Source organism: Eubalaena glacialis, chromosome 7 (assembly GCF_028564815.1).
Source record: "Eubalaena glacialis isolate mEubGla1 chromosome 7, mEubGla1.1.hap2.+ XY, whole genome shotgun sequence".
Lineage (NCBI taxonomy): Eukaryota > Metazoa > Chordata > Mammalia > Artiodactyla > Balaenidae > Eubalaena > Eubalaena glacialis.
In genome coordinates this window covers 33850293-33988783 of record NC_083722.1, presented here as the reverse complement: position 1 = coordinate 33988783, position 138491 = coordinate 33850293, and the positions used below count along the sequence as shown (strand labels likewise).

Here is a 138491-nt window from a genome sequence, read left to right as displayed (position 1 = left end):
GCACATCTGGGCCCACATCTGGTCGTGGGGCAAGAGGCGTGGCTGTGAAGGAAGACAGAGATGGTCAGGGGGCAAGGAGGGAGAAGTGGTGAGAGGGCAGTCCCGAGGCCGAGGCAGGGGCTCTGCAGTGAGGGCTGCAGTGCTCACGGAAGGCAAGGCCAGGGACAGCTTCAGGCTCCATGCCACCGCCACCAACATGGACTTGGCAACAGGAGGCCCCTGGCACCCTAGGACAGCATAGTTTCCGAGGAGAGGAGGAGCACAGGAGAGCTGCATGAAGGAGTCCCTGTGTGGAGCAGAAACGGAGGCGAGGGGGAATCTCTCTCTCACTGAGTTTAGCAGCAAAGGGAGAGAGAGAAGAAGGACCCCAGAGGTGGAGGGGAGGAGACACCGCCATGGAATGTCAAGAAAAGGTTTTGCTATTAGTTTTCTCGGCTGTAATGATTTTGTGTTTTCTGATACATATTTAAGCGGAGTGGGGAGAGGGCAGCAGAGGTTCAGGTTGATTCTCCCATGAGTGCCCATGAGTGGACCCTCCCTCCTCCATCAGATTAGGTGTTTCTCACATCTCCTTTCTCAGTATCTCCCCCAGGACTCGACCACAGCTGCTCAGGAAGAGGGGTGGGGCCCCCTTTGGGAGGGAGAGTCTAGAATCGGTCATGGGACTCACCAGGGGAGGGAGGAAGGGGAGGAGGGAGGGAGCAGGGCACACCATCCCGGAGCAGAGGCCTGGACCTGGTGATGCTCACTTGAGGGAGGGAAGATTCAGCAGCAATGAAGGTGGCTCTGATGCCCGCACTACAAAGTGGGACTCCAGAGGCGAACGGGAGGCAGGGGAGTGGGGCGACCGGGGCTGGTCAGCCCCTAGAGTGAAGAAATTGCCCTGAGGCCTTGACCCTGGAGGCCTTCCCACCCACTTAGCCCCTCCCCATTGCACTGGCCACCTCCCACCCCACTGCCACTCTGTTCACACACATTCCTCTCCTCCCTCCCTCTCCCTCCTTCCTCATCTTCCTCTTCTCCCTGCTTCCCAAAGAACACTTGGCTGTGATGGGCTGTTCCCAGATGCCTTCTCCCATAGTCCACGCTGGTCCTTGCCGTCTCCCTCCTCCCAGCTGGGCTTCCTGATTTTGCTTCCACATCAGAGAGTCACCCCAGACCAGCCCACTTATCCTCCCCGACCTCAGAGCACACGTGTTCCGTCCATAAATCTCTACTGAGCCCCTACTCTCTACCTAGGCTGGTGCTGGGTGCTGTGGAGAATGCTGGAAGGAAGAGCTAGGCACAGGCCCTGCCCTCGGGAGGCTTACATAGCAGCTGGAGAAAGAACACGGATATGTAAAGAAGTAAAATAATAAATGAAGCTAGGCAACATGCAAAAGAGCACACTCTCTTCCCTTTTGCTGCGAGCAATCTTTGGTACAAAGAAGGTCCTTCTAATGACACTTGCAGGGAGTTTAATTATTAAAATGATCTTCCTATCAAAGGGTTATTAATATGGTGATAATGAAGGTAGCAGCATAGAAAAGAATAGACACAAATAATGAAGTATAACTATAAAGTCAATCATTCATACATTCAACATTTATTGAGAACTTAATGTATACAAGGCACCAAGCTAAGCCCTGAATGTACAAGATGGATAAGACACAGTCCCTCCCCTCAAAGAACCCCAAAGAAAGACAGATATGTAAGCCGAAAAATGGCAATACAGGACTTCCCTGGTGGTCCACTGGGTAAGACTCTGTGCTCCCAATGCATGGGGCCCGGGTTCGATCCCTGGTCAGGGAACTAGATCCCACGTGCATGCCGCAGCTAAGAGTCCGCATGCCTAATTAAAGATCCCGCATGCTGCAACTAAGACCTGGTGCAGCCAAAATAAATAAATAAATATTTTTTTTAAAAAAAAAGAAAAATGGCACTAGGACATTCGACTTGAGGTTGGGAACACAGAAGAGGGTGTTGGCAACTTCCCCGGGATAACTTGTGAAGCTCTGCGTCAGAGGCAGCATTTAAGCTGAGTCTTGAAAGGTGTGCAGGCAGAGGGAACAGAGTCGGGAAGGGCCAGTGTGTTCAGAGTGGCCGTAACCACGCCCAGCGGTCCTAGCAGGAGAATGAGGCCAGGAGAGGCAGATAGGAGTCATATTGTAGAAACTCCCCTACCTAACTCAGAAATTGGCACTTTTTACTCTAGACAAAATATTTTGAGCCGTGAATGACATAACCATGGCAAGTTTGTTTGTTTGAAGACATTTCGTAGGTTAAATGTGAAGGGAGGATGCTTGAAGATCAGTAACAGGCCGTTCCTTCAGGCCTGGGTGTGAGAAGCTGGATCTGGGTGGCCTCTGTGAACAGAGGAGGGGAAATGGGAAGGACACCAGAGGGGAGACTAGTTTCATGAACAGGAGGCAAGGGACGCACAGGTGCAGAGAGGACCCTATGGTGTTAAGCCTTAGGTAACAGAGCAGCGGAAGCCACTGGCAGAAATCAGAACCTACTAAGAATCTCCTAAGAGAAGGAGCTTATTTTGCAGGAGAAGATGAGGGGGGGTGGTGTCTGGGTCAAGTTGAATTTGAGGTGACAACAGAAAATCCAACTGGAGCAGCTTCTAATTAAAGGTGGCCAGTTGAGCTCATGCGTTTCCCTTCCAGCCATCCTGAAGCCCTGCTAAACTACAGCAGAGGGACTTGTTTTAGGGTGTAGACTCATAGAAACAAATAGAATAGAACAAGGGAGGGAATTCCCTGGCAGTCCAGTGGTGAGGACTCTGCTTTCACTGCAAGATCCCTGGGTTCGATCCCTGGGTTCGATCCCTGCTTGGGGAACCAAGATCCCCGTAAGATGCACGGCACAGCAAAAAAGAAAAGAAAAGAAAAGAAAAGAACAAGGGAGAAGACAACAGCAACAAGTTTCAGAAGCTGGAGAGAGGATGGGCAGAGAAAGCTGAGTCCTCAGCCAGTGAAGAGGGCAGCCGAGAGGCAATCTCCCTGCCTCCCCCAGCTCCACACTCAGGGCCCAGAGGTCAGGGGCATGGGTTACCTTGGTTACCTCTAGAAGTAGGGATAAAGGTGAATTTTAAAAAGTAAAATGTAAGTGGTTGCCGGGGGCTGGGAAGAGGGAGGGATGAATAGGTGGAGCACAGGATTTTTAGGGCAGTGAAAATACTCGTTGTGAGACTGTATGGTTGATACTTGCCTTTATACATTGGTCCCAACCCATGAAATGTTCAACACCAAGGGTGAACCCTGCATGTAAACTATGGACTTTTGGGGACAATGGTGTGTCAGTGTAGGTCCATCAGTTGTAACAAATTTCCCCTGGGGTGAGGATGTGGATGATGGGGGAGGCTGGGTATGTGTGGGGCTGGGGGTACACGGGAACTCTCTATACTTTCCACCCAATTTTGCTGTGAACCTAAAACTTCTCTAAAAAATAAAGTCTATTAAAACAAATATGCAAACTAGTTGAAAGTCAGTTTAAGGAGCAGTTAGTCCTCCAGATCCCTCCCCTACTCTGTGCAGGCAGGTCCCTTCCCCTCCCTGTACCATTGTAGATGATGGGAGATGCATATTCTGGAGTGAGTAAAATGGAGGGCCTTTGGGCTGGAGGAAACACTGATGCAGGAGAGGCAGGACCACTACAGGGGATTGGGTGAATGACTCTGACATCAAGGGTTTCTAAAGGGCAGAGGCAGCAAAGGCCTGCCCACAGTTGCAAAGCTTTTAGAGTTCCATGTTTCAGCAGAAACCCAGGGACTTCTCTGGTGGCGCAGTGGTTAAGAATCCGCCTGCCAATGCAGGGGACATGGGTTCGAGCCCTGGTCCGGGAAGATCCCACATGCCGCGGAGCAACTAAGTCCGTGCACCACAACTACTGAGCCTGCTCTCTAGAGCCCGTGAGCCACAACTGCTGAAGCCTATGAGCCCTAGGGCCCATGTGCCGCAACTACTGAGCCTGCATGCTGCGAGTACTGAAGCCCATGCGCCTAGAGCCTGTGCTCCGCAACAAGAGAAGCCACCGCACCGCAACGAGGAGTGGCCCCCACTCGCCACAACTAGAGAAAGCCTGTGTGCGGCAACGAAGACCCAACACAGCCAAAAATAAATAAATAAACTAAAAAAGAAAAAAAAAACAAAACCAGAAACCCAAAGATTCACAGACATATGAGGAAAGCATCTAATGTGAAAAACAGAGGTCAAAACAAACAGATGAAAGCAATTTGGAGGAAACTGTTATGCAGACAGAAAGAAACTTTTTAAAAAATTATTTATTCTCAGAGAAATGTGATATTGCATCCATGAAATAAGAATAAGATGCTATAAAAATGAACATTCAGAGAACAAAATGAGGTCTCAGAAATTTAAAACGTAACAGGAATGAAAATTAAACAGGAAGACTGGAAGTTAAAGATATCCTCCCAAACTGTAGCAAGCAAACAAAGAAACAAAAACAAAGAAGGAAAACAGAAAAAACAGAGAAGAGAAAATCCCTTAAAAGGTATTTCAAGAACATTTCCCAGAATTGATGAACATGAGTTCCAAACTGAACAGGCCAATGAGCATATAAAAATGTACCCTCGGGCTTCCCTGGTGGCGCAGTGGTTGAGAATCTGCCTGCCAATGCAAGGGACATGGGTTCGAGCCCTGGTCTGGGAAGATCCCACATGCCGCAGAGCAACTGGGCCCGTGAGCCACAATTACTGAGCCTGCGCATCTGGAGCCTGTGCTCCGCAACAAGAGAGGCCGCGATAGTGAGAGGCCCGCGCACCGTGATGAGTGGCCCCCGCTTGCCACAACTAGAGAAAGCCCTCGCACAGAAACGAAGACCCAACACAGCCATAAAATAAAAAATTAATTAATTAATTAATTTTTTAAAAAAATTAAAAAAAAAAAATGTACCCTCACCAAAGCACAGCATCATGGAATTTCAGAACTGGAGACACAGATGCTACAAACTTCTAAAGAGAAAACTGAGTCACATGAAAGGATCAGGACTCCAAACAGCACTGGTTGTTCAACAGCACTGTCATAGATGATGGAGCATTGCCGTAGAAGTTCTAAGAGATTTTTTTGCAACCTAAAATTCCATACCCTGCTAAACTATTAATTTGTAAAATAAAAACATGTTGAGACATGCAAATTCTCCCCAAACTGCAACTCTCATTTACCATTTCTCACAGTGGGAGGGTGGAGGATGTGTTCCCTCCCCCAAACACAAGAAAAAGAAAGCAGAAAATCAACTAAGAGAGAGATTAGGATCCGTGCCAGGAGTAGAGAGCAAGCAGGTCCTCCTAGAGAAGTGAAAGGGCTCTGGGAGAGATTTCTTCAAGAAGATGAAATGCACAGAATGCCTAAAATTTGGACATATTGAGATGAGATCCACACTACCAGGGAAGATTTAGAGATTGAACCACTAATATGTATGAGGAAAACTAAGCAAATAAAAAAGGGCAGCTCACTCTAGAGAGAAAAAAATGTTGAAATAGTAATAATATACTACATGGTTTAGCTATAAATAACATTTAGTCATAAAAATGAAGACACTGAGGTCCCATTTAACCAAGAGGATGATGTAACCATATTGGGAGAATGGGGAGACACGAAGGGGTTCTGGGGGAAGGTTCTAATGGGAAGGGTGGATAAAAGATAATTTAATCTACATCTTATAAAGTGAGAACTTAATTGGCACCTAAAACTGAAAAGTCAAAAAGTAGCGATGCAAGTCTCTTTTCTACAGATATGTATGATGCTAAAACTCAAAGGAAGCATCTAAAAGAATTGAGAGTGGGCGGACTGGGGGTGGGGTGGAGGGGTGGAGGTGGGGGACAGGGAGCCAGGCCACTGCTGCTTTCTTCACAGGACTGGTAGAGCTCTATTTTTTCAACCACGGCACAGCACGTAGCCCTCTGTGATTTAATTCCGTGCTTATTCACCTGCCTGTCTTCTAGAAGGTGAGCTCTGCAAAAACCAGGCCCCATTCATCTTGTTGCCCCAGCACCCAGCCCAGTACCTGTCAGACAGCAGACCCTCAATTACATGTTTGTGGAATGAATCATCGTAGGTTCAAGCTGGGAGGGAACTTTCATTTCAACCCTATCATTTGCCCACAAAAGAAAGGGCGTGTTCCCCAGGGCTCAGGTGGTGAGTGACAGCTCCAAGGCTACACTGTCAACCTCTGGATTCTTTGTCCATCCTCCTGCAAGCCCAGGGGCCACCTTCGAATCTACAGAATAAGTGACAGTTTGGAAACTGAGCTGCTCTCGTGGGGAGAGGATTTAAAGAGGGAGGAGAGGTAACAAGAAGAGGGAAGACAAGCATCCAGGCAGAGGGAGATGTAGCTCCTACCAGAAAGGTGTGGCCCTGCCCAAGTCAGGAGAACGACATCTCCCAGAAGAGGAGGTGACCATCTGGGACCCACCAGGGACTTCTCCCTCTGAGGCCCCACTGGAGCTCAGAGTTCAAGATCACACCCCATGGCTGCCATCCAGGGTGCAGGAAGCTGCTCCTGCTTCTGTCAAACCGGCTTCTCAACAGCCAGGAAGCTACAGAATGGCCCCTGGGAGGCTGCAGCAGAAAAATGGCACATTTCCTCCACGTTTCCCGGGAGCAAAAGCAGCCCAAAAGGGCATTCACTGCTGCTTCCAAATACCACCCAATGCATCTACATTAGGGGGAAACTAATTTGCCCCCGGATCCCTATTGCCAGCGAGCTCTGAGAAACGTGGCTTTCAGCTCTCTGACGTCTCCAGAGAAGGGTGGACCGGAGGTTGAGAGCGACACCCCACAGTCTCCTCTGTTGATTTCACTTCATTCCTCTCCTGTTTCCCTCTGTCCCAGGCTACGGCACCAGAAACATCCCTTCTCTTCCCAGGCCTCCAAGGAATGCCCACCTGTCTGTTAGTAAATTCACGCAAACAGATGCCTCGAGGGACCCCTGGGCACCCAGCTCTGACTCACAGTGCGGGCTCTACGGGCCTGAGGAGATACTAGTGTCGTTAATGTCCCCTCTCAGCCATCTAAGCATCCAGGATCAAGGGGGGAGGGGAATTTCAGGTTTAGCTTGTGACATGAAAAGACTATTTGGCAGGATGCCAGTAGACAGGCAGGAGGGACTTCTGTGCCAGGGAAATGCCCACAGTGGGCAGCCCCGTATCCATCACAGCATGGGCACTGGGTAGCAGGAGGCTGGCCACGTGGGTCCCGGGGTTAGCAAGCTGGACAAGCCAGGAGACCGTCTCAGAGATAATATCCAATTGGGACCATGTGAAGTCTGGTGGTGTCCCAGGCAGGGTGGGGGGCTGGGGTCCATCTGAGTCAAAGAGTTCTTGGTCACGGAGCCCCTTTCTCCCCACGTTAACCCCCAATGCAGAACCTGGCCTCCTGTTCCGTCTTGCACTGCCCTCGTCAGCCGGCTGCACTCTGGCCGGGGCACCAGAACGGTCCTGGATGAGAGCAAGTTGGGTGGCACCTCTCTCTCCCTCCTGGCATAGGAACACAGGTTCTCCCCTGGTCTCCCAGCCAGCCCCTTGTCCTGCCCTCTTGGAGTTGGACAGACTAGGTCCAGTCTACACTCCAGCACTTTCTAGTTGTGAGACTGAGGGCATGGTGATGTCAACCTTCTGAGCCTGGGTTTTCCCATCTGTAAAATGGAGAGAAAGGTAACATTTCTCCCAGGGATGTTGTAAGCATTAAACAAATAACATGTGTAAGGCTGTTGACGGTGCTTGGCATATGGTCAGTTGCCCACTGTTGTGTAAAAACTGCTCCAAAACATAGTGACTTAAAAGAACAGCTATTTACTTCTCATGATTCTGGGGGCTCAGCTGGGCAGTACCTGTGCTCCTTGTGGTGGCAGTGGGGTACTCATTTGGTTACATTCAGCTGGAAGTTCAACTGTGGTGGCTGGACCTCCTTCTCCAGCAAAGTGGGCTTCTCGCATGGCAGCCCAGGGCCCCAAGGAGTCCAGGCAGAAGCCGTCAGTTAATGCCTGGGCTAGAACTGGCACACTTCACTTCTGGTGCATTCTATTCTTCAAGGTGAGTCCCAAGGCGAGCTCAGACTCTCTGGGAGTGGAGATAGCCTCTGTCTCCTTGTAGGAGGAGCGACATGGCACAGAGATGGGAGAGATTGTTGGGGGCTGTCTTTGGAGACAAGGTACCAGCACATAACGTTAGGTCAGTGGTAGATGGGGAAGTCTGGCTTGACCACTCGGCTTTGCACCCTCAGGAGTCTGGCCCAGAGCAATGTTTCCCAGACGATGCGGGCTGTATCACTGGTGTCCCAGAGATGATTTGCAAAAAGTAACTTTGCTTGGGAATTCCCTGGTGGCGCAGTGGTTAAGAATCCGCCTGCCAATGCGAGGGACACAGGTTCAATCCCTAGTCCGGGAAAATCCCACATGCCACAGAGCAACTAAGCCTGTGTGCCACAACTACTGAAGCCCGAGCGCCACAACTACTGAAGCCCACGCGCCTAGAGCCCATGCTCTGCAACAAGAGAAGCCACCGCAACGAGAAGCCCACGCACCACAACAAAGAGTAGCCCCCACTCACTGCAACTAGAGAAAGCCCACACACACAGCCAAAATAAAATAAATAAACACAGCCAAAAATAAATAAATTAAATTAATTAATCAAAATATATTTTAAAAAGTAACTTTGCACTTTGAGTCTTTTTTAATACTTTTGATACCATCAAAGAGAAAGATGTTGGCTTAGTGCTAGCCTGTGTCTAACATACTTTACCACTAGCTATTGCTGGCCCAGCATTAGTGGTATCCGGCAGGCAAAGTATCTTGCCAGAACATAGTATGTTGCTTTGTTTCTCATGCATTTATTTATTTATTTAAATTTATTTATTTATTTATTTATTTTTGGCTGCGTTGGGTCTTCGTTGCTGGGAGCGGCGACTTCTCTTCGTTGCAGTGCACAGGCTTCTCATTGTGGTGGCTCCTCTTGTTGCGGAGCATGGACTCTAGGCATGTGGGCTTCAGTAGCTGTGGCGTGTGGGCTTCAGTAGTTGCGGCACGTGGGCTCAGTAGTTGTGGCTCACGGCTCTAGAGTGCAGGCTTAGTAGTTATGGCGCATGGGCTTAGTTGTTCCGCAGCATGTGGGATCTCCCCGGACCAGGGCTCAAACCCGTGCCCCCTGCATTGGCAGGCGGATTCCCAACCACTGCGCCACCAGGGAAGCCCTCATGCATTTATCTTTACAATTGTCAAGTGAACTGGCTTTCCACTCCTGAGGGTAATAGAACATTGGCTGAAGTAAGGAGAATCATCTCAACAGAGGGGTCAGAACCCAAGGGCTTCCCAGCTCCAGGTTACAAGCTCTCTCCTGATAACCCTACTTCCAGTGAGTCTGTTGTCCCCAGAAGAAAAGCCTCAGCATCCCCACCGCCCTTACCTCCTTCACCCATTAAACTTTCCTCCTGTACATTAAATTCCACTCCCACAGACATTCCTTGGCATGTTTACAGGCCTCTTCCAGAAACTCCTCTGTGCTTTATTCTTTTTTCCCCCCTATTGAAATATAGTGGGAATCGATTTATTTATTTTTTTTGAATACAGTATTTTGTTTATTTATTTATTTTAATTTTTTGTTTCTTTTGGCCGTGTCCCACGGCACGTGGGATCCCAGTTCCCCAGCCAGGGATCGAACCCATGTCCCCTGCAGTGGAAGTGCGGAGTCTCAACCACTGGACCACCAGGGAAGTCCCATTATTTTATTTATTTTTTAAATTAAATTTATTGGAGTATAGTTGATTTACAATGTTGTGTTACTTTCTGCTGTACAGCAAAGTGAATCAGTTATACATATACATATATCTACTCTTTTTTTAGATTCTTTTCCCACTTGGTCTTTACAGAGTATTGAGTAGAGTTCCCTGTGCTATACAGTTGTGCTTTACTCTTCCCCAATACTCTCCCCGTTCTCTACTAGCAGGCAATGTGGTGCAGTGGGGAGCACTTGGGGTCAGACCACTTTGGTGAGGTCTAGGGTCTATCACCTACTAGACACAGCCCCACCTTTCATGTTTGCAGCCCAGGGCAAGAGTGCAGAGGAGACTCCCCAATTCCATATCTTGAGAGTTAAAAGCTGCAAATAAAGCTAACAAACCATCACGTAAAAAAAGTTCCAGCTTCCTAGGTTGACAAATATATCTTCCTTAAAACCAAAAACGTGTAAGAGTGTGTACACAGAGCTATGCTTTTTCTACGATGACAGACAGAAAATTATAAAAGTCACTGAATTTTGTGTAATTTTATAGTAAGTCTTGAAATCAGTATAAGTCTTCCTACTTTCTACTTCTTTTCAAATTTGCTTTGACTATTCCAGATCCCAGTTTTTCTAGGTCTGAGAAAGTCTAGGTAGGTTGCCTTCATTTTGAAAGATATTTTTACTAAGTATAGAATTCTAGGTTGATGGTTTCTTTCTTTTCTTTCCTTTTTTTTTTTTTTTTTAGTACTTTAAGGATGTCTCTCCATTGTCCTATGGCTCACACAGTTTCTCACGAGAGATATGCTATCACTGTTTTTCTTTGTTCCTCTGTCTGAGATGTGTTCTTTTCCCTCTGGCTGCTTGTACAGTTTTCCCTTTCTTACTGGTTTTCAGCAATCTGATTATGATGTGTTCTTATGTGGTTTTCTTTATGTTTCTTCTGCCTGGGTTCATTGAGCCACTTGGCTCTGTTGTTTTTAGTTTTCATCAAACCTAAAAATTTTTTTATCATTATTTCTCCTTTGGAGAAATATATATTTTTTATTTCCCTGCCCCAATCAGGGTCTCCAATTTCTCATATGTTAGATGACTTGGTAGTATCTCAAATGTCACTGATGTTCTATTTATGTTTTTTTCCCCCTCTTCTTTTTGTCTCTGGGCTTCATTTTGGATGTTTTTTATTGCTGTATCTGCATATTCACTGATCATTTCTTCTACAGTGTCTAATCTGTTCTTAATCACATTCAGTGTATTTTTTTATTTAAGATATTATATTTTTCACTTCTGGACATTACAATTGGATATTTTTTATAACTTCTGTTTCTCTCCTGATCATGTTCATATGTTTCTCTACCTTCTTGAATACATGAGACTTATGAGTGAGGCACAATTATATTATCTCAGTGTCTTCCTCTGCTAATTATTTCATCTCTTCATTTCTAAATCTGTTTCTACTGATTGATTTTTCTCCTGATTGTGGGTCATACCTTTCTACTTGTTAGCATGTCCTTTTGTTGTTGTTGTTTGTTTGTTTGTTTCTAGATTTTTTTTTTTTCTTTTGCCACTCTGCACATCTTGTGGGATCTTAGTTCCCCAACCAGGGATTGAACCCAGGGCCATGGCAGTGAAAGCATCAAGTCCTAACCACTGGACCACCAGGGAATTCCCTGTTTCTAGATGTTCTTTTTATTTATTTTTAAAATTATTAGCACCTTTAATTATTATTTATTTATTTATTTATTTATTTGGCTGTGTTGGGTCTTCGTTTCTGTGCGAGGGCTTCCTCTAGTTGCGGCAAGCGGGGGCCGCTCTTCATCACGGTGCGCGGGCCTCTCACTATTGCGGCCTCTCTTGTTGCGGAGCACAAGCTCCAGATGCGCAGGCTCAGTAGTTGTGGCTCACGGGCTTAGTTGCTCCGCGGCATGTGGGATCTTCCCAGACCAGGGCTCGAACCTGTGTCCCCTGCATTAGCAGGCAGATTCTCAACCACTGCGCCACCAGGGAAGCCCTCTAGATGTTCTTTATCACACTGAGGAACTTTCCTTCTATTCCCAGTCTTCTGAAAGTTTTTAACAGGACTGGATGTTGGATTTTGTCAAACAGTTTTTCTACATCTATTAAAATGATCCTACGGTTTCCCTTTTTTCATTTGTTAATATGGTGAATTCAACTGATTGGTTTTCAAACATTAAACCAACTTTGCATTCCTGAGATAAACCCCACTTTGTCAGGATGTATTATCCTTTTTATATATTGTTGGATTTGATTTGCTAAAATTTTGTTTAGAATTTTTGCATCTACGTTCGTGAGGGCCATTGGTCTGAAGTTTGATTAGATGTTAGACATTGTGAATTTTCCATTGTTTGGTGTAGGAGTTTGTTGCATTCCTTTAAGCAGTGTTGGACTTTGTTCTGGCACATAGCTAACATACTTGAAGTAAGATGTATACTTTTGAGGCTTGCTTTTAAGATTTTTAGGGCAGATACAGAGTAGCTGTTAGTTGAAGGTTAACTTAGACCTTTGCTAAGGGGATATGCTTCTGAGGACTATACTCAATACCCCGTGTATTATGAGGTCTTTCCACTCTGCCTGATGGGAACACAAACTAATCCCTGCCCTGTGTGAGCTCCAGGCATTGCTCTGCCTTCAGTGGCTCTTTCCCGAGCCTTTCCTTTCATGTGTGTGCAAATCAGTGCTCAGCCAGACTCAAGGAGGCACCTTTGCTGATCTCTGGATATATGTTCAGCTCCACTTCCCTGGGACTCTGGCCTGTGAATTTCTAGCACCTTTCTAAATCTGTCTTCTCAATCAGCAAGACATCCAAGCTCTGTTTGCATTCCCTCCTCCCTGCGCTGAAGCCTGGAAACTGCCGGAGGCGGGGAGCTGGGGTAATTACAGGGCTCACCTCATTTGTTTCCCTCTCCCCAGGGACCAGTCCCGTGTTGCCTTTGTCCAAAGTCTGAAAATCATTTTTTCAGCTATTTTGTCTGGAGTCCTAGTTTTTTAAGGCAGGAGAGTAAACCTAGCCCCTGTCACTTCATTATGGCCAGAAGCTGAAGTCTCATTCTGTTAGTAAATTTCTTTTCCCATGTGGCTGTGACATGCAGAGCCTTCTAAACTGCAGATCCCAGGTCGGAGGCCCCTTTGCCTAAGTCTGAGATCACTAGTAACTAGATGTGTTACTTTGGGCCAGTTACTAGTCCTCTTGGTGCCCCCATTTTCATTACGGTCAGATGGAGGGGACAATAATTGTATTGACTCTAAGGACTGTCATGAGACATGGGTAAGATCTTACACGCTTAGCACCCCTAAAACAGTGCCTGACACATAGTGAATGGATGTTTGATAAATGTGGATTATTTCAGGGACAATCCAGACCCCCCAACTAGGGCTCCCTCAATCTCTCAATCTCCTCCCACTGTCTTCACTCAGAGAAAGAGGAATCCTTCCTTTTTTTTTTTTAAGGCCATCACATCCCCTGTCTGATGAGTTAAAAAGATCCTTTCTGGACATATTTTCTCCTGATTTCTCAGCCTCTCTCTCTTTCCACAGACTCTTTTCCCTCCGACTAAAACATATTCCTGTCTACTGCCTTCTAAACACCAAGGAACACAAACGTTCCCTCTGGCCTCCCTCCCCCTCACGCTCCCTTCCTCCGGCTTTATTTCCTTTCTCTGCCAAATTTCTTGAAAGAGAGCTCTGTGCTCTCTGCCTCCCATCCCTCACCTCACACTCACCCCACATCTCTGCACACCCTGCCCTGCACGGACTCCGCTCTCACCAAGCCCAGGGCCACCTTCTCGGGCAGTGGCCTTTTCTTAATCCTGTTCACTCAACCTCCCTGGAGAATGTGACATCGGAGGAAACCTCTTCTTAGGGCTTCCATAATTGTCTGCAAAATGACCTTGAGACCCAGACAACCAGAGTCCTTGACAGAACAAGGAGTTCATGAGGCCAAAGAGCATGCCCCCCCCAACCCCCGGAGCACGTGACTTGTCTTCTAGGCCACGCTCCACGTACCCAATATTTGGACATCTTTGCCCAAACAGCTCAAGGCCCACTTCCAGAGCCTGCAAGGGCTTCCTGCCTTGGTTTGTCCTCTTGAGGGTGAAGCATGACGGGTGCGTGTGCCCAGGGCCTGAGGGGCAATTACAGGCAGCTGTTTGCAGGTGGAGAGCACGGACGGAGCTGGGGTTTATGGTTGGAATGTGCATGCATTCCATTAATAGGAGACCCTCACTCTGCAGGACAAGCTAAAAGTGTGAAAAGAAAGGGGGAGGGGCAGGCTGGGAGCCAGGAGCCATTTGCATTTCCCAGGCCCTGCAAATGTCAGGGGTGGGCTTGATTTTGCCCCCTTGACTCTCCTGCAAGCTCTCTGACCACTTTGCCCTGTCTCCTTCGCTGACTTTGCTCCATCTCCCATCCTTCTGGAAAAGGTTTCCCAGGAGCCGGTCTTTGGCCTCCACACTCCCTCCTCTGCCCATCTCTCAGGGCGTTCACTGTGCAGCGAGGGAATTCAGCATCTGCATGTCTGCCTTCTCCTCCAGATGGGAGTTCCTCGAGTCCCCTTGTTTCCCCTAGCCCAGAGCTGGCACCCAGTGGGTGCTCCATCCATGTTTGTTGAATGACAAAGGGAATGGATAAATGAAGCTCACTCATTCTCGCCCATGAGCGTCTAAACTCACCCTGCTAAGCTTGCATTTCCCCAGAGGATGTGATGAAAAGACCAAAAACAGGAGCTCTGGAGTCAGACTGCCGGGCTGCAAACACCCCTCTCACCACTTGTAAGCTCGGTGTGTTCCAGGGCAAGTCATTTAACTGCTCTCTACCTCAGTTTATTCTTCTGCAAAGTGGGGATAATAATAGTACCTACTGCATGGGCACCCTGTGAGGAGTAAATGATCTAACCCATAGCCTCCACTTCTCTTCCTCTATGTCTTTGCTGGTGCCCTTTGTCCTACCTGGAATGCCACTGGCATCATCTCTGCTTAGTGAAGCCTACCTATTCTTCAAGACCCAACTTAAACGTGCCACCTCCTTGCAGCCTTCCTGGATTCCCACATCCTGGTGCCTCCTCCCCAGTTAAATACTTATGACATGCTTTCTGAAGGCCACAGTCCTACTCTGCCCAGGTTACAATTATGCCAGTCCAAGCCCCACTCTCCCTCATAGGGTTGGAGCTTCTTGAGGGCAGGGGATAGTTGGTGCTTAATGGATGCTTATTGAATGAATGAATGAATGCTTGCAGGATATTCCAGACGCTCTGGCAATGTCTGATAAATCTACCAGGACTAATTTTTAGGCAGCCCTGGACCAAGGCCTGTAAGATAGCAAACACATCTCCTCTAACTGACCCCTTGGATTTAAAGGGACTTTGACTTACTGAAAATCCACTTCCAACTTGTAAAGAGTTAATTATTAGCAGGGAGCTGACTCAGGAATGAAGAAGGGCAGAAGATCCTTCCCTCTGTCTGTTCTGTAAATTTGGAGACAGTATGGTGTCGTGTGAAGATTAAACGATACAGTGTTCTAAAAGCCCCAGCAGAGTGCCTAGGGCGCAGCTGGCCCCCAAGAAATGGCAGCATCAGCACCAATGTTTTTTTGGTGGTTGTTGTTATTGTTCTGGAAGAACTGAGTTCGCAGGGCAAGAGGGCTGGCAAGCTGATTCATTTGCAGTTAGTAAGTAGCAATTTCTGCTTGAGGACTATATTTCCACTTCCAACCCCATGCTTGTCGGTACACGTATTAGTTTCCTATCGCTGCCTTGACCAACGTCAGCAGCTTTAAATACCGCAGGTGTATCACCTCATGGTTCTGTAGATAGGAGGTCCAACACGGGTCTCATGGGGCTAAACTCCAGGCGTTAGCAGGGCTGCGTGCCTTCCTGGGGCCTGAGGCCCTTCCCTCCGTCTTCAAAACTGGCAACAGTAGGTCAAGTGCTTATGCTGCCATCTCTCTGACCCTCTGCCATCCATGTCGAAAGCCACTGACTTTGTATACCTTCTCTCTGTACTTTTATTTTTTTATAAATTTATTTATTTATTTTTGATTGTGTTGGGACTTCGTGGCTGCACACGGGCCCTCTCCATTTGTGGCGAGCGGGGGCTACTCCCCGCCGTGGTGCGTGGGCTTCTCATTGCGGTGGCCCCCCTGGTTGTGGAGCACGGGCTCCAGGCACACGGGCCTCAGTAGTTGCAGCACGCTGGCTCAGTAGTTGTGGCTCGTGGGCTCCAGAGCACAGGCTCAGCAGTTGTGGCACATGGGCTTAGTTGCTCCGCAGCATGTGGGATCCTCCCGGACCAGGGCTCGAACCCATGTCCCCTGCATTGGCAGGCGGATTCTCAACCACTGCGCCAGCAGGGAAGCCCTTCTCTCTGTACTTTTAGCCAGGAAAGCTTCTCCACTTTTAAGGATTTATGTGATTAGATTGGCTCCCCTGGATAATCCAGAGTAATCTCCCCATCTCAAGGTCCATACCTTTAATCACATCTGCAAAATCCCTTTTGCTATGTAAGGCAACGTATTCATAAATTCCTGGCACATCTTTGTCAGGGAGGTCATTATTCTGCCTAACACTGTATACCGTCTTACAAGTTGCCCTGAGTATGTTTTCTGTGTGGCGACCGTCCAATCTCCTCTTCAGAGGGTCTCCCTATCGTCATCATAACAGCAAATCGTTTGGAAGGGTTACCACATGCCAGGCACTGTTCTAAGGAGCATATATTTCTGCAGTAATTCAGTCTTCACAAATTCCTTATGAGGTTCCCCACTCCCTAAGCGTGGACTGTGCACAGCCACTTCCTTCCCAAGAGCACAGCCAGGAGAGAGGGAGTAACTTCACAGCAGAGAAACCTGACACCTGACAAACACCTCAGCCAGGTGATCAAGGTCAACATCCACAGTCATAAGTCACGTTGATAGGATGTAGCATTGAGACAACACGATGAGAAGGGTGCTTTACCCCTGTGACCTTCTCCTCCTCAAATCTATAATCCCAGTCCAATCATGAGGAAAAAGTCAGACAAATTCCAGTAAAAGGGCATCCTGCAATATACCTAACTAGTACTCCTCAAAACTGTCAAGGTCATCACAAGCAAGAAAAGTCTGAGGGCTTCCCTGGTGGCACAGTGGTTAAGAATCCGCCTGCCAATGCAGGGGACATGGGTTCGAGACCTGTTCTGGGAAGATCCCACATGCTGCAGAACAACTAAGCCCGTGCGCCACAGCTACTGAGCCTGCGCTCTGGAGCCCGCGAGCCACAACTACTGAAGCCCGCGCACCTAAAGTCCGTGCTCCACAAGAGAAGCCACCGCAATGAGAAGCCTGCAAACCGCAATGAAGAGTAGCCCCCACTCACCGCAGCTAGAGAAAGTCCGCGCGCAGCAACGAAGACCCAACACAGCCAGAAATAAATAAATTTATAAAAAAAAGAAAAGTCTGAAAAACCATTACAGCCAAGAAGAGCCTAAGGAGCCATGACAACAAAATATAATGAGCTGTCCCAGATGGGATCCTGGAACAGAAAAAAGACCTTAGGTAAAACTAAGGAAATCTGAATAAACTATGGGCTTTAGTTAATAATAAAAAGTATCAGTGTTAGGTCATTAATTATAACAAATGTTAATAACAGAGAAAACTGGCTATGAGATATATGGGAACTCTGTACTAGCGTCTCAATTTTTCTGTAAACCTAAAACTTTTCTAAAAAATAAAGTCGATCATAAAAACAAATAATAAATAAATAATTTCATAGAACTCTACAACATAGGTGCCATCATTATCCCCATCACACAAATAAGGAAATTGAGGCTCAAAGAGGTAACTTATCCTATTAATGGTGGAGCCAGGATTTGAATACTGGATTCTGGCTCCAAAGTTCAATGCTCTTAACCACCATGTTTTCCTGTTTCTCTAGGGGCTGTCCAATCTCCCCCATTAGTCCAGAAATTCCCCAAGGTCAGGATCTGTCTCTTCCTTCAGACTAGGGCCAGTATTGTGCCTCTCTCCTCAAGGGGCAGGACTATATTTCTGCCAGACTGGGCACCATCTCCTGGCCACTGGCCATGTCCAGTGTAGAGATACAACCTGAGTTTTGGGGATAGATTATTGCTTTTTTTTTTTGGCTGCACCGCACAGAATCCTATTATCTGGCCAGGGATGGAACCCGGGCCCTTGGCAGTGAGAGCATGGAGTCCTAACCACTGGACTGCCAGGGAATTCTGACCATTGCTTTTCAACTGGAGTGCTTCCCTCTACCCTGCCCTGGGGATACTTGGCAATGTCTGGAGACATTTTCAGTTGTCACAACTTGAGGGATGCTACTGGCATCTAGTGCGTAGAGGTCAGGGATGCTGCTAAACATCCTACAGTACCCAGGACAGCCCCACAACAAAGAATCATCTGGCCCCCAAGTGTCAAGAGTGCCAAGATTGAGAAACCCTGAGATAGACCCTATTTCTAACACTCTGTCCCATTTTCCTCATAAAGACAGTCATATGTGTCTAACCACACGTACCAATTTTTGGTTTGGGAAATCTTGTCACTCTAAGTATAGTAGAGACTCTGCGATGGAGAGCTCCACGCTGGGGAACAGAGGAGGGAGGGTCCCGCGCAGGGTCCCGCTACTGCCTCTTCCAGCCCCTGTCTCCATTGACTAGCCTACCTGACTTCCAGCGTGGCCCTTTTGGCAGAGAGGTGCCAGGATGCCCTATTTCCTGGGGCAGGAGGAAGTTCCCAGCCCTGAGGAGGTCACAGCTGAGTCAGCCCTTCTTGGCTTCAGCTCTGAGAGCACTTGTAGACCTGAAAGAGACGTCTACATCACAGCTTGCTCTGGACAGCCAGACCGGAAGGCATGGCAGGCAGTGCGGCACAGACAGCTGCCAAGTCAGCCCTGTCCTCACCCAAAGCCTTCCCGAGACTTGTCAGACAGGCAGGTCATGGCAGCTGGGTCCCTTTGGGCAAGTCATGACTTTCCGGACCTTGGTTCCTTTATACGTTGAAAGCAGAGAACACTCACTCTCTCTCCGTGGGAGGATAAAATGGTCAGGGAAAACAGCTTTATGGAGCACTGACTCAGGTACCCCATTCCAGGTGCTGGAGAAAGTGTGGTGGACAAACAGCACCCTGTCTTCAAGGAGGGCACCCCAGGTGAGGGGAGACAGAAAATTCAGTGGTCCACATGGGTCTGTTTCTGGTGGGGTCTGCGGTGGCTGCTGTGACTTGCTGGTGCTCTGTCTGTTGGCTCCCAGCTTCATGTCCTCCCTTCTGTGTTCTGCAAGTGCTGGAAGCTAGCAAACTACATTTCCCAAACTCCAGTTAGGTTCTGCGAATGGGAGGAACTGGTGAGAGATGGGAAGGCATGAGGGAGGGAGAAGCAGCGTTTTCTTGCTTCCGCAGCTTACTTCTGAATTGGCAGCAGCAGCGTGGACACCTGGGGTGGGCACTTCCTTAGCATCAATGGGCAAGAAGGGTCCCTGCTTGCTGCTCAGTGGCAGCTGTTCCAGTGGCAACACTTCCAGCTACTCAACCCCAAGTGTGGGTTTGTGGGTTCCAGCCCAGGGATGGTAGCAGCTTCCTAGCCTCTGAGCATCACCTCCTCCCTTCTAAGACATTTGTGACCAATTCCCAGCATTAAACCCCCTTCTGCTAAAAGCACCTAGAATGGTTTCTGTTTTCCTGTTTGGACACTAATTGATACGAATGGTAATAAATGAGATGACAATGAAAATGTGAAAATGGCTTGCTTCTTACTACTGCAAGGTCCAAAGCAGAAAGGAAACCCAAGTGCAAACTCTCTGTGATTTTCCCCTTAGTGGGAATCTGACATTATCCCACCCATCAGCTTGGCGACTTTAAGCCAGACTGTCTATCACCCCAGTGGGAGTCCATGGGCATCTTCAGGGGCCAGGATACACAACCCTCCACCCAACAACCCCCCTTCCACTCCTACCACCACCTTCATCACCTGCAGTTCTGTTTTATTCTCTAGGCTGTTCAGAAGCACATTCTGATTATTGGATGCAATTCCAATCTCCATATATTTTGCTTTGTTTGTTCTCTTCAGCAATGTCAGATTATCCTAAAAAAACCCATAGACTCAGAAACAGGGCCACAGAGGTGAATCAAACTCTTTCTCCCCACCTTCAAATGTCACTTTATGCAGATATCTGAAATTCCACTGCTGAAGCAGTCCTTCAGATTAAGGCAAGTAATCTTAAATGAGGCTTTCTGGGCTTCTATGGATCTCCCAAACTTGTATTGGAAATGCTATGTTTATTTGAGGGAAGTTTTTTTGGAGAGTGCCCATAATTTTCATCAGATTGTCAAAGAAATATGGGATCCTGCAAAAGCTACAACCAGGAGGTTAAGGCAAGGCTGTCTGTCAATCACATATATTCTTTCAGGAAGAGTGGTACATCATTGTCTCCAAAACGGGATTCAGGAAGAAACACTTATTTATATTTACTTCATTTATATTGGATTCATTCATATTTACTCTTTGTCTCACCCTTTCACTTTTAAGCATATTTATTATGTACATTATATATAACATAATAGCACAGGTATATAATTTATAAGTAAATGACACATATGGGGATTGATGGGCAATTTTAAAAACTTGATATAGGTGCACTGTCAAAATACTTTAGAGGAAGCAGGGCTTGAACACTAATGTTCATTGCAGCATTATTCATAGTAGCCAAAAGATGGAAACAACCCAAGTATCCATCAACACATGAATGGGTAAAAAAAATGTGGCATATCCATACAATGGACTATTTATTCACCCATAAAAAGGAATGAAGTTCTGATACATGCTACAACATAGATGAACCTTGAAAATATTATGCTAAGCGAAATAAACCAGACACAAAAGGACAAGTATTGTATTCCACTTATCTAGGATAAGCAAATTCATAGAGACAGAAAGTAGATTACAGAGTGCCAGGGGTTGGGGGAAGGGAGGAATGGGGAGTATTATGGGCTGCATTGTGTCCCCTACGAAAGATACATTGAAGTTCTAACCCCCAGTACCTCAGAATGTGATGTTATTTGGAAATAGAGTCTGTGCAAATTTAACAAGGTTAAGATGAGGTCATTTTAGAACTGGCCCTGATCCAGTATGACTGGTGTCCTTTGGACACAGAGACAGACATACACAGAGGGAAGGTGATGTGAAGACACAGGGAGAATGGCCATGTGACTGGAGTGATGGATCTACAAGCCAAGGAACTCCAAGGATTGCCAGCAAACACCAGAAGCTAGAGGAAGCAAGGAAGAATTCTCCACTAGAGCCGTCAGAGAGAGCATGACCCTGCTGACACCTTGACCTCAGACTCCTATCCTCCAGAACCGTGAGACAATAAATTGCTATTGTTTTAAGCCATCTAGCTTTTGGTACTTTGTCATGGCCAACCTAAGAAACTAGGGAGTTACTGCTTAGTAGTTGCAAATTTCTATTCGGAGTGATGAAAAAGATTTGGAAATATAGAGTGGTGATGGTTGCACAACATTTTGAATGTAATTACTGCCACTGACTTGTACACTTAAAATTATTAAAATGGAAAAATGTATGTTATAAATGTTTTACCATAATTTAAAACAATTAGTAATGTAATATACCAAAACCTACTAAATTGTACACTTTAAATGGGTAAATTGTATGGTATGTGAATTATATCTTCATAAAGCCGTTAAAAAATGGTTTGTATATGGAGGGGCAAAAGGCCCAGAGTACCCAACACATTATTGAAGAAAAACAAAGTTGAATAACTGACACTACCCAACATTAAGATTCACTATAAAGCTACAGTAATCAAGAAAGTGTGGTATTGGCAAAGAATAGAAAAATAGATCATTAGAACAGAATAGAGAGCCCAGAAATACTCACATAAATATAGTCAATTGATCTTTGACCAAGGAGCAAAGGCAACCCAATGGAGCAAAGACACTTTTTTCAACAAATGGTGCTGGAACAATTGGACAACCACATACAAAAAAATAAAAATAATCTAGACACAGAGCTTACAGTCCTCACAAAAATTAACTGAAAGTGGATCACAGACCTAAATGTAAACACAAAACTATAAAACTCCTAGAAAATGACGTAAGAGAAAACTAGATGACCTGGCAGTTGTCAATGACTTTTTAGATATAATACAAAAGGCAGGGTCCATGAAAGAAATAATTGATAAGCTGGACTTAAAATTTAAAACTTTTGCTCTGCCAAAAGCACTTTGAAGAGAATGAATAAACAAGCCACAAACTGGGAGAAAATATTTGCAAAAGACATATCTTTTTAAAAATTTTAAATTTTTTATTTTTTAAAAATTAATTTATTATTTTTGGGGGGCTGCGTTGGGTCTTCATTGCGGTGTGTGGGCCTCTCATTGTGATTGGCTTCTCTTGTTGCAGAGCACGGGCTCTAGGCACACAGGCTTCAGTAGCTGCAGCACGCGGGCTCAGTAGTTGTGGCGCAAAGGTTTAGTTGCTCCTCAGCATGTGGGATCGAACCCATGTCCCCTGCATTGGCAGGCTGATTCTTAACCACTGAGCCACCAGGGAAGTCCCACAAAAGACGTATCTGATAAAGGATTGTTACCCAAAATATACAGAGAACTCTTAGAATTCAACAATAAGAAAAGGAACCACCCAATTTAAAAATGGGCAAAAGACCTGAACAGACACGTTACTGAAGATGATATACAGATACAAACAAGCATATGAAAAGATGCTCAACTTCATATGTCATTAGGGAAATGCAGTTTAAAGCAACAATGAGATACTACTACACACCTATCAGAATGACGAGAATCCAAAACACTGACAACGTCAATGCTGGTAAGGATATGGAGCAACAGGAACTCTCATTCACTGCTAGTGGGAATGCAAAATGGTACGGCCTCTTTGGAAGACAGTTTGGAGGTTTCTTAGAAAATTAAACATACTCTTACCATACAATCCAGCAATCATACTCCTAGGTATTTACCCAAATGAGCTGAAAACTTACATCCAACAAAAACCTGCATACAAATATTTATAGCAGCTTTATTCATAATTGTCAAAACTTGGAAGCAACCAAGATACCCTTCAATTAAAAAAATGGGTAAAGAAACTGTGGTACTTTCAGATAATGGAATATTATTCAGTGATAAAAAGAATGGGCTATCAAGCCATGAAAAGACCTGGAGGAACATTAAATATATATTATTAAGTGAAAGAAGCCAATCTGAAAAGGCTACATAATGTATGATTCCAACTACACAAAATTCTGGAAAAGGTAAAACTATGGAGACAGTTAAAAATATCAGTGGTTGTCAGAGGTTAGGGGGAGGGAAGGATGAATAGGTGGAGCACAGAGGATTTTTAGGGCAGTGAAAATACTCTGTACGATACTATAGTGGTAGATACATGTCGTTATATGTTTGTCAAAACCCACAGAATGTACAATGCCAAGAATAAGCCTGAATGTTAGCTATGGACTTTGAGTGATAATGATGCGACAGTGCAGATCCATCAGTTGTAACAAATGTAGCACTCTGGGGGGCATGTGGATGATGGGGGAGGCTGGGTATGTGTGGGGCATGGGGTGTATGGGAACTCTCTATACTTTCCACTCAAATTTGCTGTGAACCTAAATCTGCTCTAAAAAATAAATCTTTTTTTTTTTTTTTTTAAGACTGGCACAATGGGGCTTCCCTGGTGGCGCAGTGGTTGGGAGTCTGCCTGCCAATGCAGGGGACGCGGGTTCGAGCCCTGGTCTGGGAGGATCCCACATGCCGCGGAGCGGCTGGGCCCGTGAGCCACAACTGCTGAGCCTGCGCGTCTGGAGCCTGTGCTCCGCAACAAGAGAGGTCGCGATAGTGAGAGGCCCGCGCACCGCGATGAAGAGTGGCCCCCACTTGCCGCAATTGGAGAAAGCCCTCGCACAGAAACGAAGACCCAACACAGCCAAAAATTTTTTAAAAATTTAAAAATTAAAAAATAAAAAATAAAAAAAAAAAGAAGTCACTGTACCTTTAAAAAAAAAAAAGACTGGCACTATCCAGAAAATTTTAAGAGGTTTACTTATAATTGTCATAAAGTTGAACTACTTAAAAAAAAAAAAAGTTTGGAGACCAGTGCATAAGGGCATTTATACGTGATTAACAGCAGCTCAGAGTTAATTAACTTCCCTGGGGGATGAAGAGGATCTATCCAGTAGAGGATCAGCCCTGAGACCCCTCCCTCCCCCCAGGGAAGATGGTGCTGAAGGGAAGGCTGTGAGGCTTAAGCAAGTTGCTGAACCTCTCTGTGCTTCTGTTTCCTCACCTGTGAAATGGGGGAAATATTGGTACTTAGTATTAACTGATATTTAATGTTGTGACTATTAGTTAGTTAATTGTGGTTAATTCACGTAAAGTGCTGTGAACTGTGCCTGTCGCATAGTGAGCACCGTGTAAGGTGCTGCACACATGCCCTGTGAGGCTCCCCTTACTTGCTGCTGGGTGAGCGTCAGGGAGGGCAGACCCGGGCAAGGGAGCTACCATTTACTGAAGCCTCTGATGTTGTACCAGGTGCTCACTTAATTTCTTCCCAATTGTGAAGTGGGAACCATCCTCCTGGGTTTACACAACAGAACTGGAAGCTCAGAGAGTTCAAATGACTTGCCCCAAATCACAGAGCTAGGTAGAAGTGAGTGAGCCAGGATGCAAATGGGGTCTCCACGATACCAAACCAAGCCCCACTCTTTCTACGCTGCCAATTACCGATGAGACAGAGGAGGGGGGCCAGGGCCATGCCTCCATCTCCAGCAGCCAGCTTGGAGGTGGGGGACACATTCTGAAGAATATCACAGTTCTCTCTCTGTGCTAAAGGCCATGTCAGGGATTGGAATGAGCACTGCAGTGGGCTTCAGAAATGTGGTACAAGGGACTTCCCTGGCGGTCCAGTGGTTAAGACTCCACGCTTCCACTGCAGGGGGCATGGGTTCGATCGCTGGTCAGGGAACTAAGATCCTGCATGCCATACGGCACGGCCAAAAAAATTAAAAAATAAAAGAAATGTGGTACAAGTCCCAGCTGCAACCCATACTAGTTGTGTGGCCATGGGCAAGTCACTTCACCTCACTGTGCCTCAGCTTCCTCACCTGTAAAATGAGGATAATAGCTATCCGGACTGTGTGGGTATTAAAGGAAGCAACATGGGAGGGAGACGCAAGAGGGAGGGGATATGGGGATATGGGGATATATGTATACATATAGCTGATTCACTTTGTTATACAGCAGAAACTAACGCAACACTGTAAAGCAATTATATAAAGATGTTAAAAAAAGTAAATTTAAAAAAAAAGAAAAGAAAGGAAGCAACAAATCTAGAACAATCCAGCAAGGGGCTGGCATATAGAACATACCCAACTCGTGTGTACTGAATGTGACACACCACCGTCTTCTGATCACCAAGAATAGAAGAGAGGAACAGAATCAGGCCTGGGGCCCAGAGCTCCCCTCCTGCTGTCGCATGCCATGTCCTTGAGGAAGCGGGGATTAGAGCCCCATTCTCCACTCTGCTCGTTAGGGAGGGTGTTCCTATCTAGTTGTTCAGTTCCTATCCAGCATCCCCCTCCCCCCACTACACACAAACACACCCCCTTCAACACAGTCCTCTGCAGGGAGATCACACCACAGTGGCCTGTCCCCCACTCTCCAGGGTACGGAGACCACAGCTGTGGTCCAGCTGCGGAACCCAGCCCAGCCACCGACCAGCCCTGTGCCAGACAGGAAGCCAGGAAGAGCTGTGCATGCCTGCTGGACACTGGAGAGGAGTGGACGCCAGGGTCTGGAGCCTGGCCAGGCTCTGTAATCACATTGTGTGGAAGGGAGCGTACAGGAGAGCTGTGCAGGGTCACCCTTCGCTGTCTGGAGGGCTGTGGGGGTAGGGGGTGAGGATAAGCCCCAGGAGGCAGGAAAGAGCACTGAGTTGGGAGTCTGGAAACATGGAATTTAGTAAGCTCTTGCCACCAACTCACTGCCTGACTTGCTAATGCCCCTTCCCCTCTCTGGCCCCTTGTTTTCCATCTGTGAAACGAAATATTTATTGAGCTCTCTGTGTCAGAACCAATTCTAGGGAATACCCTAGCAGACAAAGCAAAGTCCCCTCTCTCCTGGAGCTTTCGTTCTACTAATCAACAAGAGGTGAAAGGTTTATGAAGAATAATAAAGTGGTGGGAAGGGACAGAGAGTGAGGGGTCTGCAATGGCCTCTCTGAGAAGGTGACATAAGTAGAGGAAACAAGGAAGGGGGCCAAGTGAATATCTAGGGGAAGCACATTCTGGGCAGAGGGAAGAGCAAGTGCAAAGGCCCTGAGGCAAGCACACGAGGCAAGTTGAAAAAACAAACTCAGGGAGCAGCAAGCTGGAAGGAAATGAGTGAGGGGAGATGAAGGCGAAGGCAGGTCGAGCCCAGCTCTTGGAACCTGAAGGCCATTGTAAGGACTTTGCATGTGACTCTGAACTGATCAGTGGGCCCCAGGAAAGCTAGGCCTGGGCTTGAATGCAGAGCCTACCTGGTGTTGAGGGTGGTGGTGAGGCGGGTGGAAGCATCTTCAGCCTCCCGCTCATTTACTCTGGGGTCCTATCCAGGTCCTTCAGGAGAAGACAGTAATAGGCCAGGGACAATGGTGAGGTGTGTAAGGCCAAGAGTGAGTGAGGCTCAGGTGCAAAACTTAAGGGAGCATCAAAAAACTCGGTAATTACAATTACTCGGTAATTACTCGGTAAACAATATTTTCCTGCAATATATCTAAAAATCAAAATTAATGCAAAAAAATCTATAATGAACAAAATGCCAATATTTTAAATAAAGACAGGATCTAACCCTGAACTTGCGTGATCCCATCTCACTGGCTTCACCCTAATCCTGTCCCTGGTTCCAATAAAACTTTATTTATAAAAATAGGCAGCTGGGGAATTCCCTGGTGGTCCAGTGGTTAGGACTCGGCACTTTCATTGCTGAGGGCCTGGGTTCAATCCCTGGTTCCATCCTTGGTCCGGGAACTAAGATTTCACAAGCTGGGACTTCCCTGGTGGCACAGTGGTTAAGAATCCGCCTGCCAATGCAGGGGACACAGGTTCCAGCCCTGGTCCGGGAAGATCCCACATGCTGCGGAGCAACTAAGCCCGTGCACCAAAACTACTGAGCCTGCGCTCTAGAGCCCGTGAGCCACAACTACTGAGCCTGCGTGCCACAACTACTGAAGCCCACGCACCTAGAGCCCGTGCTCTGCAACAAGAGAAGCCACTGCAATGAGAAGCCTGCGCACCGCAACGAAGAGTAGCCCCCGCTCACCGCAACTAGAGAAAGCCCGCGCACAGCAAAGAAGACCCAACGCAGCCAAAAATAAATAAATTAATTAATTAAATTAAAAAAAAAAAGATTTCACAAGCTGTGAGGCACAGCCAATAAATAAATAAAAATAGGCAGCTGGCTGGCAGGGCTGTAATTTGCTGATTTGGCTTTTTAAAAATATTGAATTAAAACATTTTTTTATCTTGGCACCTTCCTAAATTTTGCACCCCAGAGGAGTGCCCCATTTACCTCACCCTAGTCCTGGTCCTGGATAACAATGAAACTATTAGGTTCCACACGGAGGGCCCCAATGTTCGTCCCTCCTGAGGCTCAGAGAGGTAAAGGGACTTCTCCAAGGAAACACATGGATGGTGGAGTTGGGATGTGGAACTGGAGTCCCATGCCTGGTCATCACACCATACTGTGTTTTGTCCTAGAATGTTGATTTTAATGAGTGTTGATTTTTAAAAACATTTTATTCAAGTATAATAGCCATATATAGCCAATATCAAGTATAATAGCCAATATAAAAAAGTGCATGTACCTTAAATGTCCAGCTTGCTGAATTTTCACAAACTGAGCACACCTGTATAACCGGTATGTGGGATTAAATGTAAAGCCTATTTTACATTTCCAACAAACCAGACATATTAATTAGTGTTGGGCCAGATTCAGAGGACTTTGGATCCCAAGCAGCTGATTTCGGACAGTAAGGCTGGGAGACTGGGCCGATCCAGAGTTTAGGGGCCCTGGATAGAGACTGAGAAGCAGTGGGGAGGCGAGGCGGGTTAGTGGTGCAGGGCTAGGGTCTGTGGTTAGGGAGGGGGCCCCACATTCAGGAGAGGACGGAGAGCGACGGTGGGGACTGCACTGGGGACCATGTCCACCACCCCGCCCCCTTACGCCCTTCCACTTCCACTCTTGGCGACGGATGAGGCCAAGCTCGCGGACCCAGGTAAGCTGGTCAGAATGCTGCAGTCGCCAAGCCCCACGGGCGCGTCCCAGTGACTCAGCCCTTGCCGGGAAGGGGGAGTCCACCCCGCTCCCCAGAATTTCCATACAACAGCCTGATACGGGCTGGCTCCCGGAGTTCCAGGCCGGGCCCCGCACCAGGCAGCGCGGCCGCGGGAGCGGGACCCCTTCCTCCCGGCCCGGGGGCCCCCCACTTCCGGCCGAAGCCACCTGGCCTCATCGCGGGGACCACAGCGGTCCTGGCCTCGACGGCGCCGCGGGGACCTTCGAGCGTCGTAAGTAGCGACTGCGGGGACTGGGGGACACCAAGGAGAGGCCCCGAGTCCCTAGCTCGGCCCCCGCGTCCCAGCCCCGGCTTCAAGCCCGGGCTGGAAGGCGGAACCGGCAGAACAGGCCTGGCGCCGCCGTCGCCTCCCTAATTGCTCACGGGCCCTCGTGGTGGGGAGCCCATACTCGGCTCCGAGGAGTCCTTGGTCTAGCGTGGCCGAGACGCTGTCACCACAGCGGGCGGCCTCACCTGATCATCCCACGGGCCCGCCCACCCCCACCCAGCGGGCCCGCACGCTCCATGCCCTCCCCCATCCTCGGGGACCTGCTCCCTGGGCGACGCTGAGGGTCCCTGAACTCCCCCCACCCCGACTCTCTGGCCACGGCTCCTTCCTACCCCCGGCCCTGAGGAGGGACCCAGCTCACAATTCCAGATGTGTCGCCGGGCTGCCCCCGCCGGGAGGGGCTCCCTGTCTCCCCTTTCCCGAGCGCCCGCAGTTTGGAAGGCCTCGGATTCCAGTCTGGAGCCAAAAGAAAGGCTAAACTCGAGAACCTCTCTTTGCCTCCAAAGTTGGGTTTCTGACCAAATTCCCACGCACGGCTGGTGGAGGTGGGGGAATTAGGGCTGCTCTAGGACACAGGATGCTAGTTGGTCACTAACCGGATTTCCCGGAGGGACAAACTTCTGGTCTGTGCCAAGGCTTAGGACCCCGGGGCAGAGACCAAGGGGGTGGGCAAAGGGTGCCTGAGAAACTTGATCACTCCCACCTTTGGGACAACGAGATTTGGGGGCCACAAATATTCAGACAATTGGCTCGAGGTAGTTGTGGTCACCATGGTTTCTCTCTCTCTCTCGTTCTCTTGCTTTTTCGAAAACTTTTGCAGAGTTTAGGACAGGCGAAGGGGAACGCGCGCGGCCCCTTTTGCACGCCCCCCGGGGCGCTGGGTCTGGGAGGGGGGCGGGGATCTGGGGAGACTGGGCCCAGCTCCGAGAGCGTGGAGGAAACGCGCGGAGCCGGCTTCCTGTGGGGGCTCCAGCCGCGGCGCCCCGCGGACAGACGTGTCCCGCCCAGCCAGCGCCGAGCCCGGCGCGGGGGAAGGGACGTGGGGGGGGGGGGCGCCTGGGAAGGCGAGAAGGGGGCGGGGAGAGGGTGGGCCGGGGAGGAGGGGAGGGAAGAGGAGAGGCAAGCAGGGGAGGAGCGAGGGGGCTACAGGGAAAGGAGGCAGAAGGAAGGGGGCCAGCGGCGCGCGCTGGCGCCGAAATGGGAGAAAGGAGCGAGTGAGAGGGGAGGGGCGCGGGGCGAGCGCAGTGGAGCCGAGTTGCCCCTGGGCTGGGGTGCTCGCGGCCGTCGCGCATGGCAGGCCCCGCGCAGTGATCCCCGCGGCGCGAGAGAGCGGCGCGCAGCTCGCACGAGTAAGTCGATCGGGGGCCGGGCTGGGAAGGGATGGGCGCACGGCTGCCGCTGGATCGCCCTCTGCCCGGCCCCCTTTTCCCCTTTCGCGCGCGCGCGGGGACCTTCCGCCCCGCCTGCTGAGCCCTGTTTCCCGCAGGTCCCGGGCCGATGTCCCAGGTGAGTGGCCAGCGCCCCCCTCACTGCGACGCGCCCCATGGAGCCCCCAGCGCAGCCCCCGACCCAGGTAGGACCGGGGATGGAGAGCTAGACTGGACGAGAGCCGGGTAGGGGGTTGGGGGAGGTGGTCATTCTCCCCCCTCCTCCCTGAGAAGGGGGGAGACGGTTCGGGAAGCTTGAGTGGAGGTGGAGGCGAGGAATCTGGGCATCGGGGACCGGGTCCAAAGAGAGTGGACGGCTGAGGCGATGGGGGTAGGGCCCGAACGGAGGCGGTGGCCGCGCCAAGTTGGCTCCAATTCTCCCCACTCCCAGCACCAGACACACACACACCGCAGTGTCTGTCTGTCCGTCTGGGATTTGTGTCCCAGCCTTTTCTGCCCAGTGTGTAAATATTTATGGGGGCCTTAGGCGGGGTGGGGGTGTCTGAGTCTTTCTCTCCTTCCCTTCCCCCAACTCAGCCAGAGCCTAGCGCTTCCAGAAAACTTTTGTCCGACAGGACCCGGCCCCTCCCCTCCTTGCCATTCCGTCTCGCTCGTCTTCCTCCCCACCCGGGCCCGGCCAGTCCCCGCCACCCCTACCCTGCAGGGACGCGCGCGCGCGCGCGCGCACACGCACACACACACGCACACGCTTTATCTCCTTCTCCTCCTCTCTCTTTCTCTCCCTCTGTCTCATGCACTCACCCCAATCAAGTGCTCACCATCCGAGTGAAACGCCCCTCCCCTCAACTCACGGGGTCTGTAACCTCCCAGGGATTCCTGAAGGAGCCTCCCAACCCTGGGAGGGTTTGTGACTCCCTGAGGGGGTCTGAGGAGGGGGTGGAGGGGAGTCCTGGGGCTGTGGCTCTCAGTCCAGCCCCTCACCATACACATGTGAGCTGAGGCTCACAATGGACCACAGGGACAGGGAGAAGTCAGGAACATCTGGGTTTTGTTGTGGGGGGCTGGAGGGGTGGCATGCAGGAGTACAGGCCCAGATTTCATGCCTTTAATCCTAGCTCTAGGCTAGTCTAATCTTCTGCCTTTCTCTCACCCAGCCCCATTTGCCCTTTCTCCCCTCTTTGAGTCTCTGAATAACGGAGGTCTGGTCCTGGACCTCTGACACTAACTCCCTGCACAGCCTTGGACAAGTTCCTTCCCCTCTCTGGCCTCAGTCTCCATATCCGCCCATGGGAGCTGGTCTGCCCGTTTGGAGAGGCCCAGGTCTACCTGGTGTGGATGCTGGCCCTTTGGAGACGCAGGGCTGTGGAGGTGCGGGGTGGGGCTGGGGGTCTCCTAGAGTGAGGACAAGTCGGAGACGTTTGGCCAGGAGCCGGCATGTACGTGAGACTAATGTGTCTGCTGTGCATCCCACCAGCCCTCAGATTCCCCCGCCTCTGTGGGGACCCTGGAGTAGGGACTTCTGGGGAATAAACTCCCCCAAGAACTGGGCTCCTGCAGCCTGGAGAGAGAGCTAGGGGCAGAGACCTGGAAAGGCTCTTTCTCTGTCCCTAGCCCCTCCTCTCTTTCTCGGCCTCCTGCTTCTCTCCCACTCTCCCATTCTTACCCTGCTTATCCATTTTCTCTGCTCTCGCCTCCACTCCTTCCTTCCAAGATCCTCGCCCGTGTGACCCATTTCGAGCCCCAGTAGGGAAAGGAGGGGCTGAATGTGCTCGGGGCAGGGGCAAGGGCCAGGGTGGGCCACTGGGAGGGTTAAGCCCTGGGCTGTAACTTGAGGCCCCCCAGTGCCCCAGCGAGCCCCCTCCCCAGCCTGGGCTGGGCCAGACAATGTGGCTTTCATAACACGAGAAGGCCTGGCTCTGCTGCCTTGGGAGAATGAGCCTGCTGCCCAGGAAGCCCAAACCGCAGGAGACCCAGCCAAAACCCCACAGACGCCTAAATCGGAGACCAGAATCCCCCACGCTCCCTGCTGAGTGCTGACAGAACAGCAAGGCCATGGCCCTGCTGGCAAGATAGCCAGGGAGCAAGTCAGCCCCTCCCTCAGCCACCCAAGATGCAGACAGGGGTGCAAGGGGACCCAGGGCAGCTCTGGTCGGGGAAGGTGGCCAAGCCCGCACACCCTTGGCTCCCCCAGTGGCCTCTTCCCCATCCAGCCCCGAGAGCCCCAGGAGCCTGGCTCCCTAACCCACAGATTTCTGTCCAGCACTGTGGGGTCACATTCCTGCTCTTGGTTCTAAATTGAATTTCCTGGGGAATTGGAGCCTTCAGACCTAAAATAAAACCAACCGGACCCAGCCTAACTGGCCATCTCAGGCCCTCACAAGTCCTCAGCCTGGTGACCTGAGCCTGTGACCTGTGTGTCACAAGTGTGTATCAAGCGAGTCCACATTCTTGCCTTCTTGGTGCCAGGTGCCAACCCTAATTCTCACCTTCTCATTCTCTCTCCTCCTGACCTGGGGCTCCAGGCTCCAGAACTCAATCCTCAGCAACAGACATTTGCTAAGTGCTTACTGGGGGTGCAGAGACAGACTGGGGCTGCAGTCTGATTGAGGACCCGCACTTCACTCCCTAGTTACAGTTTACAGCAGGGAACCCTGGACGCTGAGTTCTCAGTAAGTGGCCACTCCGAGGAGAGACTATTGGCTCGAGGGTCAGGGAAGGCTTTCTGGAGGAAGAGGTGAAACTCCAGCTGGGTCATGAAGGATGAGTTGGATTTGGGGAGAGGGGAGAGGTAGGACATTCTGATCAAGGGGAACAATATAAGCTTGGATGGATTGGGCAGAAGGCCCTGTGGTGGCCTGGGGCCATGGAGAGGTCGGCCAGCCTGGAACATAGGATCCTTGTCCATTGAGTAGGCTGAAGATATAGACCGAGGCCTTGAATACCAGGCCAAGGAGAGATTGGAATGTGGGGCTTTGGTCACTACTCTCTGAGCAGATCAGATCCTGGCCCTCTCTCTGCAGAGATGGTCGGAGCTCCAAAGGGGAAAGCTGGGTCCACTGTCCACGAAGACAATGGCGAGGGCTCGGCTGGAGGGACCAGGCACCGGAGCTTGGGGACAAGGGCCCTGTGGACACCTTCCAGGCTTGGAATGAACCCTTCCCACCTGGAAGAGGTCCCCCGAACTCCTTCTCCATCCAGGAACAGCAGGCAGAGGGAGCACACAGGGTCCGGCTGAAGTTTGAGTCTCTCTGCTTCGCTCTCGGGCTTATGGATTTAAACGTGACTTTTCCACCCTCTTCTGGGGCTGTCTTTCCAGAACTCAGGGCATTGACCTGAACCTTATCTCATGTTAGGGATGAGAATATGTCGAGGCACAGGGGCTCTTGCCTTTCTGTGTTTCCCCCTTGGAGATGGGGACTCTTGAGAGAAGTGCAGGGCTGGGGCTTCTGCTCAGAGACGCCACCAGCATGGCTGGTCCGCTGTGCACATTATTATTTTTTTTAAGTTTATTTGTTTATTTATTTGTGGCTGCACCGTGCTGCGTGCAGGATCTTAGTTCCCCTATCAGGGATCGAACCCGTGCCCCCTGCAGTGGAAGCGCGGAGTCCTAACCACTGGACCGCCAGGGAATTACCCCCTATGCACATTAGAAAAAGGTGGCTCTGGTGGGGCCCCAGCCAGGGACTCCAGCCCCACCCCCACCCGGGGCAGATGCCTTCACACACAGCTTGAGTTTCTTGTCCACACGGTGGCCCTTGTCCTTTGCTGGCCTCCCATCCTCCAGGAGTTTCTCCTCAGAGATGTTCTCCGCTCTGTGGCTGGGCAGGGGTCTCCTGGTCGCAAGAAGGAAAACTGGGCTCTTTCCGTCGTTTGATTGTTGAGCACATGGGCCCCACCTCTTGTCTGGTTTTTCGGCTCCATGTGCTTGCAGGGAGAGCTGTTTCTTCTCCAGCATCTTGGCGTCGGGGCCCCTGGGCAGTGTGTCACCCGCAGACCAGGCCCTCCTGCCACGTCTTGTTCATTCTCTGCCTGCTCCCACGTCTCTGGGCCCTCAGCACAGTTTCCTCTTCTGCCCTCAGCGCTGCTCCCCCAGTGTCTGCTGGGTCCCCTCCGCAGCCCTCCCGGCTCCAGGAGGTCTGTCCCTCAGTGTTTCCAGGTCAAGATGACTGGACTGGATTTACTTTCCCCCCTGGTTTCCTTCCAAGGTCTGATGCTCGCCCCAGAATGGCAGGTTTCCTGCAGGAGGGGCCTCCTTAGGACTTTGTCTGTGCTCTCTGTAATTTCCTGTTCCCACCAGATTAAAGGTCACCAGCCCTGTAGGTGACTTAGGAGACACTGCCCAGAGAGTGGCAGGTGACATAGGGATAGGAGGGCCCAGGTGAGGACCAGTCTCCTAATTCCTCTTCCTCTCCTTCCTCCCTCTTCAACCCTGGGGGCCAAGAGAGCTGCAATCCTGGTTCCTTCCACTGCAGGACTGACAGTGTCACCTCTGTGTGCCCTGGTGACCTCAGGAGAAAGCCTGGGAAGTGACCACAAGGCCCACCGCGCCCCAGTTATCATTCTAGTCTCCCCTCGTTCATGCTATAGCTGTTCACACTGGGGTCTTGGCTTCTGCTGCTGTTCTCGAAAGGTCCTTTTCCCCTTCTTTGCTGACTGATTGATTATTTAAGACCCAATGTAGCCATTGCCTTCTCCAAGAAGCCTCCTAGACACACACAAACACACAAACACACACACACACCCCTGGGATAAGTGCCCACCTTCTGTGCTTCCACAGTTCTTAGATGCCCCTGCTGTAACTCTTGCCCTTCGGCGTATGTGACTGTCACCCACCCCCACCCCGACAGAGAACTCCTGGGGGAGTGACCAGGTCTTTCTCATTTTGGTCCACCCAGTGCTTGACGTATTGGGAGGTGCGTCGTAGCCGTTACACCAAACAGCACAGGAAGGAAGGAGGAAAGGAAGGAAGGGAGAGGAGGGAGGGCAGGCAGGGGGATGGGCAGGTGGAAGCGTATGTGAGTGGCCCCCTGAATACCAGGCACTGCTGAGTATTTCATTTACTCTTTGAAACCCTGAGGGACAAGCATGGTGAGCCCCCTTTCACACAAGGTGACCCAATTCCTGGTAACTCGCCCAAGCTGGTATCTGGTAAAAGCCAGGGCTTGGGTCTTCCAGCTCCTGGCTCAGGCCTTTGTCATTACACCACCTGGGAGAGTCAGCACTCCACTTCAGGGCTTTGGCAAGACGCCTCTGGGGCCAGAGGCTGGATCTGGGCGGCCCCCTCCCTTCCTGGGAATTAGGACTCAAGCTGTGAGCCTCCCTCTCCATGCCACGTTGGTCGTGACCCTCCACCGTCCTGTCCCGTCTGTGCTGCTGTAGACCAGGCTCTGGGCTGGGAGAGGTGCCATGGAGCGGGCGGCCTGGATCCCCCTTGGGGGTCGTCTCTGCTTCCCTGCTTCCCGTCGTCTGAGACCTGCGATCCTCCCAAAGCCATTTGACCTCTCATTAACGCAGAGAGCTCTCAATAGGCCCAAGGAATGGATGGGGCTGGAGGGACCTGCCCCCTGCCTCCCTGGGCACCAGGAGGGGTTCCCAGCACAGAACTGCCACCTTTCAGGAGTGGTGGGAGCCCCAGCCCTCCCTGCTCCCTGTCCCAGCTCCCAGCTCCAGGCAGGGTCAATGGTTTCCCTAGGCAGGTGGGAGCATGCCAGCTGCTTGCTCTCTGTACGACCCACGTGGGGTCCCTGGGGCCTCGGTCCCCCTGGCCGTGGGAGACCAGGGTCTTTGGAACAAGGATTGTCCCCTCCCCTCAGGATGCTCCCATCCCCCAGACCTACATGCCCAACCTGAATTGATCCCTCTAAAGATCTCCTTCCCTACCCCTCCACCCCCATTTGGAGACAGCTCAGGGAAGGAACCCCTGTGTAAGGCCCTCTGTGCTCTGTGATTGGTTCCGTTACTGTTTCCAAGACTAGCTTTTGTCTCTCTCTGTCCCTGTGGGTGTGTCTTCGTGATTTCTGTGTGTGGTGTGTACGGGTGGGCGCTGACCTCTTACTCTCTGGGTTTCATCACCCTTTCTCTTCATCTTTCTCTGTGGCTCCCTGTGTCACTTTCCTCTCCCTGAGCCCTTTGGTCTCTGTGTCTCTCTGAGTCTCTCATTTCTGTCTCCCCTGCTCCCAGTGCGGCTTGGGGGAGGGGCACCCTCTTGAGGCCCCTGTCATTCCCACTGCACGACCTGGGGGCTAATGGGAGGCCCAGGCTGCACCCTGCCCTTGCCCAGCCTGGTCCCTGGCCCCATGACCCTGGGCTTCACCCTTCCTGTCCACCCTCAGGCCTTCCCACGCCCGGTCACCTTTCTACCACCCTGCCCCACCTCTCAGCCCCCAGAACTTTCCTCCCCTGGGCCCAGGGGGCCCTAGTCCTGCTGCCTCAGGAACCGTAGGTGGCTCCATTTCTGCCTTCCGCCCACCCCGCACAGAGGGGCTGAGCCATTCACTGTAATTACATGTGGCTGCCATATGCCTCTTCCAGCCCTCTTGGGCCGTCTCCCCGTCTCTCTTCCTGCCCGGAGCCCCTCCGCCTCACCCCCCAGGGTTCTCTGACTCTTTCTCTTGCTATCATCCTCTTTCTCGGCCCCAATTGCTCACTGTCTGTCTCCCTCTTGCTCTGTCTGTATCCCACTCCCTCTCCATCGCCTCTGCCTCTGACTTCATCTTTATCTTTCTCTCCATCGCTGACTTTCGCTCAATTGCTGAGTCTCCCGCCTGTCCCGGGCTGTCTGTCACTGGGCGTCTGGGGCGCCCTCCTCCATGCCCAGTCTCCCACTTTCTGATGCACTGTCTGTCCTTGCTTCTACCTTTCACTGTGCCTTTGATTCTTTCTCTCTCCGTGTCACTCTGGATGCCTGTCCCTGTCTCCCCATCGCTGCCTGTCTCTTCTCTCCTGCGCTGTGTTTCTGCCTCCCCCCACTTCCCTTATACCATGCATCTCGGGCCCCTCTCCCTGACGGTGCACACACACACACACACACACGTGCACATGTACACACCCTTGCTCGTTCGCGGGCTGTGGTTTGGGAACTTTCTATTCTAGAGTCTGGCACTGTTGCCAGATAGGGTAAGGGCTGGGTAACTGGTACAGAGACCGAGAATGAGGGCTCACGGCATTCTGGGCCGTGGGAAGGGGACCAGGGCTGGGCAAACAGGAGGGCACCAGGAAAATGTCCTTCGGTCGTCTGCTTTTTCCCTAGCCCAGACCCTATCCCTCCTGCCTGGGCTGGAGGTAGTGACAGGATCCGCTCAACCTGAGGAGGCAGCGCTAGAGGAGGGCTCCCTGGAGGAGGCGGCACCCTCCATGCCCCAAAGCAATGGCCCTGGGGCCTCCCAGGCCCTGGACAGCACTGACCTCGACATCCCCACAGAAGCTGTGACACGTGAGTCCTAGGGGTCAGGGGATTGGGGTGGCAACATGTAGGGGTTGCTCTAGAGAATCCAATGCAGATGGGCTGGCAGAAATGCCGTGGGTGCCTGTGGGAGCCTAGCGGTGGGCCAGGACCTTGAGGTGTGGGCAGTGGAAAGGTGTAAGACGTTGCCCTTTCTGTCTAGGAAGAAGACCTCCACATACAAAATGATTCGGATAAAATTAGTTCAAAATGAGTGTGGACAGGATCCAGGCAATGTGGTTCGGGACAAGAGAGCGTGAGGCCAGGGGCAGGGAGCCGGAGCCTGAGGCAGCCCAGCCTTCAGGGTGTCAAGAGCAAACCAGCAGGAGAGACACCCGCAGTTGCTCTCTGTAGAAAGGAGCAAAACTCAGCTCTATTCCCAGGTTTAGCTCAGTGTCTCCAAGGAGGTCCTGGAGGGGGAGAATTCGCCACTGTCACCCTCAGAAGCAGGGGAAGGGACAGCCAGAATCATTTTGTAATTACCAGTAAGATCCGCAAAATCTACGGACACATTGGCACTTTCCGACTTTCTTTCCCTGCATGATCTCATGCGCTCTCCAAATTGGCCTGTATTGAGGCAGCAGGATAGCGCTTGCCAAGCCCATTTTACAGATGAGGAAACTGAGGCAAGGAGACCCACTGTCCCTGGACACAGACTGGGGAGCTCAGTCTCCTGGCCCAGTGCTCTTTCCTATGCCTGCCTGCCCAGCTGGCATGGCCAAGTGTGGAGCCGCCTTCAGCCAGGGCATCTGGGGTAAGCTGGACTCCCTGGAAGTCAGGGTTACTAAATCCTGCTAGTGCACTGCCCTCCAGACACACCCACCAGCAGAACTGAGAGAAAGAGGTGAATGCCGTGGTCACGGAGGAGGGGGTCTGGATGGGAGTTGGACAGACACCCCTGTGTCTATGGGCCCTGAGTGTTTGCTCTGTGACTCAGCCACCACGACCACCGCCACGGCCATGGCCACAGGCGAGCTCTGTGCCTGCCCCAACCTCCTGGGCCCTTAGCTCACCACACGCTCCCGCCCTCTGGTCACTGTGCCCATGTTTAGGCAGCAGGGCAGGGGGCACTGAAGCTGGCCAAGGACTCAGCCCAGTCACCCACCATGGGGCCAGGAGGTGGGGGCAGGATGATTCAGGCCTGGCCACTTCCCCTGACCTTACCCCTGTTTACCCAGATGCAGGCACCAGCCACTGCTCAGGGCCAGAGGCTCCCAGCACGGTCCTCCCCAGAGCCCCGTCTCCCATCGTCTCCTGACTCCCCAGCTTGTCCTCAGCTCCTTTCTCCCAATCTCCATCCCCTCCCCCCTCCACTTCCTAGCTGTGGAACCTCTGGCAAGTTTTACCCTTTCTGGGCCTCAGTTTTTTCATTTGGAAAATGGGCTAGTAATAGTACATCTGTTTGATGCTTAAGGAAGTTACTACTGGGAATTGCTTGTGATCCAGTGGTTAGGACCCAGCACTTTCACTGCCATTGCCCAGGTTCAATCCCTGGTCAGGGAACTAAGATCCTGCAAGCCACTCGGTGTGGCCAAAAAAAAAAAAAAGCACATAAGGAAGTAGTTACTACACTTAGAGCTCTTAACACTGTGTGTGTCTGGCACCTAGTCACAGCTCAAACCATGTCAGCTACTAGGTATAAGAGTAGTGATGGTTGTGATAGTAGCAGCTTATTCCTCTGTCCCTTGCCTCCCAACCTCTGCCCCGCTCCTTGCCTCTCTGCTCTCGGAGTCCCAGCTTTTAGCCTCCAGGCTGGTCCCACCTCTGACCCTTCGCTGTGTGACCTTGGACAAGTTACTGTACTTCCCTGGGACTCGATTTCCTCATCTGTAAAAGGAGGATACTGCCCTATAGAGATACTGAGAACAATTCGCATGCCAAGTGCTCCGAACAGTGCCCGGCGTGCAGTAAGTGCCCAGCAGTGTGCTCCCACCATTACTTAAAGGCCCAGCCCCCTCAGTTAGGGGAAGCGCTGAGGCCCCCTTCCGCTCGCCTCAGCCTCCAGCTCCCGCCCCAGACACCCCCTCCTGCCACAATCCAAACCCAGAGACCTGGCTCGGAGGGAGCTGGGGATCTAGACCCCAGGGCCTGAGAGATGGAAGTGCCCCACGTTCACGTTTACTGAGGGTCCTCAAGGCCAGAGGGTCTCGCCCAGGAGTCAGGGGCCCTGAGCAGAGGGATCCTCGAACTCTTGTGACCCCTTCTCAGACTTCTCCACACACACACACACACACACACACACACACAAACACACACACCCCCCACTCGCATCTCTTGAGACACACACACACACACACACCCCTGCCCGCATCTCTTGAGACACACACACACACACACCCCTGCCCGCATCTCTTGAGACACACACACACACACACACACACACACCCCTGCCCTCATCTCTTGAGACACACACACACACACACACCCCTGCCCTCATCTCTTGAGACACACACACACACACACACACACACACACACACACACACCCCTGCCCGCATCTCTTGAGACACACACACACACACACACCCCTGCCTACATCTCTTGAGACACACACACACACACACACCCCTGCCCTCATCTCTTGAGACACACACACACACACACACACACACCCCTGCCCGCATCTCTTGAGACACACGCACCCCTGCCCTCATCTCTTGAGACACACACACACACACACACACCCCTGCCCTCATCTCTTGAGACACACACACACACACACACCCCTGCCCTCATCTCTTGAGACACACACACACCCCTGCCCGCATCTCTTGAGACACACACACACCCCTGCCCTCATCTCTTGAGACACACACACACACACCCCTGCCCGCATCTCTTGAGACAGACACACACACACACCCCTGGCCGCATCTCTTGAGACACACACACACACACACACACACCCCTGCCCTCATCTCTTGAGACACACACACACACACACACACCCCTGCCCGCATCTCTTGAGACACACACACACACACACACACCCCTGCCCTCATCTCTTGAGACACACACACACACACACACCCCTGCCCGCATGTCTTGAGACACACACACACACATACACACCCCTGCCCGCATCTCTTGAGACACACACACACACACACCCCTGCCCACATCTCTTGAGACACACACACACACACACACCCCTGCCCTCATCTCTTGAGACACACACACACACACACACCCCTGCCCACATCTCTTGAGACACACACACACACACACCCCTGCCCTCATCTCTTGACACACACACACCCCCCTGCCCTCATCTCTTGAGACACACACACACACACACCCCTGCCCGCATGTCTTGAGACACACACACACACACCCCTGCCCTCATCTCTTGAGACACACACACACACACACACCCCTGCCCTCATCTCTTGAGACACACACACACACACACACACACCCCTGCCCTCATCTCTTGAGACACACACACACACACACACCCCTGCCCTCATCTCTTGAGACACACACACACACACCCCTGCCCGCATCTCTTGAGACACACACACACACACACACACCCCTGCCCTCATCTCTTGAGACACACACACACACACACACACCCCTGCCCGCATCTCTTGAGACAAACACACACACACCCCTGCCCTCATCTCTTGAGACACACACACACACACCCCTGCCCGCATCTCTTGAGACACACACACACACACACACACACCCCTGCCCTCATCTCTTGAGACACACACACACACACACCCCTCTGCCCTCATCTCTTGAGACACACACACACACACACACCCCTGCCCTCATCTCTTGAGACACACACACACACACACACACCCCTGCCCTCATCTCTTGAGACACACACACACACACACACACACACCCCTGCCCTCATCTCTTGAGACACACACACACACACACACACCCCTGCCCGCATCTCTTGAGACACACACACACACACACACACCCCTGCCCTCATCTCTTGAGACACACACACACACACACACCCCTGCCCTCATCTCTTGAGACACACACACACACACACACCCCTGCCCGCATCTCTTGAGACACACGCACCCCTGCCCTCATCTCTTGAGACACACACACACGCACACACACCCCTGCCCTCATCTCTTGAGACACACACACACACACACACACACACACACCCCTGCCCTCATCTCTTGAGACACACACACACACACCCCTGCCCGCATCTCTTGAGACACACACACACACACACACACCCCTGCCCTCATCTCTTGAGACACACACACACACACACACCCCTGCCCGCATCTCTTGAGACACACGCACCCCTGCCCTCATCTCTTGAGACACACACACATGCACACACACCCCTGCCCTCATCTCTTGAGACACACACACACACACACACACTCCTGCCCGCATCTCTTGAGACACACACACACACACACACCCCTGCCCTCATCTCTTGAGACACACACAAACACACACACCCCTGCCCTCATCTCTTGAGAACAGAACCATGCCATCCAGGTGGGCAAACCTGAGGGAAGGAACGGGGTGTTTGGGGGGATCTCCAGGGCCAGCCTCCCCACACCCCACTGATAAAGCTGTTTTGGTTCCTCAGCCTGGGATGGGGACCCAGGGTTCCCAGCTTCTGGGGTCTCCCTGCTTGGCCTCCCTCTTCCCTTCTCCCCCTCCTCAGACCCAAGGGGCCCCTCAGCAAGCCCTTTCTGCAGCTGCCCCACAGAGGCCGGATGGAGCGGGGAGCTGGAGGCGGAAGGAGCAGGAGATAGGGGGCTGCTCTGAGGAGCCCCTGGATTCCAGGGCCAGGGCATTCATCTCCAAACAGATGTTTCCAATCAATCACCTGGCACAAGAAGGGCAAAAGCAGCAGGGGGCTTGGCAGGGGCCGAGGTGACGGTTAACTGCTTCCCTGCTGTCCCTCCACCCCCAACTGCCACCACTCTCACCAAAATCCCAGGACCCCAAGAGCAGGAGAGTGGACTTCACGTGGGGTAAGAAGGTGGGGTCCAGGGCCCTGAGCCTCTCCCTTTGCCTTGCACCTCTGTCTTTTCTGGAATGAGCACGGACCTGGGAGTCAGGAGCCAGGCTCGACTCTGTGGCTGTTTCATGATGTGCCACTGGGCAAATCAGTTTCCCTGGGCCTCAGTTTCCCCATCTGCAAAATACAGATCAGCTAGATGACCTGTGGTGTATCTAGGAACAAAGCAGGCAAGATTCAAGCAGAGCCCCGGGAGGCTGTGCAGGGACCCACCCCCCAGCTCCCACCTCCCCCATTGCCCTTTCTCATCATCTTCCTAGGCCAGCCTCAGGGGAACCCCTTGGGCTGCATCCCACTAGTGGCGAATGGCTCTGGCCACCCCTCGGAGCTGGGCGGCACCAGGCGGACGGGGAACGGTGCCCTGGGTGGCCCCAAGGCCCACCGGAAGTTGCAGACACACCCATCTCTAGCCAGCCCAGGCAGCAAGAAAAGCAAGGGCAGCACCAAGTCTGCTGCCTCCCAGATCCCTCTCCAGGCACAGGAAGGTAAGCACCCCATCTCGCCTCCCTCTGGGAGAAGCCTCCAAAGCTGGCTTCCTCGAAGTCTGATGCAGGGGCCAGCGGCAGCATCTTTACAAGGTTGCTGGTTAGAAGTGCAGCATCTCAGCCCCACGCCAGGTCCTCCAGATCTGAACCTCTGGGTGGGGCCCGGGAGTCTGGGTTTTAACAAGCCCTCCAGGGAGTCTGATGCAAGACTCTTAAATCAGAGAACCTTGCAGAGGACACATGTTGGGTAAGGTAAGGCACGTGTGAGTTCTAAAGGCCAACCCCTTCTCATCACTACTCTCCCAGAGTTGCTCTAACAAGAAATGGAGCCATCTGGGCCCGTCCAGCTTAAGCCACGTCATTTCTGGAAACAGAAATTTTCCTTGAGGAATGGACCATCTGTTTAGTGAGAGCACAGCACCTAGCGTAATAAAATGATGCACCATCAGATGCTTAATTGGGGGTGGGATGGGGGCTGCAAGGTGCAGTGGGAGGTCAGAGCACCCAGATATACCAGCCATTGTTCCTGTCACACAGAGGTCCTCTGAGGGACCGACCTGGGCAGCCACGTCCCCCGTCCCACCAGGCATCAGTTCAGCGTGGGTGACGGCTACCTGTAGCCCAGTGATGTTTGACCTTCACCCCAGAACTTTTCAGTAATTTTTCTCCATGCTGGGGGACTCTGGCTGGTCCTCTGCAAACAGGATTCAGTGTACACATTTGCACACAATGTGTTCATAACTTTCACCCCCCAGAGCAGATTCTGCCCAACAGGCTTGTTTATGAAGGGGGTATTCATGCATCTGAAGTGAACTGGGCATCTGCTGTGAGCCAGGCACTGTGCTGTGTGCTGGGTACCCAGGCCATGGCCTCATAAAGCTCTCATCAGAGAGACACAAACAGGTAATCACTCTGTGATGTGATAAAAGATAAATGATGAGTGATAAAGTGAACACAGGGGGACACCCACACCGGCCCAGAAAGCTGGGGAGGGGAGTCTGGGAAGGCTCTGGAGGTGTCTGAGCAAGCCTTAAAGGACCCATAGGAGGATCTAGCCAGGGTGCATTAGCACAGAGGTGAGAACTGGCTAGTGTGGCTAGATTATGAAGTTCCAGGTGAGGAATGGTGGGAGGTGAGACTCCAAGCAGACCGGGGCTCCCGCGGTGGAGGGTACCTAGTAAGCTGCATAGTGGGTCTAGACTTCATCTGGAAGACAATAGGGAGCTTCGAAGGGTTTTAAGCAAGGTGGTGACCTCATCAGATTTGCATCTGAAGAGAACTCCCTTATCCAGTTTGCCGATAGATGGCAGGGGTTCCAGCTGTGCGAGCCCCCATTCCCTGTACACAGGACTGGGTGGGGACGTCAGAGCCTGCATGGTGGTGTGAGACTCCGACAGGACCAGCAGCCTTGAGCCAGGGGCCCGCCTGGTCAGGGGAACTGGACACTGCCCATGGCCCGACCCCTGGGAGGGGTGCCAGCCCAGCATCCTGGCAGCACGCCAGCGGTTCAGAACACGGGCTGCCGAGCCAGCACCACAGCGTACCAGCTGGGTGCCCAAGGCAGGATCGTGCGTTAATTCACTTCCTGTGTATTTACTCAGCACCCACAATGTGCCAGGCACTGGTCTAGGGACCGTAACAGACAAAGACGCCGGCCCCTGCGGTGCTTGCCCTTTAGTAGGCGGGGAGAGCTGTGTAAGCCGCGGGAGGTGCTAAGTCCTGGGCGGGGAGGCAGAGCAGGCCCCGGCGAGGGGGTGGGGCTGGGGCCCGGCAGCTCGCAGTATTAAAGAGGGTGTTCGCGGAAGGCCTCCCCCAGAGGGGACATTTGGGCAAAGACGGAGGGGACAGAATGAGCAGAGCATGTATCTGGGGCCGCAGCACTGGGGGGGGGACGGGGGGCAGTGCCTGCATGACCAGGAAAAGCCAGTGTGGCCACAGCAGAGTGATCTGGGGAGGGACCGTCGGGGCTACTGTGAGCTCTTGGGCTTTTCCTCCTGGTGAAGCGGAAGCCACTAGAGGGTTCTGAGGGCAGGAGGGGCGGGATCCAACAGAAGTTTTTCAGGGGTCCTTCCGGCCTCCGTGTGCAGAGTAGGTGCGGGCCGGGAGCGGTAGTCAAAGGCAGGGAGTGGGGAGACCAGCGAGGACGCAGTTGCTGTCGCCAGGCAAGAGCTGAGCAGAGTGGTAGGATTCTGGAGAGATTTTGAAGTGACTTCTCTGTGCCTCAGTTTCTTCATCTGTAGAGAGCGGCTAATACAGCCCCACCTCAAGGAGTTGTTGCAAGTTTAAATGAGTTTAATTCGTGCATAACACTTAGAACAGTGCCTGGAACACGTCATCCCTCGGTGTTCGTTAAATAAATGACCGAGGGTGGTTAAAGCAGGGACTCAGGATCCAGGCTGCCGGGGCGCAGACCCTCACTCCACATAACTCTCCGTGTCTCGGGGTCACCTGGAAGGTGGGTCCCCATTTCACGGAGCCGGGGGAGGGCTGCACGAGCGTTATGTCTGCACTCAGTGAGCCTGCCTCCCGCGGCTGGTCCCCGGCCCCGGGCCATCTCGCCTGCAGACTGCTGCGTCCACTGCATCCTGTCCTGCCTGTTCTGCGAGTTCCTGACGCTGTGCAACATCGTCCTGGACTGCGCCACGTGCGGCTCCTGCAGCTCCGAGGACTCGTGCCTCTGCTGCTGCTGCTGCGGCTCCGGCGAGTGCGCCGACTGCGACCTGCCCTGCGACCTGGACTGCGGCATCCTGGACGCCTGCTGCGAGTCGGCCGACTGCCTGGAGATCTGCATGGAGTGCTGCGGGCTCTGCTTCTCCTCCTGACCCGCGGCGTCCCCGGCTGTCACACGAGGCTGGACCGCCCCCTCCCCCGGGCCTCTCCCACCCTCCCCGAGCCCCCTCGGAACCCCAGCCCGGTGAGAGGGCGGTGCCGGTCCTCCTCGCTGGTTTCCCTGGACAACAGCACCTAAGACCTGGGGGGAGGGGGGACCATTCCTGGATCAGCTGCCAGGGCTGCAGAACACTGTGAAAGTTGGGGGAGGGGGCCGGGACATGGGGGAGGCTGGGGTGCCGGGGCTGTGCGCTTTTCTACCTCTCACTGCCCCTGTGCCTGCCTCCCCCCTCCCCTGCCCCCAGGCTTAGAGGACAACAAAATGTGAAAAGAGACACCCCACCTGACCTCAGCCAAGCCCCTCCCCAGTCTCCCCTCCTGTGGGGCCTGACCCATACGGTGACCCCAGAGGGCAGGGCTGGGCTTGGGCCCAGGGTGGGGTGGGAGGGGGGAAAGGTATAGATAAGACTGGAAGGGGAGAGGGAGGGAATGGAGGGAAGGTCTGTTCTATTTGTTGCTGTAAATAAAGATATGGGTCCATCTCACATTTCCTCAGGACTCATGAGTGATGGCCATGGACTCTCAAAAGCAAACACTCCCACAACCCCCCTACAAAGTCCCCACATGGATGGGGCTTCCCTGGCCTCTGAGGTCCCCTCCCTTGTTTCACGTTCCCCCCTGAGGGAAGGAAGGAAGGGGGGTACCCACGCCCCACCTTTATTTCCCTCTTCCTGCCAAAGGGACGGAGAAGCCCAGAAAGGGAAGAGTTAACCCTTGGCATAGAATTAATTAACAGCAGATGTGTTCAGGTTTTGATTAATTAATCTCCTGCTGACTCCTGCTTCTCGAAGCCATGATGGCTCCAAGGCATAGGGTGACGCCTATGTCAGTGGCAGAGCAGGGCCTGGGGAGGGGACAACCCTGGGCCCCCACACAGCCAGGGCTGCACTGGGAGGCAAGTTTGGCCTGAATGGAGGTCACGTGGCCCAGCCTCAGTTGTCCCCCTGATTGCCAGGGGGCCTGAGATAGAAGAAAACTGTCAGGATTGGTGGGAGCCTCAGAGGTCAGGTGTCCAGAGCCCTTGGGTGTGGGAAGGAGGGGCAGACCAGAGCACTGAGGCTGACAGCGGGGAGGGCTGTGTGGACCAAACCCCTCTCCACCCCATCCTGGACCTGGAGGAAGCCAGGAGGGGTCCAGGGTGAGTGAGAGGACAGCTCATGGTTGGACTTGGATTGTCCTGAGGAGAAGACATGGCCCTAGAAGGCCTTGAAAAGTAGAGACCTCATGGGAAACTGGTGGGACGCTGCTTCCAGGAACAAAGGGTGGAGTGGCCCTGACGGATTCTGGAGGGGAGGAGGGAGCTCAGAAAAAGAGCCAGATGAAATCTGAACTCTCTTAAGGAATGCCACACTACGGAACAGCCCATGGCTTTGGGCGTGGGTTGTAGTGTCAGCAGAAGGAGGTGACAAGAGATGGTGAGAAGGACCCCCCCCCCGCGCCCCTCCCTGCAGCCCCTCCCCTCATACACGTGTACACAGGCCTCACTTTGCCAACACCAAGGTTTTCCGACTTCTGGGACCACATAGGAAACTCAGGACACAGAGAGGAAGTGACCTCCCCAGGGTCACATAGTCAAGATCAAAGCCAGGAGAGAAGCCCCATTTTCTTGGCCCCCTCAATGTTCGTTTGTCTCAAGGGTTTTTTTTTTTGTTTTTTTGTTTTTGTTTAGTTATTGTATGCTCAAAGTACAAAAGGTTCAAAAGTCTCATCAAAAGTGCATACACAAGCATTTACCCATATCATTTTTCTTTTTTTTTTACAAAATGTCAGAATCCCATGCACGTTACACCATTTTTATCACTTGACCATTTGTTTTGGGGGCTCTTCCTTATCAGCACTTTGAAGAGTGGCCTGGAGCTTCACGGAGGGATGAGCCACACATGATCCAGTTGCCCAGCTCCTGCTTAATCCCTTCCATTAATTTCTCTGTTATAAACAAGGTTGCACAAATGCGCTGTATCTGTAGAATATTCCTGAAGGTGGGATCGCTGGGCCTCAGGGTGTGTGTGTTTGTGACTCTGACCTCGATGAGGGGATGCCAGTCCGCCCCCATGGCCGCGGGGAGCGTCCACTTCTCTGCTGTGCTTCTTTGTCCACAGGAGGACGGATGATGGTGGGAGGGCTTCCGTTCAGTCCCCGCTCAACCCAGCTTCTCCCCAAGGCTGAGGTTCGAGGGACGTTAGGGAGGACCAGGGTGGGGGGTTCGCCTGACCAACTCAAGGTCTGGTCCAGGTGGGCAGGAAGGCCCCTTCCCGGCTCTCTCCCCTCCATGGCGGCCACCGCAGGAAGAGGCACCTCTGAAGTCCAAATAGTGATTTCCTGCAGGACAGTGGCTGAAACCCGAGAGGCTGAGCTGGGTGGGGGTGAGACAGAGGCGGGATTCAGCCACACACACACAAACACACACTTTCCTTACAGCCACATACTCACATACATTCCACAAAGACACACACATACCGCACAAACACACCAGACATAGACACGCACATGTGTTCACACACTGCACATTTCAGAACCTGCAACACCGCCAGCCCGTTCAGCCTGATCCTTGTGTCTGCTACCCGCCCCCCTGCATCCCACGCCTTCTCCATCTTCCCCAGCCCCCACGTCCTTGCGCAGGTGGCCTCCTCTCTGCTGGGAAGCAGATGGCATTTATCTTAGAGGCCACTGACCCACCCAGCTCTGCCCACACATCCTTCCAGGGCAAGCCCTGGTTCTGGACCGTTCCCCTCCACACCGTGGCCCTTCTCTGTTGGCTCCCAGTCTCTGCTTTCTGACCAGCTGATCTGAGCCGGGTTCTGCTGTGGGTCCTGGGGAAGAGGCCCTTTCACTCTCTGGGCCTCAGTCTCCTTGTGTGTACAATGGAACAGAGATGAGGCTCTGGAAATCTAATGGCGGCCACAGTATCCAGGGAAGTCGCCTGCTTCTCTGGTTTGCTTTCAACCCTGGAGCAGCAGATAAGCAGATAAGTCCCCTCCTTTGCCCAGGAGACTTCTTGAGGGCCACTCTCCTGCCCTGGGTCGTCTAACTCAAGACAGTCATTACCACATTTGTGGGAAGACAAGGCGGTGAGGCCAGGCTGAGTTGTCCCTGCCCAGGACCGCCCATGACCTCTGGGTGATCTGGTGTGTTTGCCCTGTAACCGAGCAAGCGGCTGAGCCAGGGGCTGGCTTGTGTGGGGAGGGGTGCTCTGCCCCCCACGCCCCGGCCTCCTGAGCCTCCACCAGCTTCTCCCCATTCTTTGGCACATTTAATCCACATTCTCTGTGCTTGTACTCAGAGCTGGGCCAACTCCAACTCGGCTTCGGGCCTAGACACCCCATGTCTCCGGGGCAAGGAGGGGACACCTTGAAGCAGCCCCGAGGCTGGATTGCCTGCAGCCAGCCATGCCCTGGGGCCTTCACCAGCTCCCCGGGCAGAGGAGGCAGTGGTGGGGGACTGAGGGCTGGTCCCCAAGGCTCAGGACAGCTGCTGCAGACACTCCCCGTTGCTGAGGGGGGGCAGCAGAGAGGACAGAGATCATAGCCCTGGCCCCTTGTCACTTCCGTGTTTATGCTCCTTTCCACATTCCGACTTTCCTAGAATGATACGGAGACAAGCATGGGATGGTATCTCCCACAGCCACAGCCCTCCCCTCCCCCCCACCTCCTCCAGAGAAAAGCCCCTCCCAGCCTTCCTTGCCCCACACCTGGTTTTCCTGTCTTTCCCCGACCCTGTAGCGGCCTCTGTACCCCACAATTCCTACCATCCCTGGGTTATAGCCTCATTCCCTCATGATACGGACAGGTGTCCAGGGGCGCTCGGAGGCGGGAAAGAGAGGTGTGTTCACGTGCTGTGTCTCAGGCATTTCTCAGTTTTGCCACCTCAGGGGGCCCAGGGAAGGCACTAAGGCCCATCCCTGGACCAGTCACCGTGTCAGGGGACAGAGGGCTACAATGAGCCAGGCCCTTTGTGACCAGAGACGGTGGGTTACACGGCTGCCCTTCCAGAATCAGGTGGGCACATTTCCCAAAGAAATAGGGGTGCTGTGACAAAAGGGGGGGAAGGATGGCAGATTAAAACAACAGAGGTCACTATAGGTGGGTCCAGAGGAGGCACCTGGGTTGGGGAGGCCTGGCTGGAAACCTTGAGCTGCACAGGGCATCTGGCTGGAGAGGGAAAGTCAAGGACAAAGGCTTTCAAAAATCTGAAGCCTGGGAGGAGAGTGAGGCTCAGTCTCGGGCTCCAGCGGCAGAGGTAAGACCCAGAGGCAGAGGTAATGACACGGAGAGAGATCCCAGCCCCAGGCAAGAGAGAGAACCGCCCCAAGGGGAGCGCACTGCAGCAGTGGTAGGGGGACCACCCGGTTCCAAAGACTGTTCCAGGGGAGGGGGGGGTCAAAGGGGTCCCTGCCCTGGTGTTGACTGTTGGCAGGGAGGACAGATGGAGGAGGGTGGTTACAGGTGGCGCCCACAATTCCTGCTAAGTCAGACCTTCTGTGGCTCAACGATGCAGCCAGTGACCGTCTGATAAGAGAGAAACAGAGACTGAAGGTAGACAGACCGGAGATGGAGTGAGATGCAGAAAAGGAGGGGAAGAGACAGCGAGGCAGGCGGGACAGTACGGACAAAGCATCCCTGAGACCCTGGAGACAGAAAAGTGAAGCAGGGAGGCTGCGGGCATGCGTCCCTCGGCTGCTCCCAAGGTCACCCGCCGCGGGGTTTTGGGGGCAACGGTGCCCCTCCTTTTGGTCCCGGGTCCCTCCCGAGCCTGGAGCCTCTACAACGCTGGGCAGCTTGGCATTAATTAGGGACCTGGCTAATGGCTCGGAAGATTGGCCCGTTCCAGGGACGCTGCTGAATAGAGACCTCGGTGAGATTTATTCCTAATTATCTCATTTGTCTCCCCCCATTACTCTTTATGGCTGGGATTTATGGGGCCATTAATGGGGCCTGGCCAGGCCAGGATGAGTGTGAGCCTTGAGACTCTTCATAATAATAACAATAACAACGCTCACCCTGGCCAGATTAATGGGTTCTTGCCCTCCCCACCCCCTGTCCTTGGGACCCCAGCTACCTGCCGCCTAGAGGTCCCTCTTGCTTCTGGGACCCCTGGTCCTCAGCTCCAGTCCTCAGCCACCTGTGGAGTTTGAGCCTGTGGCCCCTCCTCCGCCCCACTCCACCCCAAGTCTGTCTCTTAGTCCTTCTCTGGTGCCACTAATTGGGAGCTTCTAGGTGGTAGGTAGCGGGAGTGTCGAGTCCAACAGTAACACATCTAGGACAAGGCCTGTATCAGCAATTGATGAGCTTGGCTGCAAGCAGCAGAAAACCCAGCTGAAGGTGGCTTAATGTGTAAGGACATGCACTGTCTCCTTAACAAGAGTGCAGAGGTAGGTGATCCCAAGCTGATTGGGAGACTCAAAGATGCTGTCAAGGAAGCTGGCTTCCATCCTTTCACTCTGTCATCCTCAGCATGTGGTCCAGGTCTCCCCTCCTTGTCATAAAGTGGCTACCACAGCCCCAGGCATCAAGCTCACACAGCATCCACACAGAACAAAAAAAGCAGAGAGGGAAAGAGAGACCTTCCCCTCCTACGCCTTTCACCAGAGGGGGGAAAAGCATTTCCAGAAGCTCCTAGCAGGTCTACTTACATCTTTGTCCAGACTGGGTCACATGTGGTCTTAGGTTAACTTCCCCAGAAGCAGGCCCTAGACAAGGCTTCAAGTGCAAGTAGGTTTGTTCAGGAGGGAATTCCAGGAAACATCAGTAGGGGAGGAGGGGAGTGAGACTGGGAGGGAAGGCAGACAATAAAGGGTGTGTTATCAAATTGGTTACCACTGTGGGTGGATAGCACTCAGTCCTGCCTCTGAGGGAGCTGAGGTATTTACACACCAAACCCACCATCACTGGTTGAAGGCTCTTCCCAATGGAGTGGCAGTTTTCTGGTGCTTGCTGCCTGGTTGGGCTGCTGCAGGAAGCCCTCCGGCAAAGGGGCAGAGATGCAGAGAGGCAGAGGTTGGCCAGAGAGCTCTTCATTGGTAATGCCTGAGGGGACAGGCAGCCCCATCACCTGCAATGCGTGTGCAGTGACTGGCAGACAGACCAACCTGGTCCACTGCTGGGCAGGGAGAAGGGGGCCGGCTGTTGAGGAGACCACCACAGGGTCTGCCACAGCCTTCCCCCTGTCTCTCCAGGGGTGAGACTCTGCCACCAGAGGCCAGTCACAGGGGCTGAGCAATTTCCACATAAGTGTGAGGGGCACGTGGGGACAAACCCCACAGAGAGGAGGCGAGTTTCAGCCCCGGTGCTGTTGGAATGTGGAGCTGTCACCTCAGCCTCCTCTACCTGCTTAGCTCAGGAGGAGAGCAAGAGATGGCCCTCCCAGACCCTTCCGTGGCCACCCTCCCTACAGGCTGCCGGTCCTCCTCCATCCCCATTCCTGGGTGTTGTTGCCCCTGCCTTCCCACTGCCACCCACTCTCAGGATGGAGAAGTCCAGCTTTTTCCATCCAGGTACCAGCTTCCCCCCATTTTGCTGTAGGTAGAGACTGTCTTACCTCATGTTTCAGCACCAAGAACCCTTATACACAACCACTGGGAGTGCATCTCCTTTGGCAAAATAGACATGCATAAGCCATTCAACCCAGCGATTCCCTTCTGGTTGTATATGAAAAAGGTCTAGGTACACACATGCTCCAAAAGGCACAGACTAGAATGTTCACCACAACACTATTCATAGTGACCCCCAAATGGAAACCCAATTGTCCATTAATGGTAGAATGGAAAAACAAACTGTGGTGCAATCACTTGATGGAATTCGGCACAGCAGTGAGAATGAACAAACCCGACTCAAGGGAAAGAAGCCATACACAAAAGAGCAGACTATGTGATTCTTTTTACATAAAGTACAAAGACAGTGGAATCAATCCATGGTGTTGGAAGTCAATTACTCTTTCCCATTGTTTCTTCCTTCTCTGTTTACTGTACCTATATGAGATGATGGATGTTAACTGAACCTATTGTGATAATCATTTCACAATATATGTTAATCAAACAATCATGCCATACACCTTAAACTTATATGTATCTAAATGATTTCTTGATAAAACTGAAAAAGAAAACATACTGACTGGGCTTCCCTGGTGGCACAGTGGTTAAGAATCCGCCTGCCAATGCAGGGGACACAGGTTCGAGCCCTGGTCCAGGAAGATCCCACATGCCACGGAGCAACTAAGCCTGTGCGCCACAACTACTGAGCCTGCACTCTAGAGCCCACGAGCCACACCTACTGAGCCCATGTGACACAACTACTGAAGCCCACGTGCCTAGAACCCGTGCTCTGCAACAAGAGAAGCCACCGCAATGAGAAGCCTGTGCACCGCAACGAAGAACAGCCCCTTCCATCGACAGATGAATGGATAAAGATGTGGCATATATATACAATGGAATATTACTTAGCCATAAAGAGAAACGAAACTGAGTTATTTGTAGTGAGGTGTATGGATCTAGAGTCTGTCATACAGAGTGAAGTAAGTCAGAAAGAGAAAAACAAATACCATATGCTAACACATATATATGGAATCTGAAAAAATAAAAATAAAAAATGGTTATGAAGAACCTAGGGGCAGGACGGGAATAAAGACACAGACGTAGAGAATGGACTTGAGGACACGGGGAGGGGGAAGGGTAAGCTGGGACAAAGTGAGAGAGTGGCATATATACACTACCAAATGTAAAATAGATAGCTAGTGGGAAGCAGCTGCATAGCACAGGGAGATCAGCTCGGTGCTTTGTGACCACCTAGAGGGGTGGGATAGGGAGGGTGGGAGGGAGATGCAAGAGGGAGGAGATATGGGGATATATGTATATGTATAGCTGATTCACTTTGTCATACAGCAGAAACTAACACACCATTGTAAAGCAATTATACTCCAATAAAGATGTAAAAAAAAAAAAAGAGCAGCCCCTGCTCACTGCAACTAGAGAAAGCCCGCGTGCACCAACGAAGACCCAACGCAGCCAAAACTAAATGAATAAAAATAAATTAAAAAAAAAAGAAAACATAGTGACTGATCTACTTCCCATCTTGTGACATTAGTTGCTCTGTGAGAGGAATGAAGAGTTTGCCCCAAAGTCTTACTTTCCTGGCGAGGAATCCAGAGAGGTCTGCATCTACCATGCTGGTGACAGAAATCCTATGCAAACCAACTTAAACAAAAAAGGAATTTATTGGCTCTCATAGCTGGAAGGAACACTCTGGTATTTGAAAAATTAAAGAAAGATCTTCAGCAATCGGTGGGAGCTGGGGACCGAATGCCACCAGGAGTCTGTCTCTCTCCTTCCCTCTGTCTCAGCTCTGTGACCCCCCGAGTGTTGGCCTCAGCGTCTCCTGTTGCAGACACATCTCCTCCATGTTGGTGGAGGGGGAGAGAGCAAGATGGATAGAAGCTAGAGATGCCAAGAACCCCAGAGAGGAAAAGAACTCTAATCCTAGGAGAGGACTCAGGATGGCTCTCTGGGATCACATGTCCATCCTCTGGATGGATCACTGCTGCCAGGAGCATTGGCTACACTAATTGATGGGCCTGGATCATCCGTTTACTCCTGTTGGGGAGGGGGCTTTGGTAATTGAGAGCCTCATCAGAGCCCCAAGGAGGGGAAGAGGAGCAGTTCCCCAAAGCAGGGACATTATTTTAGAAGAAGGAGAGAAAGGTTGCTGGGAAGACAAAAGAAGAGTAGATGCTTAAGACACACCCACCTTCCCAAGGAGAGAGGCCCCCTCTAAGGGGTTCTTTCTACTAAAAGTTGCCCTGCATCTCACTGGTACATTGAGTGAAACCAACCCCACTGCCCAGAGAAGTACTTCCCATTGAAATCCTCCAGGGGCCACTGTTCACACTGACCCCTGTGAATGGTGCCTCTTAAAGCCAGACAGTGTGTGGCAGCCCTGAACTTGACCATGTGTGGTTGGACCAGGGATGGGTGGCTGAGCCATGAAGGAAGCATTGAAAACGATGAAATACTTAGTGATGAATCTGACCAAAAATGTGCAAGACCGGTTCACTGAAAAATTAAAATATTCAATACATTGTTGAGAGAAATAAACGAAGAAATGGGTAGACTGTGTACATGGATCAGAAAACCCAATATTGTTAACATATCAATTCTTCCCCAAACTGATCTATAGATTCAATGCAATCCCAGTCAAAATTCCAGCAGGCCTTTACATGGATATTGACAAGTTGATTCTAAAATTCATATAAAGAGACAAATGACATAGAATAGCCAAAACAACTTTTAAAAGGAACAGCAGTTTGGAGAACTTACACTCTCGGATTTATAAATCTACAGGAATCAGGACAAATTGATGGAACTGACAGATGGACAAATAAATCAATGGAATAGAATAGAAAGTCCAGAAATAGACACATGCATATATGACCAATTTATTTTCAACAAAGGTGCCAAGACAATTCAAATTTCAAAGGTGTCCCCTTCCTAGTCCCTGACATACAGTAATTCTATGTCACCAAAACCTGGTTGGATGCTACAAAGGCAAAAATACAGATGACCCCACATCCCTGTGGTGTTGCCTGATGGTTTCCAACTAGATTGCCAGCTCCTGGAGCTCAGGCACCAGGACGGGGACACAGACCAGTGGGAGGCATGAGGAGGACCAGGCCTCCCGGGGATATCGAGGGATGCGGGGTTAGAGGCAGAAGAGAGAGCTCAGATCATCTAGCTTGTTTTCTGGGCAAAGCCCCCAGGACAGAGAAAACCAAAATGTTCTGATAACATATTTCTTCCCCAGATTTCATCCTGGTAGAATTACTGGCCAGTAATTACCTAGCAAATTAGAGAATCTACCAGAACTGGTCCCTGATTAGAGAAAGTTGTCAAATGGGAACAATTATCTCTGTTCTGTTTCATTTCCTCCCCCCTCAAGCCAAATGTCTCTGCTTCCCCTCCCCCACTGGGCCTTCCTGCTACTCTTGAGACCGGGAGTTGGTGGGGGTTGAGGAGGTAGAGGCTCCTGTCTGTCCCCACCACTAGCACCAGCCCAGGAGGTAGTACCAGGGGCCTGTCCTGTGTTCCCAGGAGCCCCGTGCCCTCACCACCTTGTTTTCGAAGGCCTTGTCTCTTCTCCCACTAAACTACAGGCTCCCTGCGGGCATGGGTTTGTCTTAATTATCTTCCCATCTCCGGATCTAGCCCAGGGCCTGGCTTCCAGAGAAGGCTTAGAAAAGATTGTTGAAAGGACGACTCTGGGTCCCAGAGTGATAGCCTCCACCCAAGCACAGGGGAGGGGGCTGATTGCCTGACCTCAGCTGCCCTGCCATAGCCCAGAAACGCCATCTTGCCCACACCCCGAGGAGGAAGCCTGGCAGGAGGTGTGTGATCTCAGCCAGCCTCCTGCGTTCTGTGTTGCTCTGAAGTTGGAGACGTCACTTCTGGGTTGAGGGATCGGGGAAAGCTTCATGGAGCAGCTAGTGTTTGGTTTGGGGATTTAGAGTTAAGAGGAAATGCCAGCGGAAGCAGCACGCAGATGAGGAGCTTGGTCTGGCTGAATTATTGGAAGTTTGCAAGAGGGAAGGAAGGCAGGAAGCCACGAAGGCAGGCAGGCAGGCAGGCAGGAAGGAAGGAAGGGGGGAGGGAGGGGGGAGGGAGGAAGGGGGCTGGGGTTGTGATAAACCTTCAAAGACCACCAAGGAGTGTGTGCTGCCTCCCATAAGCCTTGGGAAACCATCCAGCAAAGACACTCCCGGAAGCTGAATCCAGAGTCGATGCTCACGATGGAACCAAAAGGAGAAAGATGAGGGGCAGAGAACGGAGGCCTGAGGTGGGGCAGGGGGGATAGTACAGGAACTAGAGGAAGGCGGCTGTCACCTGTCATGGGGCAGGGATGCCCCCAACAACTCTGATCAGACAGTGAAGGCAGGAGGGAGTGGGGAGTCAGTTAAACAAAAAGCCTCAACTTCTGTCCTAGCAATTTCCCTTTTAGGAATTTACTCTGAAGAAATTATTCAACATGTGCGTGAAGATCTTGAGTTCCATGATGTCTATCACAGTATTATTTAAAATAGTATTAACAAGAGAGGGGAAAACATTATGCTAAATAAAAGAAGCCAGTCACAGAAGACCCCATCTTGTTTGGTCCCATTTATATGAAATGTCCAGAGCTGGCATATCTGTAGAGACAGAAAGCAGATTAATGGTTCCCTAGGGCTGCGGTTGGGGGTGGAGGGTGGATTAGAGTGTGACCACTAATGGGTACAGGGTTCAGTTTTGGGGGTGATGAAAGTGTTCTAAAATTAGATTATGGCAATGATCAGACAACTCCAAATGTACTAAAAGTCACTGCATTGTACATTTAAAATGAATGAACTTTATGGTTTGTAAATTGTACCTCAATAAAGCTGATCAAATTGTTAAACAGGGCAGGGGGATACTGTGTACTGTGAGGAAAGTGGTTTCTGCTTGAAGCCGTGGTCAGCTCTGGACCGCGACAGAAAATGAAGCCGTCCCGCATTAGGAGATGGCGCCCCTCTGGAAGAGAGAGGGACGAGGTAGCAGGGGACGGGAGAGCCTCAGGGAAAACAGCTGGCTGGGAGCTGAGGGTGAGAGAAGAACCCGCTGAATGTGATGCTCCAAAGATGACTGTCATCCCAAGTCCCTCCCTGTGGACAGCCAAGCAGTTGGGGCCCCGCTGCCATGCTCTACTGCATGGTGGCTCTGCACCCAGCCACCAGGTCAGGTCCTGGATGAGAAACAGAGGAAGGTAGGGGCAGAGAAGAGAAAAGCAAGAAGAAAGAACCCAACAGTCTTGGGGTTGAATCCCAGATCTGCCACTTAACTGGCTGTGTGACCTTGAGCAAGTTACTTAACCTCTCTGGGTCCCTGTTTCCTCACCTTCCTCAGGGGAGAGCAGCTGAAGTTACCGGCTTTAGCAGGTGTAGAGAATGGGGTGCAATGCCTTAAGGGCCCCCGTCATAGGAGCTGTGCAGGGGCCTCATCACTCACTGGGGTGAGCAAACCCTGGTGATGGGGGAGAGCATCATGGGGTCGCCAAACCTCCATGACCAGAGCCAGTGGGGGTGGGGCCAGGGGTCAATAAATCATGGATCCCAGAACTGAAGGGGGTACAAAATACAACATACAACAGGAGGAAGAGGGGCTCCCCTGCAATGCCTGATGTCTCTCCTAGAATCCACCTCCCCACCCCACCACCCTCACCTGCCATTCCAGAAGCTTCCAGCATGAGGGTCTTTCAGGCTTCTCCGAAGAAGACACTAATTAAACCTTAATTGACACAGCATTAATTAGCTTCTTAATTACATGAAACCACATGATTAGCCACTCAGCAGACACTAATTGTTCATTAGGAAGCAGCCTCCCCTCTCCCCCTTCCCTTTTCTAGAACCTACCAACTAAGGCACCTGAGGGGCCCATGGTAGGCGGTGCCCCCGGACCCCAGCCCAGCCTCTGAGCCCATCCTGATGGTAGAGGGGGGCAGCTGGACGAGTTCACGCTGCCCTGGCCTGAAGTCAGGTGCCCTTCGGTGATGATCTAAATAATAACAACTTCTACCATTTTGAGCATCTCAGATTCAGGAGCCTGTAGCCTTCCTCCTTCAAACCCCTGGCCTGAATCAGGATGGAACTGTGGACTCTGGAGCCCCGAGTTTTGGCCTCCTTGGGGTGAGGGGAGCCCAGGGCAGGCCCAGCTTGGAGAGCAGGAGGACAGGGACCAGTGTGCATGAAATACCCACCTTGGGCCGATCAATCACCTCCCACAGCTTAGTGTCTGGAGCCTCTGACACCCAACAGAACAGTATTTTCCAGACGGGGAGATTGAGGCTCCATGAGAGTGAGAAGTGTACCCGGGGGGTTCACACAGCTAGTAAGCGATGGAGCCAGAGTCAAACATGGGTCTGACTCCAGAGCCAAGCTACTTTCTAATAGTCCTGCTGCTTCCTGCAGAATTTCCCAGATCTCACGATGTGCAGAACTGGGAACATCTGCCTCCATCGACACAGTTTAACTTCTCTATAAGCCAGGAGCAGGGCCTCAGAGAGCAGGGAGGGGCCGCCTGGGTTCAGACCCCAGATCTTTCTAAGTTGTGTGGCATTGAGCGAGTTACCCTCGACCTCTCTGTGCCTCAGCTTTCTCCTTTGTAAAATGAGGATAATAGTACCACCCCCACCCCCAAGGCTTGCTGTGAGGATTAGGTGAGTGAATGCATGAAAAGTGCCCAGAAGAGTGTCTGCCTTGCAAAGCCAGTGCTTTATAAGGGCGGTAGTCACTATTTTCTGTAATGGAGGTTGTTGGTACCTCCAGGAGAGCATCTTGGGATTTGGGGTCCCCCACCCCTCCTTCCCACCTCTCAGATTTTCCTCTCCACTATCTAGCCTTGGAAGCCACTCCCAATAGCTAGGATGTCACCTCCCCTTCCTGAGATTCTGCCCCCAGCTGTGACCTTCTCTATATGCCTCCTCGGGCCCAGGCTGTGCTGGCTCTTGAGGGCCCCAAGGTGGCCAAGCCTACTGGCCAAAGGGGGCACACAGATGCCCCAGCACATCCTACCAGAGGTGTGGGCAGGAAGGGGAGCAACATCGCATATAGATCTAGTGACCACACATCTTGCTTCTCCCAGGACAGGCCTACTTTTTGCCTATTGCCCTGTTGTAATTATTCATAGGGCCCCCTTCCACTTTTAAAGGGCCCAGATTTGGACAATAAATGATATGATCCTGGGACTTCCCTGGTGGCGCAGTGGTTAAGAATCCGCCTGCCAGTGCAGGGGACACGGGTTCGATCCCTGGTCCGGGAAGACCCTACATGCCGCGGAGCAACTAAGCCCCTGTGCCACAACTACTGAGCCCTCGTGCCACAACTACTGAAGCCCACGCGCCTAGAGCCCATGCTCTGCAACAAGAGAAGCCACCACAATGAGAAGCCTGCACACCGCAACGAACAGTAGTCCCCGCTCACAGCAACTAGAGAAAGCCCATGTGCAGCAACAAAGACCCAACGTGGCCAAAAATAAATAATTTTTAAAAAATGATATCCTGAAACGGAGCAGGACCCTATGGTCCTTCCTCCCCTCATGCCCTCCACCTGCCTTTTGTCTGTGGAAAAACTTTAGCCAAAGAATAAGTTTAATCAGAGAAGCGAGCAAATGCAAAAACAAAGGAAAACAGTCCAGCAAGACTAAATAATAATAGTGTAGTCATTATGCAGAGTCAAGGACCTTTAGTTCCTCCTCAAGGGCTGTAGATAATATTCTGAGCCATACCCTGTGAGCTGCCTTATAGATGCTGAAACCCCCAGCAGGTGGAAGAAGTTAACTACATGATGACCAGACGGTAGCCATGATATAAGCTGCCACAATTCTGAAACCTGGCCTCAAGAAAATGGGAACAAACCAACCCTGGAACTGAAGATTAACTATACCTAAAACAATCAAGATGATGCTAGTTAGACCACCGCAGGACCAACTTCAAGATGACTGTCAGAGCTGGCTGTGCTGTTTTGGCATGTAACCCCCTCCCTCAGCCTATAAAAGCTCTTGCCCACTGGTTGTATGGGGGGCGGAGTCGGCCTTTGGACAGGCATCTGCCCTCCCCTCCACCCTGGTTTCCGGCAACCAAAATAAAGCAAACTTTCCTTTCCACCAACCTTGCCTCTTTATTGCCTTTTGAGCAGCGAGCAGCCGGACCCCACTTTCGCTTACAATCCCACAGTGTACACACCCTCCCCTGCCCGTCATCGGCCAGGTGCTGTCCACACCAATGGGCTGGAGGCAGTGCTCACCCATCCCAGGGACTCCTCAACCGGAGGGGTAGGGTTGTCGGCACCCCCTCCCCTGACAGAAGAAGAAAAAACAAAAGCATGAAGATATGGGTGGAGGGCTTCCCCAAATTCCTACCACCAGAAAGGGGAGGAGTTGAGGTGCTAACCCACGACTGGGGGGGCCTCGGAAGCCCACGCCCCTTCTCCTCCTGCCCTGCTCCTTCTCTGAGTTGGCAAGAGGGCACTACGAAAGAAGGGTCGTGTGGGATGAGAAGGTCTAGGGGTACATGTGGGGAGAGTGGCTGGAGCACACTGGGATTTATGAAAAGGAGTTAAAGCAACTCGGTGTCTGGAGTAAAGGCTGCTAGGGGGGGCAGTTCTGGGGGCAACAGGTCACTGAGTGGATTGGGAGCAGGTGAGAGAGAGGAACCTGCAGAGGGCAGGGGACAGGGGCTTAGGCCAACTATCCAAAGAACTACCCGACCAGATGAAGCGTATTCCCTTATTTGTGTTCCGCCACTGGCCTAAGGACTTGAGATACAGGGTGGGGGGGCCCCAAAGTGCCTGAACCGAGAGCTTCATGGAAGATGGGGCACTGATGTTGGCTGGGTATCGAAAAAGGCACCGCAAGTGGGAAGAGCTTGTGCAAAAACCGAAAAATACATCTCTGATCTCCTCGAGGATGATGAGTGGACCAGCTTGGCAGGCCTGGGACGCTTTAATGGACATGAAGCCAAAGGGGATATTGTGGCCTGTTGGGGAAAGCTTTGGGTGCCCTGGTGAGCATTTATTCCTTATGGAGGATTCCAAGCGAACCAGCCCCTTGGATGCGGCCATGCTGGCTTCAGGGTTGGGGGCAGAGATTTGCTCACTGTCCCTTGGCACCTCCTCCCATGCCTTCTTGCCCTCCTGAGTCCTCTTCTGGTCCCTTTCCAGAGGGTCAGGCCTGGTCTCCAGGGCCAGGATGCTCAGGACGACTCACCCCTTCCCAAACTGGTCCTTGGTTGGGGGAGGAAGAGGTGAAGATGTCCCAGCATCTTAGGGAAGTGCCGGCCACCCCACCCCCAGCCCCACCAGGTCCCTGGTGTCCCTGCAAGAGACACAGCAGTTAGGTCAGAACGCCCCTCCAGATGCTCCTCCCCCTCCTCATTATCTGGAAACTGTTACAGTGTGTCAAGGAAAGCCCCCTGGGGGCGTTTTCCCATCTGTTGCTCTATTTCTGACACATGCTGCTCCCCACCTGGAATTCCCGGCCCCTCCTCTCCTCTCATCTCAGCCCTTCCTGTCCTTGGACAAGTTACCTAGTCTCTCTGGGTCTTTTTCTCCTCATCCGTAATGTGGACATGACAGTACCCACCTCCTGTGAGCCACAGAAGATTCAAGGGATTAATTCATACCAAGTGTTTAGTGCAGGGCCCAGCACAGAGTAGGTTGCTCAATTAATGGTGCCTACAGTTCTTCTCAAGGCCCAGCCCAATGCCCTCTTCCTCCAGGAAGCCCTCCCTGACCACCCCAGGCTTAAGTGGGCACTCTGCCTTCTGCTTTCCACTGCCCATCCTTCACTGCTTGTCACATCCTGACGTGCACCCTTTGTTGCCAATACACACCTTGCCCCGACATTTATTGGGAGCTTACCATGTGCCAGGCACAAGTGCTTTACATCTGTTAACTCATTTAACACTCACAACACCCCTATCCCATTTTACGGAGAAGGAAAACAAGACACAGAGAGGTTAAGTAACTTGCCCAAGGTCACACAGCAAGTGATGGACCCAGGCCAAGAACCCAGGCAGTCAAACTCCAAAGTCCATGCTTTTACCCTCTACTATAATCAGGTTGATAAACGTTTGCCCAGGGCAGGGGGGTGGGGGGTGGTAGGATATACACATGACAAGTACCATGGGCTTTGTGGAGTTTCCAGTTTCACTGCTATGCACACTTGGGGCTCTATACCAGGGCTGTGCATGTGTGGTCATTGCACGTGGATCATGTCTGTGCAGAAATATGTCTAAAGGCTGCATGTTGTATGCACGGAGAGCTTAGACACCACACTTTCAGAGTGTGTGCACATCTGTACAATGTATGTGTGTGCACCTGGTGTGTATTTCTGCACGGGGGGGGGGTTGTAAGAGGGCACATCACACGCCTTTGTGTAGCTGTCATTCTGCCTTAACAATAGTTAACTACTTGGGAGGGAAGTGGAGCAGGACTTACTTCCCCTTCTTTAGAAATTGAGATGCCAGAGCCTGGAGCAGCTGCATGACTAGCACCCTGTGCGCGCATGGAGTATGAACAGCATGTGATCCAAGCACGTACGCACATGTGTGTAACCGTGTGTGTGTGTGTGTGTGTAAGTACACCCACGCATCTGTGTGTCGACAGTGCCTGGGTGAATGTCCACACAGTACACTGGTAGCCGTATTTGGGTGCACAGAGGTTGTATGTGACCCGGGTGTGATGAATACACGTGCATATGCAGGCGTGCATGTGTCTGTACTCGGAGAGGTGTATAAGCAGGCACACATGAGAGGAAGCATGGTGGGTGCCAAGACTGCAAAGTAAGACAGACCTGACCTCCTCTCCTGCCTCTGCCGCTGTCCAGCTGTGTGATCTTGGACAAGTTGCTTCATCTCCCAAAGCTCAGTGTCTGCCTCATAAAGTGGGACTCAACCTCCCAGCTCAGGAGAGTTGGGAGGATGAGAGAGAACAGACCTGAAGCACAGTGGGCACTGAACCTATGTGCGCTATTTGAGGACGTGTTTGTGTGCACACGTACGTGTGTGCCACGAAGGTGTGTACGTGGATCTTTGTGTGTTCCCAGGGTATGGAGTGTCGGGGGGTGGGGAGCATAATGGGTGAGCACGGTGTGCTGGGCACACGACGGGTGTGTGCTCAGGCTGCGAGGGGCACAGTGGTGTAATTGTAACGCGTGTGACTGTGTGTGCGCTGTTGTACACAGCGTGTGCATGGGGGGCTGGGCCCCAGGCCCCTGCTTTTGGGAGGGGCTGGAGTTGGGGGGCCTGGCGGGGCGTAGCGGGGTATCTCTGGCTGTCAGGCCCGCGGTGGGTGGGGGCGCCCCCGGCGGCGGTGATGGAGCGCCCCGCTCTCCCGCCAGGGCTGCCAAAATACAGCGAGACAGGGTGTAATTACCGGCACTTACCGCGGCCATTACCCCCCTCGCCGCGGCGCGTGACACACGACCCGTCAGCTCGGCGTTCGCACCATTAAGGGGCCTCATTAGCATCCCGGCTCAGAAGCAAAATTACCCTCACTGCTCATTTCAAGATGTCATCAATTTTAATTTAGGGCCCCAAAGATAGTACAATGGGAAGGCCCTCCCGGCCCGCCGCACACGGAAAGGGAGGAGAGGATGGGGGAGGGGCGGGGGGCAGCCAGGCCAAGGTGCGGGGGGGAGGGGGGAGAAGGACAGCGGTGGGGCGGGGAGCAGAGGCCCGGCGAGGAGGGGAGGAAAGCGCTGGTCTCGCCCTGCCCCCCAGAGAGGTCCCCAGGCTAAGGCCTCCCCTGGCGCCCCCGGGGAGGAAACCGGAATTGCAGGGACAACCAGGGACAGGGCCCTGACCCACCCGCCCCTCGAGGGCCAACTGGAAGTAAGTCTGGAGCCACACCTTGAGCAAGATGCTGTGCCTGGCATTTCCCTTCAGTTATTCCTTTAATTCCCACAACAACCTTGGGAGGTAGAGATGGCAGTCCCCAGTTACAGAAGGGAAACCGAGGCAGAGAAAGTCTCCCCCACCCCCCTTAACACGGCGGAGCCCACATTTCCACACAGGCCCGTTTGGGTCTGCTGCTCCCTGCCTTCCTGGACCCAAAACCTGTGCCTCGTGGAATAGTCTTCTGGTCAGTGCCTGGGCCCCCCAGCTTCATCTGCTGCCCGTCTCCCCAGCCCTCTGATCCACAGGCAGCCTTCGCGCACCGCGTGCCCTGTGCCTGGAATGCCCCCTCCGTCTCCTTGTCAGCCTGGTCCCTCATGATGCAGTTTAATACCGCCTCTGCCTTCCTGTAACCCCTTGCTGAATCACCATGGCTGTTCATGTGCCTGTCTCCTCGCCCCCACCTGCCTGGGGACTGGCTCCTAGAGAGTAGGGACTGTCCCTTATCCACCAGGGCATCCCCAGCACCCAGCACAGAGCTGGCTCTAAGGAGTGCTCAAGGTTTGCTGAGGGAATGAATAACCACTATCTTGCAGCTAGTCTTCCTGCCCTCAGGTGGAGGTGGGCTGCTGTCTGGGTGGAAAGGGACCACAGAGTTCTCCCCAGCCCACCCTCCATCGCTCAGATGAGCACCTGGGGCTCAAGATGTGGTCGGTGGGCCCTCGAGAAAGGCTATTTCAGTCTGTCCGAGATGGCACAAGAGTGGGCATGCCACAAATGTTTGAGTGACTGAATGATTGAACACATGGATGAATGCACAAGTGGGTGAAAGGCGCACTCCTCAGGGTGCTTTCAGGGCTCTCCAGTGTCAGAAGTCTTAGCTATTTCCTCTCCAGGCCTCACAGCAACTTGACTTATCAGCACTCCTGGGACATTTTCATTTTACAAGCAGAGCCTGGGCACATGCCCTTAAAGAGCCTCTTTCTTCTGAAAGGGGAACTACACAGGCCAATGGAGATTTTCCAGGAGGTGGGGGGAGCCTTCTTGTTATTCCAGCCAGCTCCACCACCCCAGTCTGTCTTAACTCATAATGGGGTTCAGGTCAAGGCCCTGAACCCAGTGGGCCTCGGTTTCTCCAAGTGTAAAGGAGGAGGCCATAACCCACACTGCAGCTTCTGAAGCTATGGCGCGTGGCTCAGCGACCAGCCAGCAGGAGGAGGGCCAGGCTGAGGGCAAAGGGCACTGCCAATCACCGCACCTGCCCTGGCCCAGACCGGGTCCCGCCTGCCTCCCCTGCTACCCGCAGCCCCTCCAGCTCCCTGGCCACCTCCGGAGTGAGAGGAGGGGGAAGGACCCCCATCCTGAGCCCTGAGACAGGGTCCTCGCTGGCGGCAGGCGCCGCTCGCCGGCCTCACAGAAGACAGATCGCTCCCTTAATCACTCTGGAAAAGAACCCCAAGCCGATATAATATTATAATTAATTAATTCACTAAAAAGGTATTAAATTTCTCTCCCCCCTGAATATTATCTGAATTCATTGACCTTTAGAAAAATCACCCTCTAATTGTAACCAGGTCCAAAAGCATTTGCAGCCCGTCCCTTTTACATTAATAATATCTTCCTGGACTCGGCCCTGGCTGCTTAAATATTGTATAAATTTCACTGCCCCCCTCAGAAAAGAGAGAGCAAAGAAAAAAGATGAGGCTGCAGGAGCCCGAGAGGGGGATGGGGGCTGGACCCTGGGAGGTGAAGGCCTCAGGAGGTGAGGGACAGGAGGTGAATTGAAGGAGCTCTTTCTAGCTGCTCCAGCTGACATGCCAGGTGGCGTGGAGGGGCCCGGGCTCTGAGATGGGGAGGGAGGCATGGGTTGGGAGCAGGAGGGTTAAACTTAGGGTTCGTTGTTAGGAGGCTATGTGGGGGGTGATATCCAGAGTGTATATGAGACGCTCATCCAAGCCAGTATCTCCAAACAGTGAAGAATCTCTGATTTAAAGGAACGGTGGGTGAAAAATCTACAAACAATAAATGCTGGAGAGGGTGTGGAGAAAAGGGAACCCTCTTGCACTGTTGGTGGGAATGTAAATTGATACAGCCACTATGAAGAATAGTATGGAATTTCCTTAAAAAACTAAAAATAGAACTACCATACGACCCAGCAATCCCACTACTGGGCATATACCCTGAGAAATCCATAATTCAAAAAGAGTCATGTACCACAATGTTCATTGCAGCTCTATTTACAATAGCCAGGACATGGATGCAACCTAAGTGTCCATCGACAGATGAATGGATATAGAAGATGTGGCACATATATACAATGGAATATTACTCAGCCATAAAAAGAAACGAAATTGAGTTATTCGTAGTGAGGTGGATGGACCTAGAGTCTGTCACACAGAGTGAAGTAAGTCAGAAAGAGAAAAACAAATATCATATGCTAACACATATATATGGAATCTAAAAAAAAAAGTTATGAAGAACCTAGGGGCAGGACAGGAATAAAGACGCAGACGTAGAGAATGGACTTGAGGACACCGGGAGGGGGAAAGGTAAGCTGGGACGAAGTGAGAGAGTAGCATTGACATATATACACTACCAAATGTAAAATAGCTAGCTAGTGGGAAGCAGCTGCATAGCACAGGGAGATCAGCTCGGTGTTTTGTGACCACCTAGAGTGGTGGGATAGGGAGGGTGGGAGGGAGGCACAAGAGGGAGGAGATATGGGGATATATGTGTACATATAGCTGATTCACTTTGTTATACAGCAGAAACTAACACACCATTGTAAAGCAATTATACTCCAATAAAGATGTTGGGGGGAAAAAGAAAAAAGGAACGGTGGGTGATGGAAACTTGAGAAATTCCAGGAAGGACATACTGAGGTCCTGCTTCTCCCCCCTCCATCCCCACCCCAGGCTTCACTCCACTTCTGGCTTCCCAGACAGCCCTGTTCTACAGATGGTGGAGCAGGCCTTGGAGGAGATGCCGTTGGACGTCCAAGACTTCCCAATGCTGAGGAGGTGGGTATAAGGAGCCGAGAGCCAGCGCCACCCCCCGCCTGTCCTCAGCAGGGCCCAGAGTCCACTCTTGGCCTTCTATCTGAACAAGCAGGGAAATGCTCCACAGACGTCAGGGGTAGAAAGCCACCTTCCTGTGTGTACACCCCAGTGAGTGTGTCTATTTTACTTCATGGGCCTCGGATCCCAACTTCCTCCCAGTACGAGAGGTGAGAAGCCAGCAGCTGGTGGGGGAAGGACAAGCAGATACAGGGAGTGGAGCTGAGGGTGGCAGGACCCTCACACCCAGTATACCTGCTTGGCTTTGGGGCTCCACAGGGGACCCAAAGGAGCTGCAGCTGCTTGTCCTCCCCCAACCTGGCTTGGACCCCTTCCCAGACCCCACTACCTTTTCACACTTTGGCTTGTTCTCAAGGCCGTGGGGTTTCCTCAGTGAAATGAGGGGGTTTGACAGGTCCGTCTCTGCCTTCACACCAATCCCTCACCCACTCTACCTTTTTTTTTTTTTTAATAGTAATCTTATTTATTTATTTATTTATTTATTTTTATAGTTATTTTTGGCTGTGTTGGGTCTTCGTTTCTGTGCGAGGGCTTTCCCTAGTTGTGGCAAGCGGGGGCCACTCTTCATCGCGGTGCGCGGGCCTCTCACTATCGCGGCCTCTCTTGTTGCGGAGCACAGGCTCCAGACGCGCAGGCTCAGTAGTTGTGGCTCACGGGCCTAGTTGCTCCGCGGCATGTGGGATCTTCTCAGACCAGGGCTCGAACCCGTGTCCCCTGCATTAGCAGGCAGATTCTCAACCACTGCGCCACCAGGGAAGCCCCACTCTACCTTTTTACAAACAGTTTCCCCGTCGTGGACCCGACGTCTGGAAAGGTGCTGTCTACCAAGTAAAGGGTGTGGATGAAGCCTGCATCCTCTTCTTATTTAATCAGAGATGTTCATAACCACCAGTCAGAAGCTGTTGGCCGACGCCATTCCAGCCACAAGCTAAGGGTCATGCAGACCAGTCTCAGATACGCAAACACTTTCTGGTGGCTTGCTGAAATTCTGGAGGTAGCCTCTGTGCCTGCTTGAACCAAACCTGCAGGGCCCGCAGGCAGACAGCTTGAAAAGCACAATTAAGCTGAGACATCGGCCCCACCTACCCCTGCCAGGGGAGCCGGCAGCTGCCCGCTCCTGGCTCTGTGGCACCCTCCTGTGGGCAGAACCTCCCCCCGACTCACTCCCCAGTGCTGCCCCATGGGCTGGCTATCCAGACCCTGCTTCCCCAGCTGCAGGTGGTGGCCAGGCTGAAGGAACCTCGGGGCAGGAAGCCTGCAGGCAGGTGGAGGGGGGATACCATGGTCTTGAGGGGCTGCTTGAGGAAGCAGGAGGGCAGCTCTCCACTCCACTGAGTCAGTCCCCAGGGTGAAGGGGGAGAACAGATGGGGGTAGGAGAGAGTCCTCAATGGCCTGAGGATGGCCTTGGGATTTCCACACCCCCATGCCTCCCCCATCAGGTATCTCCCAGCCAGAGTCCAGGACCTGCCCCAGGAGGGGCTGAAAGGGAGGTTCCCAGGCTGTGGGCAGGTCCCGGCAGCAGGGCGGCGCCTGAAACTGGAAGGAGGTGCCAGCACCTGGGCTGGCTCCAACTCACAAGGTCATCCACGGCTCCATCTGACCTTGAGATTAATCCCCAGCCCAGCCGTCATCAGCACCCACACACCCGGCCCCCTTTCCTTCTCTCCCGCACACATTAATTGTTCCAACGTTGATTCAATCTCCCATTCTGCAAGGAGGAAATTGCCCACTTAGCCATTTTCATCCTGGGATTTTTCTTTTTTTTAATTAGGCCCCTTTGGCCTCATAGGGCCCCATGAGGGGGAAGCCACTTTGGTCTTTGCCTGAAGAGACTGTGGGAAGTCGAGGGAGAACCAGGGAAACCCCCAGAGACCCTCTCCTCCCTCCCCCCAAGACACCCAGGGCTCAAAAAGCTCCCCCTTCACCCCTCTCTGCCCCAAGCCCATTTCCCCATCCTGGGTGAGGTCATAAAGCCCCAGGATCTTGGAGAAGAGGCCCCAGGAACTATTGTGCAGTGAGGAAGCTTTAGCCCAGAGAGAGAAAAGGGTTAGTGGGGGCCTGGCTGCCTGATGGTGCCGGAGCAGAACCCACGCCCTGGGCACCACCCAGCATCCTGTGCTCCCACCTCCTCCCAAACTGGTTTACATGGTCCCTCTTTCCCCAAACCCATAGAAGGATGCAGCCCCTCACTTCCTAGGGAGCCTGTCCTGCTAGAGACACTAAGTCAGAGGGAAGAGGGCCTTGTCCGCACAGATCAGGCAGCCCACCTATGGAGGGGAAAGAACTGGGGGTGGGGACAGGAGAAACATGCCCCCCATCCCCGGCCAGGGGTAGCCTGGACCCACAGTGCCCAAGAGCAGCAGTTAGGAGCAGTAGACTTGGACAAGCAACGGGGTCTCCCACATCACCCGGGTCAGTGGTCTCAGGCCACAGCTGGAGGTGTGAGACCAGCAGGGCTGCGGCGCCACCTTGTGGCCGCGAGGAGGGACAAGGCCCCCGGCAGCTCCCGAGCCCCCTAAGTAAGGCTAGATCTCCAGCTTCCCATGGGGCAGGGCTGGGGAGTTGGGGGAAACTAGGTGATGGACTCAGTCCCTCCTGTCTGTATCCCCCTTCCCTGATCCCCATGGGGGCATTTGAACTCTGAATCCAGAAAGGAGCCCACCGGGTTGAATCCTCCCATCTCTGTTGTCCCCAGACCCCCCCTCCAAAGAGACAGGACAAACAGGTACAAAGCACAGTGTTTACTAAAGGCACAAAGTGGGGAGCCTGGAGGGGAGCTGCTCTTCCAGCAGTGACCCCACTCTAACTTGAACCCAGCGCCTCCTCTTCTGGCCACCCCCGCCCTCACACCACTTGGTGGAGAGCTGTTAGCACCAAAGGGGGGTGGGGGGAGTGCCAGGCTGGAGGACGGGCTTGTTGCCATCAGAGTCCAGAAAGGCAGGCCTGGGCACCCCCTGGACCAGTCACTGCCTCCAAGAAGGAACTTCTGGACCCCTGGTTCCAACGAGTCCTCCTTCATCAGTGGGGGGGACCAGGCTCAGAAGGTAGGACCTCGTCTTACCTCCAGCACACCCTGTATCCTCCCTCGCCCTCATGATTTCACCTCTGGGAGCCGGGCTGAAGGCCTATTCCTGCCCAGCCCCATCAAGAGGGCTGCCCCTGGGTGGGGGGCTTCCGACCCCACGGACTGCCAAGGGCACTAAGCCCAAACAGGGGGCCTACAGGGCGGAGTGAGGCAGGGCAGGGGCTACTTCACACACAAGTACAGGCTGGAGGGTGGGAGGGAGGTGGCCCTGGCTCTCCCACCCCCCAGGCCCACCCCCGTGGCCCAGGTCACAGCACGTCGCCCTCCTCCATGCTGAAGCTGCTCCTGCGGCTGCTGGCTTTGGAGGCCTCGGGGGACATAGTGGAGAAGAGGGGGTCGGAGGCCAGTGGTAGCAGTGAGTCGTCCAGGAGCATGAGGTCCAGATCCTTCTTGGACAGGTTGGGGAACGGGGAGCCATGCTCTGGCCCCAGAGGTTCGGGGTAGCCCGGGGGCCCTTCGTTGCCCCCGCCCCCAAAGCTCAGGCTGTGGCTGAAGTCCAGGTGGTGGAATGGGGACGGTGGCTGGGCTGGCTGGGCTGGCGGGGGTAGCTGGGCCTGGGGGGGCAGAGCCGGCAGTGGCTCAGGGTCGGGGACCTCGGCCCCCAGCAGCAGGGCCTCCCCTGGACCCTCCTCGCTGGGTAGCTCCTGCTTCACCACCTGCTGGGCCAGCTCGGCCATGTTCATGCCCGAGGGCGAGGTGGTGGGGAGGCCGTGCACGCGAGCCTGCATCTCCAGCTCCTGCAGGTGCGGCAGACAGAGGCTGGAGGTGCACACCCGTGGGCACCCGTTGCCCGCCCCCCACCTCCGCTGCAGCCCTTGCCCCTCCCTTTGTGGCACCCAAGACCACAAAATGTCTCAGCTGGGAGGAAGCATAGGGCAGCTCTAGAGTCTAGACCAGTGTTTTTCAAACTACAAGTCGCAACTCATGAGTGGGTTGGGAAACCACTACAGTGAGCCTTGACCAGCCCTCTATTTTTTTAATTGAAATAGACTTGCCTAGACTAGACTAGATGAGAAACTATCAGAATGCACTGCATCTATTAAGGATGAGGGTTCTTTCAGGAAACTTTGATTTTTCACTTTGAGTATGGCTATGTGTGCTGGATTGTAATGTGAATTGTATTATCTACCATAAGAAATAGAAGAATTGTAAGCTGTAGTCCAGCTGCCCTTTGTATAGATGACCAGCCTCAGGTCCAAAGAGGACAAGAGGCCTTCAACACAGAGCCAGGACTAGGCAGCTCTAGGTGGTAGGATGGACTCTCCCAAGCCTTTTTTCTTTCTCTTGTCCCCTGTGGTGATTCTTAGCATTACCCACCATAAAGTCCCAGCTCTCTGCCTCCCACAGGGGTAGGTTTGCCTTTTCCTGCCCCCTTGACGTTAGGTATAGGCATGTGCTTGCATTGATGGAGGAAATGTGAGAAGGGACAAGTGTCACCCTAAGGGTGACACACGGCTTTAAGAGCCAGCTCTAGATATGCCTGTCCGTCAGCTTGGGTCCCAGAATGAGGGTCTCACAGAACAGGCCCTCCAGCTGACATCTGTTGCTTAAAGCTGCTGGGGATTGTTTGTTACCAAACTATAACTTCCTGATTGATACGTCCTCCCTCCTCATGGGCATCATCCCCATGTCTCCAACTTCAGAAGTATAAGCACTGCCCCTGGGGTCAGGACTCAGGCCAGGGGTCAGGAGTCCGAGCTACCCAAGAAGTCCAAGTTCAGGGGCCAGACCTGGATGCGGAGCCAGAGCTGCTTGTTGGTCATCTCCAGGCGCCGAGAGTGGTTCTCCAGCTCCCGGGACTTCTGCAGGTCCTTCTGCATCCTCCGGATGTAATCAACAGAGGCCTTGAGGATGGTGCCCTTGTTCCAGCGCACATCCCTGCAGGCCAGGCAGAATCAGAGGTGCATGCTCAGAGGAGGGGGCAAGCATTTGCCAGGAGCTTAGTGGGTGGAAGTAAAATCCTGTTCGGAGCTTATGTCGCCTCTCCCAACTTTGCCCCAAATCCCAGATCCAGCCAACCCCTACTTATGAAGGAAGCTGATCTCCATCTGCACAGAACGGGCCTTCCCAGGTAACTATGGTGCCACCACCCACGTCACTAATCCCAGGAACCAAGCAATTCGGAGCAGCCTCCTTCCCCAGGCCCCCCATTCCTGCCACCAACACCCACACCCACACCCATCCTTGACTCTCACTACTCCTGTCCCTGGACCACCTCTGCACCAGTCCTGTGGCCTCGCCAAACTTTCCCAGCATGACTCCAGCATGACTCCTCCTTCAGGAAGTACCCCTGACCCCACCCTCACTTCTGGGACATCTGCTCCTCTGTCTTGAGCCTTCCTTATTTGGGGGAGGGAGGAATCTTCTTTTCCCAAATAGATGATAAGCTCTTTAAGGCAGCAACCAAGGGATTCTCTTCCCATCCCTTCCCCCTGGCAACCAGCAGTTAATACCTGTGAGCTGCTGCCCTCCCTTCCCTTCCTCCAGGAAACCCACTCACAAGTCGTTGGCCTTGGGGATCAGCATTCCCAGCTCCTTGATGCGGTCATTGATGTTGAACCTCCGTCTCCTTTCAACTAAAAGTAACAAATTCCAGGAGGGGCCATTAGGCGGATGAGGACCCCACCTGGGACGAAGGGTCCAGCCCAAGCAGGGATGCCTTAGTCCTTCTGGGAAGTAATGGGTGACCAACCAAATGGGATTTCTATGGGGGTGAGGGTGTCGGGGGCAGGTCGGACACAGCTAAGGGGGTCAGGCTGTAGCGGGCGAAGCTGCCTGGGGAAGACTCTCTCTCTTTCCACTGCCCAGAACTCCTTCCCAGACTCCACGCCCTAAAGAAAACAATCTGATAAACTCATTCCCTCTGAAGTGCTGGGAATTTCATAAATATCTCTTCCCTGGAGCGCCTCTCCCACCCCTTCCTAGAAAGGGCTGACGGGAAGAGGGCTGTGCTGAACCCAGTCACACCAATGCCAGGATTTTAAGGCCTTGGGTAGGGAATCCTTCCTAGAAGCTGTGCAGGTCAGAGAGTGGCTTTTGAGCCAGCCCAGGTGAGGGCAGGAAGAGGGGCTGGGGAGACTCACTGAGGTTGTGATTGTCTTTCTTCTGTCGCTCCTTGGCCAGGGCCCGGCTCTCAGCATCTGGAGAACAGGAGAGGAGAGAGGAGCTGGGAGGGGAAGAGAAGCGGCAGAACTCGGGAGCTGGGGCGCAGGGAAGCAGCGGGCTGGTACCTGTAAGCTCTCGCTTCTGGGTCAGGTCGGCTGGGCAGGAGCTGCTGGTGACGCCCACCAGGGAGGTGGTGACCTGGGGGTCTCCACTGTACACATTTAGGTGACTGCTGGACAGGGGCAGCTGCAGGGTGAGGTGGGGAAGGGTACCCGATGAGCAGCCCCCTGTCTTCGGGGGGCTCTCCCCAGGGCCCATCGTCCCAGGATTCCCCGGGACACTGGGGGAGGCTGTGCTGGGGTCACCCAGGGCAGAGTCCAGAGCTGAATAAGAGGCAGCCCCTGCCCTCAAGGAGCAACCAGCCAGCGCTGGGAAGCAGCTGGAGAGAGAGGAGATAGTGGGTGAGAGGATTTCCCCCAGGGCCTTTGGAAGCCAAGGGGAGGGGCACCTAATCTATTCTGGAGTTTCTGGAAGGTTTCCAGAGGGCGTGGTGAGGAAGGGCACTATGGGCAGGGGGATGGCTGAGCGGGGAAGCGGCCAGGACAGAGCATGAGGTCACAAGCACCTCAAGCTGAAGGAGCGCAGTGGTGGCGGGGGAGTTGGGGGAGATCCTGCCGGACGCTGGAGGGCAGGTTCCACTTGCAGAGCCCCTGGGACTTGGTGATGAGCGGCCATTGGGGGTTTAAACGGGCCCCACAGGGACAGGTTTGAGCTCTGGAAAGATCTTCCCAGTTCCTGCCACACATTCATGCAGAGCAAATCACAGGCCCAGAACCCTGCAGGGTACCCTGGCCCCCACTAAAGGGGCCAGACGCTGTGCCCTCCTCTCTGGCCTCCCAGCCCCCGATGCCCCTGCTGGCAGCAGGCTTCTGACCCACTGGCCCCGGCCAACTCCTGATGAGCCCCTGGGCACTGTCACCAGGCAGCGGGGATTGAGGACTGACTCCTTGACTTCCCTCAGCAGCATGCGCTGGGGCCCAAGGGGCAGGAGTGAGCAGCTAAGGTTCAGGGATCTCCAAAAAAAAGGGAAGGGGACACCTGCAATTCCACCTGCTCAGTGTAAGTACCTGTCCCCCCTTGTGCAGAGCTAGCCCCCAATTTCTTGCCTTATCTAATTTGCCCACCAGCCCGTGGGTAGAAGGCATCATCCCCAGGGGCTCAGAACAGTTAAGGGACTTCCCAGAGTCACAGCCAAAGCCAGAATCGAGGCCTCTGGATTCCAAGCCTGACCCCTTCCCACCTGTCCTGTCACCTCTGCCCAGGAAGCCCAGAGAGCATTAACGCTGCCCGGAGGCTGCCGGAGGGAGGGAACCGAACCAGCCTGAAATCACCTGCCCCTCGGAGTGAGGGACACAGGCCTGTGCTTTCTGGGTCCTGGGCTTGGTAGAAGAGGGGGCCCCATATCTCAGAGAAACGCATCAGCTCCAGGCCTTCCTGGGGCCACACTGCTCCCTCAGTACCAGTGCCTCCTGCCTCCACCCCCGACCCAGGAAGCCCTCCCCAGCCCGTCTCCCCCAACAAGCCCCACCATGCGCGCAGGCTGAGGCGCACCCTCTGGATTCACAGTTCTGCCGGACCCTGGGCCCATCACATGATTTGATGGAGGTGACTCTCATCTCTGTAGGAGATATTCTAGTTCTCTCCAGGCTCACAGCCGCTGCAGGGCCACTGCCCCTCCCTCTGACACACCCACCCCGCCCTGGCCAGCAATACCGTATTGGGAATCTGAGTTTCTGGATTGATGAAGCCCAGGACATCGTCCAGACACATAATGTTGTCGATGACATCAAACTGAAAGGGAAAAAATAGTCCATATTGGGGGGTGCCTACTCGGAGAAAGGCAGGGGAAAAGGGGCACTGGGACAGCCACTGACCTGAAGGGACCTTGGTGCCCACCTCACCCCATCTGCTCATCTGGGGGGATGGAAACAGACCCAGAGAGGGGATGAGCTGTCCAGGGCCCCCAGGCCCCAAGGCCCAGGCCAGGGCTCTGCCCAAGGAGCCAAGCTGCCCAGGGAGATGGCTTTATATACCCTCTGTCAGGACATGGCTTTGCAGGTGTGCTGGGCATTCCTGTAGGAGTCTCCTCCTACTGCACTCCTCTGCTGTTTCCCCCTAGCAGAGGTTTCCAAAGTAGGGATGTTTCTCCTGGGAGACTGGGGCTCCCTGAGAGTGGGGCTGGGTCTCCCCTCAGACCGGGGCTCCCCGAGAGCAGGGCCGTGTCTCCCCTCAGACCCGGGCTCCCTGAGGGCGGGGCCGTGTCTCCCCTCAGACGGGGTCTCCCTGAGGGCGGGGCCATGTCTCTCCTCAGACTGGGGCTCCCTGAGGGCAGTATCTTGCCTCTGCCATTAGACTAGGAGTCCCAGGAGCGCAGCACGTGGCCCCAGCTCTGCTGGTGGCAGGCACCGGCCAGCTCCTCACTCACCTCCCGCTCAGGGTTGGAGCCGATGTGCAGCATGGCCATGGGGCTGTTGGGAGCACTGTTGCCGGCTGAGGACGACAACACGTGTCCGGCCCGCACGCCCGGGGAGGCGGCTGGCAGGGGCTTTGGGGAGCCCTGAGCAGGGCTGATGTGGGCAGCAAACTTGTTCCCGTAGGTCTCAGACAGGTACTCCCGCACCTTCTGGTCCCGGGACTGCTGCAGGTGGTAGGAGGTGGGGTTCTCCAGGTAGGACTGCACCTGGAGCGGGGAGGAGGTAGAGGGCTCAGGGCGGGGGCTCCGAGGACCGGGGCGAAGAGTCAGGGTGGAGCAGGCCTTACCTTCAGCACCTCCCCGGGCACAGGTGGCGGAGACTGGAAGTGGACGGGGGTGTTGATGGCGGGGGTGGGCGGCGCCCCCAGCTGCTGCTGCTGCTGCTGCTGCATGTAATGCATGACGGCCTGCTGCTGCATGCGCTCCCGCTGCTCCTCCTGCTGCGCCTGCTCCCGCATGAGCTGCATGCGGAGCCCGATGCGTGACGCCATGCTGGCTGCTGGCTCCCTGCGGACGGGAGGGGGCACTGCTGTGAGGCACGGTCCCCTTCAACGTGCATGGGGTCTTGGGACTTCCCCGGTGGTCCAGTGGCGAGGACTCTGTGCTTGCACTGCAGGGGGCCCGGGTTCCATCCCTGGTCAGGGAACTAAGATCCCGCAAGCCACGCCGTGCAGCCCAAAACAAACAAACAAACAAACAAAAAACAAAACAAAGTGCACGGGGTCTTGGGGAAGGGGCCAAGACAAGGGCAACCACATATTACAGGAGAGGGGGAGGGATTTGCCCAAGGTCACCAAGCAAGTGGGTGACAGAGACTTAAACCCAAGTCTGCTGGTTCTTGGGCCAGAGATGGAGACTCCCTCCAGGTCAGCCTCCCAGACTTGAAGTCAACCTTGACTCCTTTCTCTCATGCCACCTGGTGAGCCTCCAGATCTGACCTCAAATACATCCTCCTCTGCCACTGCCTCGCTGCCACCAGTGTGAGCCCAGCCTCTGCTATGCCTTACCTGGCTTCCTGAAGGCGCCTCCTAACGTCAGACTCCCTCCTGCTTGCCCCATGACATTCTACTTGCAACTCAGTAATTAGAGGGGTCCTGTTAAAACCAAAGTTAGATCCTGTCCCTCTTTCGGCTCAGAACTCTCCATGGCTCCTGTTTCACTCAGTGTAAAAGCCAAAGTCCTTACCATAAAAAGCCCTCTATGATCTGTCCCCACCTCATGGTCCCTGTGACCCCATTATCTCCTACTCTCCTCCTTGTTCCATCTGCTCCAGCCACACCCAATCCCTCAGACATACCAGGCACGTTTCCTACCTCAGGGCCTTTGCACCTGCGCTTCCCTCTGCCTGAGGTGCCCATCCCCCAGACACCACCATGGCTCATTCCTTCACCTCCACCACTCAAGTGGGTCACCTCCTTACAGAGACCTTCCATGACTACCCTATTTAAAACTGCAAACCCCCCACCAGCTCCCCCCACCCCGACTTTATGCTCCTTCCCTGTTTTGTTTCTCCATGTCACTTATCACCATCTTAAATATTACACATTTTTGCTTACTTATTTCAATTCATTCTCTATCTCTTTCTCAACAGGAATGCAAACTCCCCTGAGGGCAGGCATTTTGTCTGTCTTGTTCACTGCTGTGCCTCAGGCCTCTATGAACATGTGCAGGAATGGTTACTATTTATGAACCAGCATTGGCCATACAGCAGCGAGCCAGCTGCAGTCCCTGAGCTCCTGGCATCTACAGTCCAGTAAATGAGAAAGGCAAGTCCTCAGGCCACAGTAACCCTGCGCAGGGAGGGCCACTGCAGGGCACCTGGTCCTCCCAGGGCCCAGGGAGAGCTTTCCACCACCCAGCACATCAGCCCTGATCTTTGAAGGATCTCAGGAGGACAGGGGACTAAGGCCTATTTGGGAAGGGGGCAGGACAGGACAGAATGAGTCTTGCAGCTGGTTGCACTCTGTCCCTAGCTCACTGAGTGACCCTGGGCACATCCCTCCCCCTCTCTGAGCCTCCGTCTCCCCATCCACAAGATGAAAACCTTGGACTGGGTGATTTCTAAGGTCCTTCCCAGCTGGGATGGGCTGAGACTCTCTGAGAGGTGCAGGGGCCCTGGGGGTGCCCAGATGCCATAAGGTCCTGACAGGGGCTGGAGGGTCCCCTCTCAGCGATGTTGCAAGAGGCAGTACAACTTCGTAGTTGAGCAAGTGCTACAAACAGGGCTTGAATCTCAGTTCTGCCACTTCTTTGCTGTGTGACCTTGGGCAAGTCACTTAACTTCTCTGAGCCTCAGTTCCCTTACCTGTAAAGAGTTTCAGAAGATTGGTGAGAGCGTTAAATGAAAATAATGTGTCTTCAACAGTGTGCAGCACTTGGTAGGCTGAGTGGGTGAGTGATGGATCAGCACAAGATTGGAGGGTCAGCCACAGCATAGACCAGAGGCCAGAGCTGTGCCCCAAGGTCCTAAGAATGAGACCAGACCTCTGGGGGTGGCAAAGGAAAGCAGCACAGGCTGACATGTTCTGCCTAATGCCAGACATCAGACTAAGTCAGCATTAGCGGAAGGTACTGGCATATATTCAGTGAAAATCACCGGATCATGGAAATAATAATAATTTGCATCTATCTGAGCATTTACTGTGTGCTGGGCACTGTTCCAAGCACTTTAACCTCAAACAGCCCCATCTGGTAGCTTTGGTTATTATTCTCCTTCAACAGATAAGGAGAAACAGAAGCACAGGGAGGTTAGGTCTCGGGCAGCGGGGACAGTACTGGGACCCAGTCCCACATTCTGGCTCCCCGGCTCATGGTGGGTGAGGGTGAAGGGTCGTCAGACCATCATGTCTCCATGTAGAGCTGGGAAGGCGTTTGTCCCAGGTTGCATGTCTGGTTGATCCAGGGCCGCCCAAGCCACCTGACCCCCAAGCCAGGGCTCCTTCTAACCACCCTGCATCCTGCCCTACAAAGTAGAGCAGCACTACCCATCTCGAGGGCTGAGTACTCAGTGGCCCTAACCTTACCTCCCTTCCTCCCTTCTCTGTCCCCGTAGGCCAGGAATTTGTGACGAGGCTGCCTCAGCCCCAGGGGTCTCTCTGCCCAGCTCCCTGCAGGACAGTCCCCCCCCCCCCTGTCCTGCAGCAGGGACACATCTGCAGCCTCCACCTCTGTCCTGTGCTCCTACAGAGGGGTAGCCTGTCTTTGCCCCCCCTCCCACAACTGCAGCCCTGCAGACCGCACAGGCTCTGACCCCAGCCCAGCTCACTCCCCTCGCAGCTGCACCCCCTGCCCGCTCACAAATACAGTGAGCCCCTCCCCCTCAGGAACAATCTAACTTCAGTTGGCCCATGGGGGCGGGGGTGGGGTGAGGGTGCAGACACCGAGCCTGGCAGTGCCAGCCGGCACGGGGAGGACTGAGGGAGAACGAGCCCCTTGTTTCTCTCACAAAGGGCTGGGCGCCCATCCTGGGCTGGGCGAGAACATGGGCTCTGCCCGCCCAGCCTCTCACTGCCTGCGCCAGCCTCAGCTTGCTCATTTGTAAAATGGACGCAGGAATCCCTGTCCCACCACCCCGCCGGGGTCTGTGAGAGCCTCCTGGGGGAGGATATTGAATTATGAACCTCAGCTGTCTGTGTATCAAAGAGTGTCAGAAGCCTTAGCCTGTTCCCGGTCCTCTGACAGAAGGTGACTCTCCACCCCCAACCCTGTTGTCAAAGTTTTCACCCCCCTCGCAGAGCTGCTGCTACCCGCAGAGTCCCAGCCCCCTGCCCTGGCTCCCAGCCTGGGTTGCTCTAAGCGTGGCCAGGTGGGATGGGTGTGGGGTTAAGGGTGGGAGTTGAGGGGTGAGGGGATCCGAGGGTGGATGGGGGGGTCCAAGAGAGACCCTGGGGGTGCTAACACCCCCCCAACCCCCAAGCACACCTGCTCACTCAAAGCCTAAGAGCCACTCGCAGCCTCCCCCAGTGCCCAGTCTGGTCAGGAAGGGCTGAGAGGAGGAACACGGGAGATCTAAAATGCCCCAGACCCTCCGCATCATCTGACGTCAGACCCACCAGGCCTGGAAAGGGTCCACCGTGCATGTACTCGGTAACACCGGGAACTCGAATGCCCACTACGATGCAGACCCTGGGGCTAGGGTGTTTCCCCAAGAACCTTCTCCCCTGTCCCCTCCTCCTGAGGGGACCAGGGGGTCTGATGCTCCAGAGAATTCCTGCCCCTGCCCAGTAGCATGGAAAACATAGCAGGGGCTTAAGTTGCAGCCGAGGCAATGAGAGCTGCCCCCATCTGCACCCTCAGAATCCACGGGCCGCCTCTGCTGCGGTTCCCCCAGAACCTCCCACCTGCCTCTACCTTCCCTAAGCCGTGTCGGGGTTCTAGTTTAGTTGTGACCAAAATGGACTTCACAGTCCAACAGAGGCGGCCGAAGTGCCTGCTCCGCCCATACTGGCTGGGTGACTTTGGGAAAGCCACTTAACCTCTCTGTGCCTTGGTTTCCTCCCCAGTAAAATGGAGCCAATAATGGCACCTGCCTCTTGGGGTCGTTGTGAGGATTCAAGGAGACACAGCGAGTGTGCAGAACGTACCTAACAGCCCTTAGGCGTTTGATAACAGGTGGATCCTGGCTCCCCTCCGAAGCTGTGCCCTCCTCTGGTCAGGGGCCTGAGCTGGTTTCACACCAGCCTCCCTCGTCAGTCATTTATGCCTTAGTATGAACAGGCTGGTCAGAACCTTTTCCAAGGGAAGATGTGGACAGAGGGAGGGGAAAGACGGGGAGAAATCAGTGGACTCCATGAGGAGACGCAAGGACAAAGAGGGTCCCAGAACAGAAAGGTCTCAGATATAGGAAAGAAGATCTCAGAGATACAGCACTGAGTGGACAAATCAAACTGCAGAATAAAATGTACAGCTGGAGCCCACTTAGGCAGGAAATGAGTAAATGTGTAGAAAAGACTAGAAAAATCAAGATGCTCTTTGAATCCTTGCCATGGGTCAGGGCTGGGCTAGGTGCTTTTCAACTGTTAACTCATCTGTTCTTCACAACAACCCCAGGCAGTGACTATTATTGCCCTCAATTTTCAGGGAGAAACTGAGGCACAGAGAGGTGAAGTCACTGGCCCTAAGTTACACAGCCGATAAGTAGCAGGAGGGCAATTTGAACCAGGCAGCCTGGTTCACAGCCCCCACGTTTTGTCCACTCATCTGGGCACCCCCAACACCCAAACTGTTCACTGTTACCTCTGGGGAGGGGCAGTAGAGTGGGGAGGGGCAAAGAGGGGTTTTTATAGTTTCTCATTCCACTTTCGAAGCACTTAACTCCCAGGATGTGAAGATGCGTTACTTGTGTGATTCTTTTAAAACAAGGGAAAAGGAAGTAGGGCAGCTTCTAGGGGTTTGTGAGGGGCCCAACCTGCTTCCAATCATGTCCGAAGTTGGGTCCCTCCAGCTCCACCTGGAGTCTGGTCCGAGCCCTGCCCTGCTCAGCGCGATGGTTGTTAGGCCAGCTGAGGACCCCCGGTGAGGACACTGAGTGGCCTCTGGAGGCACAGGCCAGGGTCAGAAGCCACATGCCAGCTGAAGCTGGAGGGCCAGGACCCAGGCCTAACTCAGTTTCCACTACAGCCCTGACACAAGCCTTCGGAGGGGACATGATCCCTTTTTGGAGGGCCCCCCAAAAAGCCCTGAGCCGAGGCACCTCCTTTCAATTGCTTGTGGGGCCTGAACTGCCCTGGGGATTTTTCTGCCTTCCAGATGATCCTTTACAAATATGAGCAGGGAGCAGAAAATACATAGACGCCATGAGCCAGCAACTCCCTTCCTAAGTATCTGCCCAGCAGAAAAGCATCCATGTGGGCACCAGAGGACACGGACTAGAAAGTTTACAGCAGCGCTATAGACAGTGGCCAAAACTGGACACCACCCAAACGTCCATCAACAGGAAGATGGATTAAGAAGTTGTGGTACCTCCATGCCCTGGAATGCTGCTCAGTGATGGAAGTGAACCAACTATTGCTACACACAACTCAGATGACTCTTGCAGACATAATAGCAAACAAAAGAAGGCAAACACGCACACAGCACGATCGATGTACAAACAGTTCAAAAACGGGGGAAATGAATCTTGCGTGTTAGAAGTTAGGATCCTGGTCACTCTTGCGGGGGGAGTGACAGGGAGGTGGCACAGGACAGCCTGGGGTGGATGTGGGGACTAGGAATGTTCTGTAATTTGATGCGGGTGTTGGTGACACGGGAGTGTCCAGTTTATGAAAATGCATCCAGATGCTCACTCAATAGTTTGTACACTTTTCTGTAGGTGTGTCATACTTTCATTAAAATTTTACGTAAGAATGAAGGCAGACCTTAAAGAATGTAAAAGAAAAGTTGAACAAATTACCCTCTCCCCTCCCCCACCCAAGTGTGGCTACGACTTTAAAATGCCTTTGGTACCAGGCAGCTTCAATGCAACTGACTGAATGTAGCTTGGTACATCCTCTTTGGAAGAGCAGTTTGGCAATATGTATCAAAGCCTTAAAAAATATCCACTAGCCTGAGGAAGAAATCTCAAATGCAGAAAAGGCTTTTATGCATAAAGATGCCCATCACACTATATAGTGAAAAATAAAAAATAATCTCAATGTCCAGCAAGAGGACGGTTGAATTATGTTGTGTTCAGGAATTCCCTGACGGTCCAGTGGCTAGGACTCTGCGCTTCCACTGCTGAGGGCCCAGGTTCAATTCCTGGTTGGGGAACTAAGATCCTGCAAGCCACGCAGTCAAAAAAAAAAAAAATTATGTTGTGTTCCTCCTCATCAAATGTTGTATTTGCAATAAGTAACACAGGGATATGTCAAGTGACAAAAAGTAGGATGCAAAATTGTATATAAAATCTGATCATCATGTACAAATATGTGTAGAAAAACCTCTTGGGAGGAAATATACTAAAATATTACTGACTTCTTTGGATGATGTAATCATGAGTGATTTTTTTCTTTTTACCTTTGCAATGTTGTTCTTTTTCTATAATGAACATGTATATCTTTCCTTTCTTTAATTAATTAATTTATTTATTTGGCTGCGTCGGGTCTTAGCTGCGGCGTGTGGGCTTCTCTCTAGCTGTGGCGTGCGGGTTGTAGAGCACGCAGGCTTAGTTTCCCTGAGGCATGTGGGATCTTAGTTCCCCGACCAGGGATCAAACCCACGTCCCCTGCATTGGAAGGCAGATTCTTGACCACTGGACCACCAGGGAAGTCCCTGTATATCTTTCTAATGAGGAAAAATATTTTATACTAATGCTTATGGAGTACTTACTATGCACCAGGTATGGTTCAAAGCACCTTATTTAATTATCACAATCACTTCATGACATGAGTACCAGTACTGTCCCCCTCACACACACAGATGAGGAAACAGGCACAAAGAGGTTGTCACTTGCCAAAGGTCACAGAGCTAATAAGTGGCGAGGCTGGACGCTGGCAGTCTGGCTCCACCACCCTAGTCCTGGGACTTAAGAGTTTGGCCTTGGTCCTGCACTTGGGACAAGGTAGCCACATTTTATTTTAGGGATTTCCACTGAAGATGCGCTTCTCCTCCCACCGCCCCAATCAAAGTGTTTCAGCAGCTGCTCTCTTTCATTCCAGCTCGGGGGGCCAGAGGGTGCCCAGGACGAGGGAATGGTCTGGAATCCCCAAACACGAGCAGAAAAAATTCTGCCCTCCCTCAAAGGCAGAGATAATTTCCTGTATTCCCAGAAAAAAACATATGTCTGGCGGCTGAAACAACAAAGTGTGGAAGCTCAGAGGCCGGGATGCTTGGTTAAGCCGTTTATCACATTCTGCACCTCTGTGGTAGGAAGAAATTTTCTTCTGACCCAGTCTGTTACAAACTACCAGTTGTGTGGGAGCTGCCCAGTCGTGGCGGAGGGGAAATCAAACCAACCACTAAAGGAAGGCCTCCTGAACAGGTGCCGAGGCTCCCGGAAGCAGGGCGAAGGACCCCGAGACCTCCTGGGTAAACTTTCAGCCTTGGGAAGGGAAGAGAGGGGAAGATTCCAGGTCTGGGGTTTGTTTTATCTGCTCTGAGCCCCCTCTGGCCGAGGACGTGGCAAAGGAAGGCCTGATGAGCTAGGAAACGGAACAAGAATGTCCACACAACCCCCTCGCCTTAGGACAGGGCCGTTCCAAATTACCAAGGCAGTCACGGGTCCCTGCAGGGCCTGGCGGGCATCAGTTGGGCCAAACCCAAAGAGAGCTAAGGGTAGGGAGGTGTCATAAGATCCCCAGGAGCTAGCATGCCCTCCCACAAGATGCTATGGGAACTTGGCATCAGAATGCTTGGGGATGAATCCCAGACTTGGGCCTGACTCAGTGTCTGAGCCTAGCCTCAGCCTTTCCATCACTCAAGTGGGACTTACCAGCTGCGGAACCTCTCCCAGAGAGCTGCTGTGATCTAAGTTGGGGTGCTGGGTGATTTCACCTCTGCAAGGGTGAAATCATGGGCAGAAGGGCGATATCACCATTCGGTCACTGGTTACTCTCGTTTCATCCATGCCCACCGGGGGCATCCCTGGGTGAGTCTCCTCTTTCTATTCTTAAATTTCTTTTGAGAAAAGGGTCCCATCCATTCCCCCATCCACTGACACACGCACACGCACACACACCCCATAGCAAGGCCCCAGGTGGGGGGACAGCACTGCCTATTGATCACCAGCTTCTGTCTCTCCTTACAGACTGGCCAGAAGCAGAAAGGCCTTGGCCAGCTTTTCCCAATACCAGGCACCCTCTTTGTTTCCTCTCGAAAAGCCTTGGGTTTTAAAAGATTTTCTTTTCCAAAGCTTGTATATTATACATAATTCACTGCGGTGCTATGGGAGAGGCAGGTAGGGAACAGTGAAACCAACCTCTCTAGGTTCTAAAGAGATCAGGAGCAGGCAGAGCACTGAGCACAGGGCTCAGCACTGGAGACACTTAGTCATGTGGGTCATTATTATCTTAGCTGATCCGTGGTTCCTTAGGGGTCATGAAAGGCAACAGTGGGCTCTCCGGATGCTTCCAACATTGAAAAAAAGCAACTGGGATTCACACTTGCCTCGGTAAGTGTGCACCACAGGACGCTGCAGAAGACCGGGGGCGGGGGGAGTACAAGCAGGGGCTTGTTTTAGACAAGCCTGAACACAGGCAGGAGGTGGGGAGGAGGGAGAGGAAGGAGAGGGGAGACGAAGGGCAGCCACAGGAGCTCCCGGCCTGCTGAGTGGCCTCCAAGGCCCAGAGCTCAGGCCCATCAGCCCGAGGACCCAGCTCACATCCCACAGGAAAGGGTGGGAGCTGGCACCTCCTGGCTGGCCCGGGGCAAGGCAAGGCAATTGTGCGGCAAGGGGGGCAGCTTCAAAGGCAATCCCAGACCAGAGAGGAGCCTGTCTGGTCCCACAGGGATCAGCTGGACCCTGGCATGAGGCCTGTCCCAGGAGGACTGCCACTGGGCTTTGAAGGATGGAGGGCCAGGGGGACATGTGGCTGAGGGAAGCATGGAGGGAGAAACCAGAAAGGTCCTGGGAGATGTCCACCCTGTGATACGCATCGACTCAGCCCAGCCACACATGCAGACCCTCTGCTGTCTGTCTGTTTCTGTCTCTCACACACAGATACACACGTTGCAGAATCCCTCACCCTGCCGCTCAGCGGGCAGCCACCTCTCTCCTGGGTTAGAGTAGGGCAAGGGCGCTGAAACCCCCCTTTTCCCCTTCTCCCCTGCACCCCCAATCCTGGACACCCCATCCCCTTGAACAGCCTGCCTGTAGCCACACTACTTTGTTCTCCAGTTGTTTCCTGGTCACCTCCAGTCTCCCCAGCTACAAGGAAGCTCCCAGAGAAATCAGCTTTCTTCTTCAGAACCTCCACCTGATCCTAGCCGGCAGACTTCCCAGAACAAGGCTCAGGGCCCTGGGAGGCTGCTCATCCAACCACCCATCACGTGCTCAATTACCACCTGTTCACTCATTCGGCAGACACTCCAAGTCCCCACGATGGACCAGGCACTGCATTCAGCACATGACCTGTACCAGATCTCACCCGTCCCCCGCAAACACTTCACGGGACAAACAGAATTCTGCAGATGAGAAAACCAAGACTCAGAAAGGTTAAGGGCCCTGTGCAAGGCCACACTGCAAGAGCATAGTGAAGTGTTCCTGGCCAGCCCAGGTCTCCCTCAGGTGTGCGACCACCACCAGCTCCAGTCCCATGATGTAACCAGGGGCCCACAGGGAAGATCCCTGTAGAGAGATGGATTACTGTTCCCGTAAACTCCCAGCCCTGCCTCACCCCCTCACCCCGTGTTGCCCTCAGTGAACCCTCCAGAGGGTCCCAGAGAGGCCTGCACACCCCTCAGCCCTCCTGGATGCCCCAGAACACAGGCCAGGCCCCGCCCACCTGCAGGCTCTCTTCTTGCTGAACAGCCAAGACAATCCATGCCCAGGGCTCAGGAGACCATATATCTGGATCTCACTGAGGTGGTTAACGTGGCCACATGAGGGCCTCAGGGGGAAATTATATCAACTGGCTGGACAGAAATGCGATTACATGGACCAGAGATCTGGCACTGGACGGCAGCAGAGCTGTGTGTGCAGAGGGAGGGGCAGGGTGGGGAGTACAGCCCACAGGTGGCACCCCAGACAGGAAGGGGCCTGAAGAGCAAGGGGAGGATTTCCAGACGGGTCTCCAAGGGCTTCAAGCCCCATGTGACCTCCCCCGCCCACCCCAGCCCACCTGATCCCGTCCCCCTGCTGAGGGAAGATCAGCTAAGTTTTGGTGGATGCTAGGTCAGCCCATAAGGTCACCGATACCCCCACCAGCGAAGATGAGTCTCAAGACTCCGCCTGATTGGTCACTGTGTGCCATCATGGATTTGGAGCCTGGGAGTTTGGACCCTCTGGAATGAGTCTGTTCCGAAAGCGCAGAGTGGGATCGAAAAACCGCGTTTGGCTGTCCCGCCACCCAGCTCTGTGACCTCAGACACGTCCTGTCCCCTCTCCCAGTTGGACCCCTGGTTGATCATGTGAGGAGGCTGGAAGGGCCGTGGTGGCCCACTTCCTGCTCTGTCCAGGCAGGTGCAGGGTTCGGGCAGCATGGATGGGTCTGGGGCCGGGTGCCCAGGGAGCCAGCCTACAGGCCTGTGACAGGGAGAGCCGGGTGCTGCTTTCCAATACTCAGGAACTCCCTCTCCAGAGCTGTGGCAGCATTGGAGACCCAGCCTTCGATCGTCCATCTCCTCAGAAGAGGAGGATGCAGCCCAGGGGCAGCGAGGAGTGGGCAGCTGGCACACGGAGAGGCTTCTGGCTCCCGACCTGAAGCCCAGCTCCAAACCCAGGTCTCCCTGCCCCAGGCCAGGCGCCTGGCTCCTAACCCCCGCCCTTGGGGGCTTCCTCTGCTTCCTCCCGGCTGCTACGGCCTCTCCAATCTCTGCTACGGCCTCTCCAATCTCCGCTCGTCCACTGCAATGAACTCCTACTGCTTGGCTTCCTTTTTAAGAATTTAATCTGCCTCTGAGGACTTCAAAAACAACCTCTTTAAAACTGAAGTATCCAGCCTTTGCCTAATAAAAGAAGGCTTTGGAAGACTGCAGGGGAAAAAGAAGGAGGAAAAACACCTATGAGCCCTGACAACTGCATTACATTCGCAGAAGGTGGCCTATGGTCTCCGGGAACAAACCAGCAGGCGTTTGTTACTACTGGCACTGAGCGATTCCTATGCACCAGGCACAGTTATGAGTTGATATATGTTACTGATGTAATCCTCCAAACACATACTGCTGAGGAAGTAGTAATATACCCCCATTTCACAGGGGGACAACTGAGGCAGAGAGGCTGACAACTTGCCCAAGGTTGCACGCTGGTAGGCAGTGGAGCTGGGGGGCCTGGTCTGCGGGTCTGCATACCCAACCTCCGCAGACACAAGTGAGTGCACAGGGGCATGGCAGCAGGCTGGGTGCCCAGGCGGGGAGTCAGTCCAGAAAGGGCCTGAGGAGGCAGGTAGGGAGTCGTAAGCCCATCAGCAGAGGGGCCCTGGGCTAGGCAGGTGGGGTTGGATGCTGTTCCCTGCAGCCGCGGTCCCACCCCTCACCCACCCCCCTTGGCTGCATCTCAGCCTTCTGAGTCCGCTCCCTGGAAGATGGCTGCGTTTAGTGGAATGCTCATATGCTCTGGACCTGACAGACCAGAGTTCAAGTCTGGTTTTGCCACTTTCCAGCTGTGTGACCTGGGACAGGTACTCAACCTCTCAGAGCCTCAGTTTCCCCATCTGTAAAACAGGATGGCAGTAATGCCACCTCCTTCAGAATAGGTGAGGGGATCAAAGGAGCCGAAGTGCGTGAGGAGCCCGGCACCGAGGGGGTGGCCCCTGAGGGTTAGTTCCCTGGCCGGATGAGCAGAGCCCATCTGGCTGGAGTTTGGATGGAAGAGGGCCATTTAAGGCTTCATCACTCAAAGCAAGATCCACAGGCATCACATCCCCAAGAGCTGGTTAGAAATGCAGACTCTCAGGCCCCAGCCGAGAACTACTGAGTCAGAATCTGCACTTTAACATGGACTCCTAGGAGATCTGTGGGCACGTTAAAGTCACTTTACTTGCCGCTTCCTGGGGGCTTGATCACCTGCTGGTTCCAAGTGTGACAGGTGGGAGGGGAGAGCTGGGAGGTGGAGAGAGATCCTTTAAGGGACAGGCACAGGCCTTCTGAGCCCCACAGTGAACCTGAGCAAACAACCCAAACTCTCAGGCAGGCCCAGGAGCCAAGGTGGAGGCGGGAATGCAGGGCTCCAGGCCGGCTCTGGACTCGTGCTTACTCGGTGCTGGGGCTCTGGCTCGGGCAGCAGGGGAAACAGTCTGCGGGAACTGACTGGAAGCTGATACGGTTCCCAGTGGGAAAGCAACCCAGACAGGCCGTGTGAGACACACCTACTCACACACACTCACAGCATCTCCTACACACACACACACACACCACCCCAGGACTCCCCTGCCCAGAGAAGGGCTCCAGCAGAGAGCAGACAACCTCGAGGACAGGCTGTGCCTGCGCGCTGTGCGTGAGGCATGGGAGACGCTGGGGCCCCTGCAGCGGGCCTGGGAGACCACTCTTCCCCCAACACTGCTCTGCCCCTCCCCGCCCCGCCTAAGCCCCAAACCCAGCTGAGCGACGAGAAACCCAAGTCCTGCTCACCTGAGCTTAAGACGGACCCACATTCTAATTGGTCACCTGCAACGTGCCTGCTGACAGTCCCCCGCCCCAGTGCATGAAACCCACCACCCCAGGTTGCTGGGGGGTAAATAGCCGGATGGAGCGCTGACCTCAGGGCCCCCCCTGAGAGGCGGCAACACACTGCGGATGGAGGCCGCACTCATCTCCCACACACACAATCACGCGAGCAATAGCAAAGCCCACCCTCTCCCTGACCACACAGCTTCAGGAGCGGCAGGGACCCCCATGCCCCCGGCCCACGGGTGGATAACGCTCTCACCTATACACCCTCATCTTCAGCTCAGAAACACACACCCACTGACCTCTTTCACCTCTGCGGGCTGGACGGCCAGGGGCCCCCAGGCTCACACGGGCTCCAAAGAAATCCTAAAATGTGGGGCCTCAAGCAGGCCTAGATGCCCAAGAAAGAACCATTGACTAGGGGGTCAGTGGGGGCTGCTGCAGGGTGCGTGATGTCACGGGTTCTGGAAAGGCCCTTGGCCCCAAAATATCTCCCCTGGGTCTGGAAATCCCTCCCAAACCTGTAAGAGTCACTGCCGGGAGAGGCTCCCACCTGAAGCCCTTGTCAGCTCACAGCCCTGGGAGAGGCGGCTGACAGCTGTCCTGAGAGCAGCGGAGGAGGGGCAGTGCTAAAAGCCACCGACCATCCTTTACCCGGTCTGCAAGCTCCCACCAGGAGGGGGCACCCTGCCCTCCCAACACCCCAGAAGGCCGGTTCCAGAGAAGCCAGCAAGCACATCTTGGCCAGGGAGGAGGGGTCCAGCAAGCAGAGGAGCTTTAAGCAACAACCCCCTCCCCCACATATGTGCCAGGGGACGTCAAGTCTCGCCCCACAGTCCCCTCGAGGAAGGCAAAGAGCTGGTGACGAGGAGGTGGGGGGAGCCCTGAGTGATGAGCGCTGGGGGACAGAAGGGGGAATTAACCAGGTTCCAAAATAGCACTGCTGGTTCTGCCTCACTTCACCCTGCGCAATGTCTGGCAGCTTCTGCTTTCGGTCTGACTCATGCCCGGAGGGGGCAGGACAGGGCGGCCGGAGGGGGCAGGACAGGGCGGCCGGAGTAGGCAGGGGCCACTGGACAACCACAGACTGTTCTCCCCTTGCTACCCGCACCCACCCGGTGGCTGGGCCTCCTCCCCAGCCCCACCCCGGCGTGAGCTGGGCTTCTGGCAATGGTCAGTTGGGGCACAAAATCCAGGGGTCCCTTGCCTGGGTCCTTGCCTAGCCCTCGCTCAGCCCAGGACTTCCCCAATGGCAGCTGCCCCAGACCCAGAACTCAGCTTCTCTGTTGCCCTGCCCAGGTACCCGGCTGACACCTCTACCCCATCTCCCTCTGGAAGCCAGAGGAGACCTCTCCCCCCAACAAAAGAAATGACCTTGTACAGCAATGTCCCCCCACCCCAGGCACCTGGAGTGAGGGAGCCGCCTCCACCTGCCCCATCCAGCACCCCCAACACACACAGGTATGAGATGAACCCTATGGTGGTCTCACTCTCAAAACACACACAGCGGCCCACCCACCCCTTTTGCTGTCCTGAAACGCCACAAGAAGCACTTGCCCTTTGCCGGGCAGGGAGAGGAACCCAGTGCCCTGGCTTTTGTGGGTGTTGGGTGGGGGAGGAGCATCAGTCACTCTGCTCTCCCCACTCACCGCCTCCCCCCACCTGTGTCCTTCTGTCTCCCCAGCTTCCCCCATGGGGGTAAGACTCCCATGCAGCCGACCTGCAGCTGCAACTTCTCCTCCTCCCCACATCAAAGATGCTTAAGCTCCAACCTGAGACAAACCGAAAGCCTCATCGTAAGTGCCCCCTTTCTGACCCCGCGCGAATGTCTCCGATGTCCTCCCAGCCCTCACACTGACACGCCTGCCCCGAATAAGTACAGCCACCTTTCTATCCAAGTGGGGCAGGTACACGATCGATGTTCGCTCTGCCAGCGCTGGCCCTGCCCACGGGGTGGGAAATAGATGCCACGGGTAAGTAGGGGGAGAATGTCAAAGGGAATGAGCTTGGCCAGCCCAGGTCAACACACTCCTGCCCCCACCGCCCTGGCACACGTGCCCTGACCAAACCTGGTTTGGAAGCGAAAACATCAAGGGGAAGGTCTGTGGGTGGCGGCTGGAGAGATGAGTCAAAGGGACTGGGACTTGGCAGTCCTGCCTGTGGCCCAATACGGAGTTTGGAGCGTGTGTTGTGTGTGCTCCCGCCAGGCCCGGCACCTGCCCCAGCCCTGTCGCCTGCCCTCCCCTGCCCCTACAGCAGGCGGCCTTACCTACACACCACCTCCCTTTCTTAACTCTGCCCCCTCCCGGGGCCCTACAAGGCAGGAGAGTGTAGTGGGAGTGGAGTCTGAGGGGTGGGGGCAGGAGTCAAGAAGGAGGAGGCCCCTCTTCAGGAAGCAGGCACCAGGCAGGGCTTTCACCAAGGATAAAGAAGGGTGCCCGTGAATAAACTCACCCCCCCCCGCCCCCCTGCCATTGCACCGTGAATTGCATCCTGTTCCCCATAGAGACTCGGAGGGAGGGCGCTAGAAGGCTCAGTTCCCGACTGAAGAAGGCAGCCACGTGGCAGCCATGGGGCTAGTGGCCCCAGGAGGGAAGAGGCAGGGGCAGCGAGAGAAAGGAAAAGGAAGTCAGAAAAACCGCTACAATCACAGCCTCGACAGAGCCGGGAGGTGACTCAAAAGGTGGCCCAAGCTCTGTGGCCACCCAGTCTGTCGGCCCCGCCCCCAGCCTGTTGGCCCCGCCCTCTAGGAGAGACCGTAGAGCTCAGCGATGGGCGGAAAGGGCTGCCGCGTCTGGCAGACCAATGGGAAGGACCTCCTTCACGCTGGATCCCTTTTCTCTGCAGTGAGCATCTAGAGGGATCCTGGCAGCTTCCTCCTCTTATGGTGGCACCCGGGGCACATAGTAGGTGCTCCTTAAGTATCTGCTGAATGCAATGAATGTGGCACCGGTGACTGGCCCCAGTGGGAAGGGTCTGCCTGGGGTAGAGTGGCGGGCGTGGGGTGGGGTGGCAGCTTCGTGGGCATGGAGAGAGGAGGGCTGTAGGAAGGGGGTTTGGCAAGAGGCACACTTCAAGGGACTGGCCGGGCCACCACACCTGGGTTCGGTGAGTGCGGCAGAGGCTGTCAGGGCCCCTGGACACTCCCAGTCCCTCCTGCCCACCTGAGCACCTCCAACTGCCAGCACCTGCACGCATCTGTGCCAGAGCCAATGGAGGCAGCACCCGCCCTCCCCCGGCCAAAGACCAGGGGGAGCTAGTAATAAACCCCCAATTCCCTCACGCCATCCCGCAGCTGGGAAGCTCTAAAGCACGTTCTCCAGAGATCCGCAGTGAGACAGTCTGGTGCCCACAGCGGTCACCTGCTCCCGAACACACATCTCACTGGCTTCCTTCCCCTCTGTGTCTCACTCATGGCTGCCCCACTAGCCATGCTTCCTGGGGTCACTTCCCAAGTAAACTGCCTGCACTCACAGCCCTGTCTCAGCCAATGGGGCCCGAGGAGGCAGTTTTAACCTGAAATTGTGCAGCTAACTCCACAGCTTAGAAAGAAAGGCCAATAAAGGGGGCAGAGTAAAATGGGGGCTGGGTGTCCTATGGAGAAGCTGGGAGACAGGTGCCCAAGAGCCCAGTCGCTGGGGGAGACTGGTGGGGCTGAATGCAGTGGCCAAGCACATACCTAGAACTTTTCTACCTGTGGAAGACAGGACTGCCCTCAGAAGCAGAGCTAGCCTGATGAAGAGAAGAAACAGGATGTGCTGGGTTGCAAGTTACGTGATCAAGAAGCCTCCACTACAGGGGCAGCACTGGCAACACTAGGTTACCAGTAGCAAATGCCAATACGACTGGAAGCCCAGAATAGCCTCCCACCCCCAGGCTGCTCCTAGGATAGAACTATGGAACTCCAGCATTCCAGAACCTGAGTGTGCCGGTCCGTTCATTCAATAGCAAAGCTGTTATGTTCCACGCTCAGAACAAGGCCCTGGGGACACCCAGGGAGGCCATCTGATCCCACACTATGAACATGTGTTTTGAAGCAGGTAGAGCTGAATCCCAGATCGCTTACTGACTGCGTAACCTTCAGCAACTTACTTAACTCCACAGCATCCTAGTATCCTCATGTACAAAATGATGATAATGTCCATCTTGGAGAGTTTCTATAAGGATTAAACATAAAGCATCTAATTTGGTGCTCAGTAAATATTTGGTAGATGCATGGATGGATGCATGGATATAATGGATGCATGGATGAATATAATAAATGAAGTGATGGATAGACAGATGGATGAATGGATATGATGGATGGATAGATGGATGGATATGATGGACAGATGGATGGATGCATGGATGCATGGATGGACATAATACATGAAGTGATGGATGGATGGATGGATATAATGGATAGATAGATGGATGGATGTTTGAAAGGAGACAGAAGAGACACAGTAGTTTTCTGCAGTCTGGTTCCCACGCAGTTCAATATCCTTTTAGGCTAAATTTAATAACAAGAAAATGAAGGCCCATCACTCTCTAATTTATCTGTTAGAGAAATCTGTATCTCCATTTATCAGGTTGACAAATGCTAAGTAAATTCTTCCTAATGAGCCTTAGCCACATTATTGGCTGGGGGTGGGGGGTTCATTCCCTGAAGAGGGTAGCTGGCTATGTCAGAACAGCGTGTCCTGGCTCGGTCACCATCACACGGGTTCCCACCATGTGGTCACACCATGCCCATATCCCTCTCCCCTCAAGTCCAAGTCCAGCCAACCCCAATCACAGGGAAGATGGGTCAGGGGCCAGGGAGAGGAAGGGGACAAGAGCAGGCAGGGGGAGCAGGCCAGTACAGCTGAGCAGAGAAGGCCAAGAACGGAGCGTGGATATGTGGGCTGGGGGTGCATAGGGATCGGAGAGAAGGGACTGAAGAGCAGAGAGAGGGTTTATTGTCTTTGGAGAAGTGGAGAAAGGGAACAGCCCTGAGAGAACAAGGCAGCAGAAACAAGATGGACTAAGCAACAAAGAAAGGTCATCCCCCTGCTTCATCACCCCCAGTGGCTCCCCACTGTCCACCAGATAAAGTCCAAACTCCCTAGGTGGGCCTTTAAGGCATCCAGGATCCCCCTGCCCTCACCAAGTCCTGGGCTCAGGAGGCTTTCTCACTCTCTCCCCAACACAATCGAGGCCTCCAGATGTACCCCCTGCCCCATCTTCCATCCACAGGTTGTCTAATGCCTGTGCATCTCAGGAAGCCCTGCTCTAGGGCCACCTCTTCCAGGCAGCCCACCCTGACTCTACCCTCCTCTGATCACCATTTGAAAACAATTACTTAATCTGCTCCAAGCCAGGCTCTGTGCCTGACGCCAAGATACAGAGATGAGTAAGACAGTCCCTGTCCTCACTGGTACTCACAACCTAGTTTGGAAAAAACAGCATTACCTGATATCATATATTGTACTTCTTCTACTAGAATGACTACTACCACTATGACTACTACCAATAAACCTGAACTGAGCACTTACCATTTGTCAGGAACTGTTCCTAAGGGATTTACCATGTCTTAATTCATTTGCCCTTCTCAACAACACTGGGAAGTAGGAAATATTAGTGTACCCGTTTTATAAATGAGAAACTGAGGCACAGAGAAGTTACTCTGCCTAGTTTTCTCAGCTGTAGTAGAAGAAGCTCCCTGAGGGCTGTCCCCAGGTTTTCTCTTTCTCGGCATCTCCCAGGGAGAAGGCACTCAAACATGGCCCTTCTGGGTTTGACATGCCCTGCTGTGGCCTTGGATGCAGATGTGTTGGCTGTCTTGGGGGACAGCATAATCGGAGTAAGCTGAGCCCAAGCAGACTGGGAAAGCAGACAAGACTCCAGGGTGGGGTGAGAAGGGAGCTGGCCTCGGTGTCCCTTTCCAGCCTCTCTCTTCCCCACCTGTCTCCCCAAGGCCCAGCCCTGGCATTGCACAACCGTGTGGTCCCTGCAGACTGCCCTGTCCATTTGCTGAGAGGGCTGAGGTGTCACCAAGGGGGAGCCAGGCCTCGTGCCCGGGATGGGCAGGGGACAAGGAGGTTGGGCCGAGAAGAAGGGAGGAGCTTCAGCTCTGCCCAAACCCATGGGGTCGGAGGTCATGAGTGGATAAGCTGAGACCCATAGAAGTTGATTCTGGGCACCCTCCAGCCTGGCCTGAGGGGCCTGGGAGCTAGGCAGAGATGGGACCCCCTCACAGCCTAGAGCTGGGCTGCCCCCTGGGCAGGCTCTCCGGCCTCAGAGGCCCCTTCAGGCTGGGAAACCTGAGGAGATGGGGCAGCTCAGGACAGACTCTAAGAATAGAAGCAACAGGAGGCCTTGGTCTAGGTTGGGGAAGGGGAACTTCCCCGCCAGCCCATGGAGCACAGGAAAAGGAGATGAGGGTCCAGGTCTCAGCCTTGGCCACACCTCACCTCTACATTCTTATGCCCTGCCGAGAAGCACAGGGGATATTCAGTGCCGGTGGGGCAGGGAAACTGAGGCACAGAGCCGCCTTCCGACTCTGGAGACTTGCTCTGCCTGTCCAGCCACCAGTATCATCCTTGAAAACCACCACGCTTCTCACAAGCGCACGGCTCCAGACCCTACTATTCCAGGATCCCCTTCCATCCTGGGGACACGTACTTTCCAGAAAGTAGCCTGCCTAGCTCCTCAAAGTTGGGCTGGGGAAAGAAGGAGCACTGCCTTTCCCCGAGCCCTGACCTGGAGACTGGGTATACAGCACAGTAAGGGGTGCAGAAAAGACTCTGGACCAAGGCTGCCAGAGCTCGAACCCCAGCTCCATCCCTTGCTAGCTGTGTGCCCTTGGGCAGGCTACTGCAGCCTCTCGGGGTCTTGATGCCTCGGTTTCCTCATGTGAATGGGGGAGAGTGCTCCCTGCCCTTGTATCTGCAGTTGACAAAGAAACAAATGTATGCATTTGGCTCCTCAAGCATCTGCATGGTCCCGGCCCCTCAACTCGGGGCACCCTCACTCACAGCCTAATCGCCAGCCCTCCCTCCTCCTCCTCCCCGGGGCCCAGTGGCTCAGTCCCTGGCAGGGGGTGCTGAGGAGCTGACGGAGCCACTGCTGTTGATGGAGCTGGTGCCAGGCCCATGGCGGGCACAGGGCCCAGGCGTACAATGGGGCTGTGTGTGCACCCAGCGTTACCCCAGAGCAGAGCTGGGCAGGCCGGCATCTGGGGCCAGGCCAGGAATTCATTTCCCTGGAGAGGGCCTCCCCACCCCCTCCCAGGCTGCCCAGCCCCCCCTCACAGTGGGGGGGGCTTGTGGGAGGCACCACCCACTCCCCCAGCAAGCCGGGCACTGGAATGGGGACGTGCCTGGTGGCGGGCACTGGGGAATAGGGACTCCTGAGTCCAGCTGCCAGGCTGGGCCACTTACTTGTGAGGCATTTGGGACCCATTATGTAATCTGGGGCTGCGGCAAAGGGAAGGTGAAGTCTGCAGAGGCCAGAAGACACCAGAGAGGTCTGCTGCAACCCCTCCCGCACAGAGGGCCTCACTTCTCCCTCCCCAGCTTGCTGAGCCTGGGCCGGTGCCCCAGGAGAGGAGCCGGCTCAGTCCCCGGGGGAATGAGTCACAGGCAGTGGCTGCAGCCAGGATGGCCGGAGCCGGGGAGACGGTGGGCAGGTGGAGCCTCTCCTCACCCCTCCCCACAGGTCTCCTCTGGCTGGAAAACCACTCGGCTGGTGTGGGGTGGTGACCACGGCATCCCAGGCTGGGCCTCTGAAGGCCACTTGCTCTGGCGCAGGGGCTTAGCTGTGCCAGGGTTGGGGGCGCACTGCCTTCTAGAGCTGCAGGCATGGACCACGCCCCCGCCCCAAATGCCACTGAGAGGAGGGTCAGACTGCAGGTCCGGGCAGCCCCCTACCCCAGAGTGAGATACAGGGTCTGAGGTGAAGGAGGAGGGGGACACGGGCCTCTGGTGAGTGGGGGAAAAGGAGGAAGCCAGGCCACCCTCTACCTCAGGTCGTGGCTCAAGTGGGGAACTGGGGAGGGGCCCCTTTGCATGAATCACTTTCCATTCTCCTCAGAGCCCAGGAAGCTCCCAGCAACAGGAGATAACTGCCCTTGCTCCCTGGCCGGCTGGATTCACACACCCTTTCACACCCAGTCACAAGGACACAAATGTGTCCCTACTGGCTGCCGCCCACACTCGCAGAGGGTCACACACGAAAGTCATGGTGGCGGCCCCGGCCCAGCAGACATGGTTGGATGCCCACCCTTCCTCTCACACCCACAGCCCCCCACCTCCCCACCCCAGCCATGGCCCAGGCGCATCGCACCCTGGAGGCCCCAGTCGGAGCCCCGCGGCATCCCCATCCTCATCTCGGAACCTGAGGGCTCTGCCTGGTGACGGGGGCTGGCCTTTCCCCGGTGTGCATGTGACCTGCCCTGAGAACAGAGGTCACGACACCGGAGGAGGCCTCCCAAGCCAAGCCCATCATCCTCGTTTCTGAGGAAGTGTCTTTGTTCAAGTTTATGAGCAAGGCTGAGCCTGCCCCCAGGGCTGGGGTAGCTTAAGGCTGGTCAAGCAAAGCAGAAGAAAGGGAAGGGGGAGTGGAGGGCAAGGAGGAAGGGGAAGAGGGGGGATCTGCCACCCTCTCAGAGGTACCGCTGCCCTGGGATGCTGTGCTGGTGCCACTTTATTCATTCCTTTCAAATATTTCTTGAGCATTCACTACAAACGTACCTGCACTGTGGCAAGTGCCTTTCTGCCCAATCTCAGCCCTCGCCCCTTCCTGTGAGATTTTGCTTGTGGGGCTGAGTATGTCTTCAGGGCACCCATGTCCCACAGTCAGCGAGGCCAGGGCAGCGCTCAAACCTCTCCCCCAGGAGCAGCCTGGCAGCCCCCTCCCTGCCCCCACGCCCCTCGGGGAGTGCCAGCACCCTCTGGGCAACAGTGCCCACAGCACAGGTCACCTCCCAGAGTCACTGCCACGTCGGAGGGCACAGACGTCCGACGACAGGAGCCTGGGAAGTCACCCACCAGAGATTCCCAGGCTGTTTTCAACAGCAGAACCCTGTTTTCAGACAAAATTTACCTGGAAACTTGATAGTAAAACATGAGAATGAAGCAGCTTTGTGGGGAGGGGGAAGGGCCAGACCACCTGGCCTCCAACTGGGGGCCTCTCCCCCCACCACGCTGTTCTCCTAGTCCTTCCCTGAGGCACCCCCAGGGGTTCTGAGAAAGGGTCTGAAAACCAGAGTTTTCTCTGGCCTCTTTGTGTTACAGGAGACCAGGGGAAGCTATGAGTGTGGATCACATAGCTCACTGAGAGCTAGGACCCCAGCCCCCGCCATCCAAACCTCCAGCCCCAGGGCACCCCATCTGTCACATGGGAAAGGGACACAGCAAAAAAACAAACGAAAGAAAGTCTCATGGATTCAGGTCCTACCGTGTGCCTAGCACTGGGTAAAATGCTCCACGAACATCAAATGCTTTATTTTCCACCATAACTCTATGGCCTACGTAGTATCATCTCTGTCATGAAGGTAAAGAAATGGACGTTCAGAAAAGTTAAGTGAGTGGGTGGGAATGTAAGTTGGTGCAGCCACTATGGAAAACAGTGTAGAAGTTCCTCAGAAAACTAAAAATAGAATTACCATATGATCCAGCCACCCCACTCTTGAGCATGTATCCAGACAAAACTGTAATTCAAAAAGATACGTGCACCCCAGTGTTCACAGCAGCACTATTCACAATAGCCAAGACATGGAAACAACCTAAATATCCTTTGACAGATGAATGGATAAAGAACATGTGGTACATATATATAATGGAATATTACTCAGCCATAAAAAAGAACAAAATAATGCCATTTGCAGCAACATGGATGCAACTAGAGATTATCATACTAAGTGAAGTAAAACAGAATGAAAAAGACAAATACCATATAATATCACTTATATGTGGAATCTAAAATATGGCACAAATGAACCTATCTGCAAAACAGAAACAGACTCACAGACGTAGAGAACAGACTTGTGGTTGCCAAGGGGGAGGGGTGTGGCGGAGGGATGGGTTGGGAGTTTGGGATTAGCAGATTACATATAGGATGGATAAACAACAAGGTCCTACTGTATAGCACAGGAAACTATATTCAATGTCCTGTGATAAACCATAATGGAAAAGAATATATAAAAAAAAAAAGAAGAAAAGAAAAGAAAGAAAAGTGACTCAACCAACCTGTGAAGGGCAAAGCCCACATGCCAACCCACCTGTGTGCCCTTGACCCCTCGGGGCAGCCTGGCAGAAATCACCCCATCATGATGCCCGGGTACAACCACTTTGAGCCCCATGCCAAGCTTCACCTCACTCAGAGAACAGCCAAGACGCCTTCTCCCCAACTCAGGGCACACACAGAGCTTCTCACTAGTAACAATAACAATAGCAATAATGACAATACCACCAGCTCCCTACTATACAGCACTTACTAGGTAGGCACTTGGTACATTATTATTTTACTGAATCCTTACAACACTCTACTCCCACCCCAACTTCACAGATGAGGAAGCTGAGGCGCAGAGAGGTTGATGACTTGCCCAAGGTCACACAGCTAGGAAGGAGCAAAGCCAGGACTTGAGCCCAGGCAGTCTGGCCCTGGAGCCTGCACACCTCACCACTGAGCACCCTCCTTTCCTATAATGTCTGCTGGCTCCTCCCGCAGCAGTGGCTGTAACAAGTGCCCCAGCTCGGGGCTTGCCCTCCTGCTCTGAGGCCCTTCTCTTCAGGGGTCAGAGGCCGACTGAATCCCTGAGGGATGGACGTGGGAAAGCCTACCGGACGAGTACCATCAGCTCATGCTATCCGCTGGATGGTAACCCCCAGCCCACCTCCCCACCCCCACCGACAGGCGCTGGAAGGATGAGGTCGTGGGTGAGCCAACAACATTCAAGCACAAATAGGACGCCTACTGCATGCCCAGTTTTAAGTAGTGGCAGGTGCAGGAAGCAGAAGACTCTATCCTTGCTGTCCTGCCAGAGGCTCTGGTCCCCAGCAATGCCCAAAGGGTCGCCCTGCCACCCCCACCCCCTTCAGTACTGTCTGCACCAGATGTTGGCAATGCTTAGAAACAGGATTAAAAATAGTCTCTATAATGAGTCAGTGCTAAGAATAACTCGGGCAAACAGCCCTCGGGGAGAGGACACTGCCAGGGAGGCACCACCACCTTCCACCTCCCAAGCCAGCCTGGCCCACCCCCCAGCCTTGCACCCGGAGCCCCCGGCAGCCCGCAGAGAGCCTGGGATATTTATACCCCAACTGCTGAGTGGACAGAGATGTGGGCACGCCCGCACACACTCCCTGCCTGAAGGGGCCGGGGGATCAGAGGAGTGGGCAGATTCTGGAGACCACCATGCTCAAGGCGGAGCCATACTGGGGCACCGAGACACTTGAGTTTCTTTCCCAATTCTGACACCAGCTCCCCACAGGACACTGGGAAACCATGCCCCCGGCTCCCCTCCCCTCACCTGTGAAACGGGTCCCTAGTGTCAGCCAGACCAGCCCACTTCCTAGGTGACCAGGGGAACTGAGACCAGAGAGGACCAGCAATATACTAAAGGGCAGACGTCAAATGTGGGGAGCAAATCGGACCTTGGGAGTCAGAACCATGCCAGATCCCACAGCCAGGGGCTCCCACATTTCTTCCATGTTCTTCCCTCATCGCTCCCACCCTGAAATGATCAGAATTGCTAGACTCATGGACATCTGGACATGAACTGAAGATTAACAGAGCACATTCACACAAGGTGTCAGAGCTGAACCCCTCAGTACCTGCAGGTGAGAGACAAGGTGATGAGTATCACTCTACAGTTGAAGAGACTGAGGCTCAGAAAACTGAATTAACTTGCTAGGAGCCCCTCAGCTGGGATGAAGCCTTATTGCCACCTACCAGCCCAGAAGCATCTCCCAGGAGCCCGTATGCTCCTCTTCCAGCGACACCCAGAAGGAACAGGACACCCTCTAACGCTGCTGGGAGGCAGAGGGAAGGGGCCAGAAAAAGGTGAGGAGCCTTCAGGAAGGGAGCAGCACCACACACGTTTCTCTGAGAAGAAGAGAGGAAGGAGAGAAGGAAGTCGGTGTCCTGGGCAGAGCACGGGCCATGGAGTCAGGAGCCCTGGGCTCTAGTCACAGCTCTGTTAGAGATAACTGCATGATCTGGGAAAATCATTTCCTAGGCTTCACTCTAGGTCTCAGTTCCTCCATCTGGAAAATGGAGCTTTGAACACCAGGCCTTTGAAATATCCTGAAGTATACCATGACCACACACTGGAGGTGCATAAAGAATATTAGCATATCAAAGGCTCTGACAAGTCCTGTAGCAAAGAAATCCATTTTACTTTTTTTTAACTCTCCCACACCTGCTTGATCACCAAACCCTTCCACAGAACACTTCTTGAGAAACTCTGGAGTAGATCTGGGGTCAGCACTTCAAATGCCTCCACGGGCCAGCAGGAAACATAAAAGCTTGAAGCAGGCCCAGACAAAATACATCGGGACCTGCAGTTAGCTCCAAGCCCTGAAAAATTCCTGGTAGCTCTGGGGTCTGAAGAGTCTAGCATTTCTGTTCTGTGAAGGCCTCCCCCAGGACCCATCCGGGGTTTTGATCCCATCTGATCCTCAGCAATTCTGTTGAGAAGGGCAGGGAAGGGGTCAGTACCCTGTGTCACACAGCTGAGGAGACTGGGACCCAAGGAGACCAGAGAATGGGCCCCAGGCCACACAATGGTTCCCTGGTACAGACAGGAGAGATGGTGTCCTAAGTACCAAGCACTTGACCTCCATAATCTCATGGAATTCTCACAACAACCCTTTGAGGAGGGCACTGTGGTTATACCCATTTCACAGAGCAAGAAACGAATGGGCAAAGAGGTTCAGGCTCTTGTCCAAGGTTGCACAGCTGGCAAGTGCTACTGCCTGGCTTTCAACTCTGGCAGCCTGAATCCAGAACTCATGCCCTCGGCCCAGCTCTGCCACTCACTAGCTAGCGAGAGAGATTTGACCATTCTGAGCCTCAGTTTCCTCACCTAAAAACGAGATGACAAAAAGACCTGCACGTTAGGTTATTGTGAAGATTCAATTTGCAAATATACAAAAGTGCCTGGCATACAGTAGGTACTCAATATACGTGACCTCTCATTAAATACCACATCCTCCTGTGGGAGCTCACGCCTGAGCCTCTGGGTTCTGGGTCTGGCAGGCTCAAAGCCACCCACAGCTTCCTGAAAATTGACCTCTGCCAATAAGTCCAAGGACACAGACCCTCCACCTGGCATCACAGGCCTCCAAGCTGGGGCTCCTCGGGTACCCCATGTAGGTGGGGGCTCTGGAGGTTGCGTTTCCCAGACCCAGGCCAAACCTGGGTCTCATCCCCTGGGGCCCCTAATGGGCCACCTCCCCCTCAGACCCGGGGATATCCCCAGCTCACCATGGGTCACAGGCCTCTCCCCACCCTTGCCCCAGCTCACGGGGTGGGGAGGTGGGGGGGCTCTCCAGCGAGGCAGCTGATATCCTCATGACCTGCCCCAGCCCTCCCAGCCTTAGAGACAACAGTTACAACCCACCCAGAGCTCGCCACACTTCCTGTAGCCAGCTCAGCCCTGTTAGGTCACAAGATGGGCATCACCACCCAGACGGCTGGCTGCTCAGGGATTTGTATGCCCACTTTACAGATGAAGAAACGGAGACCCCAACTTAGCCCGGGCAGAGATCTAAGTCATAGAAAGGCTTCTGGCTCCTGGACTAGGGCACAGGGCTGAGCCAGGTCCCAGGCCAGGCCCATCTGAGCCAGCCGGGGCAGCAAAAAGGAGGAGAAGACTCAGGAGACTCCCAGGGGCCAAGGGGAGGAGGGAGAGTATCTGAGCCCTGAGTCCCACCCATCACTGCAGATCCTGCAAGTCTTGGGGTGGGCGGAGCATCAGTAAACCTGAGTCCTCCTCTATCCCACCCCACCCCAGCCAGGGAAGACGTGCACAGCCCTCACCCAGTGCCTTGAGACAACCCTCACCCTCACCTCTGGCCAGGCCTGGCCCCACAGCCCTCCACTGACAGGGAGCCCCCACTGGGGGCTCTCTATCTCCAGACCCCAAGTCAAGCACTCACCCCAGGCATTGCCTCCCCTCACTGTCCCCACCCCATACATGTCATCATCCAGGAAGCCCTCCCTAACCACCCCCTGCCCTCTGTGTCTGCTGACCCCCACCGGGCCCGCTCACACAGCCACCTTGCTAAGAATTGGGTCCCAACACCCCAGTCTGGCTCCCACATGTGGAGCTGGGTCTTACACTGAGTAGGTGCTCCATAAACATCACTGCACGGGAGGGAGATCATCTCTCAGGCGGTGGCCGCAAATATTTTGACCATGACTCACAGAAAAGTATATTTTATTTGACCCAGGACACACACACACACACACAAACACACACACACACACACACACGGAGTACATGTACACATGCACATGAAACTCCAAAAAAGTTGTACAAAACAACACTTACCAGTACTGTGCAATACACTTGGATGTTTCCTATCATTCTTTTCCATTTAATTTATTACTTCCTTTTCATTTCATTTTCATTGAGACCCACTAAGCTGATTTCATGGCCAGATTAGGGTCCAATCAGTGGCCCCGATCCACAGTTCAAAGAATGGCCCTCCAAGGATATCTGCATAGCCCCGCTCCCTGCCTGGCATACGACTCTCTGTGTAACAGGTGCCTAAGAGAGGCATCCATTTGGCGGACACTGACTCCGGCCAGGCCTGTGCTAAGCATTTTATTATGGTATCTTATTTCATCCTCACGATCATCTTAAGAAGAAGGGACTGGGAGGAGTTTTACATGTGAGGAAACTGAGGCCAAGGTCACAGAGTAAACGGCTCAGGCAGGGATCAGAGCCAGGGCTGCCTGAATCTGGAGCCACGTTCATGACCATCCTGCCCCATCCTGCCCCCCAGGTGAGTGGCCTTCAACTCCTCTCGAAAGTCCACCCACGGGCAGGGAGCTCTGCCCAAGGAAGTCCACTCCCTCCCACTACGAAAAAGCCGTTCCCTATATTAATGTCATTCTTTATATTTGTTGACTATGTGATTGGAGATGGTACAAAGAGAAGACAGGGCTCCTGGCCGGAGCTGACGGGCCGTGAGGCAGGCCCCCACCCCCCTCACAACACACCCTGCTCCCTCCTCTCCACCCGCCCACCTCCAGCTGAACCCAGAGGAGGCTAAGGCAGACCATTCTGCTGTTCTTCTCACTGACATCACTGCCCTGGTAAGTCACGCGATGCCTCTGTGCCTCCGTGTCCCCATCTATGAAATGGGGGTGATGACAGCGCCCACCTCATAGGGTGAGTGAGGGTCCAAGGGGCTGGTACAGGTCAAGCATTTGGCCCAGCATCTGACGTGGAGTGAGGTCTGGAAACAGGAGCTCTTATTAGTATCCCCAGTCCCCAGTCAAATCCTCGCCATCAGAAATAATCACCGTGAACCTGGTGTTTTGCTGTTTGCACACAAACATGCTCACATACAGGTACGACATTAACCTGTGCCAGGTGCTGTTCTGAGCACTCTCTGTGAATTAAGTCTTTTAATCCTCAGAATGAACCCACACCGTGGGCACTGTAACTGTCATCTCCATTTTACAGAAGAGGAAACTGAGGCCCCAGGATCACACAGCTGCAAAAGCGGCAGGGCCAGGATTCGAACCCAGCTGGCCCGGCAGTGTCTGCTCCCAATCCTGACGTCAGCGTGTATTTCCTGCAGCCTGGCCGCCGGGCTAAGTGCATCACGCCCATTACCTTCTCACCAGAGGCTCAGACGAGCCTGGGAGAGGAGGAGAGGCGGAGAGGAGGCAGGGAGCGCTTAGTTACACTGCCCAGGGCTGCACCGCTCCGCAGAGGTGGAGCTGGCAGTCTGCTTCCCCTGATTTCGCATGCTTTCCACCATCCCATCCTCTCCCCAGCCCCTCCCTTCACCACCTGCTTCCCCAGCCCTGACCCCGCTCAAAAGATACCCACATGCCAGCACAGCCTGCGGGACCTCATCCCCACTAACCCAGCTCCCCAAAGACACCCCCCACACACACACACACGCACACGCACACGCACACGCACATGCACACATGCCCGCGTACCTGGAGAGGGCAGCCCCCTGGAAGGAGGCCCCCAGGAACGCTCAGCTCTTCGGGGGTCCAGAGCCCAGGGCCGTGCCCCTGGCCCCAGCGCCGGCCCCAGTTTCCTCATTTTCCCCAGTGCTGTTTCTCACCCAGCCCCCTGCACCTTGGCCTGAGAGGAAGTTGCACAATCCCCTGGGAGCTGCAAACGTGGCTGAGGATTACTCACAGTGCAGAGGGAACCACACGCCCAGAAGGCCTCTCACACCCACAACTCTACCCAACACACATGGGCTCCTAGCTCCCATCTCGCGGACCCGGGGCTCCAGGCCACCTACAGGGTCCCTCCCTGCTCCAGACCGAGCCAATGACAGCCCCACTGCCCACAGAGCCGCACAGGGCCCCAGGCCAAGCTGCCCTTGCATCGAGACGGAGAGGCACAGAGGGGCAAGAATTTGCAGGAATCCTACTAGGTCCCGTGCGGGCCAGACCCTAACCCACACATCCTCCCTGTCCCTCCTGGAGGTGTGTGCCCCCTTAGCCAGAAGCCCCACGGTTCACCACTTTCCTAACTGACCCCACACCTGTGACCTCAGCCTTCGGCCTTCCCAGGGCCTCCAGACACCCAATTCACACTCTCACTCTGGCCCACCTTGAAATGGACCCTGAGACCCAGCACAGTCCTGTGAAGCTCTGGGGAGATCTGAGCCACCGTACGATTCTCACTTGTGGGAAAATGCTCTTGCTACACATGCGATTTCAGAGGTTCCTCAGCCCCCGAAGCACTTCTCTAACAGCCTGAGACACTTGACATTTCGCTAGTGTTTCTTTCTGGTGGCTAAGGGACTCCCATCCCTGGTAGGTAGATACTGCTTGTCAAAAAAGGCTGGCAGTCACTGAGCTGTCATTAGTCATCTACACCTCAGGGTGGATGAGTTTACTAGGCCCTTTCACGAGAGTATGTCTCAGGAAGGGATAGTGTAGTGGCGGGGAGACTAGGCACGCCAAGGTTCCTGAAGACGCATGGGGTGAGGTGAGCTTCAGAATGGGGAGGTCAAAGAGGCCCGGAGAGCTCTGACCCAGACTCTGGCCCAATCCTGGGCCCTCCCTGAGATAGCAAACTCCAGAAGGACACAAAGCTTGGCCTGGGTGTACAAAGCCCCTAAGGATGACCTCTGGCTCCCAAGCTTCACCACCGGACTTGAAATGGGGCCTCAGATAAGGAGTATGATAAGCACCTCTTATCACCCCACACAACCTTGGACTCCCACCCAGCTGAGGACAAAGTCAGAAATGGTTTTTCCTGGGCCCCAGGGCTCCCCAGAGAGCCCCTCATTTCTGCAGCCCTCATCAAAAGGCAGGGGCCCTCAGGGCAGTTCCCCCACAGCCCTCTGAGACCTGGAGTAGCAGGAGGCTCACGGCCATCACCTGACGCCTCCAGCTCAGTGGACGGACAGGGAGCACAGTCGAGGGGAAGGGCTGGTGCTGGAAACCCCCCACCCCCTGGAAACAATGGCCATGGGCCCCTTTGCAGGGATGCTTCCCAAGATGCCTACACAGCCACCCTCTCCCCAGTCCTGACAACAACCTATGAAGGGGAGGGGGCAGCAACCCTTGCCACCCTCCTTTTTAGATGAGGAGACTGAGGCTCAAAGCATTTAGTCACTTCCCCAAGGCCACACAGCGAGGTCATGGCAAATCTCAGGTTCCTGGATCCTTCCCTAGAACAGAGTTTCTCAATCTCAACACGACTGACACTTGGGGCCAGATAACTCTTTGTTGCCGGGCTGTTCTGAGCATTTTAGGACCCTTAGCAGCATCTCTGGCCTCTACCCACTAGATGCCAGTAGGATTCCCTGAGTTGTGACAACCAAAAATGTCATCAGACATTGCCAAATGTCCCCTGGGAGACAAAGAGAACTACTGCCCTAAAAGGACCTGAAAGCCGGGCACCTGCCAATTCTAAATTGAAGGGTATCTGCTGGAGCCCTAGATGTGCCAGGCAGGAGGACCTGAAGGTGCTGGTAAGTACCCTGTCGGCTCAGTACCCTCTGGGCAGAGCTGCCTCATTGGCAGCCAGTGCCACTTGGGAATCTCGTCCCAAGACCACCTCCCCCCCGCCAACCTATAAACCAGCCCGCTCCCTGGCATTCAATATTTCAGTGGTCTTTCAATTATTTTGATCACTCATCCCTGTGAGTAAAAAATTTTGAGCACCCCCAATATTAGTTTCTTTTCTCAGGAATTGCTTATAAATACCAGTGTATTAATATATCATGCATGTGAGCAAACATACACAAAAATAGATCTATAAAAAAGGTGAGAGGGGAAATATAAATTACACCCATGATGAGATACTGTTACACGCTCACCAGTGGGACAGAACTGAAACAGTCTACCAATACCAAGTGTTAGTGAGGATATAGAGCAATAGGAACTCTTAGGTGTCACCAGCGAGGAGTAAATTGGTGCAACCACTTAACACAGTATTTACTAAAGTTGAAATATGCATTGCATACCCTGTGCTCTAGCAATTCCGCTCCGGGTTATACGGACTCTGGAGAAGTGTATGCACCAGTGTACCAAGAAGCAAATTCCAGGATGTTCTTACAGCATTGTTCACAGTAGCCAGAAAAGGAAAGCAACCCAAAAGTCCATGAGTGGCGGGATGGATACAAATATGGTAACAAGTTCATACAGTGAATACTATACAGCAGTGAAAATGAACACACCACAGCTACACACAACAATGGTGGACGGATCTCACAACGTGACAAAAGAACATGTTCAGTGTCATTCCAGCTCTAGAGACTCAAAATCAGGCAAAACTAAACTCTCTTGCTAAAGGATGCAGGTACAGGTGGTTACATGATAAAGGAAAGCAAGGAACTGATTATCTCGAAAGTCACAACAGTGGTTTGCTCTGGGGGAGGGGCTTATGACCAAGGTGGGGCACACAAGCTGATTTCAGAATGCAGGTTACATTCTGTTTCTTCCTCTGGGTGGTGGTAACCTGGGTGTTCACTTTTATAATTATTTATTATATTATCCATATAGGTTTATGCTCCTTTTGGCAATTATGCTATATTTCACCATAAAAGGAGGGACAAAAGGATGAGATAGAAATACATAGAAATAGAAGTTCTAATATTTTCTTCTCACACCTGGCTTTGAAAACCACTATGATTAGGCCAAACCTACTGGATGAGAAGCTATAGTTAGTCACACGTCTGGAGGAGCCAGTGACACCCAGGGCTGTCTGTAGAGGGGCTCCTCCAGCTGGCCCAGACTCTGGGCTGCCCCTCAGCCCACAGGACCAGGCCCTTTCTACTCCCACCCACCCCCGGGCATCCCAGCCACCACATGCCCCTGGTGGCCAAGGGCAGGGGGTTGCATGATGCTGGGCTCCCTCACACCCACCTCACCCTGCCCTGGGCCATTCCTCTGGGTCCCCGAAAGCAGAGCTCAGAGGTCCACACTGGGAAGGCCCTAGGGGAGCAGGGCGGGCCTCACACACCCTCTAAATACACCAAAAGAAGGAGGGAGGCAGAAAAATGAAATGAAGAAGATGAAGCAGGACAGGGAGACACACCCGCATCTAGGCCTGATGTTCCAGATGCCGTGGAACTACATGAAGGGTCAGAGGGATGGGGATGTGGGGGGCAAAGGAAAGAGGGGGGAAGAGAGGGATGCTGGAGGTAGGGGGGGGCAGAGGCACTGCTCCGGTTCCAAGCCCAAGTCTTGGGGCTCAGCAACAGGTGTGCCCAAAGAGGTCTGAGCTGTTGCACCCAATTTAGCACCGTGTGCCCCAGAGCCCAGGGCTTCAAATGACAGGCGGGTAGCTCAGGAGCCAGCAGCCTCCCTGTGGCCTCACCTCTCACTCAGCAGCCTCTAGGCCTCTGGGAAGAAAGGACTCTATCCAGGAAGGAAGGCTCCTGGGCCTGCAGAGGTGACCCCTGGGTGGGAGGACCCAGGGATTGAGAGAGCCACCCTTTCTGGAGCTCAAGGGATGAGAAGGGCTGAGCCAAGTTCTCAGTGCTGGCACGAGCCCTTCTGTAAAAACTCCCTCTGGACCAAGGAAGAATGCCCTTCGCGGGGGGAGGGATAAATTGGGAGATTGGGATTGACATATACACACTACTATATATAAAATAGATAACTAATAAGAACCTACCGTATAGCACAGGGAACACTACTCAATACTCTGTAATGACCTAGATGGGAATAGAATCTAAAAAAAGAGTGGATATGTGGATATGTATAACTGATTCACTTTGCTGTACACCTGAAACTAACACAACATTGTAAATCAACTATACTCCAATAAAAATTAATTAAAAAAAAAAAAGGAAGAATGCTCTTCAGACCAAAGGGCCAGGCGTCGACACATTTGTGGTCATTTAGTCCACGGCTCTGTACTATCTCACATCACTCTGCCTTTCACTGTCCTCTGCAGTTACTGAAATTCCCCACCAGGCTATCAGTTTTGGGGGAGGAGCCGTGTCTTTATTCCCACCCACCCTGCTTGGCCGGCACAGTGCCAGGCCCCAACTCAGTCCGTGCCTGCTGACCCCAATGGATGCTGGAGTGGGTCCCCCGCACTCCCTGGATCCCGGTCCCCTCCTCTCAACAACACAGGGGCTGCGCCACCCGGCCTCTGAGGCCCACAGCCCTGCAGCTCCAATCAGCCCATGGCAAAGCCAGATGGTGCCTCGCTGGCAGGGGCAGCTGAGAGCACACCTGGCCAGGGCAGGGAGGGGACAGAGGCGGCAGGGGGTGGACAGGATAGTGTGTCACCTCCTGGCCACACTGCACCCCTCAGGGATGTAGGAGCTGGGGCAGGTGCTGTCCCCAAACCAACTGTAAACAAGGCAGAGGACAGGCTGTGACTTCCCTAGGCAAACAGGAGAAAACAAACCGGAGCCCCACCCCACAGACCCACTGGTAGAACTGGGGTGGGGGGTGGGGGGGTAGGGGGCAGGGCTGCTGCTGCAAACTCTCTGCGGGGAGGGACAGGCTGTGAGTCCCATGCTAGAGCCAGGCTGGGCCTGGATCACTGTGGGCAGAGGCGGGGAGCTCCTCCTTGTACAAGTCCCTGGGAACCAGTCCCTGGGTCTTAAATGGTGACGTTCCTGCAGGGCAGAGACCACGGGTAAAGCATTTCTGTGTCCTCGTTTCTGAGCACACGACCGGGGCCCAATTCATGCTCGCTCACTCACTTCATGAAGCTGTACTGAGCACCTGCTACACACCAGCCTCTCTCCAGGCACTGGCGATACTGCATCCTACAAGACAGACCCCACCCCTGTACTCAGAGAGTGACCTTGGAGCAGTCCATTCATCTGTAGATTGATGGGCTCCGACTCCAGCTCATCTCACCACCCCCCTGCAGGGCTGGAGGACCTGCCATCACCTCTTCTCACCTCCCAGAAGGCTTCCCTGCAACTCCCCCAGCTTCCAAGGAAGACTGCACCCACACAGGCCTCCCAGTGAAACCCCACTGTCACCCGACTATCTGCTGCCCTCAAGGCCCAGGACCCCCTGGAAGATGATGGACACATCCCTACTCCCAACAATGACCCCCACCCACCATTCCAACGTCTCCAGGCCGGGTGAAGAAAGGAGAAGGAAATGGCTATATCTTGCATGTGTATTATCATTTTTATTATTAACCAAAAATTGCAATTCAGTGATCAAACACCCTCCACAGGGTGGGAAAGTAAAATAACATGATGGGTCTTTCTACAGCCTCACTTTGGGCTGCTTTGGACACCTCCACCCTGGTGCCAGCAATGCCACCCTGGCTCCAAGCACTTTTACGGGAGCTTCAGACCCCACCGCTCCCGTGTCCTGATGACTCTCGGGGCTGGTGTTGTCCACCTCACCCTGCCTTAAGCAGCAACTATTTCCTGAACACCTGTCCTGAAGGGTGGGGCTAAGACTGGACACTGCTCAGTTTAATGGGAGGTGGGGGCAGAAAGTCAGGATGGGGGAGGGAGAGCTGACCATACCAGAGACTAGGGATCACCAAATGGTCTCAGAGTGGTTCCTGCCCCTGGGGACCTGGATTCGAAAAGGAGACAGGCCTAAGAGACCCAAAGCAATCGGAGACCCAGGAAACAGATAGCTCTGGCCTGGGTAGCTGCAAAACAGTAGATTATCAAAGTGGGGTCCCAGGACCAGAAGCATTAGCATCACCAGCAAACGTGTCAAGAATTGCAAATTCTAGACCTATTGGAATTTGCAGACCTACTCAATTAGAAACCCTGAGAGTGGGGACCAGTAATCTGTTTTAACAATCCTGCAGTTGATTCTGATGCCCACTCAAATTTGAGAACCACTGTCCTAGAGACAGGGCTTTAGAAGGATCAGACAAAATTTTTTTTTTTTTTTTTTAATATTGATGCCTAAGCCCCTCCCTGAAGACTCAGATGCAACAGTTTTTTTTAAAAGAGCTCCCCAGGGCATCACAGCATCCAGCCGGAGCTGCAGATGGAGCAGTCCCCTGGTCTCCTGGAAGGGTGTACCTGTATGGACAGAGGATTTGCCTATAGGGAGGGCAGTAGGGGAGGGGTTGCCAGGAGAAGGGACCAGCATGAACAAGGGCTGGGACAAGGGAATATGGACCATGGGTTTCTGGATAGTCTGTTGGAATTCCTGGATTAATCCCATGGCATCACATTTGACTCTGGGACCCCGCTGTGTGGATAGAAGACAAGAAGGCGGCCTGGCCCCAAGGAAGCTGGACAAGGGTGGGGATGACCAGACCTCATTTCTCTTCCTCCTCATGCCCACACTTAAGAGACAGGAAAGAAAACTGGTGATGACTCTGCCTCTTGCTTCTGCCCCTCTCAGCTGCCCTCTGCTCTCACCCACTGCCCCACTGCCCCACAGCCAGCAAAGCACTTCCTGTGGGCACGGTAAGTTCCACATCCTGCCTTATGGCTGAGATTTTATCTCTGCTTTTAGTGGCATTGCAGGCAAGGAGATTTGTATCTCTGGTCAGAGTGCAGGAGGGCCAGGCAGCAGGAGGGCAGGGGAAGGGCCTCTGGTCAGGAGTGAGTAGTAAGTGACCAGGCCAGATGCTATCCTAGGAGTCCCAAGGGGCAGGGCAGGGCAAGGGGGGTAGAGATGCTGCAGGCATGGCCAAATCTGCTACCTTGTTAATTGTGGAGACCGAGCAGGGTGTGGTACAACAGGGAGTGGTGGGGACTGTGGCCATGGAGTCTGCAAAGCCCCATATAAGGCATTTTGCTCGAGGCTGCTAGACCCACAGGAGAGGCCTGTTTGCAACCCATAGGTCTTTATTTCTCCCCTAGAGCTCTCTATGCCTCTATTTCCTCACCTGGAAATGAGAAATAAAGACATTATAGGAGTTAATTATGATAATTAACATTTTTTGAGCACGGCACTGTTCTAGGTCCTGTACATGCAGCGAGCACCAACATAGCCCTCCCTACAGCACTATTAGGTAGGTGCTACTATACTCCTCGATTTCTAGGTGTGGAAACAGAGACACAGTGTGGTTAAGCAGCTTGCCCAGGGTCACACAGCTAGTAAGCAGCAGAGCTGGGATTCCAAGCCAGGCAGCCTGGCCCTGGAGCTCATGCTCTAGGGTACACTTAGCCCAGCGCTCAATACATGGTAGCTATGGCTCTGTCCCAAGAAAAACTGGCTGGCCGCTCCACGGGGCCAGGCTTTAGCGAAAGCTCTCCTGAGTGGACTCGGGCAGCACCTCCCCCCTCCCCTGCACCCCATACCCAACCCTTTCTGAAGCCTCTCCTGCCTTGGTGCCTTTGCGGAAGATCGGTAGAAGGCTCGCACTGGAGGGGACTCCACACATGATCTAGGTTCACAGATACGGAAACTGAGGCTGAGAGAGGCAGGGACCGGCCATGGATACATAGAGGGAGAAAATTTGGGCCATCTTTGCAGTCTACCACACTAATAAAGAGAAATGGGCAGGATGGAGGAGAGGGTTGAATAAGGGTGGGAATGGGTGCTAAAATGTGAGGCAGGTCCCAGGTCATGTCAAGGTATATTTTATACATTATCACTATAGGTATTTTGTGATACCACATGGCCTGTCAGCGCAGGGTCTCCTGGGTTCTTCTCACGACTTTCTCTGCTGTCCCCTTCTCACCCAATAGCTCCCCAGTCTTTTCTCCACATCTGATTAAACAAGAGCCTACTGAGGGCTTCACTGTAAGGGAATGTTTGAGGTATCCAAGGAGATCCAGGAAGCCTTGTCTGAACCCATCTCCTCCCCGGGCCAGGCAGGAGAGTTCTTGCCAGGGGTCCTTCATCACCTGTGTCAGCAGCTCAGAAGAGCAGCCAGGAGACAGGTGTGTCCTGGGGCAGGGGCTTCAGCAAGTCCCACCGCTGCTCAGAGCAGAAGACCCCGGAGGGGGAAAAGAAGATTCCTGCACCACCACACACCCTGCCTTTTAAGAGAGAACTCCTGGGAAACCCTGAAGTGGTCTTCTGCAGGGATTGAGAACATGGATTTTGGACTCAGTTGGGCCTGGGTTAGAATCCCTACCACTTCCAGGCTATGTGACTTCAGGCAACCTGCTTAACTTCCCTGAATCAGTATAATGAAAATAATAAGTACTACCTCATTCTGAAGAGTAAATATACAATAAATGTTGACAACTATTGTTATAACTAAACTTTATTACAATATTGTTCTATTATAGCATAAAGAGAATAGATGCATATTCTATTAATGTTAAGTTATCGTTACACTCTCATAGACATGCATATACACAATTCATCTATATACATGTATGTAGATACCTATAACCTCATAACCACACACACAAACTCCCATCAATCACATACACCCCACACTGACATACAGAGCAGCACCCTGGACTCACCATGTACCAGGCACCTGACTCCTTACAGCAGCCTGTGAAGTTTGTACATTTTTATCTCCCTCTTTTCAGATGAGGTTACATACATTATGTGCAAAAACACCCACTGTATCCTGGGATGTGGACACTTCTGGCAGCTCTGGGAACTCTGAACTCCCTCCCTCTGTATCAGAGGAGGCCAACCCAATTTCCACGGTCATCTCCAGGGCAGCCCCAAGCTGGGCCCCAAGTGCTGACTGCCCTCCATCCCTAGGACAAAGGCCCAACCTGGCTTTCATGCCAGCTGCGGTTGGGGAAACCCCTGCTGCCGGCAGAAACCAAGTTGACTTTGAAAAGGAAGAGACAGAAGCCAGGGGGTGGCTAGGCCACTCCCTGTGGGGGCAGGTGCTAAGTAACTCTATAATCTCTGGCTAATGATGCAATTACAGCCATAAACAGAGCCCCAGGAGGGATCCAGGCCAGAAGCCAGACCCTCAAAGGGCAGCCAGGCCTGAGAGGTGGGAAGCCCCTCCCACCTGCTTTCCAGCCGAGAGGTTGAAAGGGAGGCCTCACTGGCCATGGAGGTGAGACTGGGTACTCCCATCATCCCAGAACCCTGGATGGGTTTCTGCCTGCCCTGGCCCACCCTCCTACCCACCTCTGACTGTGAGTTACCAGGCCATCAACCCACAGAAGCCCAGGGGCTCTCCCTGGATTGAGTGCTCACCTGAGGAGATGTCCCCAATCCCTGCACCCCTTCCATGGGACACAGAACCAGGAGACCTGGGTTCCCATTTGGCTGCACCTCAGAGATCTGAGCTGAGGACAAAATAGCACTGCAGCTGTAACAGGCCTTGTAAACTGTAAGCAACATTGGCTGCTCTCCCGCACAAGCAGAGCATAGAGTCACCCTAAACTGCCCTTCATTTACACTCTCTGGTTCCCGACTCACATCTAGAAGCCAGGAGGCAGGCAGAATGAAGGGGTCCAAGTGAATTGCTATTTTTCCCACGGCTGGGGAAACTGAGGCATGGTACAAGCACACCTCAGGCTACCAGGCAGGGCTCCCAAGGTAGCCAGCCCTTCCCCTCTCCAGCCTCTTCTGGCCTGGCTGTCTCTCTCCCAGACTGTGATCTCCCTGAAGGCAGGGCTTGGGGGCCATCTCTCAGGCTGGGAAGAGTGAAGGCCTCAGAGGGAACAAGCCAAGGAACCAAGAACTGAGATCTGATCTGAGAGCACCCACATCTGGCAGCCGTGGAGGACACCAGAGACCGGCCCCCTACCTTCCCCTCCACCCCCAGTTGCCCAAGAGTGCCAGGTCTTGGGCCGGTGGAATCTCAGCTAGCAGGGTCCTGAGCCCACATCCCAGAGGTGTCACCGGGGACCTGAACCGGCCTGTCCCCTTCCCTGCTCACCCAAGCACCCCTCTCTCAGGGTGGGGGGTGGGGTCTGGGCGGCAATTAACTGAGACTTCCCCAGAGAACACTAAGCCAAAGCGCTAAAGTTTAGTCCAGAAACTGTTCGCGCAGAACCATCCCCAGAACAGACGGGCGGGAGGACGACGGCAGGAGTGGATGGGGCATCTGAGAAGGACCCCGCGGTGAGGGGCTGGCCTGGAATGAAGAGGGGGTGGGGGAGCCCTGGGCAATGCGGGCGCTCGCGCAGACGAGCCCCGCCCCAGGCGCCCTCTCCCCCTCCCTCCCTTCCTCCCTCCCCCTGGGCGCTGGGCTGGGGCGCGCCGGGCGGCTTCGGCGCGAACCTGCTCGCGCAACCCTGAGCAGCTCGGGGCAGCCGTGCGTGAAGCCAGAACCCCCGGCGGGAGGGGGCCGAGAGGCGGAGGAGCCGAGCTGGCATCAGCTCGCTCCCTTCGAGGAGGCGAGCGCGCTCGCTGCAGCCGAATAGCTGATCGGGGTACCGGGAGGAGGGGAGAAGGAGCGCTGACTCGGGGGCGGGACAGCCTGAGGTTGGGCGGTGCGGACTCAGGGAATCGGGGGAAAGGGGGCGTATTTTCCGGGATTCGGGACCGAGACGAAGGGGGATACTCAGGGGGCGGGCAGATGGCTGGGAGCTCCAAGGAGGGTAGAAAGAGGGGCGTGCAGTGGGTGAGCTCTGGGGTTGGGGTTCCCTAAGGTCGTGGAATAATGCAAGGGGGAGAAAAAGACTGCGCTCAGGGATACCGGGGGACTCTGGCAGGGGCGGCTTCTTCAAGAGACCGAGAGGGAGGAAGGGACGGGAAGGGAGGGAGGGATGGTACTTCCACCCGCCCCCCCCCCCTCAGCTTCCAGCAGCCCGGCCCCCGGGGCGTGGCGCCGCTCCGGCCCTCCCATTCCCCGGGACCATCCAGGCAGGGCCTGGCCCGGCCGGACTCGGCCCCCGCACACCTCCCCTACCTCCGGCGCCCTCCCCCGTGCCACCCGCCCCAGCCGCGTCCGGTGGAGAAGAAGTAAGTGGGCGCCGGGCCCACACGCCCTCAAACTTCTTGCAAGTTCACTCCCACGCCTCCCGCCCCTTCGACTCCCAGCTCCCGGGCCGGGAAGGCCCGTGCCCGCCACGGCCCCTCCCGCCTGGTTACATAAGGTCGCAGAGAAGCCGCCCCCCGGCCCGGGCCTGAAGGGAGGGGCTGAAGGAGCTCCCAAGCTCCGCGGGCAGCGCCGCCCCGGCCATGCGCCGGGCGTCCCGGGCTAGACGAACAGCGGGGCGGGTGGCAGCGCGGCGCACACGGTCTCGCTCCCCTTTCCAGCCGACACCCCCACCCACCCACCTGTCTCCCGGACCCACTGGATCGGAGCAGGGGAGCCTGGGTCGGGGGTTCCGGGCCCTCCGCGCACCCCTTGCCCCCCGGCGCCGCTCACCTAACTATGAAGGTCAATCCGTCCGCCGCCCGCGCCCCGCGGCTCCGGCAACTTGTCCCAAGTTCAGGTGTCCGGCCGGAGAGCTGTGCCGGCCACCCCCTCCCGGACTCCTCAGGCTCCGCGCCACCAGGGAGGCCCGCCCCCGTCCGCCCTTCCCTCTGCCGTCGGCGCCGCCGCCGCTCCCTACGTCCAGCCGGCGGCCGCCGCCTCCGCTGTCACCGAGCCCCGCGCCCGGCGCCGGGGCTCCTGCTGTCACTCCGCACCCACTTCCCGCCGCGCCCGGCAGAGGGCAGCACCCTACCCTGCGGCCCCGCCCCGCCCGACTCCGCCCCACGTCGGCCTGCCGCGGAGCCCGCTGGGAAACGTAGTCCTCCCTGCCGCTCTGCTAGGCACGCCGGGATTTGTAGTCCCGCTCTGTGAGTTCAGGCCTGTACAGGGACTTGGCGTTTAATTTGGAAACTTTGTTTCACTTCGTTTCTACCCCTTTTGCAAGTTTTCTCTTTTCAATAAGTGATGTCCGAACTACAGATCACCACAATACACCCTGTGGCCTATCTGACCCCAAGGAGAGGCTTGCAGCGGGCTGACTTTCCTGGAGTCTAGGAAAGATGTAGGGTCCCAGATGGCGTGCTGTTGCCATAGAAACCCCTCTGTGTCAAACCTCAGTTTCCCTCCTGGTTTGGAGTTGGGTACCAGACCTGGATCTTGAGCATAAGGGACAAGGTTGGTCAGCATGGTAAAGGAAATATGACTATAAAATAGAGCCCACCTCCCCTCTAATTGTGAGTTCTCCATTTATATATACCCCCTCCCCACCTAGACCTCATCAGCCCGAGCTTGCAGGTACCCCCCACGGCCATGTTGCTGGACAGAAATTTCCTGACCTCTTTCGTGTCACCTTCCGCTGCTGGAAGTTACAGGGTGCTGAGCTATCATTCTTTGCCTTTTCCTCCTCTTCCTCCTCCTCCTCCTCCCCCTCCCCATACCATGTACCCCCCCCGCGCCCCCTGCAGGTTTCCGGGTCTTTTGCTGGGTGGGTCCTATGGAGGACAGGAATGAAGTCCATAAGGACAAGACCTCTTGCTCAGTTGGTTAGAACAAATGGGCTTGATTTTCATGTGATTCAAATACCTATCCCTCTTGTCCATGGTTGAGAGCCAGCCCTTCTTTAAAGACAAGCCCTGGGACATAGGGGTCTGGGTTAAAATACGATAGGCTTAACTCAGCCCAGATCTTCTGGAGCCCTCCTGGAACCTACTAGGTTCTGGTGGCATCAGATGATCTCTCCCTAAAGGATCCATGACTGTTACAAGTGTGTATCGGCATCCAGCCTTACTCTGAAAGCTCCTAGTGAAACTTGATCACAGATAAGAAGGAAGAGGCCTAGATTTAGGGTACATTGGACCCCTAGTCACACTGCTAGTGCACATGTGTGGGGTAACTCTGGTGGCAGTTTGGTAAATTAGGTCAGCAGAGCATTTTGGATTGTCCATTAGAAAGGAATGCCCTGCTTCCATGCCACTACCACTGTCTTCCCTCTCCAGAGAGAAGCTGTGAACAGACTCCAAGCTTTGAGGGATGCAGGGCCCACCTCCAAGCCCTACCCTGTGCCCTATTTCTCTTAGGTTCTCAGTGACCCACTGCAAACCTCCTAGAAACTCAGGGAGAACATGGTGCAGCAGAGGCAAATGTGCCCCTGACTCTCATTGTCCCCATTGTCTGAGACCAGGGGCTACCTTACAGGCCACAACTGCCCTCTAGAAACAACAGGCTGGCCGATATGGAGAAGAAAGATTTATTGTTAGAGAAAGTCCAGAGTCCAGAGAAGGGAGGCTACATGCAGAGAGGAAATGCAGAGAGAACCCCCTGTAGCCTGGGAGGCCCAGAGGGAGAAGGGAGCCCGGGCGTCCAGGCGCTGAGTCTAGGCGGCGGTGGCAAAGCCCACCCTGTTGTTGCCCAAGTCATAGACGGAGTAGTAGGACCTGAGGAAGACGTCCCCAAGGATCCACAGGGGCTGGCCGTTCTGGGAGGGCAGGTAGGTGGCCTCGACCCCCACCATGCAAAAGCTGTCGTCGTTCTGCACAACACAGAAGGGCAACACTCATTCATCCGCTCACACAGTGACGGGGCACTGCTCAGCCCAGAGCCCCAGGCCAGCAGCACAGGTGCAGAAACAGGTGAGCCAAAGTTTCTGCCCTTGAGGGCTCACAGGCCAACTGAGCCTCCAGAGCCAGAGCCGGGCTGGTGGGGGATTCTGGCGTGGCTGAGGGCAGGCTGCAACAGGCCTCCCTCTGCAGGGTCTCCTTGACTCCCTCCTGTTCCTGATTTGGAGCAGGTCAGCCTGGCGGTTAAGTCTTGGAGCCAGACCAACTTGGGTTCAAACCTTAGCTTCACCCCGACTAGCTATGTGTCCTTGGGCCAGTTACTTAATTCTCTGAACCTCCAAGTTTTTATTTGTAAAATAGAATTAGTATCTTGCTCATTGAATGTTGTGACGAGTAATCAGGGAAATGCAGACAAAGTGCTTCACTCCGTGGCTGACTCTCATAAGTGATCAACAAAGAGCCAGTGCCCCTCCCCCCTAATTAATAATAATCATTAATAATAGATGGCACTCTTGCTCTTTCATAGCCTCGTTCCAGAGACGGGGGTTTAGAATCAATGGATGGGGAAAAGAAATCAAGGCTGCAAGGCATCAGGAAATGGCTCAAGGTAAGGAGACCCAGCGTTTCTGGCTATCCACCCCTTCCTCCCACCCCTCACCCCCATCCTGCATCCCCCACCCTCCCGATCGTGTCCCCACTCTCTCAGCCTACAGGGGCCAGGACTTACATTGAGGATGTAGGAAGCGGGTGGCAGAGGGAACTGCACACCATTGATGACGAACGTGAGGGTGGGCAGGCTCTGGATGTTGCTACAGTCCACGAGAAACTGCAGAGAGGAACAGGGCCCGGGATGCCTCATCTCCCCCCTGAGAGGACCTGCCAACCCCATCACCTCAGCCCCTCCGGACCCGGGCCTGAGCCCCAAGCCTGCTTTGGGACTGGAGGCTGCAACACCAATACTGCTCGTGTCACACAGGAGGACTCACGTGCAGAGGGTGGGATCTGGGGGGACCTGAGCATCTCTCTCACCCCCAAACATGACTCTTGCTTGAATTTTCCCCATGAGAGAGGTTAAATCTACACCCCCTTCTCTGCAAGTGTCCTTTTAAAACACGCAGGTCTGTAGAAAGCATGGCCCATCAGTCCACCAAAGTTAGTGGGAATGCATTAATTAGGCAAACCCTTTGGTGGGCTCAGGCGGGGCAGAGAGCATGGCCCTGTGGAGGTGAGAGAGCTGTGGACTGAAGGGTTATCCCTTGTCATTCATGGGCTTGGCAGCACAGTCTAGTTATTTCCCTCTTACTGCAAAGCCCGGCAGGTGTGTAACCTGTTTCCGCTAAGGGGCTGAAGCTCAGAGGAAATTCTGCCTAGTAGTGACCTCCCCACACCCTTTTAGCACAAGCATCTGGCTCCCCTGAATCAGCCTTCGGGCCCCCAGCCAGCTCCCAGCCCCAGTCATCCTGGGGCCCCCACCTCCAGTGCCTGGGGGCAGCGAGAAGCACGGAGGCCAAGAATCAGGCTATTCCTGTGCTCCCAGGAAAAACCATAAATGCCCCCTGGCTGGCCTCCCCCAGGGAAGGGGCACACCTCTGCCACACGCACCTGTCCATACTGGTCCTCCTTGGCCCCTGTGGCCTGCAGAAGGGAGCTCATGAACTGCTGGGGCACGGTGAGCAGAGATGTGCCAGTGTCCACGATGGCCTGGCAGCCCTGGGAGCACCAGCCCGTGGCCTGGTCACCAATGAGGAACCTGAACGGTGAGGAGATGGGAGGCCTCAGCACCTCCCAGCTCAGGGCAGCTAGGGGATGAGCTGCAACCACAGAATCAAGGTGCACCTCTGGAAGATAAGGACTCTGCAGAGGTCAATCCAGCCATCCTCCTGCCTCATACCAAAGTCTGTCAAAGGCCACCTAAATGGCCTTGGAATCTCTTTCTAAAGAGTTCCAAGGATGGTTCTAGAAACACTGAAGACCAGGGTCACTGATTCATTGTAAGTACTTTGAGCAAATTAGTCCCTCCCCCTCACACACCCCAGTTTTCTAATGTCTAAGCCCCTAGGGTTGGACTACAGGGTCCAAAATGTCTGGGATTCCCAGTCCTGCCCCTTCCTATGTTGTCCCCACCCCACCCTCCTTCTCCAGGCCGACCTGGGCCTTGAAACCCCAGCTGAGGGCAGCTGTGGCTTTGCAGGCACAGGTCTCTGGGGTCCTCTGTCCCCCCCGCCACCCGGCAGTGCCCGGATGTGTGTGTGTGACATGAAGTGCCTCAGAGCCTGCTCCGAGGAAGTGCCCACACCCCCAGGGCCCACCACAGACTCACTCCTCGATGCCAATCTGCCAGTACAGCTCCTGGGTGACGGGGGCCCAATAGATCTGCCCCGTGTACAGGCTGCTGTCCACACCCCCGAAGATGACTGCTCCCCCGTCCTGAGAGCCCTGCTGGCTGCAGGACGTAAAGCAAAAGTGAGTCAGGGAGTGGCTGTGGAAAAGGCAGGAAAACAGAGGTCCTGCCCTGGCTCCAGACTGGGGCTCCCTGAGGAACGGCTGTGTCTCCCTTCAGACCGGAGCTCCCTGAGGGAAGAGGTTGTGTCCCCCACCCACCCACCCCCCCGCCGCCCCCAACTGGAGCTCAGACTTCCCAGTGCCTCAGGCTCCCAGGTGCTGCTGCTTCACCAAGCGCTGCCTCTGGGGAAGCCTCTGGTCTTCTGGCCCCCCACCCTGCCGCACACCACGTTCTCCATTCCCTTTCACTTTGTGCTGCTGGTGGAGCGTGTCCACGGGAGCCTGATCCGGGCCCAGCTTGTTGTTTTTCTGCTGGGATCAGAGGGAGGTAGGGCCCAGGTGGAGGGGAGGGCAGGGCCTCCCCTGTTAGACAGAAGACGAACCCGAGCGTGGAACTGGGCAGAGCTCCTACAGGCTAAACTCAGAGTACTTGTAAACAGAGGCCAGCCACCGTCGTAACAGGATAATGTGGTTGAAAGATTCAAATGACTAAGCCCCAGAGAGTAGATATTGACTATCTCTAGAAGGTAGTTGTCTAATTCTGGAGAGGAAAGAAAGTCCACCCCCGGCCACACGCGACGCCCCCCCACCCCTCCTACCGCCTGGCACCGGGGCCCATCCACATAAATCACTGAGTTGGCTCGTGTTTGTGGTAAGAATAACAACTTGTTAGGAGTTCATGGTGGACCTAGACCAGAAGACTCCAGGACCTGGCTAGAACAATAGATCAAAGGAGATGAAGCAATAGATTTCTACACAAAAGAGGTGTCCAGGTAGAAAACATTTGGTCAGAAGGAAATGAGCTAACTGGGGCTCTGGGCAGGAGGTAAGCCCAAGAGGTATGGAGAAGCAGTAGCAATGCTCAAAGAAGAGTTCAGCCGGAGGAAGGAGAGATACTGTCGTGGCCAAGAAATACAAAGAAGAGGCCGAGTGGGCAGGGACAGATGCAGGGGTTGGGGAGGGGAGGAGGAAGAGTCAGAAGCCCAGGAGGAAAGGCCCTGCCAAATATGCCTGCTGGGAGGCCTTCAAATCCCAAAGTGTTGAACCTCAGCCGTCCAGGGCCACGGGGGGAATGGGCTGGGAGCTGGGGACCGCCAGGTGGTTCCTTACCTGCTGAGGTAGAAGCTGAAGACTGGGTTGGTGAGGGCACCCTCCTGCAGCATGCCCTGCAGGGCGGTGGTGGCCCTGCCCATGGACAGGGCAGGGTAGGCCATGCCCATGATGCCATCGAACTTCGCATAGAGGAAATTGGTACCCGGCTCGTTCTCGCTCAGGCCGAACTCCTGGTTGGGGACCTTGATGCCCTGGACCTGGAGGGGAAACAGAGGATGGGAGGTGACGAGTGTAACTCCACCCACCTCCCCCAGGCTCCCCCTCCTCAGACCCCTCAAGGGTCTGTTCTTCATCCCTCCTTTGCTTCTGCTGCTTCTCTTCTTGACAGGTTTGCAAAAGCCACTTTCTGTTCCAAGAAGCCATCCCCGACTGCTGCAGCATTCCCCACCCCAACCTTCTTCTTCCCGAGGCTTTAAGTTCCTTAAGGACCAGGTCATCGCAACCATTGTGGTGCCCTCGGTGCCTGGCACATAATGGCCCGCATTGAGGGTTCAATGAGTGAATGGATGAGCTTTTTTTTTTTTTTTTTTTTTGGCTGCGCCTTGTGGCATGCGGGATCTTAATTCCCCGACCAGGAATCAAACCTGTGTCCCCTGCAGTGGAAGCACGGAGTCTTAACCACTGGACCACCAGGAAAGTCCCTGGATGAGCCTTTATTGTACTGATTTTCTGGCCTGTACGGTAGAGCACTAGGTGTTTCCCATATTTTCCAGGGCCTCCATCTAAGTCTCCCCATCAGACTGTGAGAACTTTGAGGTTAGAATCCAGCTCACAGCCCCGGACTACCTTCCCCACATCTGGGGGTAGGGACGGGGGCAGCCGGCAGCATCACTCACTGTCAGAGTGTCATAGCCGAAGAAGCCGGTGAGGCTGCCACTGCCATACTGCAGGGAGAAGATCTGCCCATTGCTGGAGTAGGTGGAGGACAGGCTGGGGTTGAAGCGGGCGTGGCTGGCTGCAAGGGAAGGAAAATTTGGGAAGTCAGGCTGGCCCACTCTCAGGCCTGCCGGGCTGCCCACCTGTCTCCCAGCCTGGGCTCACATCCTGGGGCCTCAGCACTCCCCCACGCCCCACCCGCCAACGGCCACTGAGTCAAGTGGTGGCCAGCTGACATTCCTGGCATGGGAAGACCCACAAGAACTGGCCAGCCTTGACTCCAAAGCCCCCTCTGACCTACAGAATCTTGAGATGCCCTAGGATGGTGACCTCCCTATGGGCAGGTTATATAGAATCTATTCATCTCCCTGACCCCCAGCAGATCTCCTGACACATGGCGGGTGCCGAGAAATTACTCGTCGGATGAAGGAGTGAATGAACCTCCAGGGCATCTGTGCATTCCCTGACCCTCACCTCACCCCGAGGAGAAGCTGGCCACACCAGGATCCTGAGATAGCCTAGGATGGGGCCAGTGAGGGACCTTCTGGACTAGAGGTGTCAAGACCCAAACCCCAAGGCTTTGGCAGGGACCAAGGCAGCCCTAGGAAGTGAACATCTCCTGTCTCCAAATACAACTACAGGGAGGGGACCACATCTATATCCTTCTCCCGTGTCCCTTGAGATACTCAGTAAGAACTTAGTAAATCATGGGGTGGAGTGGCATAGAAAGAGTGTTGTAGAGTGGAGTAGGATGGAATGGCATTGCCCAGAGCAAACAGAACGGAGTGGAGTGGGCTGGGCTGGGCTGGAGTAGGTGAAGGGATATGTATTGGTGAGCAGGGAAAGCAGAGGTGCCACCCAGCTCCATGGCCAGCTTCTTCCCTCTGGCTTGGGCATGTGCCATGTGACCCTGGACAAGTCCCTGGTCCTTTCCAGGACTGAAGCTCTCCCCAGCAATCTTTATGAAGTGCAGCTCTTCCCCAGAGGGTGTCAGTGCCCTGCCCTGCCAGCCGCCCTCCCCTGCCCAACCTAGCACTCACTGCAGGCCTGGCTCTGGCAGTAGACAGAGGGCACCCACAGGTTGGAGGAGCCAGTATCAAAAAGGACCAGGAAGTTCTGTGGTGGGGTCCCGATGCTGATCTCACCAAAGTAGGCAGCCTGGGTGGGGGAGGGGGGACATGGGCAGGCTGTTAGCTCTGGCGGGATCCAGGGACCATCAGGCCCAGCCTCCTCCACGGACAGAGTGACAGAGTGACCAGCCCCACAGCCCGCACCAGAAGCAGGGGCCCGAGCCTGCCCTCCACGCTCGCCCAGAACCCACAGACCTTCGGTCCAAGCCCGCCCGGGGCAGCTGCTAAGGTCTCTGTGGACTCAGCTGCCAGGTCAGCAGGGGCCCCTGAGTGCTCTGCCGGCCAATGAAGTCTCCGGGCTGGCAGGTCTGAGAGACGGGGGCAGGCCCCGGGGGCCGGGTGGGAGGGTGCAGAGAGGAAGGGCGCAGCTCACAGCCCAGGCCTGGCCCTCGGCCTTTGGCAGCAGGGAGAGGGGAGCCCCGGGGAGGGTCAGGACTCACGTCCATGTAGTCCATGGGCTCGGAGGCCACGCTGAAGTCATTAAAGCGGTACTTCTGGGCGGGGTCGTACTTGTGGGTCCTCAGGAAGTCCTCCAGTATCCCCTTCTCCTTCATGGTCTCACGGATGGACTTTAATTTCTTCACGGGGACTCTGCAGAAGGGCTGGGGTCAGGGCAGGACCTCCCTCTTTCCTACAGAGGCTCTAATATCCCAATCTCTCTCTCTCTCCATCTCTAACTGTTTGCCTCAGGCTCCCTGCCGCTCTGTCCCCCGGTGTCTGCGGCTTGTACGTGTCTGTGTGTCTCCCTCTTTCTCCATCTCCGTCTCAATCTCTGGTTCTCTCTGGCTCTTTCTCACTCTGCTTCTCATTTTCTTCCTCTCTCTTTCTCTTTCTTTCAAAACTCTTCTCAGGACTTGCTCTGAGATTCAGAAAACAACTGCCTTCACCCATGCATGCCCCCGCCCCATCTCATGGGTCCTCATCCCACCCTGGTCCTCCACTCTCAGATATCCCATAAACACTTTCCCAGGCAGGGGAGAGGAACTTCAGACATTACCCTTTGTAGGATTTGTACATTTTTGTTCTGTTTTGTTTTGTTTTTGTTTTTGTTTTTTTTGGCTGTGCTGCGTGGCTTGCGGGATCTTAGTTCCCTGACCAGGGATTGAACCCGCGCCTTCAGCAGTGAAAGCGCGGAGTCCTTAACCACTGGACTGCCAGGGAATTCCCAATTTGTGCATTTTTAAAAAAGGTTTCAGGGGCTTCCCTGGTGGCGCAGTGGTTGGGAGTCTGCCTGCCAATGCAGGGGACACGGGTTCGAGCCCTGGTCTGGGAAGATCCCACATGCCGCGGAGCAACTAGGCCCGTGAGCCACAATTACTGAGCCTGCGCGTCTGGAGCCTGTGCTCCGCAACCAGAGAGGCCGCGATAATGAGAGGCCCGCGCACCGCGATGAAGAGTGGCCCCCACTTGCCGCAACTAGAGAAAGACCTCGCACAGAAACGAAGACCCAACACAGCCATAAATAAATAAATTAAAAAAAAAAAAAAGGTTTCAGAGGGACTTCCCTGGCGTCCAGTGGTTAAGACTCTGCACTTCCACTGCAGTGGGAGCGGGTTCGATCCCTGGTCAGGGAACTAAGATCCCACATGCTGCGCAGTGTGGCCAAAAAAATAAAATAAAATACAAGTTTCATAGATGGCAAAATTCACCCCAAAGAGAGTCCTCTGGTACAGTGGCTGTCAGGCATCTGGTGCCGGCTGGCTGTGACAGAGCACAGGCCCAGGGGAAGAGCACTAGACTGGAGACTCAGAAGACAGGGTCCTAGTTCTGCCCCTGCAGCTACTTGTCTGGCCTGAATCAATCGTGCTCCTCTCAGGATGCAGGGACAGTGGGGAGGTTGGCCTGGGTGGTCCGGAGCCCAAATCAGCTCTGGAACTATATGTACTGAATTATGGGTTTCTGCCCATGTCCTCCCAGGCCTGCTTGCTGCCATTGTCTAGGGGTCTCTGCACCCAGGCCTTGTTCCAGGCTCCAGAATTCCTGCTGCTTTCACTTCTTTCCCTATCTCTTCCCCATTCCCTCAAAACCCTTCATTGTCCAGAAATTCTCTGCTAAACCCATTCACCTTGAGCTATGAAGGCTGATGGTTGCTTCACCCCATCACAGCTACAGAATTTGCATATTCAAAGAAGTTTCTTAGAGGAGCCATCTCTTCGCCAAAAAATCACTCTTTAGTGGTAGAATAGCAGGCTGTGTGGCAGGCCGGGAGTCCTCCTGATGTCCTGTGAGCTGTGCCGCCTCGTTCCCTATCCCCTGACACCTCAGCGTATAGATTACATGACTGGTGTTTCTGCTTAGATGATTTTGACATCTGCCAAATAAATTGGGGGCCTTAAGGAAAATACTAGCAAACGTCTCTCTATCTAGAAATAATTGTACCGGCCGTTCAGCGTCTGCTTGGGTGGTAGTCACCCCTATTCTCCCTGTTTCCGATCCATCTTTTCTCATCAGTGGGGGAAGGGATGGTGCTTCTCCCTTTGACTGGAAGTTCCCTGAAAGCAGAGGCCATATCTCCTCCCACCGCTGAGTCCTGTCCTACACCGATTCAGGGAGCCTTCCCTGTCCAGAAGTCCCAGAGCAGAGGCAGATCATCCAGAGAGCTTCCTTGTCCCTTCCAACATGTGAGGATAGCAAAAAGATGGGGGTATATGAACTAGGAAGCAGATTCTCGCCAGATACCAAATCTACAGGTACCTTGATCTTGGACTTCCCAACCTCTAGAACTTTGAGAAATAAATTTCTGTTGTTTATAAGCCATCCAGTCTATGGTAGTTCATTTAAAAAAAAAAAGGCTGCCCAGGCTCCTGCCCCAGCAGCCAGGCCCCAGACTCACTTGATCACGGCCGCCTCCAAGGTCTGGAGGCAGACCAAGGCCACCACCATCCACTTCATGATGCCGATTCCCAGCTGGCCACAGCAGAGAAGCAGCTCAGAGTTGTGGCGTCAGAGTGGAGTGAAGGCCTGAACACTCCTTCCTCCTTTATACCCTGAGGACCCAGCCCAGCCCCTGCCTCCCTGCCCTGCACCAGCATGACCTTAATCCCGGGTGTACCCTGGGCTCCACGTATCAGTTGTTTCTGTGTGTTTTCCCTTGTGAGGGTGGCTGCAAAGGACTTTTCGTCTTATTGACTTTTCAGTACAAGCAGTGGAGGCCAGGAGGTGCGAGCGATAAGAAATCAAAGTTGCCGTAAGATGGAGCGGCAAATATGACTTCTTGTGCAGGAACCAGAGGTGTGAGGTAAGCCTTTTAGGGTGAGGGCCAGAGGAGGGCAGAGTGAGGGCCGTAGGATCTATAGGCAGGTTTTTCATCCTCAGTAGTTCTGACACTTTCGAACAAAAAACTCTTTGCTGTGGACACTGTCCTCGGCATTGTAGGATGTTTAGCAGCATCCCTGGCCTCTACCCACTAGATGCCAGCAACAGTCCCCCAGTTGTGACAATCAACAGTGTCTGCAGGCATTGCCAGATGTCCCTTTCGGGAGCAAAATTGTTGAGAATCGCTGGTCTGTAGGCGATGCACTCAAAGATTCTGACTTAAGTCCTGGTTCCAGCACCCCCAACCCCTTGGGGGATGCAGTTAGGAGTGTCTGGGGGTTGATGGGGTCAGTAGCTAGGATGATGGTAATGATAATGGTAGTGGTGAGCGTGATGCTGACGGTGGTGATGATGGCGGTATTGTTAGCACAGATGCAGATGGTGGGGCTGGGTTGCCAGTGGCTGAAGTCAGAGCTATTGGGGGCAGCTCTGGAGGTTTTCCTGGTCAAATAGGACATTTGGAGAAATTCTCATCATAGTTCAGCAAGCACTCAGGACACACCCACAGAGTAAGCCGCACTGGCTTCTGGTTGTGCCACTGGCACTGATCTGCAGCAACAGGAGGCCTGGGCAGGGGCATGGGAGGAGGGGACATGCCGGCCCCTGCTTCTGTTCTTCATTGTCCCTCTTCTTCTGTTCCATTGAGACTCTGCCCATGTCTTTTTTTTTTGCCTCACTGTGCGGCATGAAAGATCTTAGTCCCCCGACCAGGGATCAAACCCACGCCCCCTGCATTGGGAGCACGGAGTCTTAACCACTGGACCACGAAGGAAGTCCCTGCCCACGTCTTTAGTTCTCCTAAAACACCTGTGTCCCCCATTACCCTCTTCCCCAGCTCTCGTCTGTCCTCGTTCCTGCTCCCGAGCCTGATCTGCCGTGTCCTCTGTCCCTCATCTCCGGGTTCTGCCTGCTTCCCAGCTACAAGCTTCTCATTGCCTGAGGTGACCTGGAGCTGGCCCAACTCCCGCCAACCTGGCACTGGAGAACTCTCCATTCTGGGGTGAGTGGAAAATGTCCGCACACCAGTACCCTCTCTGCCACCTCACCCCTCACTCAGGGCTCCAAACAGATTTGTCAGGCTCCTGAGCCCCAGGCAGAAGGCCAAGACCCGGCCTGCCAAACACCGATATCATCCAGCCCGTGGGGACTTTCCACTCTGGCCACCTCCACCCACTGCCCGGCCAGAGCCCTGGAGTCTCCCCTGGCCCTGGATGGAGGAAGGGAGGGAGGGCACTAGAGGTCCAGCCGGGCCTGGCACAGAGAGGGAGGTACCTGCCTGGCTCTGTCTCAAGGCCATATCGGCTCCCATTCCTCCCTGCAGTCTCCAGGGACACTGGAGTGGGAGGCAAGGTAAGGAGGGAGTGCTTTCCCTGGGGTGGGGGAATCGCAGGTTTGGAAGATCAGGCAAAAGAAACTCATAGGATCCTTGGAATCTTGCCACATCCTGTGAATATAGCAGAATCCATGGGGTCCCCTAAGTCTTGTGAGGCCAACCAGACTCCACAACATGGCCCTCCAGGGACCCTTTCCTTATCTGGCGGGACCCAAGGAGTCTGATGGCTGTGGGCTAACTGTCCCCAAACCCCAGTCACACCACATCCCTTCTGAGTATCCCTGGCCTACTGCATCGAGCCAGGGTACCCTGCTTGGCAGCCAGGCCCTGGGGCTTTGCTGCCCCGCCTACCCAACCTGACCTGACAGCTCAGTCAGTCCCCTCGGTGTCCCCATACATCCTAAGTCCTTGTCTGCCCTGGCTGCCCCGCCACCACCCAGCCCCCCATTCCTGGAAAGCCCATTTCTCTTCCTTCTACATGTCCAAGTTCTGCCCATCCTTCAGGACCTCTCCTCCTAGAGCCAGGGATGTACAGAGTCTGAGGACACTTTAGAAGTCATCCAAGGCTACCTCCCACCAAGGACAGGAGCCCCAGTAAGCCTGACCCACTGGCTGCCCACCAAGTTCATCTTCTACCCCTAAACACTGCACACCCAGCTGGTGCCCTCCCCTTAGTGCCAGACCACACACTGTCTAGGATTGGTCTCCAGTCGTCTCCTGGTGTACGTCTCCTCACCCCATAGACTAGAAACTCCTAGAAGGCAGAGATTGTGGCTTCCACCTCCCTGGGCTCGGGCCAGAGCTCAGGAAATCCTGAACACTAGATGGAGCCCATGGGATTGTTCTCAATGGATCTTCGTTATATCTCCCACACCCTATTATCCCAGTGCTCTGATTTCCACCCCACACTCTAAAGGGATCGTGTCAAAATCCAGGGCCTGGCATCCTCTCATAGTGATGGTTTCCCAGGAAAGAGGCATTTTCTCATCACCCTCTGGTCTCCTCTCCCTCTAAGCACCACCTGCCTCAAAATTCATCAAAGGCTCCCTGTGGCTAATTAAATAAAATCCAAACTCATCACCCTGACCTTGAGGACACACTCAGGCTGGCCCCTTCCTGCATTTCCACACTCATCTTCCACTACTAACCTACACATGCTCTGTGCTCCAGCCATAGCAATCTCCTTGCTTTCTCCCAGGAGGCCTGTTATTTTCCAGCCACCGTGCCTTTATCCATGCTGTGGTCTCCATCTGCAATACCCTTCCCAGCATCTCCACCTGCAAAATCTCCTCATCCTTCAAGACCCAGTACAAAGACCATAAAGCCTTCCCTACTGTGCCCACCTACTCTCAAACTGGCCCCTATTGTGGAGGACTTTGCTTTTCCTCCCCTTATGGTATTTATTTCATACTGTCTTATATCCCAGTGACTTGCCCCAAATCCTATCACTTGTAACTAAAAGAAAAGGTCTTTTCTCTCACCTGGCTCCTTAAACAGCTCATTCACCTTTCAGAGTGACTACAAAAGTGACACTGGTTGCTGGGAGTGTCTCAAGAAGAGATGGCAGCTACTAGCATGCACACTGCCACTGCTAATCCTTCACCCATGGCAGACATTGCTAATCAAACAGATCACTCTCTTTCATGGTGCTGAGACATGGCCTCAGGATCCTTCCCAATCTAGTGTTCATACACCCATTCTCAATTTTGAAATGACAATCCCTGAGTCCTTTAATGGAGGATTTTTTTTTTTAATTCTGCTGGATACTAAATTTCATTTAAATTCTGTACATACACTACTTTTTAAAAAATCAAAGTGACATGAAACTACAATTATTTGCACCATTCTAAATTACAAAATTATATTCTAGCTCCTAATGTACACACTGAGATTTTAACGTAGCTGTAATCAGTGTGTAAATACTACTTCTGTTCTGTTCTTGTTACTGAAGATTACTATATACACACTTCCATGAATTGAGATAGGCCACATTCTTATCACTCTCGGTGGCTGTACAGTGCTCTATCATCTTGGTAGTAGCATTACTTAGCCCTATTCATTTGGGTTGATTCTAATTTCTCATTTCTATCAATAGTAATTGGGCACAAAATAAACATCAACCAAAGGAAGAGAGTAGTGAGCTCCTCGTTATCAGAATCATTCAAACAGAGGCTAAAGGAGCACATTTTGAGGAATCCTGGAAGTGGGGTCTCTTGCAGTGGGTGTGAGATTGGACCAGGGATCTGAGTTTCACTGTGTATTCTAACCCCTGAATTAAGTTTGCAGAGCTAAGAGACCTCACCTCAGATCCCAGGACAGGTACTTTATAAACCTTAAGTCTTCGGCAGCTGTCTACATGAATTTTAGTTACGGCTTCGGCTATTATCTTGGTTTTTTAGTTTTTTCCTTAAATTTTGTGTGTTTTATACTTACACCATTATATTGGTTTAATCAAACTTATTGGGGGCAAACTGGAATGGAGGATTTTTTTTTCAAGTTCAAGGATTTATGCTTTTTTTTCTTTTTCTTTTGATATAGTTTTTGAATTACCGAAAAGTTACATAGTACAGAGAGTGCCTGTACACCTTTCATCCAGAATTCCCTAATGTTAACATCTTACATCATAACCATAGTACAATGATCAAACCCAGGAAATTAACCCTGATCTAATACTATTAACCAATTTATAGACCTTATTTGCATTTCACCAGTTTTCTCACTAATGTCCTTTTTCTGATTCAGGATCCAATCTAGGTCCCCACATCACATTAATTTTCATGTCTTAGTCTTCTCCAATCTGTGACATTTCCTTGGTTTTTTTTTTTTTTTTTTTTTTGTCTTTTATGACCTCACTACTTCTAAAAAGTGCTGAGCAGTTATTTTGAGAATGTCCCTCAGTTTAGGTTATTCTGATGTTTTCTCATGGATGGCATGCTTTTTGGAGCAGAAACCACAGAGGTGATATATCCTTCTCAGTGCATGATATCAGGAGGTATCTGATGTGGATGGGTCTCATTGCTGGTGATTTAACCTTAATTACTTGGTTAGGGTGAGGTCTACCACGTTTCTCTACTGTACAGGAACTATCTTTCCCTTGATAATTAATAAGTATCTTCTGGGGAGACACTTTGAGACTACGCCAGTCTCCTGTTTTTCATCATTCTTCTGCCCACCAATTTTAACATCTGTTATTGGTCCTTGCTTGCAACAGTCATTATGGTGGTGCTTGCCTAACGGTGCTTTTCTATGTCCATAATCCCTTCTACATTTATTAATTAGAACTCTGCTGTAAGGAAGAGCTAGGTTCAAGGTTTTGAAATGGACTCTTCCTCCCCTACCAAAATATCCCATCATCGACGTTGTGCCAAGCAGGGTACTTTATATTTGTTTAATCAGGCAACCTCACAACAACCCCACTAGGTAGGTTACCTTATCCCCATTCAATAGTGGAGTCCATTTTATCTGTCTGTATCTCAAACAGCTGGAAATTGATCCCTGTGTGTATAAATGGATAGACAGGCTGATTGTTTTTTCTCTGGTCTATTGATTGATGTACCCTTGCTCAAAGACAGCAGCTTGCTTGTCTGCCTTAGGTGGAAAGGGGGATGCATTGGATGGATGGCTAGTCATATATTGCAACCCAGCTGCAGGAAGAGGAAGGATGGGGCAGAGCCTCGGGGGTCAACTGAAATCTGGGATCCAAACATTATCAGGACCTTTGCTTCTCATTCCTGCTTCCCTTTTCTCTCTCTCTCTCTCTCTCTCTCTCTCTCTCTCCCTCTCTCTCTCTCTCTCTCACTGTAGGCTGCCTTTCTCCACATAACTGACCACCAGAATCCGAGTTTTACATTTCCAGAGGAAGAATGAAACCAAAATTCCCAAGAAAGCTCTCTGATTAGCCCATCTTGGGTCAAATGCCCACTCTTGGACCAACCAACTGTGGCCAGCAGGCAGAGCCCTGTAAGAATTTGACAGCTCCCTCAGGAAGCCTTCTGAAGACTTTAGACAGGAGAAGTCCCCAAAATAAGTAAGGGGATGTTTCTGGGCAAACAATCAGAGATGTCCATGCAGATTTATTGCTGATGACCTATGGACCCTACTTCAAACTCTTCTTTCACCTCTCTTTGTATATATTTAAGAATGTGATGCTGATGTGTGACATGGAATGGACTTTAGGAGACCAATCTCCACCACTTGTTGACCATTTGACCCCAATAACTCACTTACCCTTTCGACCCTGAGTTTCCCTGACTGTAAAACAGGGATAATCATCTGCCCCTCAGGGTTGCTAGAATAATCCAATAAAACCATGGTTATTAAAGTGCTAACACAGAGCAAGCCCTCAATAACTATCAGCTGAGTCAGAATCTTTTTCTTTAAAGTGGGCAGGGGGCTGGGGACAGGGGCTGAAGAAGAAAAGGGGCCTCTGGTTAGCGCCGATGATGTTCTGCTTCTTGACCTGTGTTCCGGTCACGTGGGTCTGTGAGAAGTCAGTACTGGATACTCATGATACATGCACCTTTCGGTATGTACGTGTATTAAACATCAGTTAAAAGTCTTATGTTAAAAAAATTTTTTTTAAATTATTTTACTTTATTTTTGGCTTTGTTGGGTCTTTGTTGCTGCGCGCAGGCTTTCTCTAGTTGTGGCGAGCGGGGGCTACTCTTCGTTGCAGTGCGTGGGCTTCTCATTGCGGTGGCTTCTGTTGTTGCGGAGCACGGGCTCTAGGTGCATGGGCTTCAGTAGTTGTGGCGCGTGGGCTCAGTAGTTGTGGCTCGCGGGCTCCAGAGCGCAGGCTCAGTAGTTGTGGCGCACGGGCTTAGTTGCTCTGCGGCATGTGGGATCTTCCCGGAACAAGGAAAGGAACCTGTGTCCCCTGCATTGGCAGGCGGATTCTTAACCACTGCGCCACCAGGGAAGTCCCTAAAGTCACATTTTAAAAGGAAGGAAGGGAATTCCCTGGTGTCCAGTGGTTAGGACTCTTGCGCTTTCACTGCCAAGGGTTCGGGTTCTATCCCTGGTTGGGGAACCAAGATCCCGCAAGCCTCACAGCGCAGCCAAAAAGAAAAAAAAAAAAAAAAAAAGAGGAGGAGAAGGAAAAGGAGCAAGGAGACAGAACACCTGTCCTCAAAGACCCCCCCCACCAAAGATGAAGGGGGGAGGCAGCCCCAGCTCAGGGCTGATGTGGGCAGTGCACCTTCACCCGGGCTAACATTGTCCACAGGAGTAGAGAAGCAGAGATGATTTCAGGTGCAACGAGGATGAACATGTCTTTTCCACATAGTTGTGTATCTATTATCATATATTTTAACACAGATACATATTGGACACATCACACCCTTGATTTCACGGACTAGGGGTGTTTGTGACATCCTCCTAACCGAGGAATGTCAGGAAGCAGCAGAATTACAGCCTGAAATCCTTGTCACTGAGGAGTTAGTCTCCTAGGCTGGCCACTGCAGGGACGGGCAGAGCCTCAGTTACCTGAGGACCCCAGGGCCCCCAGCCCTAGAGTCTAGGTGTTCGATTTCTCCTCTCCCTTCACCTCCCCAGCCCTGGGCCCCATGGGGAGGGACAGTCTCCTAGATGTGAAATCCAGCCAGGAACTCCCAGCCTGTCCCCCCACCAAGGCACTGCCCAGAGGTGGCCCTCTCCATTTGACAGGCAGGACAGCTGTGAGCACAGGGTCAGCCGTCCTGCCAAAGTGGGGGCTCCATGTCTGTGGCTCTGTCCACACTGCCAGCTCAACGTCCTCCCAAACTACTGTCCCACATCTCCAGAAATGGCACCTTGCACAAGCCAGAGCGCTGGCAGGGAAACCTGACCAGGCCTCTGCCCCACACCCCCACGTCAGCGGATTCTAACCGGGGCCACACCCAGATAGTGCAGAGATCATGAGGGTGGTATTTGAATGACTAGATTTGGGACCCAATGACCTGTATTGAGTGGGCATGAAAGTCGAACTAATCTCACCCCCCTATTTAACTCCCCAGCCACCCACCTTGTTCCCCAAAGCCAGAGCCTACAGCTGCTTTATTTGGGGTCTCTCAGCTCTCAGTCCTGAGGAGCAGAGTTTGGCTAGAGTGAGTGAAAATGGGGGCTCCCCAACTTCCGTGAGACCCAGAGACCCAGAGGGTGTGCCTCTAACCAGGAAGATAAGGCAGAGCCGGTCTATACAGCAGCAGCCAGGCCCACCTTGTTGTTGCCCACATCAGAGATGTAGTAGCAGACCCTCAGGAAGACGTTTTCAGGCAGCCATGGGGGCTGGCTGCACTCTGAGAGCAGGAACGTGGGCTGAAACCCCATGAGGCCATTGTTGCACTGACCCAGAGGAAAAGAAGTGAAGCTGTCAGTAGGCAAGTCTCATGGGTTAAGGAAAGAACCTGAGCTCTGAAATCAGAGAAGCCTGGGTTCAAATCCCAGCCCACCCCTGCCTGGCTTTGTGACATTGGGCAAGTCACTTAACCTCTCTGAGCTTCAGTTTCTCATCAGTTGAGGGAGGGAGATAATATGGCCCATTGCTGTGTTCTGCATGATGAACACAAGTTAGGCAGGTGAAGAGAGTGAGAAAAGAACATTTCTGGCAGGCAAAATAGCACCTGCAAAGGGCCTGAGGTAGGAAAGAGGAAGTGATGGGGCCAGTGAGGCTGGAGTATAGAAGTGAGAGGGGTCCCCTGAAGGGGGCAGAGGCCCAACCACCAGACCTGAGGCTTTCAGGCTTTTTTAAAACCACAACCCACAGTTAGAAATATATTTTACATCATAACCTTATATACACATACATACAACGTCTAATGAAAACAAAAGCTTCACCCCCACCCAATAAAAATTCTAGTCCATAGTACATGGGATGCACCCAATTTTCCTATTCTATTTAATTGTTTCTCAAGTGCTGGTTCCAATCAACTGAACTGATTTCTAATGCTCTGTGAGCTGCGATTTGAAAAACACTGATCTCTATGGCATTGAGCACATGTGTGCGCACACATACACACAGTCTTCCACTCTCAGCTGTCATCTGTCACATAAACAATCACAAGTGTTCAGAGAGCAGGGTGGTGTCTCCTCCCTCCTTTGTGTCCCCCGAAGAGGCGGTCCAGAGGATACTCCATGCATATTTGTTAGATAGGAGCAGGGTGGAAGGCTGGGAGGGAAGCAGGGCCTGGCCCACCACATTTGGAGGTTTGAATAATCTAAAGAGGACCCCGTGACCACCATCCCTCTTGGACAAATGGAATGGGGACCACCTACACGTGGTAAGGGCCAAGTCTCAGGTTGAAGAAGGGACTGATCATCACCTGTTGGGGTGATAGTGGTACCCACTTCCAGGATTATCAGGAGGATTTGAAGAGCAAATACACACAGAGCCTCGGCTCAGCATCTGAACCAGGAATAGCCACCAGCACTTACAGGGTGCTCAGCGTGTGCCTGGCCCTCTTCTAATCGCTCTAATTCTACCAGTCTGTTTAATCTTACCAGGACCTTACTCATAAGGTAAACACTGTATTGTCCCTATTTTACAGATGAGGAAATAGAGGCTCAGAGAAGCTCAGTGACTTGCCCAAGGTCACAAGGCTCAGAAGTGGCAGAACAAGGATCCCAATGCAGACAGACTGGACCTCAACCACTCCACATACGGCATCTCAGAAAGTTCTGGATAAATGGTGGTTCCTGGTATTACGCTTGTGGAAGAAGTTGGTAAGATGATCCTTAAGGTCTTATGCAAATCTGACATCCCAAGAGCTCTACGGGCTCCCCGCCTCCATGCCCAGGTATGAAGGAGAAGCGGGAGAGAGATGGGGAGAATCGTAGAGATGAGGTGCTGAGGGCCCAGCAGAGAAAGTGGATGCCACTGATGGTGAAGGGACTGGTGAGTGGGCTCTGGCCACTGCTGTAGTTGGTGACAAACTGGAGAAATGATAAAGGATGCAGAGACAGGTGGTCAGAATCTGCTCCCCCAGGGCTCCGGGGACAGAGGTGGCTGGTCTCACAGCCCGGAAATCCATCCTGCACCCAAATCCTTCCTCCTTGGTCCCTCAACCTCCCAACCTTCCTCTCCCCCACAACTGCAGATATGTCCCCACCCCAGATGAATGCCCCAGTGAAGGCACCAAGATGGAGTCCAAGCCGGTAGGGCAGAAATACGAGCAAGGGCTGTTGCTAGGGGAGCCTTTGAGGGAGAGGGGGCAGGGAGGAGGCAGGGCAGGGAGATCCCGCTGCACCTGGCATGAAGCAGCTGGCAGGGAAATGACATGCACACCCTCAGGGAATTTGGAAGGAGCGCCTCAGGTGAGTGTCCTTTGACTTCCCAGTGACAGTGGGTTGGTGTGCCTCCCTCTCCTCGGCTGTTCCCTGGGACCCCAATGAGCTGTGTCAGCTGACCACAGATCTGCTCTGGGACAATGATGAGGGAGTTGCCTGTGTCCATGACAACCAGGCAGCCCTGGGAGCACCAGTCAGTGGGCCGGTGCCCTATGGATAACCTGTAGGAATCATTAGAGGTCAGAGGTCATGTCATCCCTCCCCCAGCCTCCATGCAGGCTCTCCCTTAAAGCAGTCCCTAGGTCTGCCCTGGGCTGGGAGAAGCCCTACATTTTTCCCGAAGGAAGCCCCCCAAGGCCTCCTCCCTTAGTGGGGGAATAGGATTTGAATCTCCCCACCCGTGGAAGATGATCTGCCAGTAACTTGGGCAACCACAGGGCTCCAATAGACCTCACCTGTGTACAGCTGGCTCGTCTCACCACCAAAGGTGACTTCTCCCATGGTGATGTCATCTTGTCAGCTGCAGACCAGAGACATAGTCAGACTGTGGAAGAGGCAGCTGTGGGGTGACTGGACCCCCATTTCTGGAGCCTACTCTCTGAGTCAGCCCTCTTGTACCTCCACAGCCCCTGGCTCAGGGTGAGGCTTCCGGCCAGGTCTCCATAAGCCCCTGTCCAGTACCATTTGCAGAGAGAAGAAGAAGCTCCCAGGCGGCAGGGGTCCTCTCTCCTGGTAAGATAGAAGCTGACCACGGGCTCTAGAATCAGGCTCCGTTTGAAAAAGCCATCCATGCCCGTCGTAACCCCACTGCAGAGATGGAAGAGGAGGCCAGGCCCTTTATCCCATCAAAGTGGATGCTTTCAAAGGTGGTGTCCGGCTCCGTCTGGCTTAGGCCAAACCCCTGGTTGGTGATGGCCAAGCCCTGCATCTGCCCCGCCACAGGAGGAGAATGCCCCTGGGGGTGGCCCTCAGGAGGCCAGGGCCCTGCAGCCTCCCTCAGCAGGAAGGAGGCTC

General features: G+C 53.6%; 3 protein-coding genes across 6 annotated transcripts; 1 reads left to right on the top strand and 2 right to left on the bottom strand.

Annotated features, from left to right (window-relative positions):
• The first annotated feature begins 27927 nt into the window (after positions 1 to 27927).
• On the top strand, positions 27928 to 45933 carry MDFI (MyoD family inhibitor). 3 transcript variants are annotated; one of them, XM_061195064.1, is made up of 5 exons: positions 27928 to 27997; positions 29833 to 29919; positions 36984 to 37166; positions 42467 to 42691; positions 45257 to 45933. In XM_061195064.1, the coding sequence occupies exons 2-5, from the start codon at positions 29844 to 29846 to the stop codon at positions 45511 to 45513; spliced, it is 741 nt and encodes a 246-aa protein (XP_061051047.1). In that variant the 5' UTR covers positions 27928 to 27997; positions 29833 to 29843; the 3' UTR covers positions 45514 to 45933. The 3 variants fall into 3 exon arrangements, with proteins under 3 accessions (XP_061051047.1, XP_061051049.1, XP_061051046.1); XM_061195066.1 differs by lacking the exon at positions 27928 to 27997 and adding an exon at positions 28130 to 28289; XM_061195063.1 differs by lacking the exon at positions 27928 to 27997 and adding an exon at positions 29521 to 29695.
• A 23831-nt stretch (positions 45934 to 69764) lies between these two features.
• On the bottom strand, positions 69765 to 117053 carry TFEB (transcription factor EB). Of its 2 annotated transcripts, none has more exons than XM_061196245.1 (9): positions 116842 to 117053; positions 76049 to 76268; positions 75714 to 75968; positions 75002 to 75079; positions 73354 to 73474; positions 73207 to 73263; positions 72624 to 72699; positions 71854 to 72001; positions 69765 to 70860 (listed from the first exon to the last, which is right to left on the bottom strand). In XM_061196245.1, exons 2-9 carry the CDS (start codon positions 76250 to 76252, stop codon positions 70372 to 70374), a joined length of 1428 nt encoding a protein of 475 aa, XP_061052228.1. In that variant the 5' UTR covers positions 76253 to 76268; positions 116842 to 117053; the 3' UTR covers positions 69765 to 70371. The 2 variants fall into 2 exon arrangements, with proteins under 2 accessions (XP_061052228.1, XP_061052227.1); XM_061196244.1 differs by having other exon boundaries at positions 69765 to 70677; positions 116842 to 116922.
• A 1596-nt stretch (positions 117054 to 118649) lies between these two features.
• Positions 118650 to 127459, bottom strand: PGC (progastricsin). Its single transcript, XM_061196246.1, has 9 exons — positions 127401 to 127459; positions 125008 to 125158; positions 124478 to 124595; positions 123398 to 123516; positions 122559 to 122758; positions 121267 to 121389; positions 120549 to 120696; positions 119674 to 119772; positions 118650 to 118918 (listed from the first exon to the last, which is right to left on the bottom strand). Exons 1-9 carry the CDS (start codon positions 127457 to 127459, stop codon positions 118763 to 118765), a joined length of 1173 nt encoding a protein of 390 aa, XP_061052229.1. The 3' UTR covers positions 118650 to 118762.
• Between the last annotated feature and the right edge of the window lie 11032 nt (positions 127460 to 138491).

Coding starts and splice junctions, on each gene's coding strand:
- MDFI (XM_061195064.1), top strand. CDS start 29,844: ATGTCCCAGGTGAGTGGCCAGCGCCCCCCTCACTGCGACGCGCCCCAT. Junction 29,920..36,983: donor CAGCGCAGCCCCCGACCCAG/GTAGGACCGGGG, acceptor CTTTTTCCCTAG/CCCAGACCCTATCCCTCCTG. Junction 42,692..45,256: donor CCCTCTCCAGGCACAGGAAG/GTAAGCACCCCA, acceptor TCTCGCCTGCAG/ACTGCTGCGTCCACTGCATC.
- TFEB (XM_061196245.1), bottom strand. CDS start 76,252: ATGGCGTCACGCATCGGGCTCCGCATGCAGCTCATGCGGGAGCAGGCG. Junction 75,080..75,713: donor GCTCCAACCCTGAGCGGGAG/GTGAGTGAGGAG, acceptor TTTCCCTTTCAG/TTTGATGTCATCGACAACAT. Junction 72,002..72,623: donor ATCCCCAAGGCCAACGACTT/GTGAGTGGGTTT, acceptor CCTGGCCTGCAG/GGATGTGCGCTGGAACAAGG.
- PGC (XM_061196246.1), bottom strand. CDS start 127,459: ATGAAGTGGATGGTGGTGGCCTTGGTCTGCCTCCAGACCTTGGAGGCG. Junction 122,759..123,397: donor TCGGCTATGACACTCTGACA/GTGAGTGATGCT, acceptor TTTCCCCTCCAG/GTCCAGGGCATCAAGGTCCC. Junction 119,773..120,548: donor AGGAGGACCAGTATGGACAG/GTGCGTGTGGCA, acceptor TCCTCTCTGCAG/TTTCTCGTGGACTGTAGCAA.